Genomic DNA, 101,647 nt, shown 5'->3' on the forward strand with positions numbered 1-101,647 from the left:
CCTCGCGCCCTCGGTTCCGTCTAAGGATGTACCCCCATAGCTGTTCCTCAGTGGAGCTCGACCCCAGGCCTTGGCGAGCTCTGGCCTTGCCACCTCTCCAAGCACTGACGCAGAGAGGGTCCTCAGGTGCAGCGCGTCATCACCAAGCCCCCGGCGCTTCTTTGCATTTTGCTTTTGGTCAAATCTGTATTTTGAATTCTTAGGAGACTGTCCAATTAGAAGTTTACTTTACAGCCTGGGACGTCCCAGGGCTAACCCTGGGGCTCGTGGGTCCAGCTGTAGGGCACCTGCACTTGGCGGCGCTTTCCGCAAGTGGGAGAGGCTCTCCCGACAGCTCCTGCGGCCCAGCTGGCCCTGGGGAGCGTGTTAGGCAGCATTCCCTGCAGGCGTGAAGCTTCGGTTCCTGGGTGAGAAGGACACCCACGAGGACATCCGGCCAGACCTGGCGACCACCAGGCGGGACGGGAGCTTCTGGCCAGGTTTCCGGTGTTCTGAACCTCAGGAAGAGGTGGTCTAGAGGAATGAGGAACAAACGAGAGCCACAGGCACTGACAAGCTTAACAACATTAGGCGTTTATTATAGTTTATAGAGCCATGTTACACATGCTTGGTGCTCCAAACTGAGTTATCATTTAATGTTTCTCTGGATGCAAAGCCATCTGATGCTTGATGCAGATGCCTTATATACTACAGTTCTGCATCTATGACCTATGAGCTAAGGAAAAACCAAGGACAATTCCAGAAATGGCAAAGAACACTTAAGAAAAAGATGTCCATGAGACTCAACGCTCAAGTCCTTAAACTGGGACCAAGAGAAGTCAGCAGGAAGTGAATCCAAGTAGTTTTTCTCTATGGTCTGACCAGTCACCATCTGCAGCTACCAGAGCTCGTAGCAGGTGCGGGCCCTGTAGGGAAAGAGGCTACTGTTTTGTACTGACACCCCCACCCTCCATCATGGACCCAGACACTGCGCAGGCCCCAATTGCGCCGCAAGTAGAACCTGGCACAGCAAACCCCTCACTGACCCTGGCAAGCGCCATTTCTTCCGGCACCTGAGCGTCTTTAATGACAACAGTCAATCTGAGTCAAATCTGTCACTTGGTGGGACACCAGTCATCATGCTTTAGAAGAATACACCACACTCCGGCCCTGCAGCCCCCCAGAATGCTGGCTGGAAACGTGGGAGCAGGGGGAGCTGGGTTGGCCCGAGCTGACAGGCAGCTCCCACCTTCTTGTACCCCGTCAGTGGGGAGGAGCTTTATTTGCCTGATGACATAATGCCAAGGTTAAAGGGGCAAGCCCTTTCCTGCTCTAACACCACTGGCCTGAAGGGTCTGAACTTGAACTGTCCTCAGGCAACATGAAATCTGAGCCATCTGAGCACTAACAGGAGTAAATCCAAGGTCAGGGGCAGTACAGGGGAGCTAGACCTCGCCAGCCAGCCAGCCAAATGCTTCCATGCCAGCAAGACTGACGCTTAAGGGACAGAGAACCCGTTCTGTAAGGAGCAGGCACTCAAGTGCGCATCCAGAACTCCAGGGCTCCTGGGAGTCTGGGTTTCCCCACCTCCTGGACTAAAAATCTGGGGTGACTGCACCTCCCAGCACCGCAGGCATCTGCACGCTGAAGAGCTACTTCAACTTCACTAATGCCAGTGGGAGCTGGACAAAGGGCCACGAAGTCAGTGCCCGCCAAGGGCAGGAATCCCCGTCAGCCCAGCACGAAGCACAGAGCTGGCTTCCGCAGGCCAGCAGAGCAGCTGGAAGTCATGAGGTCTTGCCACCAAGCGGATACCTGTGAGCAGAGAGCTCACCACTGTGACCCCGTGGTTCTGTAGTGGTCAGAGGTTAAAGGAAGAAAAGCAGCTAACAGAATAAAAGGTTAACAAAATGGATTCTGTAATCCACTCTGATCCCCGATTATAGAGGAGTCAGAAAACACAGGGAACAGATGAACAACTGTCTGTAACTGGTGTGTGTGTGTGTGTGGGGGGGTAGATTGGAATCAGGTACCAATACAAAATCTGTCTTTTAGCGGGCCAGGTTTTCCTGTGCCGTGGATATAAACTCAAGTTTGCAACCAAGCTGAGTATGCTGAGCAGAGTGTAAACATGGAAGGCAGGGACGGCGCGAGCCCCTTAGCAAGCACTCTTAAAGAACGCAGGCAGAGCAGGTGCCTCTCTAGTCTTCCTGCTGAATGAGAGCGACTCTGACAGATTCTGTGAAGAGATGAACAAGAACTCTGCTTGGGAACCCTGGCAGGCACTGAGCATACCATTCCAAGAAGGGGACTTAAGTTTAGCAAAATAAGTGTCATCTAAAAGAACTTGTGCGTGAAGACCAAATAGGAATCAACTTGACTTTCCTCAAATCCTCAGGCTTGAGTTTAGGCAAAGCACACAAACACCATATGAAACCAACAGCAGGGATTCAATGTCACCTTGGAAAATAAATGTCACTCTAGGGTGACTTCTTTATACAAATATTATGCTCCCCCTGAACCCACTACCAAAAAGGGGGAAATAATAAATTCAAAAATATAAAACAACATCTTTTAAGTGTAAACTTATCCTCTGGAGTTTTTATATTAAATATGCTAGAAACATGCATTTATTTCAGCTTGAATATAAGAAAATATGTCTATCAGAATTACTTATAAATCAGAATAATCCTCAAGACAACTGACTCACTGTTAGAACACCATTTCAAATTTTAGTAAATTGTATCTTTTGCAAAATTATAAATTCTAACCACAAGCAAAATGGCTTCAAGTTAAACCCAATGAGAATACCACTACTCTTGAAATTGTTCATTTCTTAGTTTCTTACACTACTGCAAATTGGGAGTGCCATGTCAACGAGGAACTTGTACATCATTTTTCTCAAACCTCACATTCAACTCCTTACAGAAATTAACTGCAGACTCAGAAAAGACACATGAACAGAAGACAGTCAAGAGAAAGGAGGGCTTTCCACTCAGAGCCAGCGAGGGACAGGCGAGACGACCGAAGGCATTCCCGAGGGATCAAGGCACACAGGAAAGGGGACCTCTGCCTGCACAGGAGCTCGGTGCCTGCAGTCAGCGCGCAGCCCTCAGAACCTTCCCAAGGGCTCCCCCCGCACAGGTGGGAGTCCAGAGGGCGGGCCAGAGCCAGCGCCTGTGTGGCCCAAGGCAGCTCTGGACTCCTAACACGGCCACCGGCTCCCAGGGCACTCTAACCTGGCTACGCTGGCACTACTTGACCTGACAGCAGGAAGGGAAGGAAGGAATGGGCACAGCACGATGGTCCTCAACGGAGGCCTCAGTCCCAGGCCGAGTCAAAGAAGTAGGCGTCAGCATCCGGGCACTGGGCTTCGGACGGGACCTCCATCGGGGTTTACTTCTCTCCTGACTGCCAGATACGCAAAGCCTGGCTGATGCAGGCAACAGCAAGGGTCTTCTGATTAATTTAGCTCCATCGAACTACTCAGTGGATTACAGATTCTAAATGAAATTTTTAAAAGCGCAAATTGAATTTTCCTTTAAGATTCAGAAGGCACTTCAAAATTCTGCAGAGCCACAGGATCACTCTCATTAGATGATCAATCCTCGGGTACAGGACTGATGTAGAAGCTGTAGGAAATCGGGCAGTCTTTGACCTGACGATATCCTGGGCATTTTGTAAATAAATCTCTGATATTAGCTAGTTTGTCATTTAGCTTGCAGAGTCAAGCCTGCAGCACAGAAAAAGTATGTTTGCATTTTAAATAAATGGGATTTTGCTATATCATGGCAGTTTATAAAATATTCTGAGTCTGAAACCTAAGTAAAATTAAAAAGTAATCGTACATTGGAGAGGTCACAACATGAGAGGTAAAGTACTCACCGAGTACAGTTTTCTAATAACCTAAATCACCTGGCCAATCTGGACTCAGTACCCATTTGGAAGTATGGAATTAATTTTCTGGTGTTTAACTGCCTCACCTGCTAGCATTTAAGGACTCCACTAGATGGAAGATCAAAGGACCCCAAACCAAAAAACTAAAAAAGTCTATAATGCTCTCCTGTAAGACAAGCTGAAGCACCTGCCGGTGCTGCCTCTGAAGGCAGTCTGGGAAGTGGAGTGCCCAGTCTTCTCCTGTTCGCACCCACTGCCGCTCAGCTCCTTACCTGAGCACGCACACGGGCCACGTCAAAATGGCTTCAGTCAAACATCTGCTGAGGGTGCTAAATTCAAAACCTTATCACCAACCAGCCCGGGTCGGGGTGCTCTGAGGTAGTTCCTTAACTCAGGGTGCCTGTTACCTACACTCGCTTTCAGAATTCATAACATGTAGGAAGTATGAAGATATCCATGCATCTTTTAAATCACAAATCACTGTACTTGAGTACAAAATAAAGGAAACTTGAGTTGCTTTATTTAGCTTCCAATTTCTGGGAGGCTCAAGAATTATAATTATCCTAGACAAAGAAAATAAGACTGTGCTTACAGATCTTTTTCTGCCATATTCTTTCTTTAGGATTGCTATTTTATTGTTGCCCTTTCTGTTACATGGGATGTACACATCAGGTGTTAAATGGTACAATACATTCTACAACTGAGCACCACTTTCTGTAACTGAACAGGCAAAAAAATTACACTGAACGTCAGCATCTGGCAGTATTTTTTTTCGGAAAAAAAAAGTGACTAAAATGGGTTTAAATTGATTAACACTATTAAATCACATCTAATATTTGATACTACATGATTCAATACAGCTATACGGTACAATTATACAAAATGTGTTAACATCAAAGAATACAACCAAAATTAAGATAGCAAACAAAACCTATATAACTTTTTTTTTTACAGGAAAATACTTTTGAAGTATGCATGTAACTGCCCATTCTTTTAAAGAAAATCTACTGCAAGCAAAGTTATCAACCTCCAGAAAAATCACACATAGCATTACTAAGCATATCCCCAAAAAGTGTACAATATGCACACTTGGAAAATACAAAATTAAAAAAATTGTAAGCAACAGGTGAGCTTCATATTTATAAGAATGTGAAAAGAAGTCCCATTTTTAGCACTGTTGTATAAAGAATTGTCTTTTGATGCGAAGTTCATGAATTGTCCTCCTGTTGGGACCACACTTTACAAAAACACCGTTGTTTTTGAAACGAGATTACAGAGCAAGATAGAGCATCTTAGCAATGTCATCTTATTAAAGTTTTTTTTTTTTAATTTTTACTACTTTATCAAAACACGTCCCTTAGGTGTGTAGGATTCATTTTTTTAAAATTCTTTCCTAGAAACAATATACAAAGGAGAGGCATATTTATTCCCAATCACACTCCTAGAAGATGCTTCCCGAGGGCGAGAAGAGTCTTCTCTCTCTTCTTTTCACTGGTTGTTTTTGGCCTTAGCATGTGTTAAGATGTGAGATTTCAGGTTAGTTGACTGAGCAAACTTCTTATTACACCCATCGAAGGGGCACACATACGGCCTGTCTCCAGTATGGATTCGCACATGTGTGCGTAAATTGAAGTCCAGTGAAAAGCGTTTCCCGCAGCCTTCGAACGTGCACTGTCGAGGAAAGACCAGAGAGATCAACCCATGTGGCAATTGTGACCCGACCCTGTGAGAGTCAGGAGCTCACTGCTTGGCCTATTTATTTTACCAAACATTTCTCCTCCTTGCCCTGGAAGAATTTTCTAGATAGATTCTAGAATCACTGGGCAGGTGTCTCTAATTCCACATGTTGGACAAGTCCTAAGACACATGGATTGCCCTCATGCAATGCTTAAATACATCAAAAAGAGAAGCCCTTGGCAAAATACTAGTTACATTTACTCACACAATAGAACTTTAGGGAGTCCCCTGTCAATGAGATAGTAATTAAACATATTAACTACAAAAAAAGAAAAGAAAGCAAAAGCAAAAACAAATTATTGCAACTCCACTGGGAATGCACTTCAGCTTGCTCTTGCACAATACTGTTTTTCTCCTGATGTACTTAGTACATTCCACAAGCACCCAGACACATTTTGTCCCCAGAACCATGAAGATTACGTACGGGTTAGTCAGAAGCCCAGGCAACCCTCTTGCATGATTCATTGGGGCATGACTTCTCACTAAGGGAAAAAGACATCTCCAAGAGTGCCCAGCCCCTGCTTCTCAGGCTGGTGGCCCCACACCAGCCCCCAGCCCACACTCAGTGCTCCGAGTCAGGGTGGTACAGTGGGAGGAGGAACTGGCTCTACCTGAAAGGGCTTCTCTCCAGTATGAACCAGTTGGTGTCGTTTTAGTTTTGAGCTCTCAACAAAAGCTTTGCCACATTCTGCACAGACGTGGACTCTGGGGCCGTGGGTGTGCAGATGCTTTCTCATGGCAGAGTTATCCCTGAACATCTTTGTGCAGCCCTTAAAAGAGAGAGAAGCTTAGTGGTTCACACTGCAAATTGTTAGAAAGGATTCAACCATTTCAAAGACACAACAGCCTTTACTGACATTACACATGACAACTCCCCACACCCTAACAGACATATACGAATGCCCACAAAGAGCTCCTTTACCTGATCAACCCCCCACTTTTCATTTTACTTAACGTTACATTCCAATATTAATAATTTATTAATAATAAGACAGTTGAAAAAGGTCTTATCATCAATGCAAACCCCTTGTTTTATAGATGAGGAAACTGTGTCTTTAAATAGACTTGCCCAAGGTCACGACTAGTAGTAGCCCAGCTGGGAGTAGAACCCAACATCCTGCCTCACCAAGTATATTCCCCCAAATGAAGTAACAGAAGCACTGATAAATAAACGGAGTTAAAACAATGGTGGTCCACCACTACCTTTGGTGGGCCCCAAATTCTGTGCTGCAAGAATGGGCTGTCATGCTCCATCGCTTACTGTTCCCTCTTCTCTCTTTTGCCTCTTTCCCCTTCTTGACAGAGAAAGAAGCAAGAGGGCCTCCAAGGAATGGCAACTACAGAAGAAATTTATTTTGTGAGACACTAGGAAAAGAAAGAAGCCACAAACTGTCTACCAATGCGTGTGGACTGCGGCAGATGGGTATGTGGTGCTCAGAGAAGCATGTCCTCAGCAATTTCTTCTGCAGTTGTTACCCAACAGTGGAGTGGTTGGGGGAATGAGAAGACAGCATGGCAGAGGGACAGCACAAGTCAACCACCAGACAGCTCCACAGGCAACAGTGAGGGCGAAAGCCACTGTTTTGTCACCTTGATCTCTAGGCTGAGTTGCCATTCGAAAAATGGAATTTTCAAAAAAATTAGTCACAGAGAAGCTTGAGATGATAGGCACTTAAGGCACAACTGTTTTCAAATGTTCCTTTACTTGTGGTCCAAACGGACCAAAACCCTCAAATTAAGAGCACTAAAAAAAGAACACAGACCACCTGTAGGTGCAGAGTGCTAAGAGAGGACATCATAAAATCAACTGACCCCTCTCCTATCATTGCTTTTAATTTTTTTTTAAATTTTTTTTGAGGTACCCTGGGGGGGGCAGTGATTGAACCCAGGTGTTCACATGTGGGAAGCCGGCGCTCAGCCACCGAGCCACATCCGCTTCCCTGAGTTGGTTTTTATCATTTGTCTTTGTTTCCTCAGGAACACTGGGAACTGAACCCAGGACCTCCCACATGAAAGGCAGGCACCCAACTGCATGAGCCACATCCACTGTCGCTTTTTCTTTTTTTAAATTTCATCATTTTTAAAAAAGTCTTTATTCCACTAAAAATTTCTCTCGTTTCTCTGCACCTATATGATACTTCATTTTTCTGTTAGTTTTACATTCAAGTTTGAAAACAGATCTTAATCCCTCAAAGCCCTTTGCAGGTTCTCCTCCTATTTTAAAGATTAACGACATTTGAAAACAGTTAAGTACCTCTCGAATGATATATAGGTAACAGGGCAAATGGAAAAATTGCAAAGGAAATTATGAAGTCTTATTAAGCTTATTTCAGCAACAACCAAAATGATTTCCGTATTTCAATTATGAGCCTTAGATCTCACAAAGATCACAAAGATCACAAAGACACAGCCCAATGTTTTAAGGTGGAGTTACGAATTACCCAGAAAGAAGATATAAAATCTTAACATAGTATATTCAATAAATAGTAATAATAAAAGCATTCACACTCTAGAGTAACCCCATTTACTATTAGTTAAATTTAAGTGGTCTTTACTGAACAAAAATTACATCACAAAATAGTCTCTTGAATTTAGAGACGAAAGACTAGTTTCCTCACTTGTCAACTATGAAGATGGAAATAAAAATGCATATTTCTTATAAGCACACTAAAATTTCATAACAGTTTAATGAACACTTTCCCCCTAGCATTACTTACTTTATGAGGGCAAGCTATTGTTCTTGGAGCATCATCTTCTTTAATTTTTCTTGGCTTCATTCTTACCAAAAAAAAAAGAGAGAGAGAGAGAGAGAGAGAGAAAGAGAGAGACAGATTTGTAGGAGTGGGTAGACTTAACTGGCATAAATCATATAGTCCCTAAAATGTTGTCTTTTAAGTACAAAAGCTAGGGTTACATAAAATATTTCCACAAAGGGCAAGGGATGAGATAACTAACATTACTGAATACCTAAGACTGCTAATTACTATTCCCATTTTACAGATAAGGATACTGATTCTCAGAATGGTTGCGTGGTATGCCTAAGGTCTCAAAGCTAGTAAGTCGGTGCAGCTCAGAATGGCATTTTGATCTATGTGATTCAAATACATGCTCTTTCCTCCAAATCCTATAAAAAAAACACAAAAGATCAACAGCCCAGACAACCAAAGATGAATCTCCTAGTTGGAACAAGGCACGGTATGCAAAACTAGCTGCTATAATAATAAAGATGCTTTATAAGAGGGTATAAATCCCTACATAATTGGTTAAAAGAATAAAAACAAAGAGAGTCCAAAAATGGATCATACTGGTATGAGAAGATCTTTATTTAAGATTTACCTTCTTAAGCAATCAAGGTATAGAACAGTTGCCTTTTAAACATTTATGTATAAAATAACTCGAGCCACAAACACAAGAAATTAACATGGGGTACCTTTGGGGAGGAGACATTAGAAACTGGCAAGATGGACCTGTTTGAATCATATATTGCTTGGGCTGGGTAAGGCTGGGGAGACAACAAGAGCTTGGCCCACTTCTCGAGGTGGCAGGAAGGCCCAGAAGTTTACATGTGCCAAGGGTCCTAGTGACACGGGTGCAGGCAGGGAGAACCCATCGGAATGACTATCCAGAGAGCTTGCTGCTGCTCTGGTGATTCAGCTACTTGCCATTTCCACTGAACCAACCTTTGATATTTTGGAAAACTTTCTTTCCAAATAATCCCTATAGATTTCTGTGTTGTACAGGGGTGAGAAAATAAAAGAGTTCCTAGAAAAAAAAAAAATTTAATCCCAGAAAGACTCTTTTCCCCTTAGTTTTGCCATCTCACACTCCTATGTAAGGGCTCATATCTGATAAATAACTAAATTGATGATTCCTTAACAGTAAGAGTTAATCTAGGGGAGCAGGTGTAGCTTAGCGGTTAAAGTGCCTGCTTCCCATATATGAAGTGCTGGGTTCAATTCCCAGTACCTCCTTAAAAAAAAAAAAGTTAAAGTTAAATCCATCACCACCTTCTTATTACGAAATATTATTTCTGCCATCTTTAAGTTAAAGGCCCTACAAACATTCTTTCCTTTTCCTCATCCTTAATCTGGAACAGGGATTGCTAGATGCGTCTCATTTTATTAAACCCAAACCCATTAAAAATCACCTAGCTAAACTTTATACCTCCTGGAGCAGTGCAGGGGAAAACAATGTATGTGTTACCTGGAACTTATCTCAATGGAGTTTGTTCAAGATTGTACATATCTTCTACTTTAAATTTAATGGGAATATTTTGAATCTGGTATCCTCTCTAACCCCAACCCTGTAGATACATATTACTTCTTATAATTGGCCTGTTATCACATTGCTGAGCAGTTATTTTCTAAGTGCTTACTGTGTTCAGAGTTCTGGAGTAGTCTTAATAAACCTGAGAGCTTTGGTCTGAGTTCACAAGCTAGTTAGGACAAAAATTCTGGTGCCACATGCCACCTGGAGGTTGACTGTGTTTGTCAGAATGGACAGAATGAGACTGTACACTTAAGAGGATGAATTTTACTATATGCGAATTACATCTAAATAAATCTGACTTTTAAAAATCCACTGGGGTTGACAATACATCAGACTATTTTTTCCTTGATCCACCCATCTTGGGGCCCAAATACTATTTGTATGTGGAGGGGGGAATGGGATCGATGACAGCAAGGACAGGGGTGGCACAGTTACCCAGAAGGAAGTGTTTTTTTCTGCATAAATGTTCTTATACATTATTAACTGTAGTCCATAGCTCACATTAGGGCTCACTCTTTGTGTTGTGTTCAATGAGTTTTAAGCATTGTATTTTTCTTAAAATATCATTTCCTAAATGTGTTAGTATTTAAAATACAATTATATATATTGATTTTGAAAGGGGAGGGGGGCTTTTAAAAGAGTCATCTTTTTTTAGACTAGAAGAGTGAGAATTTAAAATGTATTTGTAATGAACCCCTTGGCATTCAAGGAAGCAGTTGAAAGTTTAATTCCAATCACTTTTAAATTCTCTGGCAAATCATCCTTCTTCACTATGAAATGACAAATGTGGTAGTAAATGCATATGAACATAAAACACTGAAAAGGCCTTTTTCCAAAAAAAAGGGTACTTAGGTGGAAAGTGCTTTGTTTTGTGAATAAGGACTAAAACCACATATTGCGACTCAGAGTAACTTCTCGGCACCCCACCCCGAACTATTCAGAAGTAACCGAGGTCTGAGCTCTTTACTGACTAGGATACTTTACAAAGACCTTTTGGAACCAGAGGCACCTGGGACAAGAGCACAGGCACAAGGAGCCAGCCAGGAGAGGGTGTGGTCCTGGTGCTGACCTCAAGCTTCATGACCTTCAGCAAATCACCTCACGCCCCAGCCTGGTTTTCTTTCTCTGTAAAAAGGTATATTACCTACTTTAGAGAGCTGTGAGGATTAAAAGAGATGATGTGTGCTAAGTTATTATCACAGCTATGTGTTAAATTGGCCTATCTAAAAATGAATTCATTCTTAAATGTTATACCAGTTATGCCTAACAATCTAGGAAGTTCTGATGTGCCCAACAGCCCCCTTCAACTGAAGAACTGAGGGGCTGGAGAAAGAATGGCACAAGTAAAATAGAAAAGATTACATATTATATGGAAGAGCTGGGACCAACAACAGAAGTTTACTGTTCAAATACAATGGAGAGTAGGCTATGACATGTTTTTGTGCAACATCTCATTCTGGCATATGTGGAAGGAACAATGCTGGAACAGTTGGGACACTAGGACCCAAAACTGCAGAACATCCTGGCAGAGTTTCATAGGGCATCATGTAAACCAAAAGCTCAGATGAAACATTCTTGAGGTAGTGGTTCTTATGAAAATAAGTGTCATCCCTGCAAAAACAAGCTTAAGAGTTTTACTTCTTGACCAGAACTACCAATTTTGACCTGTGTTGGTGGGGCTTAAGAGAGAGAATTCCCTGTGCAATAGAGCAGTCATTGGAAAGCCTAATTCACCTCCATTCTTTGTACAAAGAAGAATGCTGCTGTAGGCAAATGAGATAAAGTTGTAAAGGCCAAAAACTATAAAGCATAGACAGTATATTCTTGTGGAATGACACTGAAGAGTTTTAAGGTACATTTACCTCTACAAATACATTTCAAGTCAGGGTGGGTAGTGAACAAAAAAAAAATAACCAATTTCAGATTCACCTATTTATATAAATACTATCTGTCAGAGACCACTCATTATCTTTCTCTTTCTAGACAAAGGTTTTCAAAGGGCTAACTTTGGTTGATGAATATACATAATGATTGTTGATTTAATTAGGAAAAAATTTGCCAGGTTCCACTCATTAATAAAAGTTTAAAAATTTTTTTATTATGGTAACATAAACATAACATAACATTTTCCATTTTATCAACTTTCAAGTATACAATCCAGTATTGTTAATTACATGCATAATGCTGTGCTACTATCCATTATCAAAAACTGAAAACTTTACTCACCCATAGTCCTACCTCCCCAATCCCAGGACTTTCAAATCAGTCATTATTTCTTATACTCAGCCACGAACATATGTAACTGTTTGACTAAGCAGTCTAAGCTCAGTGTGGCAGCAACCTGAACAGTTCCACATTTTTGGTTAGGTTCAAGTCTGATCCAGTACTCCCGCACCCCACTACACAGAGAAGGGACAGGCAGGTAACATCCCACCTTCACTATGCTAACAGCTCAGATTCAAGCGTTGTCCAGGAGCCACAGACTAGAAGGGGTTGTAAGGCATGAGTGTGGGCAGTAGGGGTGACAATAAGGACAGAACAAGTGCTGTGCATTTTAATAAGCGATGGAGACAGAGCCTGGCCCCCCAACAGTTTGATACTTGGTGCTTCTCTGTCTTCAGCTTTCAAGAGGCTTAGTCATCAATTCTGGGACCTTAGGAAAATCCTACTCAACTGTTAAATACATTCTCAAAAATGTTGAAGATCTAACAAAATTCAGCACCCCAAGCTTAAATATCTCGTCAACATCACTGTCCAATTAGAGATTGGTTTAGATTACCTTGATCTTCAAGAGATCTGACAGAGGGATAAGAGTAAGCCCAATCCTCAACTCATCTGCAATGTCCCAACCCTATATTTTTATTCTTTATATGTCGTCAAGGGGAGCAACCTTTCATTCTGTTCCTTATATAAAATCAAAGTAGATTATACGAGAAAAAAGAATACTTGATTATGCTGCCAGATTAAATGAATTTTCTTTATAAAAATTGCTTTAAAATAACACTCCAGCAGAGCAGGTATAGCTCAGTGGTTGAGCACCTGCTTTACTCGTAGGTCCTGGGTTCAATCCCCAGTGCCTCCTTAAAAAAAAAACAAACAAAAAACAAAAAAAAAAACACTCCATGTCGAGCATGGTTTTCTTAGCTCCCCTGCCTTCCCTGCCTTTTAGGGAGTTTGACTGCCTTATCATTTTTTCTGTGAGAAGCCTCTTTCCATACCATTTTGCTCTTCTAGCTTCTTATACACTCTACCTACTACTGAATGAAACTGACTTTTCTTGAAGAAATTCTTCCAGCCCACGGAATTCCTGATTGTTTTCCAGCTTGCTGCACAGCTATTTTCTTGGTTCTCTCATCCTATATTCTCTTTGATGTTCATCCTCATTTTGCTGGAATATATCCTCAAGTAATCTTCTCAGAAAGAGTACATTCAACATAAAATGGATGCTTAGGGATCTAAAATTGTCATTTAATTTCACTGGCATTTAACTGACAGCTTTGCTGAACAAAGAATTCTATGTTTATAGTAACTTTTCCTGCCTCCATTGTCTTCTAATTACCTATTGCGTGTTGAAGAAAAGTCTCACTCGTGACCAGTCTTTTTACCATGGAAGCTTTTAAGTTCTTTATCTTCAGTGTTTTGTGACTACCTGGCATGAGGTCCAGTCCCTGTGGGTGGCCCACTCCCTAAGAGTGAGGTCTAAGGCAGTCAGATCCAGAGACAAGGTCATGTACAAACAATAGCAACATGCCCCAAGGTCAGGACTGAAACCCCTCAAAATTTGCTGTCCAGAGGATAGGGGACAAGTTCTCCATTGAGGGTAGACAATGCCAGGACCCCAATACCGAATTACTTCTACTGCTCAACACCTACAGGTCCTTTCTTCAAAACCTTTCCATAACCTTCTGCTCCTCCAATCAAAGTACTTCACAATACATAATACAGCGAGACTTTATTAGTCCCTCCCAGACCTTCTGGAAACCACCCCCCTTCACTGGCTTTGTGATTAGGTACTGTTTTGAGTCTCCTACTTGTCTGAATGCTCCTATTTTATCAGTGCTTCCTCTTACTCTCAGAGCACAAGGGTTTTCCCAAGATTTTTTGCTGAGGTCTTTTCTCTCCAAAACTGTCCTCCCCTCAAAGACCTTACTGCTTTCATGCTTTTAGATACCCCTCACCAGATGGCCCCTGCTCTAATGTACTTCTGAAAATTAACTCAAGTTCAGTATTTGTTTTTACTCCAATCTGGATGTTTTATTAGCATGTAAAACCAAATACTGCCTATCATGAGCCTCAAGAACCAGAGCCTTCTCCCAAATTTCTGTTACACAAGGAGTGAAGCTGATAATGTCATTTTTGATTCCTCCTCTTTTTGGCACAGGCCTTCGTTAGATCTCTTTCAACGGACTTTTTCCACTTCCTGGTTTTACCTGTACCAATACCTGGATACAGCTGAAAAAGTAATTCTCTCAAATTAAAGCTCTGATCTTGCAGCACCCCCCCTCCCCATTATAGAAGTTGTAGGTTTAAAGAACCATCATGCATACAATACCCCACCATTACCACCTTGCATTGATGTGGAACATTTGTTATCATTGATGATAGCACATTTTTATATAAAGTCCATGGGCTTAACACAGGCTTCACTATTTGTGTAGTATAGTTCCATGGATTAAAACATTTTTTTTTATTCTGTTACCATATACTAAATAAAGTCCACATATCTTGGCCCAGTCTTCATCAGCCTTAATGATTTGGCTTCAATTTACCTTAACTCCAATGATTTCCCTGTTAAGTCAATTCCCACATCAAACATTCAACACTTCAAATTTATTTTTCTATTAGGCTCAAGCACGTAGGCTCCACTGTGGAGCCCTAACCCTGCCCCCAAAGGCCATCTCTGCAGGTCAAAACTCGATGTTCCTCATGACCCAAACCAAATGTCACCTTCTCTACACAGCTTTCCTGGATCCCTCTGTCCATCTGCATTCTTGAGATAGCATTCTGCATCCTCACTAAATTCTGAGTAAATAAGGACAAGCTGATGAACTTTAAGAACATCTGACATCATCAAATACTGTACTTGCTTCAACCTGTCGAAAAAAACTCAAGCCTCACTGCTGACTATGTCCCTACAGATATAGTTATTTTCCCCAGCTTGGGTAGAGGGAGAAATTAATATATGAATCACATAATCACATCTGAAATACGAATGGCAATGAAATCTGGAACATAAAGCCACTAACAAAAAGAGCCTTAATTATTTTATTAAGCAATGATAAACTAAAAACTAAAAATGTATATTCCCTATAGCTATAGTTTCACTGAAATGAAGAAAAGGAAGTTTCCTTTTATTAAAACACAATTGGCAGCATATTACTGTGCGTATGACTTACAGCACTGAATTGTGTGTGAATATGGCTGAAAGGGGAAGTTTTGGGTTGTGTTTGTTACTAGGAGGAAAACTAGAGGAAAACCACGGGACTGTGCAACACGATGAACCCTGTGATGGAAGATGACTGTGGTCAGAAGCACAAATTTAAGAATGTTCTTTCATGGACTGTAACAAACATATGTCACTATTACAAGGTGTTAATATTGGAGTGGTATATAGGAAAGAATGCATCTAATGCACACTATAGACAATAAATAGTTAACAGTAATATTTTAATATTCTTCAGTTGAAACTAAAGTATAGCACCAATGCAAAGCGTCAACAATAGTGGGGGTATACTGGGATGTATTTTTTACATGACTTTTATGCAAACCCAAAACTTCTCTAATTAAGGAAAAAATTATAATAATTTAAAAAAGAAGGGAGCGGATGTGGCTCAAGCAGTCAAATGCCTGCTTCCCACATGGGAGGTCCTGGGTTCGGTTCCCGGTGCCTCCTAAAAACAAAAACAAAAACAAAACAACAAGCAAACAAACAAAAAAACTAACTCAGGGAGCTGATGTGACACAGCGGTTGAGCACTGGCTTCCACATACAAGGTCCCCGATTCAATCCCCAGCCCCGGTATCTCAAAAAAAATTATGCTAAGTGAAACAAACCAGACACAAAAATACTACATATGGTATGATTTCATTTTTATAAAATGTAAATATAAATAAATCTATAGAGACAGAATTAGATTAGAGGGATTGAGAGATTGACTGCTAATGGATTGGGGGTTTTACTACCTGGAGTAATGAAAATGTTGTAAAATTGTGGTGATGAATGCCCAACTCTGTGATGAAACTAAAAGTCATTGATTGTACACTCTGAATGGATTATATGTTATGTGAATATATCAATAAAGCAGTGGGCGGGGTACAAGATCAGTACCCCAAAACCAGTAGTGTTTCTATACCCTACAATGAACAACTGGAATAAGAAATTTTTTAAAAATCCATTTACAGTACCAACTAAAATAATCAAATATCTAGGAATAAATCTAATCAAAGACATAAAGGACTTGTGCACAGTAAACTATAAAACACTAAAAGAAATGAAAGACTTAAATAAATGGAAGAACATTTCATGTTCATGGATTAGAAGACTAAATAATCCCAAAGTTCAAAACTAAAACCTTCTCTGCAGAAATGGAAAAGCCAATCATTAAATTTATATGGAAGGGTAAAGGGTCCAGAGTAGCCAAAGCCATCTTAAAAGAACAAAGCTGGAGGACTCACACTTCCCCATCTTGAAACTTATTATGAAGCACAGTTTGTTTATCAAAACAGCACAGTACTGGCACAAGGACAGATATAGAGACCAACGGAATCAAACTGAAAGCTCAGAGATTAACCTTCACTTTTATGGCCAACTGCTATTTTGACAATGAAGGAAAGACCATTCAACAGGGAAAGAAGAGTCTCTTCAACAGATGGTACTAGGAGAAATGGATATCCACATGCAAAGAATGAAAGTGAACCTCTACTTCATACCATATTAAAAAACCTCCTCAAAATTGATCAAAGACTGAGGGAAGCGGCTGTGGCTCAACGGATAGTGTCCGCCTACCATATAGGAGGTTCAGGGTTCAAACCCAGGGCCTCCTGACCTGTGTGGTGAGCTGGCCCACACACAGTACTGCTACATGCAAGGAGTGCCGTGCAATGCAGGGACGTCCCCCGCATAGGGGAGTCCCACATGCAAGGAGTGCACCCAGCAAAGAGAGAGACCTTGCATGGAAAAAGAAGAAAAAAAAAAGAGCGCAACCTGCCCAAGAGTGGCACCGCACACACGGAGAGCTGACGCAGCAAGATGATGATGCAACAAAAAGGGAAACAGATTCCTGGTGCCACTGACAAGAATGCAGGCAGACACAGAAGAACACACAGTGAATGGACAGAGAGAGCAGACAACAGGCGGGGAGGGAGAAATAAATAAAAATAAATCTTAAAATAAATAAATAAATAAATAAAGGATCAAAGACTAAAATATAAGAGCCAATACTATAAAACTCTGTGAAGAAAAATATAAGGAAGCATCTTCAGGACACTGTAGGGCAATGTCTTCTTAGACTTATATCCAAAGCACAAGCAACAAAAGAAAGGGAAAAAATAGATAAATGGGACCTCATCAACATTAAAGCACATGAAATGATACACATCATCATTAGCTACCAGGGAAATGCAAATCAAAGCCATGAGATACCACTTTATACCTACTAGAAGAGCTAGTATTTAAAAAGAAAAGAAAAAGGAAAAGAAAATTCCAAGTGTTAGAATGGATGTAGAGAAATAGGAATACTCATTCATTGCTGATGGTAATATAAAATGGTACAGCCACTGTAAGACAGTTTGGCAGTTCCTCAAAAAGTACTGAATTACCATATGACCCAGTAATTAAGCAACGGATAATGGAGAAGACCTGGCTATGGATGACAGTGATGGCAGCACAACATTGTGAACATAATTAATACTGGTGAACTACATATTAGTTAAGAGGGTAAATTTTAGGTGGTATATATGGTACTAGAACACAAATTTTTTAAAAAATTCATGGAACTGCACAACAGTGAACCCTAAATTAAACTAAGGACTATAATCAGTAGTACAGTTTTTAAAATGCACTTTCATCAATTGTAACAAACGTAGTACATCAATGCAATGTGTTAATAACAATGGTACACGGGAATCCTGTATTTTATGCATGATTATTTTGTAAATGCACAACTTCCTAAAAAAAAAAAAATGCTGGGGGGGTACACTTTCAACTAACAGCTCAATCAACTGTTCACATGCTTTTCTTCAAGCCAACCACTGTACTTCAGTATGGAGAACAAGAGCTTTACGCACACTTCTCATCTCATCACCTAGACTAGTAAATGGACATGAAATCAAGAGCCAAGACTGAACAAGCTACTGGTCTAAAACTCACAGTCAACCAGCAACAAAATCCCCTAAATGTGTTTGTACTATAAGGGGATTGTAAGTGTTGTACACAGCGGGTTAGAGATCCTATAATCTGTTAACTTTTTGGTAAACTTTGAGTAAAAAAGCCCACCATAATTGGTTCAGGCATCGCCCCATCAAGATGGCAGAGTAAGAAGCTTCCGAGTGTCATCCCCCAGCTGAAGCTTTGAACAAACCTGGCAAGAAACTGGCAGAAACATCTTCCTCAAAGCTCCAGAAAACAGTTAAAAGACTAGTTACAGGGTGAGCACCAACTCAAGAAAAAGGCTACCTAAAAGCAACAGGATGGCATGGCACCCTGGTGTCCCCTCCCCCAGCCCAGTGAGAGTACCCGGTCCTGGTGGGAGGAGAGGAGCCCTCAGGCACACACTGGGATGGGAACGTGTATGCCTGGTCCAATATGTCCACGGGAAGCCTGAGACTCGCTGTCCTGAGAACTTGCCCTGAGTGTGGAAGGCAGTTCACAGAGCTCTTCTACAGACCTCTGTGGGGAAGCAGGTAATTGGGGCCCAGGCCCAGAGACTGCTGGCTGTACAGAGTACAGTGCCCAGCACCCTGAGGGGACATACAGATCTGTGTGAAGGGAGGAATTCCTAGGGCCACACACGCATGCCCAAGGCAAGACCATGCACAGAAAGGATCAGGGAAATTACATGGACAGAAACCTTTTTTAGAGCTCTCTTTATCCCACCCCTGGGAGAAAGTCTGCACCCCATTGGCATGGTAATGTAAGCTGGACAATCTTAAAGACTTAGAATGAGTTGAACCGAATACCAAAGAGCTGTGGAAAAAATAACAAAAGGCAAGAGAAAGAAATTGACCACCAGAGTAAATTCACCAACATAGCAGATGCTTAGATGTCAGCAAAAAATTACAAGTCATACTAGGAGACAGGAAGAAATGGCCCAGCCAAGGGAACAAACCAAATATCCTGAAGAGATTCAGTATTTGAGACAATTAATGATAATCACACAACTCTCATAAATCATTTTAAAGAACTGAAAGAAAATATGACTAAAGAGATAAAGGATATTAAGAAGACACTGGGTGAGCATAAAGAACAATTTGAAGTCTGTGAAGAAAAGTAAATAACCTTATGGGAATGAAAGACATGATGGATGAGATTAAAAATACATTAGAGGGAACTGGCTCAAGCAACTGGGCTCCCATCTACCATATGGAAGGCCCCAGGTTCGATTCCCGGGGCCTCCTGGTAAAGGCAAGCTGGCCTGCGCTGCAGAAACCTGACGGCCCACACCACAGAGAGCTGATACAGCAAGATGGACGCAACAAAGGGAGACACAGAGAGACAGTGAGAGATGCAGGAGACCAGGGAGATAGGGTGGCTCAAGCGACTGAGTGCCTCTCTCCAACACCGGAGATCCCAGGATCGGGTCCCGGTGCCTCCTAAACAGAAAGACGAGAAGAAAAAAGACAGGCAGACACAGAAGAGCACACAGTGACTAGATACAGAGAGCAGATGAGTGCGAAGAACAAGTGGGGGGAGGGAAATTTTAAATATATATATAAATGTATTTAAAAAATACACTAGAGGCACAGAAAAGCAGATCTGAAATGCTTAAAGACAGAATTAGTGATTTTGAAGACAGCACATCTGCACTGGAAAAGACAGAACAGAAAGAAAGGAGAATGGGAAAAAAATTGGAAGGATCAGAGAGGGCCCTATGCTTTGGCCTGGAGATATTCTCTGAACTCATTGTATGGATAAGTTCTGAAGGACAGCATTCCCTTAAGTCAATCTTCAAAGACCGGGAAAGCTCTTTTTCTCCACTTCCTTCCTGTATTTTTTATTTTTTGTTACTCCCTGGCATTCAAGGGAAGCTGACATAAGCTGGATATAAGCTTAAGGAATTGATGCCTCAGAGTTTAAATTCCAGTGATAATAATATCAAAATATCAAGGTTTCAACAAAAGAATACAAAACATACAAAGAAAAAGGAAACAATGGACCAGGGAAAGAAGATTAAAGCATTAAAAATTATTAACATGGGGAAGCGACTGTGGCTCAAGCAACTGAGTTCCCACTTACCACATGAGAACCTGGGTTCAATCCCTGGGACCTCCTGGTAAAATAACAAAAAAGGTGCCCAGACCTGTGTAGTGAGGAACAGTGTTAAGTGTTCAAGGAGCATGATGTATATAACTTACACTTAAGTGTTCAAAAGATGGATATATGGTTGGAGTGATATGGCAAATGTGGTAAAATGTTACAATCAGTGGTTCTGGGGATCTGGGGTAGGTGGGGGGTGTACTAGAGTTCTCCGTATGGGGTTTTCTATTATTTTTGTAATTCTCCTAGTAAGTTTGAATGGATTTCCAAATAAAAAGTTAAAAAAAAAGGAACAGGGGCTTTTCACATATTCCTGGTTACCTTGGACAGTTACAGGGGTTCCAGCCATAAATATGTGCTCTCTTCCTGTCAGGTCAGCTTAAATAAAACACTGGGAGTTAAGCGATGGCAGGCTGAAACATGAACTGTTGTAATCCTTTCCGATGGTCAGAGGGAAGACGTAGTACAGACCAGGTCTCCAGCAGCTGAGTCCAGTACAACACAAACGCAAAACGTACACAAGGAGGCCAGGAGGTGGCATGCGGCAATCCATTTCAAGACAAGTTATTTGCCAATGCAAGGTGTTACTAATAGGATGGTATACAAGAATCCTATATCTTACGGATGATAAAATTTTTTTAAAATCGCTTACTATTTTATTTATTCGCAAGAAATGATTATGGAATTAAAGAGTATTTGTTAGAGCTTATTGTCTGCAACAATCTAAAATGCTGCCACCACTCACATTAACAGCATAGTTACTGCTAAAAATAAACTATCTACTTTTGTTTTCAGAAGTTTCCCTAGAGAAAGAATACAAACCACCAATGTGAACTCAAGCACAAACAACACAGCTGGCCAACACTCCAGTACTTTCTTTCTCTCTCTTTTTTTAAAATTTTTATTTTAGTTTTATTTTTCCGGTACTTTCTACAATTAAAAGAAAAAGGACAGTTATAACTTACCTAGCAAATTCTGCCAGCTGTTTGGGATCTGAGAGGTCAATGCCAGGAATCCCTCCAGGAGGAAGTTTCTTTCCTGTCATGTACTCTGAATAATCAGGAGGCGAGTTCTCTCCAATGATCTGTTCTTCAACCACTGTCTCATGGTCAATATCTTTTTTTTCATCTGAAACATATCATGAGATTGATTATCTTAGCTGAGTAAAAACATATACATGGGCAAATACATTTCAAAACCATAAAAACTGCTTTCCTCAACTACTGCTTATATGAGTGACATAGTTCCTACCAACCATCCACTCTTCCTCTTCCATCTCTTGCAATCCCGTTCTTGTCTGAAGGTCATCCAAAACTTCCACACCAAATTCAATGGCCCTTTATATTATTTTTTAATTTGTTTAAATAAATTTTTATTTTTATAAGATACAAGGATCACATAAAATGTTACATTAAAAAATGTAAGAGGTTCCCTTAGACCCCACTCCCCACACCTCCCACATCAACAACTTCTTTCATTAGTGTGGTACCTTTACCTTTATATTGTATTAGTGTTTCTTCTTAGCCTCTGCATAAGGTGATACTGTTCAGCCTTCCAACATTCCCTAACATCATCATCAGCACCCTTGTCCCTGCTTTTTCCCGGTCCTCTTTCCACTTCTTTACTAGCTTATTTTCTGTTTCCTTTGCTTATCTTCCTGCCACTTGTCATTTTTATCCACTATACATATTTTCTGTCAAGTCTCAACTCTGTGACTCTGACTCAACTCTAATTTTACAGCCTCCCTTCTTAGCTAGCCTCTTGCCTATACCTCTTCAGTTTCCACATCCTTTACTGTTCTCCCCTCACTCCTTGCTCAGCACCAGTCTACAGGCCCTCTAGTTTCTCAAACGTACCACGGCCCACCCACCCTGCGACTGCACATCCTTTACTCAAGCAATTTCCACGGACTACAATTTGGAATCTGATCTATGTGACTGCTGTTGGTTTCTCCCGCTGCCATCAACTTGGGTCTTATTATTCTCTCAAGCCTGATAGATGATACTAGTTTATTAACAGGTCTTCACAGTTATGTTCCTAGCCTACATAAAAGATGAACTGGTATAGAAAAGAAAGCTGTCATCGTTTCCCCTCCATAGCGCAAATCCTTCAACATCAATAGAAATTACTTCAACTTTGGCATTCTCGGGCCTATGCTATTTTTTTTTTAAACATCCAGTCAATAATTCTTTTTTTTTTGTTTTTTTTTAAGATTTTTTATTTATTTCTCTCCCCTCCCCCGCGAGTTGTCTACTTTCCGTGTCCATTAACTGTGTATTCTTCTGTGTCCTCTTGTATTGTCAGCGGCGCCGAGAATCTGTGTCTCTTTTTATTGCATCATCTTGCCACATCATCTCTTCGTATGTGTGGCACCACTCCCGGGCAGGCTGCGCTTTTTTCGCACAGGGCAGCTCTCCTTGCACATGGGGCTCCCCTACATGGGGGACACCCCTGCATGGCAGGGCACTCCTTGCGTGCATCAGCACTGCACATGGGCCAGCTCATCACATGGGTCAGGAGGTCCTGGGTTTGAACCCTGGACCTCTCATGTGGTAGGTGGATGCCGTATCTGTTGGGCCAAATCCACTTCCCCCTATGCTATTTTAACACATCCTGGGTTAGTTCACAAGTGCCTGGCGGGAGGTTTACCCTGACCCCCTCTCCATCCCCCAGCCTACCCCCAGCAACATATCCTTTGCTATCTCTCATCCCTTCCTTCTAAATCTGGTCTACCTTCCTCCTTCTAAATCTGATCTACATTCCAGAGCCTAGCTCAAATGCTCTAAGACTTCTTGATTCTATCACTCCAGGCTCAGATATTTACCTTTTCTTGAACTCCTAGATTATTTCATAATAATAACAATGACAGACTCTAAAGTGGTTATTATCAAGTTCAAACACCCTCAACAATGAAAATCACAGAATACCACAGTTTTAAACTGTAAACACCTCTCTTCTTCCACTACTCTTCATTTCAGAAAACATTATAGGTCAAAGAATCTTAGAATATAATAGCACAGCTCATCAAACCCCCATAACCACCCTAGGTAATGGGTAAACAATTACTTCATTTAACAGAGGAGAAAGCTGGGGCACTGGGGTTAAGTAACTTGCTCAGGGTAGTAAGTGACAGATGTGAACTCATGAAGCCTCACTCTAAGACCTGTGTGCTTAACTGTTCAGCTTTGCTGCCTCTTGTTTGGGGCTACAAAGAATATTCGAGATACTATGTCCCAAGTTACTCACATATGGAGAGCATCTATCCATGGATAAACGAAGAAGCCTAAGGAAAAACAGCTGGACATATTAATAAAAAGGAGAGGTCATGTGGTTACTGATGGTATGCTACGAAGCTGGGACCCTGCACTGTACCCAGATATTATGGCCTCACTCCCTTTCCCAGGACTGCTGGGGCCCTGGTGGATGGGCTTCTTTACCCTCCAATCTCTGCACTGCAAGCTGATGCAATAAGATGATGTAAGGAAGAGACACAACAAGCAGGGAATGGATGTAGCTCAAATGATCAGGCGCATCCCTCCCATGTGGGAGGTCCCAGGTTCGTTTCCCAGTGCCTCCTAAAAAAATAAGCAGACACAAAGAGCACACAGTAAATAGACACAAAGAGCATACGGTGAGCACAAACAATGAGGGGAGAGAGGAGAAATAAATAGAATAAGTCTTTTTAAAAAAAAGCATGTTGGGATACAAAGAAGGCTGAACTAATGGCATAAAGGAACCACAGGCTAAATCATTCCTCATGGGAAATAACAGCTAGGAAATATTTTTTTAAGGCTCAATTCTTAGTCCCAACATTCAAGAGTACCTGGAACCCAGGACAGTCACTAAGATGATTAAGAATTAGAACACAATACCTAAGAAGCCTAAAGTGCAGGCTGACAAGAGATTTTATCATCTCCATTAGGGGCTTGCAAACTACATACAGTCCAAGGGTCAAACCCAGCCTGCCACCGATTTGGTAAATCAAGTTTTGTATAACACAATCATGCTCATCTGTTTCCGCCTAGGGCTGTGTACATGCTACAGTGGCACCTGGCACTGAGGTGCTGAGTTATGATCCACAAAACCTACAAATGTTTACTATCTAACCCTTACAGAGAAAGTGTGCTGATACCTGAATCTATATGATGCCATTTTATTTAGAGAAAATAGGATTAAACCATAAAAGAAAATTTTCAAATTGAAACAAGAACAATTTCCGTTGAGATTATTTAACAATGGGATTTACTACCAATTAAGGCAACATTTTTTTCCTGCAGATCTTTGAAAGAGGACAAATCTAAAATTTCTTTTGGAGGAGGAATGAACATGGCTGGGTAATGAATTAGAGTGGAGAGGGATAGGGATAGCAAGTATGAAATCTAAGCTTCCTGCTTGTGTTTGTTTCCTGTTGGATGGTGGTGTCATTCAGTGAGACAGAGAAAAACAGGAGAAGAGACTTTTGCAGAGGATCTAGAGCTCCATTTTGGTTTGAGGCATCTGTGACATCCAATGAACAGACCTCAAATAGGCAGGTAGATATGCAAGCATGGGAGATAAAAAGAAATCTTGGTTGGAGAGAAATATATGGGAATCACTGGCATAAAAGCTGCACTTAAAGTGACAGAAATAAATAGATACAAGTATCTATTAGGAAAGTATATAGACTAATAAGAAGGGTTCAGAACCAAACTATGGGTAATACCACCAATAGTTAAGAGGACAAGGAAGACTTTGCAAAGGAGACAGAAGAGATATGCCCAGATGTAGGGAGAAATCTTGATCTGTCTAATGAGAATTTTACCCAGCATATACCAAGGGTGGGGTAGTGAAAGTAGTCTGCCTCAAGTATAGACAGTAAGGGGGCGCATGGGGCATACACAATTTTAATACTACTCTAAGTGGAAGTTAATTTGGAGAACTCCTTAAAGACCAGCACACAGAAATTGTGAAGAGTCAATAACTATGCAACAAAATGCAAGGAAATAAACATAGAGAAACAAATCAAAAATTTTTTAAAAGAAGATTTATTTATGTATTTCCCCCCTTCCCCTCATCCCGCCCTGCTGTTTTTGCTGTCTTTGTTGCCTTCTCTTCTCATTTTCTCTCCTCTGGGATTCACCAAGATTCAATCCCGGAGACTCCTGATGTGGAGAGAGGATCCCTGTCAATTGTGCCACCTCAGTTCCTGGTTTCTGCACAGGCATTTGCACTCACCACACGGGCACTCATGCTCACTGGCTTATTACTATGTGGGCACTCTTGCGGGCACTGGCTTGCCGCCTGGGCACGCTTTCTCTTCTTTTTCACCAGGAGGCCCCAGGGATTGAACCCAGGTCCTCCCATATGGTGGGCTCCATCACTTGAGCCACATCCACATCCCACAAATCAAATTTTGAAGATTGCTTGAGAAACAAAAGATACTATAGCTACTACTTTCAGAAGAAATCAAAAGAACTGTGTGACTGCCTCGTTTTCACCAAGACCTGAACACTCATATTAAAACTATAGATCAAATAATGTCAATATTTGCTATCTTTAACATTTTATCAGATTTTTGTAGAAGAAAAACTTCATAAGTTTTTACCAGAAATTCAAGACATTACAGATCAATATGTACATGTCTCCCCCTTTGTTCGAAAATATATTAATGAAAGGTATTAGTCCATTTCTCCTTTCTGTAAGGTTATATCTTATTTTATTAAAAAAAAAACACTTACTGGCATGATATACAAAGTTCAATAAAGGTTTTTACTCTGCACTGGCCATCATTTCATAGTTTATTACTGAAAAGAGACTTGCTAGTACAGTGGAAGAGAGTCAACTATTCCATTCTCAGTGTCAAATATGCTATGGCCACTTATGATTTCTACTGACCAACAATGAGGTAATATCAACTACACAATTAGGTAGGACATGTTCAAGGAAGATGGCTGTATATCTAATCCCCACTGGAGTTTTCCTTCAGGCCGGGATTTGTTTATTTTAATTATCCCTTCATTGTTTCTAGGGGACAGGGTTAACCCATATGAGAAGTTCAACTGAATTAGATTTCCATAACCAATGTAACTTGAGTTTATGATCGTGATTATTGGAATTACAACTGGGCAAGGCATAGCAAATCCTCTCAGAATTCCCATTTGGAAGAAGGATAGAAGATACTGATTCAAAGGGGTAGGGTAGCAGGAAGAAACTGTCATGTTGGGAACTTCTAACCAAAACTGTTAGTTAAGTGATTCCAGCACTTACCAACACTCTGGCTAAACACAAATGACCCGGAACAGTCAGATCAAAGTTAATGGCCTAAGATGGAAAAGTGTGGAGAAACAAAATCTGGCCAACAACATCCATAAATGGGACACACACTGAATTATTTCAGCAGGACAATCAATTCATCCACATTTTAAAAGCATTCTCAGGAAGCAGATGTGGCTCAGGTGATGGGGCCTCCGCCTACCATATGGGAGGAACCCAGGTTAATCCCTGCCGCTTCCTGGTGAAAAAGAAGAGAAAGCATGCCCACACAGTGAGCCAGTGCCCGCGTGAGTGAGTCCCGCAAGATGATAACGCATCAAAAGAGAGACAAGGGAAGAGTCAAGGTGAAGCACATCAGAAACCAGGAACTAAGGTGGCACAACTGACAGGGAATCTCTCTCCACATCAGGAGTATCCAGGATTGAATCCTGGTGAATCCTAGAGGAGAGCCAATGAGAAGCAAAAACAGCAGGGCGGAAGGAGGGGAAGGCAGAAAAATGAATAAATGTATCTTTAAAAAAATAAAAAATAAAAATATTCGCTGCTTTTGCACATGGTACTATTCAGAAAGTAAAAAAGTATGTTGAGTCCCGGTACCGTCCCTGCCTCCCAGACATTCAGTTTCCTTCTGTGGTACCAAAGCAATAATCAGTCCCAACCTAGTTTGAGAGGCAAAGTAAAGAAGACTCAAAACAACTGAAAGGGAGCAGATGTGGCACAAGCAGCTGAGCACCCTCTTCCCCACGCGGAAAATCCCAAACTCGGCTCCCAGTGCCTCCTAGAAAAAAAACAAAAACAAGCAAAACAAATGAAAAAGCCAATTCTGCGGAGCTAATATGGCTCAGAGGCTGAGCACCAACTTCCCACCACAGAACCTGAAAAGAAAAAAAAATCAGAAGTCAAAAAGAGACAATCAAGGAACTAAGTGGAAAGGATGAGAACCATTCTACCAGTCCAGAGAAGAGGTTAATCAATGGCATCTCAATTGCTCTCCAAACTCCAAGCAGTTGGTTTTCTCACAGTGTTACCCATGCCTAATAAAAGGTAAGTAATTGGGAAGTGGCTGTGGCTTAATCGATTGGGCTCCCATCAACCACGGTCCCAGGGCCTCCTTGTTGTGTTTTTTTTAAAGATTTATTTGTTATTTATTTCTCTCCCCTTCCGTGCACCCCCCCCAGTAGTCTGCTCTCTGTGTCCATTCGCTGTGTGTTCCTGTGTGACCGCTCCTATCCTTATCAGTGGCACGAGGAATCTGTGTTTCTTTTTGTTGTGTCATCTTGCTGTGTCAGCTCTCTGTGTGGGTGGCGCCATTCCTGGGCAGGCTGCACTTTCTTTCATGCTGGGCAGCTCTCCTTACGGGGCGCACTCCTTGCATGTGGGGCTCCCCTACGTGGGGGACACCCCTGCATGGCAGGGCACCCCTTGCGCGCATCAGCACCATGCATGGGCCAGCTCCACACGGGTCAAGGAGGCCCGGGGTTTGAATTGTGGACCTCCCATGTGGTAGACGGATGCCCTAACCACTGGGCCAAGTCCGCTTCCCCCAGGGCCTCCTTGTGAAGGCAAGATAGCCCGCGCCCGCAGAGTTGGGGCAGCAAGATGACGCAACTAAAAGGGCGTCAAGCAGACACAGAAAAACACACAGCAAATGGACACAGAGAGCAGACAGCGAGCAAGCTTCAAAAGGGAGGGGAATAGGGAAGTGGATTTGGCTCAAGTGATAATAGAGCATCTGCCTACCGCACAGGAGGTCCAGGGTTCATATCGCGGGCCTCCTGACCCATGTGGTGAGCTGGCCCACGTGCAGTGCTGATGCACACAAGGAGTAACAAGGAGTGCCATGCCACAAACAGGTGTCCCCCGCATAGGGGAGCCCCACTTGCAAGGAGTGCGCCCTGTAAGGAGAGCCACCCCATGCGAAAAAAGTGCAGCCTGCCCAGGAGTGGCGCCGCACACACGAGAGCTGACGCAGCAGGCTGACGCAACAAAAAGAGACAGATTCCCGGTGCCATTGACAAGAATGCAAGTGGACACAGAAGAATACACAGAGAATGGACACAGAGAGCAGTCGGGGGTGGAGAAGGGGAGAGAAATAAATCTTTAAAAAATAGTAATAATTTTAAAATAATAAATAAATAAAAGGGGGGAGGAGAATTTTTAAAAAGTGATTAATTCCCCTCGCCGTCCTCTCAATAATCTATCTAAACCTAGACCACTCTACAAAAGCCATATCTAGATCATTTTCCTTTCCCTGTCACTCCATCCTCTGGCTTCTCCATGTATTAAATAACAAGGGTGCCACCTACTTTAGAAGGCTCAAACAAAATAACTCATCTTAAAGTGCAGTGCACTTTCTCCCCTCCCCTCTGCCTCCCCGCCAAGCTTCAAGGCAGCACTAGGTTTTACACTGTTTGGTAAGGGTCAGAATGCCTTTCCATCTACCTAACGGGGACTTTGCCAAGTACATGCAGATGGAGGTACCAGGGATGCTAGGACGAGTATTAGTTTCCTGTTACCACTGTAACAAATCACCACAAACTTGGCAGTTTAAAAAGAAGACAACATTTATTCTCTTACTGTACTGGATTGGAGGACAAAGGTCCAAAACCAGTTTCACTGGGCTAAAGTCAAGGTGTCAGCAGGGCTGATTCCTTCTGGAGGTTCCAAGGAAGAATCCGGTCCCTTGCCTTTCCTGGCTTCTGGAAGCCCCCTGCATCTCTTGGCTCATATCACTCCAACTTCTTGTTTGTGTCCTCATCTCTTCTACTTCCTTTTCTGTAGTCAGAATTTCCCCCTGCCTCTACCAATAACAACACCTGTGATTATATTAATCCAGGCTAATTTCCCCATCTCAAAATCTTTAATCACACCTGCAAAGTTCCTTTTGTCATATTAAGTTAACATGCACAGATTTTAGGAAATGAGACCTTGGATAGCTTTGGGGGCCATTAGTCAGCCTATGACAATATGTTAATATAAATCAGACACTCATTTTAAATATGATTTCTGACCTAAGCAACAACTTACACATAATAGCCAAAAAATATTATTGTATATGACTGATTCTACTAGTCTTCTCTGCCTCACATTTTATACCTCTAAAACTGGGATCTTAGCAATTAGACAAAATAGGGTTGTTCTCTATCAGGCTTAATGGTTATAATAAACATCGGACTTTTTTTTTTTTTTAAAGCCCTAGCAAGCATGTAAAGAATGTGGCAAATCTATCATCTTCATTAAGTCTCTGGTGGCTCTAAAATACCACTGTGCAATCCCATTCTACACTGGTTAAGCACCAAGCCACTGGGCATTTCTGTCACTCAGTGATCCCCTTCATATACAAAGCAGTTCATTTCAGAATTCAGTCCTAAGGAAAACTTGATTTCCTCAGGCGTTTTTGCCACCTTATTGTCAGATAAAGAGGGTTTAAATTGCCTTTATACCTTGACTGCCAGGAAGTACAGACACCACAACTGGGTTGATCATAACGCTTCTTATTTTTCCTGTGATGTTGATTTTTTGTTTTTACTGACTTATTCCACCACTGCCACCACCCAAAACTTCACTGAAACGGGGGAGAGCTAAATATTTGGAATTCACTGCTGGGCAGCAGGCTAAAATCAGATATAGGCTATTTCCCACTTTCCCTACTAATAAAGTCTTTAAGAAAGAATACTACCATTTATTATCTGTTTAATGGCAGCAATTGTCATATTTCTTAATCCAAACAAAATGTTCAAGGTATTAACACTATGTTTACGGTTAAAGAAACTGAGCCTTAGAAATGCCAAGTAATATTCCTAAAACAGCACAGTTAAGTGGCACATCTGAGATTTGAAATGAAACCCGACTCTAAGAGTTCTTATGTTTTGTTTAAAAACAAAAAAACAGAACCCTTCTCCACCTTCTTCCAACCCTCAGTACTTAAAGTACTTCAATCTTTTCCACTTATGCAGGAATAGATTAAATAATTAGGTGAATGACCGGATGGAAGTTGCGCTAAAGTACAGTATTTTGGTCTGTAAGACATGATTCTGCCGTATGGCACAACTTCCATCCAGTCACTTACCCAACTATTTATCAAGCCTCCTCTATGTGCCTAGTGCCATTCTAGGCTGTGGGGATACAAGGCAGAGCTTACATTCTAGAGGAAGTAATAGACAACACATTTTTAAAAGGCAAGACAATTTCTGGCAATGCTACAAAGAAAATGAGCAGGGTGCTGGGACACAGTGACAGAGGGGAAGAAGGGCTGTGAAGCGGCTGGACAGGACAGGGTGGACCTCTAGGTACTACGACCTGAATAAGGTGGCACTGACCAGAACACAAACATCTGGGTCAGAGCACTGGAGGCAGACACAACAGCAAGTCAAGGGCACACTTTCAAGGCACCGAAAGGCAGCCAGTGAGACTGGAGCACAAGCACAGAGATGCCAGAAAAGAAAGCAGGGGCAGTATTGTGCATGGCCTTGCAGGTTATGATAAGGACTTTGGATTTTAGTGAATGACACAGGATGCAGGAAGGATTTTTAGGCAGGGGATCAATTATCTGTTTAGTAAATCTAGACAATCTTAGATTGTATGTGACTGGATCCACAGACATAAAATCAAGAGGTCCGGTTTTAGCCCAGGTTAAGAAACTAAGAATTGCTTTAAAGTAGGAAGCATAGTTATTACTACAAATTACAAGTGAATTACCAACTAAATAATTAAAAAACAATGGCCAGGGAAGCAGATGTGGCTCGAGCAGTTGGGTGCCCGCCTACCACAGGAGAGATCTGGGTTCAGGTACCAGCGCCTTCTAAAGAAGACAAGCAGATGCTGCCTCCTGCCACAACAAGGAGATGCCACAAACCAGCAGACACCACATCCCATGGGGAGCAAATGTGGCTCAGGCCACTGGGCACTCGCCTCTCATGTGGGATGTCCTGGGTTCAGGTTTCGGCGAGCAAATAATGAGCAGAAAGATGAAAGAACCATCTGGGAAAGGGGGGGATAAATTAAGAAAAATAAAATAAATAAAATAAATCTTAAAAACAAAGTGAAACAAAATAAAAATAATGACCAATTTGGAAGCAAATGCTGGTGGTAGCAGCAGCTTCTCTCCCTCAAATTTGCTGGCACTTAGGAGCTAACTGACACAGAGCAGGGGTTGCTAACCAAGGGTCTATGGACCAAAGATTTCAGGAGTCCATGAGCTCGAGCTTTCTAAATGTCTGGTGAAAATGACTGAACAGATGTTGAATCGTGTTAGATTACCAGATACTGAAATTATGGGGAAGTTGTAAAACATAATTTTGATAATCCTAAAATTATGCTGATGTTGCGTGTCATAAAACTATGTGCTGCTACATTCTGAGAAGCGGGTCCATGATTTTCACCTGACTGGCAAAGGGGTCCGTGGAACAAAAAAGGTTAGGAACCCCTGACACAGAGGGAAGACAAGGAAAAGAGCTTCAGTTGAAAATTAAAGAAAGGTAAAGACCCTTTGGGGTATTTCCAAGAGCGATACGCTGTGAGGAACTAGACAGTCTACAAACTTTGAGCCACTCCTAGAAGAGGAAGGGCCCAGGGTTCAAAAGAACCTCAAACAGCTCCTAGCACAGCAATGGCAGCCCATCCTCAAGGCCCAATTCCTATATTTGAGAACAGAATGAATTTACACAAGAAAATGTCCATTTACATTAATTGCACACTTTGGATGGATTAATGCCTTATTAATATGTATCAATGAAATCAATTTGTTAAAAAAAAAACAGATTGAGCTTTGCTTTAAGAAAGCAGATGTGGGGAAACGGATTTGGCCCAGTGGTTAGGGCGTCCGTCTACCACATGGGAGGTCCGCAGTTCAAACCCCGGGCCTCCTTGATCCATGTGGAGCTGGCCCATGCGCAGTGCTGATGCGCGCAAGGAGTGCTGTGCCACGCAAGGGTGTCCCCCGCGTGGGAGAGTCCCACGCGCAAGGAGTGCGCCCGTGAGGAAAGCCGCCCAGCATGAGAGAAAGTGCAGCCTGCCCAGGAATGGCGGCGCCCACACTTCCCGTGCCGCTGACAACAACAGAAGCGGACAAAGAAACAAGACGCAGCAAATAGACACCCAGAACAAACAACTGGGGGGGGGGGATTAAATATAAATATAAATATAAATATAAATATAAATATAAATAAAATAAAATAAGAAAGCAGATGTGGGGAAACGGACTTGGCCCCGTGGTTAGGGCGTCAGTCTACCACATGGGAGGTCCGCGGTTCAAACCCGGGGCCTCCTTGACCCGTGTGCAGCTGGCCCATGCGCAGTGCTCATGCGCGCAAGGAGTGCCCTGCCACGCAGGGGTGTCCCCCGCGTAGGGGAGCCCCAAGCGCAAGGAGTGCGCCCCATAAGGAGTACCGCCCAGAGCGAAAGAAAAGTGCAGCCTGCCCAGGAATGGTGCTGCCCACACTTCCCGTGCCGCTGACGACAACAGAAGCGGACAAAGAAACAAGATGCAGCAAATAGACACAGAGAACAGACAACCGGGGGGGGGGGGGATTAAATAAATAAATAAAATTAAAAAAAAAAAAAAAGCAAGCAAGCAGATGTGGCTCAAGCGATTGAGCTCCTGCCTACCATGGGGGGGGGGTCCCGGGTTCAGTTTCTAGTGCCACCTGGAGAAGACAAGCAAGATAGCAAGCTGGCACAGTGAGCTGATGCAACAAGATGACACAAGCAGACACAAAAAAGAAATACAAAGAGAAGAGACAGCAGAGAGTGGAGGTGACTCAAGCGATTGAGTCCCTCTTTCCCACACAGGAGGTCCCAGGGTCAGCTCCCACTGCCTCCTAAAGAGAAGATGAGCAGACACAGAGAGCACACAGCTAACGGAAACAGAGAGCAGACAACAAGGGGGGATAAATAAATACAATATATCTTTAAGAAAAAGAAATTGAGTGTATTGATTCCTACTGTCATATAGGAAACTGTAAAGGAGAATTTCTTTGCTGCAAGGAGTTGAAAGTGACTTTAAGGCTCACCGTACTCCAACAACTAGCTTTACAAAGATCCTAATGTCACAGGATCTTTTACAAAGACAAGCCAAGGTCATCTCTCCAGAGAAGAAATGTGACGCTTTTATAATATGATTCCTGGACACCACTGGGCTTCCTGTTATTGGTAATTAAATATAAAGTTAAATACCATTAATTAGTAAGTTAAAAGTTTAAGTCTACTAACACGAGACTCCTAAGGGCTATGAAATGGTTGCTCCCTTCTATAAAGAATCAGTTAACGCCCACCATACTTGTGAAGATATAAACCCACACAAATAAAGCCAACTAACCTCCAAGACCTCCCTGCTTTTTCTAAGCATTCTGCTAACACTAATGAAATTCATACATGATTTTCAATATCCAAGTAGTGTTGCAGGGAAGCAGATGTGGCTCAAGTGACTGGGCTCTGCCTACCACGCGGGAGGACTGGGGTATAATCCTTGGCTCCTCCTGGTTAAAAAAAAAAAGCATGTCCCTGCGGTGAGCCAGCAAGATGATGCTTCAACAAAGAAGAGACGAAGGGGAGAGTCAAGGCGAGATGCAACAGAAACCAGGAACTGAGGTGGCACAAGTGACAGGGTACCTCTGTCCACACTGGAGGCTCCTAGGATTGAATCCCGGTGAATCCTAGGAGGAGAAAATGAGAAGCGAAGACAAAAAGAGAAAGCAACACAGAAGATCACAGCGAATGGACACAGACAGCAAAAACAACACGAGTGGGGTAGGGGGGAGAATTTTTTTTTTAAAGTAATGTTTCAGATGCCAAATTTTAAAAACACAAGCTTAGAGTGTTTATCCAACAATACCATAGAACACAATATACCAAGGAATATTCAGTTTTAATTTTAAATGTTTTAAAAACTATAAAAGTTTTCACTTCTGCTTATTCTTCCCCAAAGACCACAGAGAGAATAAAATGGTCACCTGGAAAGAACAGCTCAGGAATTAGCCAAAAGAACACAGATTTTATGAAATACTCAATCTAACCACTGTTTTACTAATAATCCATTTGATATAGGCCCTCAAGTTTCCCAGTCTTAAACCACACCATAAAGTCTTTATTAAGCAACTTCAAACACACACACACAAACCATTAGAAATGCTTTTTGTAAATACCTATCTAATTGGTAGGAGTCTAGCATTCCTCCCCACTCCCAGTCTCATACTAAAGCCTAAAATGCTAGTTGCAGGTAGTTCACGAACCCCGACTTTTTCCTGATGTGGATTTTTCTAGTCCCACTAGGGGGAGTCGCCTGTTGACAGTGGGAGGGAAAAGGAAAGGTTAAAAATCTGGAGTGGGAGTCTGGCAGCACAAGAGGATTTATCAGGAAGTTAAGGCTGCCAGAGCTGCAGAGGCGGAACCAGGCCCTGTGATTTAGGCTGCCCTCTGGAGGTCAAGAGGTGCACTCCATTACTTTGGAGGACTACTTTAGTTTGGCTCCATGGGAATTTCCGTTTACTCTACCTAAGTGATAAATGATGGCACAGTATAAAATGAGATGAAAAAAATGACAGAGAAATGGCAAATGGTCAGGACTAAAAATTTTTAGTGAAACTGAACTTTTCAATCTATAAAACTAAGAAAAAATTTAATATGCTTCATCTTTCTTTCAATTTACTGGCTGTAATATCAACGGTTTTCTGGTCTTAGAGGTCTTGCTCGATCTAGGACAAAGTAGTTCTATTTCAGTCTAAAATAACAACAGCTTTAGTAAAGAATACAGTTTCTAACTATACGAAACCTCAAGATTTTAAAGCCCTTTAGGTTTCTCTCAAAAATAAATGTTTTAAATGTTCAGCTTTTATCATTAGTTAAGTAGGGGGGGAGTTCCAAATAAACTCTATAAAATGGGAAGTCGCTCTCATATACTAGCGATGACTATCTAAGGGAGAATACATAATACTTGTGCCCTAAGTCTGGTTTACGGATGGGTGAACCTTGAAGACATGCTGAGTGAGAGCCAGGCACGAAAGGCCACATATTGTATGACTGCATTTATATGAAATGCAGAGAAAAGGCAAATCTATGGAGACAGAAAGTAGATTAGTGGATGGAGGGGGAGGACAAAAGGGAGTCACTGGTAACAGGAACAGGGTTTCCCTTTAGGGTGACGAAAACTCCTGGAATTAGACACTGGTGATGGTTACACATACGAAAAAACCACTGAATTGTAAACTTCAAAAAGGTGAGCTTTATGGTTTGTAAATTATGTCTCATTAAAAAAATAGGGGGGGGGATTTCAACAATATTCCTAAGAACCAACCAGGTTCAAAGCCACTCTACCCTGCACGCAGCATCCGCCTTGGGCAGACCTTCCTGATAGGAGGGCTCAAGCTTAAGAAAATGTCTTCTTACCAGCTGGTTACAAAATCAAGAAATAGGCCTCTCAGGGAATAAATTTCGGAGTTAATATTTTAAAATATTGAAACGTTTAGTGTGCTGGAGAGCGGGCATAGCTCAGTGGTCCTGGGTTCAATCCCCTGGAACCTCCTTGAAAAAAAAGTTCAGTGGGCAACCAAAGGCAACCAAAGAAACAGGAAACTACCCTATTATAGAACTACTAGAAAAGCTTCTCTTGCTGCTATTCCATTCAAATCATGCCCACCATACAGAATCCTGTTACACTGTGGGAAATTAGAGGAAGATGCCATACGAACATAAGAAACCCGTAAAATCCAAACATTTGGTTTCCGCAAACATGCTTGCTCCCACTAAACTATTTCTTTACCACAGAGATGCTAACAAATAATAAAAGCCTCAAGAATATCCTATATGTAGAACCATTTTTATAAGGACTTCAGATGACTAAGCTTAAGACAGGCAAAACTGTCATCTCACAGCTTATTCCAGTCTAAGGGGGAGGTTTAATACAGTTAAAACTCTCATTTCTCAAATCAAATGAGATAAAGTAAGTAAAAACATTTAGCACATTGCCCACCATAGTCAACACATCCTCATATATACAAGATGAGTTTATGTTGCTCTTGTTTTTTTTGCTTTGCATTCTTATGTTCTCAGGTCTAGAGATGAAACTATATTCCGAATTAGAACTTGGGACGTGCACAGGTGACCATAAGTTACAGAGCTTCTCTTTGGTACCAAGTCCAAACCACAAGGATAAGGAAGGGAGCTAGTTTACCACAAAACATGTCTGAGAAAATAGGCCATCCTACATCACCCTCAGATATTTGTTAACACCTTTACACATGCAGTTTTCCGTTAACACATGATACAGCTAACTCTTCAAAGAAATGGACATTAAAATAACCCCAAACTGTGCAAACTTGTGGGTAGCCACTTGTACAGGGGAAGTAATGATTTTAAATGCTGACCTAATTATAAACTAACCCTCCTTAGCCAAGCCCTTTAGGCTTTCTCCTGCCTGGCTGACTTGAGCCATACCATTCATTTAGCAAAGCCATATATCACCTGGTTTTCAGAGGCTGGAAAGGTGGGTTAGCAATTTGGTGTGAATTCAGACTGAATGCAGAACATGTAAGACATGCAGGTTTTCTAAACTGCTGTAAAATCAACACGACCATACCAGGAAATAAGTAAATTTAGTTTTATTTGGAGAATGTATCTTTTTTTTTTAAAACCTAGATATCTAATTTCACATAGTATCCTGAATTCGGCAAACTCGATCAATAACCAAAACCCCTTCCCCTCATTCCATTCCTATTAACGGAAAACCACAGCTTCTGGTTCCAACATGAACCAGTGTGTAACCATTCTGAGCTACCAAAACATATGGGAATTATCTTCCAATACCATTAACTATGTTTCATTTAAAACCCATAAACTTCGCTAAACTATTACTACCTAAAACAACAGCGCCTGTTGGCACTTGCTAATAGATTTTGACAGTTATTCCCATTCCTTTGCTCAGTCTGAGTCACAGATCCTTCCAATTTGTTATCGCATCCCGGGGCTTTCCCTAGACACAACCTCCTATTTCATTCACTCCTCTGAATCTTAACAATCCTGTATTATTCGAAGGTCACCCTATTTTGAAGCCCCACCCAATTCAGAGTTTTTATGAAATAGCTTTAGAATGTTATAGGGGAGAGGCCTCTCCACATTAAAATTAGTGCTAAATTTAATCGTCACAGGCGCTGGATCAACTAGCTCTAACACAATTATTCTCAAGCTCTAGCTACCATCTCAGCAATTTAGTAGACAGCACGCGTGAATAGATACTAACATGAGAAAACCAGCACTGAGTAGATATTAGTCTTCCGATAGTTTCAAGGCAACGCAAAGAAGCAGTATTAAAATAGTGAAAAACGTTTTCCAGAATGTTTCTTGTCACGGGGAAAAGAGCTATCTTCCTACCAAATGAAAAACCCTGTTTTATTAACATTATGGGAAATTCCCACAGCCGTGTAACTGAGCAACCAATTCACGAAGAAGCGATACTGAAAAATTCCCAGAGCCCACGTTCCGGGCTAGAATTGTCATCACAGCTCCCAGGCCCAAAGCCACACTTTCCACTAGGTGCCGCCGGGAGGGCGGGCGGGCGGCAGGGGAGCAGGGCGAGGACCGCGCCGGCAGCGCCCGCGGCCGGCCCCAACCGACGCTCCGAGCCCCGCACGCGGCCCCGACGTTGCGGCCCCAAGTCCCGCCCCGCGGGCCGCGCAGGCCGCGGCGGAGGGGGGGAGCCCCGCGCGCCCCTCGGCCGCTCGGGGAGGCGCCTGCCTGGGAGCCGTTGCGACTCGAGGAAGTGGGGGGCGGGGGCGGCGGCGGCGGCGGGCGGGCGAGCGGCGCCCCCCCCAGGCCAGCGCGGGAAGGGCCGCGCGCGTGGCCCGGAGGCCGCGCTCCCCGGGGCCCGCGAGCCCCGGCCCCGCGCCCCGCCAGGCGCCCGCGCCCGCGCCGGGGTGGGGGGGAGCCCGGGGGCGCGGCGGGGCGAGCGGGGCGGCCGAGGCCGTTGGGCCGCGCGCCGCCCCTCCCCCGCGCCCCGCCCCGCGCGCCCGCCGCGTCCCCCTCTCGGAGAAACTGCGCCATTGCGGCCTAGGCCCGGCGGCCGCCGCCCCCCCCGCCGGCCCGGCCGCCATCTTCGCGGGGCCCCGGCCGCCGCCGCCGCGCCCCCGCCGCCGCCCGGCCCGCCATCTTTTGGGGCCGCCATACTTGCCCTGGCGAAGAAGATGGCGGCGCCCAGCACACACATAAAACATGGCTTCCCTTCAAAACAAAAACATCCCGGGGCCGCGGGCCCGCGGCCGGCGCTCACCTGAGGACCACATGGTGACCGAGAACTCGCCCTCCAGGGTCTTGATCTGCACCTGCTTCTGCTCCCACTTCTTGTTGCCCGGGTCGGCGCCGCCGCCGCCCGCCGCCCCGGCCCCGCCGCCCAGGTAACTCTTCTTGCCGCTCTTCTTGCCGCCGCCCTTCTTGACGCGGCCGCCGCCCGACGACGACGAGCCGCCGCCGCCGCTCTTGCCGGCCGCCGCCACGGTGACCAGCGTCTGCTGGATGTAGTCGTCGTCGCCGCCGGCCGGCGCGGGCACCGGGATGAGGATCTGGTCCTCGAAGCCGTCCTCGGCGCGCAGCCCGTCCGAGTCGTCGCCGCCCACCACCTCCTCGCGCGTCTGCACCAGGATCACCTCCTGGTGGTGGTGCACCTGGGTCGGGTCGTCGGTGACGAGCGGCTGCAGCGCGATCATGGGCGGGTGGTGGTGGTGGTGGTGGTGGTGGTGGCCGGCGTGCCCGTGGCCGCCCCCGCCGCCGTGGTCGCCGCCGCCGCCGTCCTCGTCGTCGTCCTCCTCCTCCTCCTCCTCGCCCACCACCGTGGTCTCGATGGTCTCCACCGGGATGGTCTCCACCTCGATCTCGTGCAGCTCCACGATCTCGGCCGGCATCTCCGAGCCGTCCGTGGCGATGTAGAGGGTGTCGCCCGAGGCCATGGCTGCGGGCTCCGCCGCCACGGCCGCGGCGGCCTGGGCTCCTGGGCTGCGGGCGGGCGGGCGAGGAGGCGGCCGGCCGTGGGGAAGGAAGGCAGAGGGAGGAAGGCTGCGAGCGGGCGGGGGGAGAGGGGGCGGGCGGCGGGGGGGAAGGGGCGGGCGCGGCGGGGCTCCCCCGCCTCCCTCGCCTCGGTGCGCCCCGCGCTCTCTCGGCCGCCGCTCGTCCCGGTCCCCGCCTCGCCGCGCCGCGCCGCAGCCGCCCGCCCTGACCGCGCCTCCGCCCGCCCACCGGCCCGACGCTCCGCTTCCCCCTTCCTCCTGCGCCTCCGCCTCCTTCCACACAAATACCAACTCCTCAACCCGAGCCCAGATCTCGCCGCCGCCGCCGCCGCCACACTCCGCTCGGGCTCGGCATCGCGAGACTTCCGCGCTGGCCGCGACCCGCCCCGCCTCGCTCCCACTGGCTCGCTCGCGCTCGCGCTGCCAATCTATCTTCCCCGTTCGCCAAGGCGGTCCCGCCCACTCGCGCGAGCTCTTCGCGGATTGGTGCTGGCAGGCTGGGGGGCGGTGAGATCGTCTCGCGCGCTGGCTGGCCCCGCGGCGCGTGACGTCAGCGCGCCGCCGCCGCCGCTGTCGCCGCCACCGCCTCCTGCCGCCCGGAGTCGCGCGGTTTCCGCCCACCGCGGTGCAACTGCAACAAAACCCGCCGCCTCGGGCCCCGGCCGCACTCCGGAGTGGGCGTCGCCGCTGCAGCTGCCGCCTCGGGAGCCGGTGAGCGGTCCGCGCGGCCCCGGGCGCCGGAGGGAGGGGGTTGGGAAGGAGGGCGGGAGGGGCCAGCCGAGCGCTGGGCTGCGGCCGGCGGCGGCCCCGGGGCCGTGCGGGGGGAGGCCGGCGCGCGCGGCGGCCCAGGCGCCCCAATAAAGTCTGTTTTGCCGAGAACTGCCTGTGCTTCCTTTCTCGCGTCGGGCGGCGCGGGCTGACGGCTTCGGGCGAGCGATGGTGGCGGCGGGAGTGGCGGCCATGCGAACAAAGGCCGGAGGCCCGCGGGGGGTGTGTCCGCCGGCGGCCGCGGCTCGGCATCTCGCCGCGGGCGCCCAGGCACCCGCGCCCTCGGGGGCCGCGGGCCGAGCCCGGGTGGGCGGCGCGCGAGGTGGGCGGCCGCGGGCCGGGCGGAAGCGGAGCGCCGTGCCCACCGTTGGGAGGATGTCCGTTATCCTTTTGTGACCCGCGGAAACCTGAGGAGGAGCCGTTGGGTGCCTGCTTCCCGCTTGGTCTCGGAGCTGCAGGGTCCAGGCGGCTCTTGCGGCTGGGTCCGGCTATTTATAGCTTCCTAAAATTTCCTCCTCGGGAGCTTCCCTTTCTTCGCTGTCCAGCCAATCATTGCTTCCCTTGCCACCGTCTTCACCCATTTCTCACTTTCATAGATGCTCCCACCAGTCTTTGTCTCGTTGAATATTCCACATTTTTTTCCATCGCATTATTCTCTGCTACAGAGCCTAGCTTTTTTTTTTTTTTCGTGGCACGAATCAGCAGCAAGTTAAATCTTCCTGAATAGCTACTTCGCACCCGAAGTGTTTTCTGCCTTTATCCATTTTTCTGGTGGGCCAGACCGTTGATGTTGAACATGACAAAAATTCACTGGATTGGAAAAAACTGAAAACTTGGGGCGGTGTGTCTTTGTTGTACCCACTTGACCAATTTAAAGTCGTTGCGAATTTGTTGGATGTGAATATTCTCAACGTTTCCCCTTGTTTTTTGGATTAGCGGAGGACTGTTGGTGTAGTTGACACCCGTGATGTAATACATTAGAGCCAACTTGCAGAAACAAGCAGCTTTTGTTCTTATTAGGAACATATTAGAGAAAAATTTATGCATTCTAATTAAAAGATGATTAAGTAATTTAGCCCCTCCTTATTTGTAAATAATAATGGTCTTTTTTTAAAAAAAAAAAAGAATATTAGTGTAAGGGAAAAATAAATGTAATGGGGAAATGATCACTTCCTCTTGGAATCTGAGTTTTAAAATCTGAGTGATTCCCCTTGGAGTGCTGCACCCACACAGCAGTTTGACAAAGCCAAATCTGTTGAATGAAGTCATTCTGATTTTGTAGCATAAGTATTTCACAGATGAAAAGTAATGGTGGGAGAGCTTTCATTGGTTTAATGCTTTTTAAAACTTCACTTTCCCGGCTCCCTAAGTAGTTGATGGGGAAATATCTTTCTTTGCAAGTAGTTGATACTTCCCCATAGATCCTAAGATAGCCAAAGAAATAGGGGAAGTACCCAATTAGGCAGCCTAGCTACTGAGCCAGAGATCTGTATATATGCACCATCAAGTGGAGAAAGCTAAAAAGATTAAAATTGTCCAGAAGCATGGTAGATGAGAAAGCACTACCATACTCCTAAGTGCTCTTCTAGCACCTGTACCACAAAAAGCTTTTGAAACTTGCCCCAGAGCAGGTGACTTGTTAGGTGGACCTTAATTTTGTGTGCTGGAAGAAATTATTGCCTTCCAATGTTTAGTTAAAAGGAGTTTCTTATGACCAGATGTGCAAAGACCTTGTACTGTATTGACTAGCCTACTTGCACTTGCAGCTCACGGTGAAAATCAAAAGAACAGGTTAAAATGCAGTTTCTGTTCCATGGGACTCGAAAGATGGGGATAACTTCTGTTCCCTTTGGGCAGGATGAATTGAACCAGTGAGTACACCCTCTAAACTCATCAAGTCCTTGTATATTCTTCTTCCTTTGGCAAGACAAATGATAGAAGTCAATTAATTAAACCTTCATTTCTCTGACACCAGTGTTTGCTGCATTTATCCTTCCAACTATCAGGGCAAGGGTCCTGGCTGGCTGTCTACAACCCAATGCATGGAATGATTGCCTTTTGATTCATGAACAAAAAGAAGTTTAAAGCACCATGACAGAGAGGGGTTCTAAACTATAGAGCTCATTCAAGTGTTTCATTCTCCAGCTTTCTGAAAGGCTTCCATCTACTAGGGAAATGAAGGTCAACAATGATAGAAGTATAATATTGGAAGAATCATAACAGCTGTGCAAAGCTTTATAGACTCTAAGGCGTCAGATCCCACTAATGGCTGAAGAGATGTAACAATTATCCTGTTAAGAGTGTGTCCTTTGGTCACCTGATCAGGACAGCAACAAGACAAAGTGCAGACTGTTAGCCACAGCTCCTTTGACATCTCACCTCCCTCATTTCCCAATCATTTCTTTTCTGAAACCTCCAAAATGCTCGTACTTGGTTTTAGGAGCAGATGATTCAGAAGGGACATGTGGAAGGAAGGTGGGAGTGGGTGGAAGAAGGAAGGGTGTGAGTTAAATGATGTCTGGGACTTCACCTTCCCTGCTTTGTTCGGAGAGAATCTTATTGATTATAGGGAGGCTTCCTGTTAAATCAAATTCTACCATATTTTTATTTCTAACAGATTGAAACTGATTCAAGCAACAAACATGCTAAAATAATTTCCGTTGCCACAAACTAATTTAGCTGCCTCATTGCTTTTCCATTTGTTCTAAGGTCTGGTTCTTTCGAAGGTCCTTCCAGTAGTAAGTTGGTGCTCTATGTCAGTAGTATGGAGAAGGTTAGCGCTGAGCAGGATCTCTACTTCAGTCCCTCGGCCTTGCAGGCCAGGAAATCAACTGAGAGAGGGGATGCGCTCTTGAGGTCACACTGCAGAGAAGTGATGGGGCTGCAGCTAGAGCTTGAGCTTCCTGTACTTCATGAAACTGCAGAGCCTCTGCAGGTTTGAGTGGTAGGTCCCTGTTCCAGTTCAGATCCATGCAGGGTTTCCAGTGGAATATTCAGAAAAATCAAGATGAACATTTTTGTGTCTAAATTACCCTAAAGTAAATTAAAAACTAGGTGTTTATTTTTCTGGGATTAACCCCCCCCCCCAAAATTAATGCATATATTAGATTTGGAATTTAAATTAGGATAAAATATACTTAGCCATATACGTTAATAAGTGAGGCCTTTGTCTATAAATCTAAGTTTGACATCTTTTCTGCAACATTTTATTATATGTCTATACTTTTAGAGGATCTTAGTCAAATTCTCTGTTGAGCCTAAGTGGTTTTTTACAGTAAATGCACCCAGTTATTACCCATAACCATGAGGAAAGTTGAAATGTTTCATAATAAATTGGTCTCCATTTTTCTCTGCTTTGCTAGTATAGTGTCCTCCAAAGAAACTAGATTAACTTATTTGTATCGCAGTTGCTCCTGCCACCTTTCCATCTGAATGAATTTATAACAAGCACTTGAACAGCCACAGACTTTTTCACACCACCCTTACTGCAGTATAGAAATGCAGGAAAGTGACTTAATCTCTTATTTGTGTATGTGAGGCATGCTTGCTTGGTGGAATAGAAAGAACTTATGTGAACTTAGGAGTTAACTAGTCTTCTCTACACCTAGCGAGATGTGCAACCTCTCTGATCCAGACTTTGTGTTCATGAAGGAGGAGTAATGCTCCAGAGGGGATTGCGTAAGCCCAGCTTTTCCTTCCCCATTTTACTGAGCGCCTACTGTGCCAGGCACTGAGTATGCAGCTGTGAGCAAGGTGGACCTCGTGCCTTTTCCTGAAGTCTGCAGTCCAGGGGTGAGATAGGCAGTGAACAAACAGTTCGCAAGAACTTTTAATTGTCAGTTGTGATAAGGCCTAGGAAGAAGTGGAGAGCTTGGGGACAGAAGGACCTATATCCAAGTCTAATCAGGTAAAGGCCTTGGTCACCTGTGACCTGAAGGGTGATAGTACATAATCTGGTGCTTGGCTGCAAACCAGGCCTTTTTTTTTTTCAAATGTTAATTTCTATGTGGAAAGGGAATAGGTAAAATCATCTCTGATAAATTTAAATATTCGGGACAAGCCCACAGCACTCAGCAGAAAAGACATATTTTTGGCCTCTGAGAATCATCAAATAAGGAAACTAATCCACCGAAATTGCTATGGAGGATGGCTGAGATTTTCTCAGCACCTGGTTACTAATAGGTCCTACTTCAAAATTTTTATTTTTTCTGAGTAATTCCCTGTTGAACGTACCCAATATAACGTGACGATTAATGGGGAAATAATTTTGGAGTTCCAGGACTTGGAAGGTAGACCAGCTGTAACTGTACCTGTGGAGAGAAAAATGTCTTCAGGGCATGAACGGATCCTGAAGCCGTAAAAGCCTGCGTTCAGGTCTGGCCCTGCATTTATCATCTGTGCAACCGTCAGAGAAGGGTTTTCACCTCTCACCTCTTCATTTCCTCAGCTGTGAAAGAGGAATAGCAGTGCCAGTCTTCGGGGGTTTTAGGAATCAACCATGGTGAGTAAAATGTCCGCCTTGGGTATGCAAATGCTTATTGAGAAAGAGGACGGAGTGTTCACGCTTTCCAGGTCTGGTGTCTAGTTCCATCACCTCCATGCTGGGTGACCTGACGCCTGCCCACTCACGTCTTAGCTTCCGCACGCCTGGCTTGCGTTGGGCACCACCGGCTTCGGGAGCTAATGTTATAGGCAGAACCCAGTGCTCAGTCCATTTTTAGAATGACGGGAATTCATTTGCTAGCTGGGTTTTTTGTCTTTATTTTTAGATTTACAGTAGCAATGCTAAGTTTTTCATCTCTGAGCTAGCTAAATAGATTACTCTCTGTTAAGAGTGGGATAAACTATCTGCTATAGTGTTTTCTTTGCCAATCAGAACTCACTTTCTGGACGTTGGAGCTTCTTTTGGAAGTGTTTCTGTATCTACGATCCAGCTGTCTTATTGGTATTTTTTCCCTCGTGATGCAGAGGTCCTGCAGCTGGTGAGGGTAAAGCCAAGAATGCGTTGTCATGTCGGGGCATATCAGCTGCCACTCAGGGAAACAAACCAGCCCAGCGTTGGTTGAACAAGGAAAGAGGAAGCCACATTGGTCTTTTCTCTCCCTCCACATTCCAGGGGGCCATATGCCTGTTCAGAGTTGCCACCATACTTAACTTGGTGCTCCTTAGGGCGTAGTTCTTCCTCCCTTATATCATGTACAATTTTAACCTTGGGAGTTTGGGAAAGGAGTTTGGGGACAGGTGGGGAGAAAGGACTTTATTATGTTCTAAATTGTCTCATTCTGTTTACTACCTGGGGAATGGATTGGGTATGTCCCTGTGCTATTTTATTTAAAAATGATATTGTTAGCATGTTAAAAATGCAATTATGGATTGTCTGAATCTTTTTCTAGAGATTGTTCTGGCCAAAATCCTACTAAAGGCCCTGCTACCCCTGACATCATTGGAGGCTCATGCCATCCCAGGTCCCACTCCCTGTACCATCTCATTCATTGATCCCCACACCCTCCCCCAGTCCACTGAAGACATGATGCTTCATCTGCAGTCTTCCTCTAGCTTGAGTTGTAACGGCTCCTTGTTGGCTTTAGTCACCGTCAGCCTGTTTAGAGTCTGACCTCTCCAACTCCAGTTGCCTTCATTTCTCCCTCTTTGCTGCTGCCATATTTTTTTTTTAAAGATTTATTTTTATTTATTTAATTCCCCTCCCCTCCCCCGGTTGTCTGTTCTCTGTGTCTTTTTGCTGCGTCTTATTTCTTTGTCCGCTTCTGTTGTCGTCAGCGGCACGGGAAGTGTGGGCGGCACCATTCCTCGGCAGGCTGCTCCCTCCTTCACGCTGGGCGGCTCTCCTTATGGGTGCACTCCTTGCGCATGGGGCTCCCCTACGCGGGGGACACCCCTGTGTAGCACGGCACTCCTTGCGTGCATCAGCACTGCGCATGGGCCAGCTCCGCACAGGTCAAGGAGGCCCGGGGCTTGAACCGCGGACCTCCCATGTGGTAGACGGACGCCCTAACCACTGGGCCAAAGTCCGTTTCCCTGCTGCCATACTTTGATCCTTATCATCCCTAAGAAAAATCTGAAGCTTCTGGAGTCTGGAACTTCCAATATCCTAGCTTGACTGACGCCTCCTCCTGTCTTCTCTGTCTCTCTCACCTGTTCTCCTATGATCCCTGCTTTTTGGCCTCATACTTTATTGGGGTTTTTTGTTGTTGTTGTCTCTAAAGATTTATCTCTTTCCCCCACTCCCTCATTGTCTCCTCTCTGTGTCCGTTCACTGTGTGTTCTTCTGTGTCTGCTTGTCTTCTCTTTAGGCGGCACCAGGAACTGATCCTGGGCCCTTGTGGAGTGGGAGAGAGGTGCTCAGTCTCTTGCGCCACAACAGCTTCCTGGTCTGCTGTGTTTCTTATTGTCTCTCTTCTGTGTCTCTTCTTGGTGCATCATCTTGCTGCACCAGCTCTCCTGTGTGGGCCATCACCCCTGTGCGGACCAGCTCTCCACTCGGGCCAGCTCATCGCACAGGCCAGCTTGCCTTAACCAGAAGGTTAAGGAATCAAACCCTGGACCTCTCATACAATAGACGGGAGCCCAATCGCTTGAGCCACCCACTTCCCGTCACACTTTGTTTTCTAATCCCTCTTTCTTTTCCCCAACTAGAAGCTGTGGTTCTAGCATCTCAGCTTCTGTGCTGCTTATGTCTTATAAAACAACCCTCAGATCAGCCCACATCTATCTCTATACTCCTGAAATCCTGGATCTACTGGAAAAAACACTGTTGGTGTATGTAGGTTTTTGCCTTGACCTATTCATGGTCTGCAGCGTCAGCTGAGTGTTTAATGTCACCTGACAATGTTTTTACTTGTCTGAGTCAACTCCTTCAACCATTTTGCTCAGCAAATTTTCCAAATTACTTTCCTCAAAGTCCTTAACAAATCTGCCTGTTTTGTCTCCCCATCTTCTCCCAGTAACCTGATTACACTGCCTCCTACTTCAAGAAATTTGGAGTGATGAGAATTGAGGTCCATGACTGCAGCTGCCCTGTTGTACACATTGTCCCCGGCAGATCACCAACAGGAATGCCCGTCCGTTCTCAGGCCATGTGGTGCTGCTCCTGCCCAAGCCCTTTCCTGTCCTCACGCCCCTCCCTTCGGTCCTCTGTATTCCTGCAGGACCGCTCTTCTAGCTTGGACTTTCCATTTCTTCCTTGCTGCTGGCTCTTTTCCTTCAGAGTCAGTCTCTCTTGTGTCTAAAACAAACACACAAAAACAAAAAAAAGCTCTCTCGATCCTGTGTCTCCCTGTAACTACTGCCTTCCCTCCCCTTTCGTTCTCACCTGAGCTTCCTGAGACCCAGGTCTGTCTGCAGTGTCTTTCCTTCATCTCCTTAACCATGTGCCAGGTCTCCTGTCAGTCTCCCAGGCGTTATCTCAGCAAGCTCCTGTTGTGCCCAAACAAGCAAAAACCTTCTTGACCTTGTTTACTTCTCCTCTCTGGCATTTGACATCGTCTTTCCCTCCATCTTGGGGATTCCTCCTGCCTTTGCTTTCTGATTACATAAACGTTACAGAAAAAAATATAGGGGATTCCCATGTGCCCTGCTCCCCACGTGGCTTACATTTACCTCCATTGACAACATCCTTCATTAGCGTAGTCCATTCATTGCAATTGATGAACACATTTTGGAGCACTGCCACTCAGCATGGCTTAAGGTTTACATTGTTGTCCTGGGTGGTACTGCAGGGACAGTTACTGGACATTATATGTCCTCCTGTGACCCACTAGGTGGACTGGGGGAGAGCGTAAACTTAAATGTGGACCATTGACCATGTGGTGCAACAGGGCTCAGAGATGTGTTCACCGAGTGCTGAGAATGTCCCATGATGTTAGAGGAGGAGGTTGTTGTGGGAGGAGTGGGGTGAAGGGGGTGGGAGGGTATATGGGGACCTCATATTTTTTTAATGTAGCATTAAAAAATAAAGACCAAAAAAAAGGTTTACATTATAGTCTACACTCTCTCCCACCTGATTGTGTTGGTTATGGCAAGATATATAATGGCTGTATCTGTCATTGAAGTGTCATTCAGGACAATTCCCAAGTCCTGAAAATTCCCCTGTATTTTACCTGTTTCCTTCTCCCTGACCTCAGAACCTCCAGTGGCCACTGCTTCCACATCAATAATATAAGTTCTTCTATTGCTAGAATCACAGTAATTCTATAGTATTATAGAATACCAGTAAGTCCACTCTAGTCCACAGTTTATTCCCCAGTCCTGAGGATTCTGGGATAGTGATGCCCACTCTACCTCTAATTGAAAGAGGTCTTCAGTCCCATACGGCCGATGGATGGGACTCTCACTCGCAGTTGAAGACTCTTGGTTCCTCAGTATGGTGGTTGTCCATTATCACCTCCTTGTTAGTTGTCCTGGGTAACTGAAGAGTAGGTGTTGCAGTTGGGTTGAGGCTCAGGGCCCAGCTGACATATGGACAGTCCAAAGGTTCAAGGCCCTTAGACGCACACCTCCCAACTCCAGCACCAACCATAGGTTCAAATAGAAGGGACCAAGAGCCATGTGTAGGGAAACCACAACTGAGTCCTGTTCTGTCACACTGGGGAGCACAAACCCCAAAGTAGGGTCCACTGGCAGGGTACCAAGCTCATGATCTGTCTGCCCTGGCCATAGTGCCTGGGTGTCTCCAGAGCGCTCAGGATCCCTACTGTTTGGGGTAGTGTCTAATTTGGCAGTCAGTCAGATCCTGCTGAGATGTACATCAGTGTAACCTCTGGAAGGACCTGCCGACTCACTCTGAAGTCTCTTAGCGATATAAACTCATCTGTCTTTACCTCTTACCCCTTTCGGTCAAGGTGTTTTTCCAGTTGCGTTGCTAGTTGGTGCTTGGTAGTATCCCTCACTTAATCACTCTTTGCTCTTTCCTCGTTTTCAGCTTCTGGCTCCTGGCTTTCCCCCCTCTTGCTACCCTCCTCACCATGCACGCTATCCTGGGTCCTCTGGTTCAGTCCTGTGGCTCTAAGCTTCACCCGCACATTGACTGTCCTTGAACTTCTGGCTCCATCCAGGTTTTCCCCAGCGCTCTAAATCCACGGCCAGCCGATCTAGACTCCAAACCGAGGTTCCACAGTGCCTCCTCCCCACAGTCCCTCTCACCACGCGTGTCCAGTTGCCCAGGACCACGGTATGGGGCCATTGTTCTCCCTCTCTGCCATATATAGTCACAAAGCCCTGAGGGATTTACCTCCTAAATACCTCTCAAACCCAGCTCTGCTCCATTCCTGCTGCTACTCTGCTCACGTGGGTCTTGGTGCACTCTCTCACTGGAACCTTTGCCAGCCAGCTGCACTATCTTTCTCTAGACTTCCTTCCCCCAAAAGTGCTTCTGAATTTTTCTAACGGGCAAATGCGATCATATCACTCTCTGTTCAGACTCTTCAGGGGTTTTCAGAGCCTCAAGAGAGCCCAGCTCCTCAGCAAGGCATTCCCAAGCCTCCGACCTCCTTCCCTGTCCCCCCTGCGGCCTCCAGGTACAAGTGCTGTAGTAGTGCTCACTTGGCCTGCTGACCCTTTGTTTTCTGCTGCCTGGAATTTCCTTTCCCACCTTCTTTAGCCTCTACTCTTCCAAGGCAGCTCAGATGACACCCTCCCAGAGCTTTCCTTGCAGGGTGTTCCATAGCACTCGGCCGACGCCGTCATTGTGCTTCAGTTGAAGGAAAGTATCTCTTAACATTGCTGCTTTTCCCCAAAACTCCACATTCTTGGAGGGCAGGGACAATGTGTCATTCCCCTCTTGTTCCCAGAAGGAGCAAGGACCAGCCTATCTGAACAGAAATAATGACCCCATCTTCTGTCCTCTTCTAGCAGATGACTCCAGAGTCCTCAGCTGCACTCGAAGGAAACATGGTATAACAGGAAAAAACAGGAGTGTTGAAGACCAACAGACTGGCTTTGAGTATTTTTTCCACTGTTTATTTAGCCAAGTGATCCCCTGGCAAGTTTCTTAACCTCTAAGCCACTTTCCTCATCTGTAGAATGGAAATAACTCTGTCCAATACTGTTGCAAAGTTTGAAATAATGTGTACAATGTGTCTGGCATATAACAGGTGCTGAAGAAATTTCCTCATCTTTTTTTTGCCCTCCCTCTGCTCAGTCGCTTCCCTCGAGGCTCTCATTGTCTATGAGCCTGCCCCCTCTTTCCTGCACCTTTGCTCAGCCTCCTTTTGTCAGGGAATGAACTCCTCCTGTCCACCTGCCTCCCCTTCCAGCCTCTTCGGGTCCCGCCTCAGCGAGTCTCCAGACCCTTGCGTAGAAAGGATTGCTTTCCCCGCGCTCAGTGTTGCCGGCTCGCTGGTAAGTTGTCTGCCTGTCATCTTGGTTACCTGAACATAGTTACTGGGCTGGGAACTTCTGAGCGAGGCCTGGCCACACCAAGTGTTAAATGACCTTTTACTTCAATGGAGGAGAAGCAGGGGAGGGGGACGCTTCCTACTCACTGGTCAAAACAATAGAGTCTTAAAAGGTTCAGGCTCTTGGGGACTCTCAATTTTAGCTTACCTTTATGAGTTTTTGCGTAATGTGAATTTTCCTCATCTGCAAGTAAATGAACAAAATGCCTGGAAATGAGACAAAATCTAGAAAATTCATTGCAAACAGGATGAAGTTATCAGTCTTGCAATTAGTAGTTTCAATTTAAAGGAAATAGAGAATACTGCTTGACCCAAACTATATGAAAGTGACATATATTTCTAATTATTTCTTCGAAGCATATTCAAAGAAGAATTAGAGCTGAGGAAATCCTCTAAGTAGACTGTGCTTTGAAAAGGTAATCTTATTTTGACCCACTTAATTGAAGCCTACACAGTCTTTTATCCAGCCCTCTTCAAGCAAACCGCATTGCAAGTGAAAGCCTGTAACAACTACCACAACAAAGAGAGACTCCACGTAAACAGTCCATTCCCTGTTGACAGGAATGCCTTCTTGATGGCACTGTCATACGTCCTTAGCAGGTAACTGTGCTGCTGCTGTTACGGCCAGAGGACGTTCTACAGATCTGGTCACGCATAGCTCTTCCAGCCATTGAGTAGTCATTTCCCCTGGACTCCACTCATCTTTTTTTCTTCAAACTGTTGAACTCCAGGTGCAAAGCTCACTAAAAGAATAGAACTGGGCCAGTTCTGGCCCCAGCTGAACTGTAGGTTTCCATGCCTAGCAGTAAGTAGTTCCCGCTGTTGGGATGCAGTAGAACTCTTATTTCGATACCAAGTTGCAAACTAGCCATTGCTTGCTTTCACACGTTGTATAGCTTTTAAATCCTGTATTTGAACTGCTTTCTTTTTAGGGTCCAAATTTAGTAACTCACATATTTCTAAATGTTAGTAAATATAAAATGAAAGTTTTTATCTTACTGGATATTTTTGCCTTACCTGTTGAGATTTTGGGTGCCAGGGGGAAGGGGCTAGAGGTGGGAGGGAATCTTGACTGTCATCCAAAATATTTATTATCACTGCCAGCTGAAGAATAATAATAGCACCTGACTCTCATATGACCCTCACCACGTGCCAGGCGTCATTCTAAGCACTGTTCACAAGGTAACTCATTTACTTGACACCACCCTGATGGTAGGTACTGTTATTTCCATTTTACAGTTTAGGACTCTTCAGGTATGTTATAAATATACAGAGTTTATGGGGTGCTTTTGCAATTTGAAACTTAATATTATTTGCATTATACATCATAAATACTGTATTAGCAAAAAGGGGTGCTGATGCAAAATGACAGAAGTCTGTTGGCTTTTATAAAGGGTATTGATTTGGGGTAGGAGCTTACAGATACCAGGCCATAAAGCATAAGTTACTTCCCTCACCAAAGTCTGTTGCCATGTTTTAGAGCAAGAGTTCAGGCTTTCTGGGTTCCTCTCTTCCCAGGGCTTGTTGCTCTCTGAGCTCAGCTGCTCTGCTCTCTCCACAAGGCAAGCTGTAGACTCTCAGGTGACTGGTTTCTCTCTCTTCCCAGAGCCTCTAACGGAGCCTTCTATTCTTTCTCACGTATCTGCTTCTGTGTTCTTCTCTTGTGTATTTACTACCCAGGGCTCCAGCTCAATATTCCAAACTTCTTTCTCTGCAGTGCGATTTCTCTGCAAGTCCCTGCCTACCATGAAGGAGGCAGGGTCTCAACATCCTACTGACATGGCCCAATCAAAGTTTCGGTCATTACTTAAGTAAAAGTGAAACCTCTGAATCCAATATGATCTATTATGCCCAGAGGAACAAACCAGTTTACAAACAACCCAATATCTATTTTTGAATTCATAAACAGTATCAAGCTGCTACAAACACCTTATAGAAATAGCCAAAGTGTTGAATAGTAGGGGATGGTTGAAGAGTTGACTTCATGTCACTCGTGTGTGTGTGTGCATTTGCTTCAAGAAATGTACGGGGTCCTGAGAGTGGGCATTTCTTCTCCCAATAACCAGGGTTCCTCCTTACAGAGCCCCGGTTTTTTGTTTTTTGTTTTTCCAGGTAGCAGGTAGAAATTCTATGATCCCTTGCACTTTTCCCTCAGCTCAGGGGATAAATCATGACTGGCAAAACAACCAAGGCAATCTAATTCCCTTTAACCAGTGATTGATGTGCGGTCGGAGGTACAGGTGACCCTTTCTAACCAATGAAATGTAAAAGGAAATGTGTTCCATTAGAGAGGCTTCTCTTCCCTAACAAAAAGGCCAAACCTCAGAAGAAAAAAGCCCCTTCCTTCCTGCCTCAAAAACTGGTGTGATGGCCAGGGCTGTTGGAACCATCTACAACTGCGAGGGAAAGGCTGAGAAGTCCCCGGCCAGGCACTGTTTAGCCAGGAAGCCACTGCTGGTGCTGGACTCCTTGGGCGAGACACCACTGGGGTTCTGGTAACTGCCAGCGGGCCCACTCCTGACTGACACCGACCGGCCTGGGAGTGTAAGTGGTTCTGTAGGAGGGAGTAGGATGGGGGGGGAGGTGCATGGACAGGGGAGTTATTTCCACATCTCAGGTTTTTGCTCTTGGTGATTGTATTAGCCAAGAGGGATGCCAGTGACAAGTACCAGAGATCTGTTTGCTTTTCTAAAGAGTATTTGGGTGGACGCTTATAAGGCCCTGAAGAGTCCAACTCAAAGCTACTTCCTCACCAAATTCTCTAGCCACGTGTTGAAGGAAGGTGTTGGGTGACGTCTGTGAGGGCTAAGCCTTCCTCTTCCTCTTAAGGCCCTGTGGGCCCAGCTTCTTCTCATCTCAGCTGTAGGCTCCAGGGCTCGTTTCTTTCCAGGCTCAGCTGCTGTGGCCTCTTCACAAGGTCAGCTGTAGACTCTCAGGCTCGTCTCTCTTCCCAGGGCTGCAGGATCAATGTTCATTCCCCTTCCGTGTCTGTGGCACTCTCTTTCTGTTCCTCTGTGTATCTTATTCTGTGTAAGAGTCTCTTATCGGCCCACCAGGGGGTGGGGATTCAACCCCACACCCTAATGACGTGGGAATCAAAGCCCTAATCTTAATTTAATCAAAGGCATCTCAGCTGAATCTAATACAATCAAAGGGTATCACACCCAGAGGAACAGAGCAGTTTACCAACATAATTTCTCTTTTAGGAATTCATAAATAATCTCAAACTGCCACAGTGATATTATGGTCCATCCTTACAGACTCTTTGGAAGATTATAAAGATTATAACACTTTTGTAAATGCTTTTATTAACATGAAAAAATGCTATGGTGTATGATCTCAATTTGGGGGTGGAAGTTATAAGGAAAAATTGAAAAGTGTGTCAAAGCATTAATTGTTACCGCCTTTCTCCACCCCTCCTCCCCTTCCAGCCCCTGCCGTCCTTCCCGCCAGTCCCGCCCATATTGCCAACCTACAATCTGCCCTCCTCCCCGGTAACTGCTTACGTCAAGTCTATCCACCAGCTTCAGCCTATCCACGGCCGCCCCTGGGCCAGCCCTCCCTTCATCGCGCTCCTCCCTCTACCCAACCCTATATAACCAAGTGTACTTCCGTAATAAAGCAGACCTGTTCTTGCGCCCAAGCGGTCTCCGTGGTTCTTTTTCAACCGCGCGTCCCCCACGCCTGGAGAACCGGTGCTCCCTCTTGGAGCACCCCCCGCCGGCGGTTTGGCAGGAGCAAGCCCCCCCGACTCTTGGGCTTGAGCGAGGACGAAACCCTCACGCTCAGCTACAATTGGCGCCCAACGTGGGGTGGCTCCTCCCCCGACCCCTCTCTGCTGCTGCTGCTGCTGTAATCGGACGGCCCTCTTCTCCAGGTAGGGACCCCTCGCCGTCGTCCCGTCCCTATCCCGTCATGGGCACCTCTTTGTCATTGCGTCAGGCGCCGCAAGTCAGGGCCCTCGCTGCCCTGCTCGATGCCAATGGAGTCCGCGTCTCCTTGCGGCAGCTCCAAAAATACTGGGATCTCTTGCTCCCTTTTAATCCGTGGCTCGCCACCTGCCAACTCTGGAGCCCGGACACATACTCGCGACTCATAGATCGAGTCACCTCCGCCATGGAGCACAAGAAACGCACCTTCCCAACAGGCCTCTTACCCGTTCTCATTGCCATTCGCGCTTGTCTCCTTGGCGCTCCGACCGAAGCCGTTTATGAAGCTTCTCCCATACGGCCTCTAGACTGTGATCCCGATGAGCCCGCTGACACCGATTCTCTGTCTGACCAACTTGCTGCCGCTCTCGAGCGCGACCCTCCCCGCCCGAGCTCCCCGCAGCAAACAAAGACCACTCCTGCCGCTCCCCAAGATGGCGGACTTCCGCCTTCTTCCCCCACTTCTGCCCAAGACGGCGTGCATCCGGCTTCTTCTTCGCCGGTGTCCTCTTCCCGCCTCTACCCGCCTCTTCCTGCCCAGTCAGCATCCGGTTCGGGCCCAGAAACTGTATGGTCGCCATCTTCCACTAAACCGGAAACGCCCCTCGCACCATCTTGTCCGCTGCTGGATGGGGCTGCTCCGCCATCTTCGCCAGCGCCCGGAAGGGTCCCTCCACCATTTTGTTGTCGCCCGGAAGCCGCTAAGCCGCCATTTTCTCACCCGTGTTCCGCTTATCCCTTGCCGCCGCCGTACGGCAATAGCCCTTCGCCTGCCTTAGCTGCTCCATCAGTCCCCAGTGCCACATCTTCTCAAACCCCCCAGCTGTATCCGCTGAATCCGCAGCCCACGCCACAGCGGCCCCAAACTTGGCTGCCCTTTACAGCGGAAGAGGTCAGAATCCTCCGCAAAGCGGTAAAGGAGGACGGAATTGGCAGCCCTTATGCGCAGCAACTACTTGAGGAGTTGGGGACCCAACTCGTTCTCCCATATGACTGGATTGCACTAGCCCGTGCCATCCTGACGCCGGGTCAATTTATTGAATGGCGCGCCCATTACCAAGCAGCTGTTGACCGGCAAATCGTGGAGAATGCCCAAGCTGGCGTCCTCGATCCCTCCGATGCGTACACGGGGACCAATAACTATGCAGACCCTCGTTCTTACCTTCAGATTGACCCAGGGTTTTGGCACCGGGTAAAAGTCCTCGTCCAGCGGTCTTTCTCTCTAGTCTCCACTAAGCAGCCCACCAAGCTCGCGCAACTGCTTCAGGATTCTAATGAGACTTTCCCAGCATTTGTCGCCCGCGTCCTAGAAGCTAGCCAGCGGAAAATTTCTAGCGAGGACGCCCAATTTGCGCTGGCCAAAGAACTTATCATAGACGGATGCCTTGCGCCATTCCGAGCCGTAGTCCTCCCCATACGTGACAAAGCTCTGCACGAGTGGGTCCTTGCTTGCCGCGACGTCGACCCGCAAGTCAAAACGCTCACCGCTGCCTTTGCATCTACCATGGCTGTTTCATCCACCTCTGCTTCCGTCTGCTTTCGATGCGGCCAGCCCGGCCATTTTGTCCCCGAGTGCTCTCAGCCTGGCCCAGCACCTCGCTCCGATCCGCCGTCGTGGCGACCAAGGGGCCCTCCTATGCCATGTCCGCGTTGTGGGAAAGGATATCACTGGGCCCGTGACTGCCGTGCTACCCAAAGTCCTCAGCAGCCTTTAAACTCCCAGCGGGGCAGGCCTCAGCCCCTCCCCCAAGAGGCCCCCTTCAGAAAGGTTCCCAAGCCATAAGTGGACAATGCCCATCACGCACCGCCAGAGACCCTCATTAGAGCTTAAAATCGATGGGCAATGGCTCGATGGGCTCCTGGATTCCGGCGCTGAGGTCTCCTGTATTCCCTTCAAAGTCGCTGCGTTCAATCACTGGCCCCTAGAGACCGGCCCTCAAGTCATCGGCGCCATGGGAGCCGCTACCTCTTGGAAAACATCCCAGCCTCTGCACTGGAGCGACAGAGAAGGCCACGAAGGCCAAATTCGCCCACTCGTCCTTTCGTCCGTCCAGACCATCTTGTGGGGAAGAGATGTCCTCAGCCAGTTAAAGGCCCGGATTACCACAGAGGCCTTCTCAGCTGCGCTGCCCCCCCCCTACTAGGGGCCACTGCTCACATCTCAAGACCTGACCCTATTCCTCTGGAGTGGGACACAGAGGAGCCCATCTGGGTCGAGCAGTGGCCCTTACCAGCTCACAAATTACAAGCTCTCTCCGCCCTCGTCCAAGAGCAGCTACAGGCAGGGCACATAGAGTCATCCACTAGTCCCTACAATTCACCGGTCTTTGTCATCAGCAAAAAGAGCACCGGCAAATACCGCCTTCTCCACAATCTCCGTGAAATCAACAAGCATATCAAACCAATGGGGTCACCTCAGCCAGGATGCCCGCACCCCACTGCAGTTCCCCAGCGTTTTCATGCAGCAACCATTGACATCAAAGACTGCTTTTTCTCTATTCCTCTTCACCCACGGGACCGTCCACGATTTGCGTTCACAGTCCCCTGCACCAACAACCAGGGAGCAGCACTACGGTTCCAATGGCGAGTGCTACCGCAAGGCATGCGGAACAGCCCAACCATGTGCCAACTGTATGTCAACCATGCCATTGAACCGCTACGCTCGAAGTTCCAGCCAGAGCATACATGCATCCTCCACTACATGGATGACCTCCTCTTAGCAGCAAGTTCCAGCGCGCTCCTCAATAACCTGCTCTCTGCAGTGATAACAAACCTCTCAAGCCTCGGATTTACCATCCAGTCAGACAAAATAAACCTCCAACCTCCTTTCCAATTTTTGGGCTTTCATTTTCACCAGTCCATCCAGCCCGCAAGCCCAAAAATTCACATCTCGCACAAAATGACACTCACTGAACTCCAACGACTTTGCGGGCAAATCAACTGGCTTTGCTCGGCGCTCCCCATCACAACAGCGCAAATGCAGCCCCTCTTCGAGCTCCTGCAGACCAAGGATAGCCCACCAACTGCAGCCACTCGCCGCATCACCATCACCCCCGCTGCCTGAGAAGCCGTCCAACAGGTCAGCGCCGCTCTGCAGCAATGCCGCCTGGAGCGATTCTCCCCTGACCTTCCAATTCTGGCTTTAGTTCTGCCAACACCGGTCACTCCTACGGGTCTCTTATGGCAAGATGGCCCCCTCCTCTTTCTTCATACGTCAAAAAGCAAGCTCCCAAAAATCTGCCCTTTCATAAGGGCCTGGATTGCGCTAGCCACTGACTTAGTACTTCTCTCCATACAAACGTATGGTATCCCGCCACATACCATTGTCTGGCCTTTAGATGCCAAAGAAGTTACCTCCCTCATCATGAACAATGCCCAAATGCAAAGCTTTATAGAGCTCTTTCGTGGCTCCTTTGACAACCACTATCCTCATCACCGATTGCTGCAGGGAATGTCTCAATTGGCGTTTTCCAACCCATTTCATCCATTGCCTGCGCGGAACCCAATTCCCTCAGCCATCACTGCCTTCACAGATGCCTCAAAAACAGCATTTGCAGCCATTGTATACACTCCTGGAAATCCTGAGCCGCAGCAACTGCTGTTCGCAAATGACTTCTCTGTTCAAGTAGGTGAGCTTCTAGCCGTCGCTGCAGTCCTTAACCTCCACCCAGATCAGTCTCTCAACATCTTCACTGACAGCCTATACACTCTTCAAGTATGCCGCAGCCTCCCGCTTGCCACTTTCTTACCGAGTGACTCGAACATTGATCGAGCGCTCGCCTTCGTGCAGCGACTGCTTGAGGCGAGGCAACAGCCCTGGTTCATTGCTCATATCAGAAGCCATTCTGGCCTACCAGGACCGCTGGCTCAAGGGAATGACCTCGCTGATGCTTCTGTGTCAAGCCGCCAAGTAAACCCAGTCCTCCTCCATGAAAGCCCTGCCGATGGGCCGCGGCTTGGAGACTTTGTTAACCAAGCCAAGCTCCTGCATTCACAATTCCACTTCTCTGCGCGGTCCATCCAGAAGCTCTCCCCAGACCTACCCATTGAAACTTGCAAATACCTTGTGCGCGCGTGCCGGACCTGCGCGCCCTTGTTGCCACTTGGGCCTTTGCAGCCTCAAGGTGTTAACCCCCGCGGCGTCCGCCCGAACTCAAGATGGCAATTAGATGTCACTCATGTCAGCGCCTTTGGCCGCCTCAAATATCTTCATGTATCAATTGACACCTTTTCGCATCTCTGCTATGCAGTCCCTCTTGCGGGGGAAAGTGCTAAACACTGCGTCCAGGCGCTTCGCCAAGCTATTTTGTTCATGAGAATTCCCTGGGACCTCAAAACCGATAACGGACCAGCATATCGCAGTGCCACCTTCGCCAGCTTCGTGCAGATGTATCACATCACGCATCATTTCGGCATTCCCTACAATCCACAGGGACAAGGAATCGTTGAGCGTACTCACCAACAGCTCAAGTTACTCATTCAAAAAGAAAAGGCCTCCTCTCCCCACAAGGCCCCAGCGGACGTCGTGACTGCCTGTCTCATTCATCACAATCTCCTAACCTTCGATGACCATGGACTCTCCCCCACCCATAAGCACTGGGGACCCATGTGGCAGCCCTCGCAAGTTCCCCTTGTCCATTGGAAAGACCCTGCCACAAATCGTTGGCAAGATCCAGCTCCCCGCCTAGCTCAGGGGAGGGGCTTTGCCTGTGTCTTTCCAGATTCTGAGCCGCAGCCGCTCTGGATTCCTGGGCGCTGCATCCGGCCTGCCACTGACCCACTAGTTCCACCGAATGATCAGCACCCTATGCCTTCAGTGAGAGATAATATCGACAGTGGGTATGGCCCAGATGTTGCCCCGTTCACCCGGATCCAGCATCAGCCATCATCAAGGAACGCCCCCTCTTAAAACATTTCAAACCCTTACCCCGCTCCCTTTACCCCCCTCGTGCTGCCCACTCGACACGCGTGTCGAGCAAGGAGTTTTCTCTTCTTTTGTCTCCACAGATGCCGCACCATCAGATGATGCCTCTACACAGCCTCACAGCCGTTCTCTTCGTCCTGACTTCCCTCGCTCTCCCAGCCGCTGCCAACCCGAGTCACCAGCCCTTCAATTGGACCCTCTCCCTCTTGACCTGCGAGAGCTGCCACGAACAAAAAAGGCTCCTCGTCTCAAACGTAACCGCCTCCGCCCCCTCTTTCACAACCGACGTCGCCAATCTCACTGGACGCATAAACCTTCCATCTTATAATTGGGGGGCAGGCCAACCCGCTGCCACGGGCTTCTACATGTGCCCATCCTCCGCCAGAGGATGCCATGACCCAACGCACTACTACTGTCCTTCCTGGGGGTGCGAAACCATCGCTCACGGATGGTCCGGCGCCCCTAACAAAGACCCATACCTCACTCTCCAGCGTAATGCTACTCGATGGAACACCATCACACTCACAGTTAAAGACCCCAACTCCGACCTCTGGTTACAGGGCCGTATGTGGGGAGCCCGCCTGTATGCAGTAGGCTACGATTACGGCGCCGTTATCACTATAACAAAAGAGCCAATTCCCTCACGTTCCACCCCAGTGGGGCCAAATCAGATTCTCAATCCTCCACAGGCACAGCCTCCCCCTCCGTCCCGTTCTGCCTCACCCTCTCCCTCGCCCAGCACCCTCCTCGCCACCGCTACAGCCCGCCCTCCCTAGCTCCCACCACCCCAAGCCTCGCTTACCCCTTAGTCAGCTTTCCAGCCCCCTCATCAGCCTAATCAAAGCCTCTTACACCTCCCTAAACTCCTCCCATCCCAACGTCACCCGGAGTTGCTGGCTCTGCCTCTCCCCCTCCCTTCCTATCTATGAGCCTGTTGCCATTAACTTCACGTTCAATGAATCCACTTCAGACAACCCAGCCAAATGTAACTGGAACACTTCCTCTGTTCCCCTAACCTTCCAATCTGTTTCCTCTACAGGGCACTGCGTTCATTCCCGCCAAGGCTCTCATCCTCTTGTGCACGCCTGCTCTAACTACTCCTCTCCTAGCGCTTCCGCCAAATTCTTAATCCCCCTTAACACCTCCCAGTGGCTTTGTACCTCCACCGGATTAACCCCCTGCCTCAATGTTGCCACCCTCAATGCCACCAATGAAACTTGTCTGCTCATCCTTCTCACCCCTCGAGTCCTTTACCACTCTGACACCGATTTCTTCCGCCGTCTGCTGCGCACACAAACCTCTCTCCAATTACAGAGGAGGGAGCCAATCACTGCAGTCCTAACAGTTGCTTCCTTTCTGGGTATTGCAGGAGCAGGCACAGGGATCGCCGCCCTCGCCACACAGTCCTCTGCCCTCTCCTCTCTCAGACAGGCCGTTGACGAGGATATCACCTATCTTCATAATGCTGTAAAATACCTAAAAGACTCTCTTAACTCTCTCTCTGAAGTAGTTCTCCAGAACCGTCGCGGCCTCGACCTCCTCCTCCTTAAAGAAGGGGGTCTATGTGCCGCCCTTGGAGAAGAATGCTGCATATACGCCAACTCCACAGGCCTGGTCAAGGACAACCTAAAGAAAGTCCAAGAGGGACTAGATAGACGCTGCAAAGAGCGAGAAAACGCAAACTATTTTTCCAGTGTTTTCCATACCCTCCTCCCGTACCTGCTCCCATTCCTAGGCCCCCTTATCATTATCCTTTTAGCCCTCACTGTGGGCCCCTGGGCCATCAGAAGGATAGTCCACCTTGCCAAAGACCAAGCCAATGCAGTGTTCAGCTCCTTTGTACAAGTCCACTACCAACGCCTCGCCACCGCTGAGTCCCCCCCCAGCCGTCCACCCCGCCCTTTCCGCCCGCGCCACCTACTCCAAACCGCACGCCTATAACTTCTTGCCTTTCTTCCCTCACTTCTCCCCAACTATTCCTCCCCCTCGGGCGGGGAGTCCAGGGACATCACGGGCCCGTTTCGCTGGCAAGGCTCGGCGCACGCCGACCCTAATGATGGACACATACGTCCTGGCCAGATGCTATGTTGTCCGCTCACGACCGGCCGGTCCTCGTGGTCTCCCCCCACCCCTTCGTCTTATCCCTGTGCCCGTCCCTATGACATCCTTTTCCTCCTACTCCTCCTCCTATCCTTGTCTATTGTTGCTGCGCACGCCGAGTCATTCACCACGCGCACCAAAACTTGTTGCTTATATTTTCTTTTAAAAACAAAAGGAGCAATTGTTACCGCCTTTCTCCACCCCTCCTCCCCTTCCAGCCCCCGCCTTCCTTCCCGCCAGTCCCTCCCATATTGCCAACCTACAATCTGCCCTCCTCCCCGGTAACTGCTTACATCAAGTCTATCCACCAGCTTCAGCCTATCCACGGCCGCGCCTGGGCCAGCCCTCCCTTCATCGCGCTCCTCCCTCTACCCAACCCTATATAACCAAGTGTACTTCCGTAATAGAGCAGACCTGTTCTTGCGCCCAAGCGGTCTCCGTGGTTCTTTTTCAACCGCGCGTCCCCCACGCCTGGAGAACCGGTGCTCCCTCTTGGAGCACCCCCCGCCGGCGGTTTGGCAGGAGCAAGCCCCCCCGACTCTTGGGCTTGAGCGAGGACGAAACCCTCACGCTCAGCTACAATTAATGTAGCTTCTGGGAAGTAGGATTTTGGTTACTTTGTTTTTACTTTTTATGTGTAGGAGTCAAACATATTTTATAATTAAAAAACATAAAGAAGAGCTTGTGGAAGTCCAATCTTTGAATTTGTGATAACTTATTTTTCATTATTTCCCATTTGTATAAGATCATCTGCAAATATTAGCCATCTGTAACATTTCCCCATCAGAAGGAAAATGATAGTTGGAAGCTAGTTTCCCCATTTAAAAATCTAATAGTGAAATGGTTAACTGTGTTTGTGGTTGTTTCCTTCCCTCTATAGCTAAAGACCAAGTTCTTAAACTTCTCTAAATTCTTACCACCTCTGCATTCTCCTCAAATAAACTTGGACTGTTTCTAGCTCTGAAACTGTTTCCAGAGAGTCACTGTGTTCCAACTGCCCTGGGCATGTCTTCATTCTACTTATGACATTGTTTTGGAATTATCAGTCTTTTTCCCCCAGTGAACTATACAGAAGTCAGAAGCAATTAATTCAGTTTACTAAATATCCAGTGTCACTACCCTGCTGGGTCCCAGGAGTCCAGCAACAAACAGGCCGACTGGGTTCCAGGCCTCTTCATGGAAACTCTCTTTTCTTTAAGGTGGGGGACATGGTAGGTAGAAGTCACTGACTTGGTGGGAGTAATAGCATTTGATTCAAAAGAAACCCTAGAATGAATAGTCCAGCCAGTTTAAGATACTTCCTCTAGGTTCCTGGGAAGGGCTCGTCCTGGCTGGTATAGCTGTGGAAGCTCTGATCGCAGGGTAATCTTCAGTCAGCTTTGGGCCCTGGTCCTCCTCTACTCCAGAGTCTTCCTTCACCCACTCCCTCTCCCTTGCAGGATGTCTTTCTTGCAGTCCACCCATCTTATGTGATTACCATGTCCCAAAATGTACCCTGTCCCTTCTCACCTTCCACCCGGAACGACGTCCTCCCCATGCTCTTCTCTGGCCACTTGATCCCCATGTCCTCAGCCCTCCAGCCCTGCGCCCACCCGCCCTCTGCAGCAGTCACCCTCCTCGCCGTTGGTGTTACTCGGGGCTCTGAGTTGTACTTGCACATGCATCATGCCTTCTCCAGGTTGCCATTTCCGCAAGAGGCAGTCAGGACTGGAAAAAGAATTAGCATTTCAGAATTAAATTCCACCTCTCTTGAAGCTAGCATCCCCACTGGTTGATTGGAACACTTTTTTGTAGTGGCCAAAAAGTAGACAGAGGGGATGCCTGTCACTAGGGGAAGGTGTGTGCATAATGTGGAAGACTGCAGCCATCCAGCCAGCCACCTGGAGAAGAATCAGATGCACGGAGATGTCACATGTGTGATCCCACTTTGTTGTTTTAAAAGCTTTCCCTCCAGAAAAAACAAGTGTGTAAGTACATGTTTATGTGTTATGTGAGTGTGAAGAAAGCATTAGTTGGAAAGTGGATAGGGCGTCCGTCTACCACATGGGAGGTCCCCAGTTCAAACCCCAGGCCTCCTTGACCCATGTGGAGCTGGCCCATGCGCAGTGCTGATGCGCGCAAGGAGTGCCCTGCCACGCAGGGGTGTCCCCCACGTAGGGGAGCCCCACGCGCAAGGAGTGCGCCCCGTAAGGAGAGCCGCCCAGCGCGAAAGAAAGTGCAGCCTGCCCAGGAATGGCACCACACACACGGAGAGCTGACACAACATGATGCAGCAAAGAGAAACAGATTCCCAGTGCTGCTGACAACAACAGAAGCGGACAGAAAATAAGAACACGCAGCAAATGGACACAGAGAGCAGACAACTCGGGGTGGGGGGGAGGGAGATAAATTTTAAAATCTTTAAAAAAAAAAGCATTAAGTAATAATGCTTATCTTGGGTGAGGCGGGAGAATAAAGAATTAAAGGTTAGGTATAGAACTCTGAGCCAGGGACAAAACAGGAGCTCACCACTCAAGGTCGGAAAGCCAGGAGGCGGCTGCAGCCCACATCTGGGTCGCACAGGTGGAGGTGGCTTGAGCAGCACGCGGAGTCTGTTCCCACTGGTCAGGTCAGTTCCTTGGGACAGGGGAATTTGAGACTGCGGCCAGAGCCCCTGGGGCATACTTTCCTGTTTAGTGTGAACTGAAGAGAGTTGTTCTTTTACAGGAGAGAACAAGTCTCTTGGCTGCTTGGGGCTCCCTCTCTTGACTTCACGCACAGCCCACTGTTACTCTGCCTCCCTACCTCTTTCTGTGTGCTCAGCCATCCCTCCTTCCTCTAGAATTCTCTCCTTTTTGTATCTTACCTCCCAATTTCTTCTTGCTTCTGCTTTTCTTTGCATTTTGTCATTTTTTTCTTTTCCTAAAAAAAATAAACTATGTTTTATTACTATTAACTTTATTTTGTACATTTAATAATTGAAAATGTAAACAATTAAAAACTACAAAGAAAACAGTTGAATAAAAACACATTTCTCGTTTAAATGTACTGGGTACATTTAAATTTTTCTTTTGAATAATACAATGCCCCATGTTATTCCAGGTCTTTCCTCCTCCCCGCTTTGCTTCCCTCTTTAATAGCAAGTTAGGGTGCACATTTCACACATCTATCAGCTCTATTTGCTATTAATAGAGCCAGCAGATGAGTTGTGCTTTGGGGCTTTTTTCCCCTAGAAAGATTCCAGCCTGCGACACAGCCTGTTTGAGTAAACCAGCCTCTAGCAGACTCAAACCCAGGCCTGTGGTTCTTCCCCACCGCACAGATCCCAAGCCCTGGGGCCGCCCTGCGGCCTCTGCGGTCATCCATCCACAGGCCGCGGGGCAAAATGTCCCTCACGCCCCTCACGCTGGTTGGGTCGCCCTCCCCACCCCGCTAAGTCCCCAGGGCTGTGGGTGGGGGTGGCCCTGCCTCCGATCCAGTTCTTTCCTGCACGGCACCCGAGATTTCAGAGACTGGAAAGGGAAACGCTGCGGTTCCCAGGCTCCCCTCCAACAGGCTTTGGGCGGAAATCAGGTTCCTTCAGCCTGATGCCCCGTTCAGGAGGCTGCAGCAGGGCACGGGCCGCCGTCCCGCTTTTTTTCTGGCAGGGACTTGGAGAGGAGCTGCACCTTCCTGGTCCCTGCCTCGGTTTTCTGGGTGTGGCAGTGTTTTCTGACCCCTGGGCCACCGCCCGAGCTGCATGCTCTTGTACTCAGTAGTCCTGGTGGGGCCTTCCCAGCTTCCGGATTTGGGCAGAGGTTCTACCTCCTTTGGTGGGTCAGTCGTTTTCCAACGGAAATCCCTTTTTTTTTTTCGTTGTTTTCAGCTCCCCCATTGGATTCTTAAGCTCCCAATTCCCATTAATGCATGTCAGTGTAAAATTCCTCAGGCAGCGTCTGTTCCACACGCGCACCCTGACGTGACAAGCGCTGGTCATTTCTAGGCTGGATCGCTGAAGTAGCTTCCCAGTGGGTTTCCCAGGTCCCACTGACCTGGCAGTGTCCTCTCCCTTCAGCCTCAAGGGCATTTCAAGACATATCCCGTTATGGAATTCTTTTGCTTCCACCCCTTGAAAAGAACAAAATGCAGACTTCTCACCAAGGCTTCTGGGGCCCTGCGCGGCCTGTCCCCCAACTCTCCTGCTCCCGCTAACTCTTCTCATAGCAGCCCACCCCTTTCCTCACTGGCCCCCCTCCCACGCAGGCCAGTTATTAGTTTTTCAGACATACCAAGCCCCTTCCTTCCTCACTGCGTTAACACGTCGCCTCTGCCTGGAAGGCCCCCTCGCGGCAGCCTTTGTGTTCGCTCGGCAGCGCCTCCTCTCACTGCAGGTCTGAGCTGAACTACCCCGCCCCACGGAGAGGCCTTCCCCCTGCACCCTGTCTGAGCCACCCCACCCCTCCCCATCTGCTCATCGGATGACACTGGTTGACGGCTCTCCCTGCTGGACTGCGGGTCCCTGGAACGCAGGCATCTTGTACTGGTGGCCACTCTCCCCGTACCTCTCTGCTTGCAGAGTCCACTGAGGCCACACCTGTTAAGGCAGCAGATAACCTAGTATGGGTAGGTACTTGGTATTTTCTGGACTGGATTGAAAGTTACTTCCCCTCATCAGCCTCCAACTTTGCAGTTCCCAATGCAAAATGGCCCTCAGCTCTAGGGAGGCATGTAGATCTAATTGACTGTTGCTTTTAAACTTAGCCTGTAGTCTACACACTACGTATGCCTAGGGCTTGCTTAAACTGGCCCAGCCCTCTGCCTTATGCCAACTAGCCGATTGGTTTTACCAGGCAGCCCTGAGCTGCTGCTTCTGATGCCACAGACAACACGAGCCCATGAACCCGATTCCCTCCAGGACTCGAGGGTCGCTCGCTTGGCCTGTGTGATGGATGCCCCCACAGGGCAGGTGCGTGGGTCTCCCTCAAGGCCACAGAGACAGCTCAGCCTGAACCGAGGCTGCAGTCTAAATGCGCTTAAAGTTGTGAAGCAAGTAAGCTCTGTTTCTGGTTTGGAAGGAGTGTCTGAAGCTGAATGGGGAGGCATGGAAACCGTCTGGACTCTGAAGAGGTAAATGGGGACAGAGGTGCTAGCAGCAACTTCGCGGGGGTCCTATGAGGCAGTTGTGTCCGGTGTGACTCTGACCCAGGCCTGCCTTTGAAACGACCTTGAAGTTCGTGATAAAGTCATGGGGGTTAACTGGGCGGAAGGCAGGATGAAGGAAAGGAAATTGTCACCAGAAAGAGGCAGAGCAGCCCGTGCTTTTGTTTGCTTAAGGGCTTGCTTTGGACCCTGCCCTGCAGCCTGCTTGGCCTTCTCGCGGTGGAGGTGCTGTGTGGGGACAGCTGGAGCCCTCCATCTGTGCTGCTTCGACACCGGGAGCTGGCTCCTCCGGCACCTGTCCCCTCCAGCTCTGAAATTCTTTGCTGCCATTGGTGCTGGGTAAACTCTCCAAGCTGGAGCCTGAATAGAAGGAACGGGAGTGGGGGAACCTCTTATATTTTTTAATGTAACATTTTTTGTGATCTATGTATCTTTTTAAAAAAAGATGAAAAAAAAAATACACCTCCTGAAAAAAAAAAACGCAGAGCAGCTGCTGTCCAGGGCTTCCTCCCCACCGCTGAGTGGCCTTGGGCAGTGCCCTTGTCTCTCAGCCCCAGCGGGGCAGCCGGGCCTGGTTCTCCAGGCGATGGTGAGCGTGAAGCGAGGTCACACACGCAGGGCACTCGAGCGTGGCGTCCTGCTGCTGGCGCCGTGTGTGTTCCTAGGAAGACATGCTTTTCTGGGGGGCGGGGGCACTGGCAAACAGGAGACCTGAATTCGGCTCTCTGCTGCTTACTCAGTGTGACCTTGGGCAAACCCTCTCTCGGTTGAAAAAGATTTTATGCCATCCATGGAAAGTATGAAGAAGAGGGCCACACGTGGCCGTTTCTGCTGCACTCCCACAGGGCTTTGACATCTAACTGGGGCAGTGGCATCCAGGGGCTCACCAGGCACGTGCCGTCCAGGGCCAGGGCAGGGGGCCGCGCACCAGGCAGGGGCCCTGGAGGGTGTCCTCATGAGGGGCAGAGCCGTCGGTCAGGAGGCCAGCTCGCCCCCGAGAGGCTGGGCTGGTCGGCAGGCACGCGTGGTGTGGGCAAGTGGCTTCCCGCGGCCAGGCCCTACCCCAGGCCCGGCAGGTTGTGTGACAGGTGCTGCCGCCCGCTCTGCCAAGCCAGGACAGCTGGCGTTGCGAGCTTTGCTGGGCAGCGACAGTGGTTCTGGCCAGAGCCCATTCACCGGGGGCGGGAAGGGGATGGGCGGGCTGGTGGCTGGGCCGCCGGGCTCGGGACACAGGAACCCGACACAGGGCAGGGAGGGGCTGGAGGGCGGGCCCACCCGTGGGAGGCTGCGGAGGCCAAGGAGATCAGACCTCGGTGGGTCTCCACCCCCTCAGTCCAGAGAGGCTCTTGGGGGCTGTGAGCCAGGGGCCAGCCCTGCGCCCAGGCAGCAGCCCCCCATTTCACACGTGCGGAACGCAGACCCAGAAGGGAGGCGCCCCGCCTGCTGTTGGCAGCTAGTGTCACCACCGGAATTCAGACCCCACTGCAGGACACGGAGGGCTGATTCTGTTGTGTTCTTCATTGTCATATATTCCCCGCCCCACCCGCAGTTTTCAGTGTTAAAAATGACAGGGCAACGAATATCTTGCATTTCTCTTTTGGAGTATTTTCACTGGAGCAATTACTGGCTCAAAGCATAGGCTCATTTTCAAAGCTTTTGATAGATAATTGCCTAATTTTGCCCCCAAAGTTGTGCTCAGTATCAGTTTGCACAGGCAACAGTAGTGCGCAGGTGGACCGGGCCCACCTGGAAATTCTCCTGCTGTGCGTGCCGCCCTTGACTGCAGGTGGAGTGCGCAAAGTGGCTCTTTACCATCCGGTCATCTTTGACTCCTCAACACCCCCTACTCTCACAATGAGTTACTAAATCCTGTCCGTTTACAGATTCTCTTTGCATTTTGTTCCTCTGCTTTGAATTTGGTGTGAGGATGTACATACAGAAGAGTGCGAAAAATGGGTGTAGTGTTTTACGGCAAGCACCCACGTGACACCACCCCAGTCACCACATACAACCAGCACCCCAGGAGCCTGCAGCGCCCCCTGGCCCTGCCTCCTTCCTCTCCCACAGGTAACCACGGGGCTCAGCTGCCCCCTTGGGGTTTTCACTGGTGCTCGCTGAGCTTGCTTGGCGTTGAGAGAGCCGTCCTCCATGATGTTCGTGAATGAGGTCCGCCTCTCCACGTGCTGAGGCTTCTCTCTAGAGGAGTCACAACAAAGCTGTCTGAGCTCGCCCCAAGAAGTCTGTCTGATCCTAATGTAAATAATGGATGGAAGGTAGAACTATTTTAATCTTTCATCAGTTGTAACAAGGGTAACAACTGTTTTAAAAAAATAGTACAGGGAAGCAGACTTGGCCCAGTGGTTAGGGCGTCCACCTACCACATGGGAGGTTCGCGGTTCAAGCCCCGGGCCTCCTTGACCCGTGTGGAGCTGGCCCATGCGCAGTGCTGATGTGCGCAAGGAGTGCCCTGCCATGCAGGGGTGTCCCCCGCGCAGGGGAGCCCCACGCGCAAGGAGTGCGCCCCGTAAGGAGAGCCACCCAGCACGAAAGAAAGTGCAGCCTGCCCAGGAATGGCACCGCACACACACAGAGCTGACACAACATGATGATGCAATAAAAAGAAACACAGATTCCCGTGCCGCTGACAACAGAAACGGACAGAGAACACCCAGCAAATGGACACAGAGAGCAGACAACTGGGGTGGGCGGGCAGGGGAAGGGGAGAGAAATAAATAAATCTTTTAAAGAAAAAGTACAATTGTATTAATATTTTTTTTTAAAAGTGCTAGCATCAATACTGAGAAATGTTCCACACCAGTGCACGGTGGTGGTGGTGTATGAGGATCCTGTATTTTATACATGACTGTTTGTAAACACTCAACTTCTCCCCCCCCCGAAAAAGAAAAAGAAACCTGTTTGATGGTTCCTATGTTTGAAGCTATTGTAAATGTCTGTTCTCATTTAATTTTCTGTTATACCTGCAATATAAAATGCAGTGATTTTTTTTTTTTTTGCATATTGATTTTTGTGTCTGGCAGCCCTTTTAAACTCATATTGAATTTTATACTATCTCTAAATAATGACACTTTCATTTCTTCCTTTCAAATCTTTATACTCCTGTTTTTAATCTTGCTTTACTGACTGGCCAGGACTTCCACTACAATTTGAACCATACTGGAAGCAGTGACAAGGGACATCTTGTCATGTTTCCATTCTCAAAGGGAAAGCTTTCAGCATCTCACCCTAATGTATGCTGTTTGTTATGGGTTTCTCTAGCTACCTCTTATCAAAGCAAGGAAGTCCCCTTGATTCCTACTTTACTATGAGTTTTGCTCATGAATGGATACTGAATTTTTTTTCTGCAACCAGAAAGAATAGTATGGCATATCCTTTTTTCCAGGAAAGTGATAGGTTGATAGATATCTCACTCCTGGGATAAATGAAGCTCAAATGTGTTATAGTATTCTTTTTCCATATTACTGGATTTCATTTTTTATTTTTTATTTATTTATTTTTAAAGATTTATTTATTTATTTAATTCCCCCCCTCCCCCGGTTGTCTGTGCTCTGTGTCTATTTGCTGCATCTTGTTTCTTTGTCCGCTTCTGTTGTCGTCAGCGGCACGGGAAGTGTGTGCGGTGCCATTCCTGGGCAGGCTGCACTTTCTTTCGCGCTGGGCGGCTCTCCTCACGGGCACACTCCTTGTGCGTGGGGTTCCCCTACGCAGGGGACACCCCTGCGTGGCACGGCACTCCTTGTGCACATCAGCACTGCACTTGGCCAGCTCCACACGGGTCAAGGAGGCCCGGGGTTTGAACCGCGGACCTCCCATGTGGTAGACGGATGCCCTAACCACTGGGCCAAGTCTGTTTTCCTTCATTTTTTATTGGTGTGATTTTTGCATCTCTCGTGAGTGAGATTGGCCTGTACTTTCTCTTTTTCATATTTCCTTGATCAGATTTTGTTGTCAAAGTTTTGACTGCTTCACAGAATGAATTGGGCAGTCCCCTCGTTTTCTTATGTTCTAAGTCTGTGTAAGAGGAGAATTCTTTGTTCTTGAAAGCTTATTAGAATTCATAGGGGAAACCATCTGTCCCTGGAGGTTCCATGTGTGAAGGTTGATACCTGATTACCTCCCCCTCTTTGATAGATCTCAGTGCTTTCCTTGCCTTCCCACCACAGCACCTTCCCCCTGCAGCATCATGGACCCCAAGGGGCCATGCCTTCTGCCTCCTCCCCCTTTAGTCTTACCAAAGCCCCATCCCCATCCACTGGTCCCTGCTGCCCTCCAGATAAAATCCAGATGTATGGCAAAACATTCCACCCCGCGACTGTGACCCAGCCTACCTGGATGATGTGCTGTTCCTTCTTTTTTTTTTTTAAAGATTTATTTAGTTAGTTAGTTTCTTTGTCCCCTTCGTCAGCAGCATGGAAAGTGTGGGCGGCACCATTCCTGGGCAGGCTGCACTTTCTTTCGCGCTGGGCGGCTCTCCTTACGGGGCATACTCCTTGCACGTGGGGCTCCCCTACGCGGGGAAACCCCTGCGTGGCACCGCACTCCTTGCGCGCATGAGCACTGCGCATGGACCAGCTCCACACGGGTCAAGGAGGCCTGGGGTTTGAACCGTGGACCTCCCATGTGGTAGACGGACGCCCTAACCACTGGGCCAAGTCCGTTTCCCTTTTTTATTTTTTTTATTTTTATTTTTTTGTTCCTTCTGACTACAAAACCTTCCGGGGGAAGTGGAGGTGGCTCAAGCAGTTGAGCTCCCGCCTCCCACACGGGAGTTCCCGGGTTTGGTTTCTGGTGCCTCCTAAAGAAGACGAGCAAGATAGAAGCTGACATGATGAGCTAACACAACAAGAGACACAAGGCAGAAGACAATGAGAGATACAACATAGCAGGGAGTGGAGGTGGGTCAAACGATGAGGCACCTCCCTCCCACAAGGGAGGTCCCGGGTTTGGTTCCCAGTGCCTCCTAAAAAAAGGAAGACGAGCACACAACTAAGAGACACAGCAAGTGCAAACATAAAGAAACAAAACCTGGAAGTAGATGTGGCTCAAGCAGTTGAGTGCCTGCCTCCCACACGGGTAGTCCCAGGTTTGGTCCCTGATTTCTCCTAAAAAAAAAAAAAAAAACAAGCAAACAAATGAAAAAAAATAACTCAGGGGAGCTGATGTGGCTCAGTGGTTGAGCACCGGCTTCTCACATACAAGGTCCAAGGGTTCAATCCCCAGCCCCAGTACCTTCTGACAGCACCCGTGCACCCTTCTGCTGTGCCCCACTGAGCTGCAGCACAGCACACCGTGTCTCCTGTCCATGCGGAGCACTACAAAGGCTGTCAGTCTGGCTCCTGCAGCCACTAAGGCCACCTCTTCCAAGAGGCCTTCCCCAGTGGTTAGGCTTCAGGTCCCCTCCGTCCTCCAGCTCTCTCTCTTTGCACATTATCAAAGATGCCATGGAGTAGAATTCTACTCAAGGCGTGCTCCAGGAGGACAAGTGTGCCCTGCTATCTGTTGACCTATCCAGGGCACCAGGCGCCTGGCTAAGTGCTGGAATACCCAGCAAGGAGGTGGGGGCTCCAGTCAGGACACAGCTTTCCCGTGAGCAGGACCTCAGCTCTCTGCACAGCGGAGCATGAAGAACCTGATGTGAATCACCCGGAACCCCACTGTTAGCATATTGGAGCACTTCGCCCCATTTAAAAATACGTACAACCTGCCCTAAAGGGCAAGTACTATCTTGTTTTACAGGTGAGGAAACTGAGGCCTGGGACGCGCAAGCCAAAGGTCACAAGACTAAGCAACGAGGCAGCCCGGCTCAGAAACCCCCTCTCCTCCCCACCGCCCGGGCCCCGCCTTTTTTTTTTATTTTAGTTTTAGTTTATCAGGTCAAGCTGTGGGTCCCCTGTTGGGGAGCCCTAATTGTCCACTCACCATCTTGCTATAGACGTCTTGCTCTACGGACACGCAGGTGCACTGGGACCTTGCCCAGGCGCCCCGCGCCTCTGCCTGCGGCCGTCCGAGGCCCAGGCTCTCCCGGGCCACCGCCGCTCCCCGGGGGGCCTCCCGGCGGCAGTTTCCACCCTGCGGAAGAATGGCCATCTGGGTCCTGAAGACCCGGCCCCCCCAAAGGCGGCGTGACCTCTGCACCCCGCCCTCCAGGGCCCGCCCCCCCGGGCTGCTGCAGCCCAGGCTCTGCGACCCGGGCGCCGCTGGCCCTCTGCGGACCCTGTTGGGGACCCACGCAAGGCGCCCCCAGGACTCACCGCCGCTGGCCGTGGTGGGGGCACCGGAGGACCCCTGCCCGGCCGGCGCCCTCTGCTCCTTCGCAGGCCCCTGCAGCCCCCCGCGAGCCCCCACCCCACAGCCAGCCTCTGTGAGGGCGAAACGCGTGCACCCGCGACCTGCCTCCTCGCTCGACTCTTCCTGCTGCCCACCCCTTCACAAAATAATATTTTTAAATAAAATAAAAAAGAAATGGTTAACAGAATTTCAGAAGCCCATGCCTGATGTAATGGTGTGCTTTACTATCACAGCGAACAACGAGAGCAAGCAGCAAGGCTGGCAGTCACCGTAACTTTGAAGGAGCAATGAGCAGAGACAATATTAAGATTTCACAGTCAAAATGTGATAGGAAAATACCTGGATTTCTACTGGTGATGCCGCAGAGGGAAATGAAAATACCAGGTAGACATGAGTGAAATTGAGAATGTGCTTTTTCCCATCCGACTTCACGGCCCAGCTAACATCCTCTGGACTACCCACACCCCGTACACACCCGTGCCCCCCAGCCCCCAGTACTCTCGCGGACCCCAGGATAGGAACCCCTGCTCTAGCTGACAGGGCTGGACTCGATGGCGAAGGACAGAAGTGGGTGGGGGTGAGGAGAGAGGCGGGAGAGGAGGAAAAGGGAAGCCCCGGCCTTTGCACACGCTGCCATGGCTGCTAGGCCTTCCCGTCCCCCGCGCCCGCCACCCCAGCTGCACGGCTCCCCAGGAGCCCCGACCCCCGCGCCCGCCACCCCAGCCACGCGGCTCCCCGGGAGCCCCGTCCCCCGCCCCCCGCAGGGGCCCCACCCTGGCTTCCGGGTCTCTTCTTGGCTCAGCCCAGGGAACTCTTGGTCGCTGGTGTTTGCCGTCAGGCTTGTCTCTCCTGCTGGACAGACCCTGCGAGGCCTGCGCCAGGGCTGCTCGTCTCAGGCTCCAGGGCCCAGCCCAAAGCAGGGGCTCACTGGGTGTTTGTAGACTGGAAGGAGGGACAGGCGAATGAATGAATGAATGAATGAATGAATGAATGAATGAATGGCACGCCCTACTGTGTTCTCTAAGCTCCCTGTGGGCGGCAGCAGCTCACCTTCGGGCCTCTCCCCTTGCACCTGCCCCCTCACTATCCCAGGAGCCTGGGATGGAAGGAGGGGCGCCTCTGACACTGGCGGACCAGCTCCCGGGGCGCAGGCACCTGCTGGGCCCCCTCGGCGCCTCCTGGCAGGGAATTCCTCCAAGAGCTGGGCGAGGGCCTCATCCAAGTCCCGCCTTCCAGTGGGGGCACTGGGGCCTGAGAGGGGAGGGCTCCCTCCCCATGCCCTACGGCAGGCAAGGGGCGAGGGAGCGGGGTCCAGGCCCAGGCCAGGCTCTCCAGGACACGTGGGCCAAGACTACATGGCGGTGGCCACGTGGGAAAGTACGCTGTACCCTTCTGAGGGGACATATGTGCACAAAGATACTTTTTTAGATGGTTACATCATTTATTAAAAACGACCCATGGGAAGCGGACTTGGCCGCTTAGGGCGTCCGTCTACCACATGGGAGGTCCAGGTTCAAGCCCCGGGCCTCCTTGACCCGTGTGCAGCTGGCCCATGCGCAGTGCTGATGCGCGCCAGGAGTGCCCTGCCACGCAGGGGTGTCCCCGCGGAGGGGAGCCCCACGTGCAAGGAGTGCGCCCCGTAAGGAGAGCCGCCCAGCGCGAAGGAGGGAGCAGCCTGCCCAGGAATGGCGCCGCCCACACTTCCCGTGCGGCTGACGACAACAGAAGCGGACAAAGAAACAAGACGCAGCAAAAGGACACAGAAAACAGACAACCGGGGGAGGGGAGGGGAATTAAATAAATAAAAATAAATTTAAAAAAAAAAAGAGAGAGAAAAAAAAAAAGAAGGCAGATACTCAGCCACTCATTCATTCATTCGAAAAACTTGTGTCCGAAGGTCAGACTCTTCACATTCTGTATTATATATTTCTGAATTGTTTGTTTTTTGTTTTTGTTTTTTTTTTAATGCCCTGAATTTACCCCTGCGCTCAGAAAACAAAAGATCCAAAACCAAAACAGCAGAACATGGATGAGGGAGGAAGTCACAGGTAAGGGACCCTCAGCTCTGTTTTCCAAACGTCCACACATCAGGGTGCACCCTCTGAAGCAGGCGAGAAAGACAGGGAGCCAAAGACGGCTCGGGGACCTGCAAGCAGCCCCACGAGGACGCCAGCAGCCCCACGAGGGCTGCGGGAGGAGCGCCCAAGGCTCTGCCAATGCGGAGGGAGACTTCTGCAAGCCAGGGGAAGCCCAGGTGTCCTCCAAGGGCCTTCTCCTCGGGCCCTGCTGGGGACTGATGGGTGGGTGATCAGCCAACACCTGGGACTCCTCCTGTGTCATTAGCACAGGGGCGGAACAAAAAGCAAGGGTAAAGGCTTTTTTGCTCTCTTGCCTTCGCCCTGTCCCCGTGCCAGTCCTAATGCTGGCGCGTCTGCCTGTTCCCGCTCTTGCCGTTTTCCTCCTGCCATGGTCACGCAAGTAAAACCTGGGCCTTTATGATCTCCAGTGGGGGATTGTAATACGTAAATCAGCCTGCTTTATCCCTTTTCAGCCCCTTCCTCTCTACCTGGGACCTCTGAGCTGTTGTTTTCCCCCATTTCTCTTCCCTCCCTACCTTAATAAATTAGTGGCCTAACTCACCCAACGTGCTCTTGAAATTCATTTCTACCGCGTAGTCAAGAACCTAGACAAAATCCAGCTACACCTCCACTCACACAGGCCCCATTCTGGGGACCCACACAGAAATTTCCCTGAGATCATAAGGCCAGGAAAGTATGTCTCCCTCAGGAACTGATAAGAGACTTACCCACGGATCCCAGTCGTGACCTCTCATCCTGTTTCTCTTTTTGTACTGGCCACCAGGAAGCTCCGTGTCAAAATGTTCCCTGATCTTTGGTATTTGTGCAGAACAGTCTGCATGCATTTTTGGACACTAACTTTGCTCCTGACCTTGTCTGGCTCATCCACCCTTATTTACTTTGTTTGCATGTTGTCTAAGCTGCCTTATATTCTTTTTGGAATGAGGCAGGACACGAACAGATTTTCTTTTCTGAAAAGTCATCAGGAGCAACTGGAGAAAGAAAACAGACTAAAGGAGAAAAAACAGATGATCGGGCTGAGTTGGAGAAGAAATTCTGATTGCTCCTTTTTCTTCTGTTTCTCCCCTGACAGGCCGCCTCTGGCTGTGTGCCCCTGGTGTTTCCCACAACCTCTCTGGGCCTCATTTACTGCCTCTGGGAGATGGGAGATAAAGGCTGTGGCCTTGCAGACTGTCTTGGGGATGAAGCTTGAAGGCTTGTGCACGCGCCTTCTTGTTCCCTACGGAAAAGAGCTCGCCCTGTCCAGGCAGTGGCTCCGGGCAGTGGCTCCGGGCAGTGGCTGGACATGTGGCACCTTTTTCCAGTGTCTGTTCCTTCACCCATTCAGTCGTCTTTTTCTTTTTTCAAGACTTTCTTTCTTTATTTCTCCCCCCACTCCCCCCCGCCCCAGCTGTCTGTTCTCTGCATGTTCTTCTTTGTCCACGGCACTGGGTATCTGTGTTTCTTTTCATTGAGTCATCTTGTGTGCTCTCCGTGTGGGCGGCGCCATTCCTGGGCAGGCTGCACTTTCTTTCGCGCTGGGTGGCTCTCCTTATGGGGCTCACTCCTTGCGTGTGGGGCTCCCCTACGCGGGGACACCCCTGAGTGGCACAGCGCTCCTTGCATGCATCAGCACTGCGCATGGGCCAGCTGCACACGGGTCAAGGAGGCCCGGGTTTGAACCGCGGACCTCCCATGTGGTAGACGGACGCCCTAACCACTGGGCCAAGTCTGCTTCCCAATTCAGTCGTCCTTTGATTTGTTCAAGCCACACTAGGTCCAGGGGAGCCGGCAGGGAAGGAGGCCAGAAGTGCACACTGGGATGAGGGCAAGGGTTCTTGCCATGTGACCTGGCTGCTTGGGGAGCAGGAACTCTGATAGCCACTAGCCTTGAGACCCATGGCTCGGGCAGGCAGAGGGAGGTTAAACAAGACAACCCCCGATGACCAGTGGGGGGGTATGAGGATGGACCGGCAGCTCCAGGGGTATTGACAGGGCTGTCAGCTGCTCTGGGGCCGGGAAGATCTCCCTGCAGAACTGGCTTCACCACAGAGGCCCGGGGAAGAGTGGCTCCTGGCTGGAGGCCTGGTGTGACATTAAAGGCTGGGCCAAAAATAGTATCAAGCCATTTCCTTCAAAATAAGAAACTTCATAGAAAATGTGACGATCTTCTCATGGTACAAAACTGTCATCAGTGAAAAACGAGTCTTCCCCCACCCTTGTTCCCCAGCCACCCAGCTTACCTTTCCAGAAGTGACCTCTCCTAGCAGTTTCTTGGGTGTTCCTTCCAGAGATAGTCTGCACAAATACAAGAAAATACACACTTGCAGACTGCTCTGTACTTTGCTTTTCTCACTTAGCACTCTACCTGGGAGAGCGTCCTCCCTCCTTTTCCCTGGCTGCATAGGATGCCAGTGGTTGATGGGCATCTTGGAGTAGCCAGGCTCCCAGTGATGAGCATCTACGTAACTTGCAGTTTTGCCATCTTAAACAATGCTGTCATGAGCAAACATCCTTGTCTGTCAGTTACACGTGTGTATCTGTGTATCTGGAAGAATCCATAAAGTCTTCACAGACAAACAAAAACTGATAAACTATGTTACCAAAAGACCAGATCTGCGAGAGATACTAAAGGGGGTGCTGCAGCCTGAAAGGCAAAATCAAGGGCAAGAAATTTGAAGAAGAGTGTAGAAATGAAGTTTAGTAGGAAGGGTAAACTAAAGGATAAAAAGAGACTATAAAGCAATATGACAACAGAGAGCCAAAGGACATAATAGATAAAGTAATGCCTTTACACTTAATAGCACTGAATATAAATGGAATGAAGTCCCCAGTCGAAAGACACAGACTGATAGAATGGATAAAAAATTGTGAGCTGTCTATATGTTGTCTATAAGACATAAGGACACAGCTAGGTGAAAAGCGAAAGGCTAGGGAAGCAGATATGGCTCAACTGATAGAGCATCCGCCTACCACATGGGAGGTCCTGGATTCAAACCTAGGGCCTCCTCACCCGTGTGGTGAGCTGGCCCACATGCAGTGCTGATGTGCACAAGGAGTGCCGTGCCACACAGGTGTGTCCCCCATGTAGGGGAGCTCCACGTGCAGGGAGTGTGCCCTGCAAGGAGAGCTGCCCCACAGGAAAAAAGCACTGCCTGCTCAGGAGTGGCACCGCACACACGGAGAGCTGATGCAGCAAGATGATGCAACAAAAAAAGAGACACAGATTCCTGGTGCCACTGACAAGAATATAAGCAGACACAGAAGAATACACAGTGAATGGACAGAGGGCAGACAACTGGGGGAGTGGGGGGGAAGGGGAGGGAAATAAATAATAAATCTTAAAAAAAAAAGTGAAAGGCTAGAAAAAGATATTCCATGCAAATAGCAAACAAAAAAGAGCTGGAGTAGGCCAGATAAATGTAAAATGGCAACATTATAGTATATGAACAATAATTACTCAGTGCAACTGGCAAATTGTTCTTGTAATCAGTATTCTGTAATTTTTTGTACAAAATAAACACTTGCTTTTAATTGAGGAGGACTGGAGAAGAGATATATTTTTGGATACTTCATTTTTCTTTAACCCTTTCTTAGTCACTCTTTAATTAAAATAATCTATCTGGATCAATAATGATTTAGCATGACTACTATTGAACAAGATTTTGAGTTTTTCTGCCTCATGAAATTATGAGTTGGCAAATTGTTATCTGCTATAATTCATTCCAATAAGATGTGAAGAATTCCCAAATAAGGATTTGATTATCTGGAAAGAATTACGGCCTAAGTAGAAATTAAATAACTAAGCTAATAATTTATTTCATTCTTAGAGATTATTATGTCCAATAGAGTTGTAATATAAAAATTAGAATTATGTGATAATTAAATTAAATTCTATTATATTTGAATTATTTACATTAATAACTGTTTGATGCTATGCTATCTATTTTTTAAATAATTGATTATGTTAAATTTATCCTGAGCCTTGCACCCTCTTAAAATTTGTAATTTCTTTCCATCTATTTTTCTATTTATTTTCAATTTCACAATAAAGGACTTCTTTTTTAAAAATTATTTTTATTATTGTCTTTTTTTAAAAAGATAAATAGATCACACAAAATGTTATGCTAAAAACCTAAGAGGTTCCCATATACCCCACTTCCCACCACCCGCCCCTCCTCCCACATCAACATCCCCTTCATCAGTGAGGCACATTCATTGCATCTGGTGAATACACCCTGGAGCACGGCCACACCGCCCGGACCATAGTTTACACTGCAGTTCCCACTCTCCCCCTGTCCACCCAGGGGATTATGACTGATATACAGTGTCCTGCATCTGTCCCTGCAGTATCATTTAGGATAACTCCAAGTCCCCAATTGCCCCATATCACACCCCTTTCTCCCTCTCCCTGCCCTCAGCAACTCCCGTGGCCACTGTCTTCACATCAATGATACAATGACTTCCATTGCTAGGGTCACAACAATTCTATAGTAGAATATCAGCAAGTCCACCCCAATCCATATTATATTCCTCCATCTTGTGGACCCTGGGATGACAATGTCCACCCCACCTCTAAATCGAGAGGGGGCTTAGATCCCACATAGCTGATGGATGTGATTCTCCTGCTTGCAGTTGTAGACACTCTCGGTTCCCTGGTGTGGTGATTGACCATTCTCATCTTCCTGTTAGCTGACCTGGGTAAGTCCAACGAACCAGAGAGTAGTTGTTGCAACTCTGCTGAGGCTTAGGGCCCAGCTGGCACATGGATAATCCAGAGATTCAAGTTTCCTGAGCATACACAAACCCCAGTGCCAATCATAGATTCAGTAAAAGTGACAGAAGAGGCATATATAAAGAGGTCACATCCGAGACCAACTCCATCGCATTCAGGAGCACAAATTCCAAAGTAGGGCCCACTGGCAAGGCCCTGAACTCATGACCATAGAACCTGTGTGTCTTTGTAGCCCTCAGGAGCACCAGTACCTGGGTTTGTATCTACTTTGGCTGTCTCTGGGGTCCTGCTGAGATATGCGTAATCACAACCCCTCTGATGACCTTCTGACTCATTTTGAAGTCTCTTAGCCATATAAACTCATTCGTCTTTACCATTTCCCCTTTTATTCAAGGTCTTCTTCTAGTTGCATCACCAGCTAGTGATGGTAGTAATCCCTCAGTGCCAGGGAGGCTCATCTCCTGGAGTCATGTCCCACACTGGGGGGAAGGTAATGCATTTACATGCTGGGTTTGCCTTAAGAGAGTGGCCACATTTGAACACCATGGAGACTCTCAGGAGGTAACTCTTAGGCACTCTGCAGCTGTAGGCCTAGATGAAATTTCAAGCACACAGGCTCATAAGCATAGTCATCAGTATCAAGGGCCCATCATTGGAAGGTCCTTCTTCACTGGTCTTTGTCCTTTTTTTTTTTTTAAGATTTATTTTTTATTTATTTCTCTCCCCTTCTCCCCAACCCCATTTGTCTGCTCTTTGTGTCCATTCGCTGTGTGTTCTTCTGTGACAGCTTCCATCCTTATCAGCAGCACCAGGAATCTGTGTTTCTTTCTGTTGTGTCATCTTGTTGTGTCAGCTCTCCGTCTGTACGGCGCCATTCTTGGGCAGGCTGCACTTTCTTTCGCGCTGGGCGGCTCACCTTACGGGGCGCACTCCTTGCACGTGGGCTCCCCTACGTGGGGGACACCCCTGCGTGGCATGGCACTCCTTGCGCGCATCAGCACTGCGCATGGGCCAGCTCCACACGGGTCAAGGAGGCCCGGGGTTTGAACCCTGGACCTCCCATGTGGTAGGCGGATGCTCTATCCATTGGGCCAAGTCCACTTCCCTGGTCTTTGTCCTTGCACTTGGGGAAATTGTTGCTGTTCCATTGGGGAATGTGACTGAGCTCCCCAGGATGGGAACTCAGCATTCCCTCAGTTGTCATGTATAACTCTGTCCACTATGACAATGCCCAACACACATCCGAACATATCTATATACCCTATATGCATGTCCTGGAGAACTCCCTCCCACCCACACATCCCCCATCAATGACACCCACTCCTGTGCTCCTCCCCAGCCATAGTTGAACCCCTTTTTGATCCAAAACGTCTTAAAAAATGAAGCCTAATATATTGCCAAATTCAATTACTAGGAAATTGAAATAGTATTGACAGGTTTAAAGATTAGAAAAATGGTACATAATAATTTAGAAAAACTAAAAGAAAAAAATAAATTGAGGTATTAAAAAATGAAAAATATAAAACTTTGTTTTCAACGTTTTGCCTTTCATCAAAGTAATAGGTGTTGCCCTGCATGTACAGTGGCTAGGCAATCTAATAAAGGACTTCTTAACAGCTAAAACAAAAACATTGATTATACACTGAGGATAGATCGTATGGTATGTGAACATATCTCAATAAAACTTCTGAGTGAACAAATAAATAATTGTGCAAGAATAGCCAGAAACAGCAGCTCTGTACAGCAAGGCATACAGAGAGATTGAAAGAGGAAGAATTTTCTGATTTGTTTGTCTGTTTTCTGTTTATTATAATCATTATTGAAATAATGAAAATGCTCTAATAATGATTAAAGTGATGAACACACAAATATGTGATTTACCAAATATGACTAATTGTACACTTTGGATAAATTGTATGCTTTATTAATATGTATCAATAAAATTGATTTGTTTAAAGGCAAAAAATAGCTATGATCCTCTGAGCAATGGCCACAGCTTTGGGCAGTGAGACTGTGGGGAAGGACGTTTGTATCTATTTCCCAGATTTTCTCTAATACACACATGCTACATTACATTACATTACACTACATTACATTACAGTTCATCGAAAAAACATTTGATTCTTGCACATATTTTGTTATCATTTATCTAAAAAGCAGTAGGGGAGAAGTGGACTTGGCCCAGTGGTTAGGGCGTCCGTCTACCACATGGGAGGTCCGCGGTTCAAACCCTGGGCCTCCTTGACCCGTGTGGAGCTGGCCCATGCGCAGTGCTGATGCGCGCAAGGAGTGCCCTGCCACGCAGGGGTGTCCCTGCGTAGGGGAGCCCCACGCGCAAGGAGTGCGCCCCATAAGGAGAGCCGCCCAGCGCGAAAGAAAGTGCAGCCTGCCGAGGAATGGCACCGCACACATGGAGAGCTGACGCAACAAGATGACACAACAAAAAGAGACACAGGGGTGGGGGTGATGGGGGGTGAATGGGGACCTCATATTTTTTTAATGTAATATTTTTTAAAAATGAATTTAAAAAAATGCAAAAAAAAAAAGAAGAGAGACACAGATTCCCGTGCCGCTAACAACAACAGAAGTGGACAAAGAAGACGACGCAGCAAAAAGACACAGAGAACAGACAACTGGGGCGGGGGGGGGGGGGTGGGCAGAAATAAATAAATCAATCTTTAAAAAAAAAGCAGTAGGGAAATACAAATGTCTACATTTTCACTTATATTAGAAAGAAATGCAATCCTTATTATACACGTATTGTTTATGTATGTTTATGTATGAGTGATATACTTCAATAAATTAATTTTAAAAAAAGAAAGAAGTAGTGGCAGGAGGAACTGCAATAGGCATGAAAGGGTCGCCTGGAGGCGTGGAAGCTGATGATGGTGATGGGGGTGGCGGCCCCTGGGGGCCTCACCAGACTCTTAATTCTCTCCACTTTTGCTGTACTGCAAAACTGCATAATAAAATGAAACACGTCCTGGAGGCGCTGGTGGGCACTTCTCACTGAATAGCCACCTCTGCTGAGGCCTGCTGTGTGCCAGGCCCCGGGCCAGGCCCGGGACGTCCAGGAGGTCACTGCGTTCTCACACCAGCTCCGAGGAGGCAGCGCACGTCCTGCTACAGACGGGAAAGAGCAAGCGGGTGTGGCAGCACTGGGAGCGCAGGGCCGGTGCGTGTGTGAGCGTGTGTGCGAAGGCTGGACACGCGAAACCCTCACCTTCCAGCAGCAATCCCTGGATCATTTCTAAAAGGGAAAAATTACTCCCTCTTAGTAGAAGCTTGTTACACACATGGAAGTGAGAGCTGGAAGAAACACCTAGAAGAGTACAAAGCGGCGTCCTCCGGGGGGAGTGGGGCAGGGGACTGCCGTGTTTCATTATAAGCCATGTAGTTGCGTTTGTCCTTTTGACATACGTATCTGTTATTCATTTTACTGAAAATAAGAGTGAAAAATAAATAAAAGTAAAAAAAGAAGAGGGAAAGAAAACAGAAGACCAGAGAGGTAAAGTAACTTGCCCAAGGTCACACAGGATTCAGAGCTAGGCCTGACAGGCTGGGGTGGACCCCGCTGGCGCCTGACCTGGTGCCAGGGGTGCGGGACCCGCTCTGGTCCTGAAGACTGATTCTTTCCCGCTATCAGGCGTTGCTGAAGTGAAAGCGGGGAGTTAATTGCAACAAGGCCTTTGTGGACCTGAGAAGGCTTTTCACGTCTGGCTTCACAGCCTGAGTGTCCCCAGGACCCTGGCGCGGTGCCAGCAAACTAGCGGGGTGCCCCCTAAGGAGCCGCCTCAGTCCACAAGCCCTCAGCTGCGTGTGCTCAGAGGGGCCGGGCCGCAGGCCATGGGCGAATTTGGGCCTGAGCCTCTGAGGTCCACGGGGCAGCAGTGGGGCCACCGCTGAGCAGGGCGTGGAGTGTGGAAAAGTAAGGGCCGGGGCAGAGTGGGGCCGGGCAGCAGCAGCGCGTGCAGAGGCGCAGGGGGGCCCACTTGTCAGCTGGAGCATGGCGTGGGGGTTTTGGGGTAGCAGCCCAGGAGGACTAAGGGGGCTGAGGAGAGGGCCGGGGTTGAAGGGCTTTCTGCGCCCCCTTGTCCGGGCGTCCCCTTGGCGAGGATTATCAGTGGCGCCCTTGCGCTCTCAAAGCGACCCAGAGCCGAGCAGAACCCCGGGTGCCCACCTCCAGGCTCATCAGCGGTCTGACCCTGGTCCCGAGGGGACGGCGGTGGCCTCCCGAGGGGACGGCGGTGGCCTGCGCTGGAGGAGGGGCTCACTCGGAAGATGGTTCCGCGCGCAGAATGGCCTGGAGGAGCCAACCCGGGGGCCAGGCTGGGTCAGAGCTGGGGAGGGCGTCCATGGAGAACGGCGGTGACCTCGCTGTGGCCGTGACCTTGCCATGGCGGCCACGGGGAAGGAGGGAGAAGCCACACGGCCTGGAGACCATCGGGCAGTCAGAGACGGGGGTCCTCGTCGTGGGCAGCCCCACGGAGGGTGGTCCGTCCCCCGAGTCTGGGAGCAGCAGGGGGCTGGGGTTGGGGGGGCGGAGACGGCGAGTCCCAGTCGGGGCAGCTGGTGTCCTTAGCTCCGGGGTAGAGATGTCCCGGCCGCAGCGGGGATCCGGACCTGCTTGGTGAGCAAGACCTGGGGCGGCCACCGGGCAGGGAGCGGAGGAGAGGTCCCCAGGCTGGAGCGGGGAGCAGGGGGCCGGGGGGGCAGCAGGAGCCGAGAGGGGGCCAAAGGAGTGGGCCCCATGCGGGGCACTGAAGAGGGGCCTGCCAAACCCAGGAAGAGGGGGGCTCAGAGGCCAGGGAGAGCAGCTGGACGGGACGAGGGGCTCCCAGGGGCCAGGAGCCTCTGCGAGGACAGCGATTCGATGGCTGCAGAGGTGGGGGGTGGCAAGCGGGGGTGGAGGTGGAGAGGACAGCAGGCAGCCCCCAGGGCTTTCCTCGGAAGGCCACAGGGAGGCCGGGGGACAGGCAGAGGTGGGGGGCAGAATGGGGGTGGCCTCGGCTCAGCCTCGGCTTGAGGGGCAGGAGGGGGGGAGGGAAGGTGGAAGAGAGGGTGCTGGGGCCTGGGGGTGCGGCCAGGGGTGTGTGTCTCTGTGACAAAGGGGGTGGTGGCACTTGGGCTTATCCAGCTCTTTTTTGGCCCGGGGTCTCCCATCGCGGGGTGGGTGGGTGCTGGAGAGGGGTGGGCTTGGGGCCAGCTCAGTCCTGGGGACTTGATCGCGTCCAGCTCACCCAGGAGCTGCTCCGTTCCCTGGCGCTGCATCATTACTGGGAGGGGGAGCCCTCGGGAGGCCACTCTCCATCAGGTGACAGGGGGCAGCTGGCGTCCACAGCCCGTGATCGATGAGAGGCAGGCCCTGCACGGAGACCCCCTCTGCCGCCACCCAGGAGCCCACCACCAACCCCTACCAGCCTCCCCCCAGCACACCCTTCTTCTCAAAGGCCAAGCAGGGCCCCGCGTCGTTCAAGGGCAAGTGGCCCCTTCTTCCACGGGCCAGCCCCATCCAGCTGGCGGGCCGTCCCTCAGGTGCTGGCCTTTCGTTCATCATTTGCTGATGGCCAGATGCTGAGCTTTGATGGGGGACACAGGGGCGGGCCCCCACACAGGCTTCCTGGAAGGAGGTGAGAGCGAGGGAGCCCTGAGCCCCTAGGAACGGCCCACCTGGAGGGGATACGGGGGGGGGGGGGAAGGCCGGCTGGACTCGCACCCACCTCCAGGAACATCCCAGGGTCCCAGGTAGGCCATTCGGGAAAGATGCAAGCAGCTGCAGTGGCACAGATTTTCTGCCACCTTAGGGACACAGGGACAGCGGCAGCCTCCTGGGCAGGGGAATGTCAGGGACCTCCCAATCAGGGATCAGGGAGAGCTGGGGCTGAGGGGAGGAACCCCGTGCTAGGGACTCACCAGTAGGCTGCCACACCGGCACGCGGGCCGCTGCGGATCAAGGAGAATCTCGTGCTCGGTTACAAACGGAGAGAAAAGACCCCACGCTGTGGGTCTCCAACTTCTTAGTTTCAGGACCTCTTGTGGCTCAAAAATTATCTAGGGCCCCCAAATTCTTTCATTTATGTGTATTATAGTTATTGGTATTTACCCTGTTAGAAATTAAAACAAAATTTTTAATATTTTAAATTATGTTAAAGCATCCATTAATTAAACCCATTCATTATATGTCAACATAAACAACATCACTTGTATGAATATTTTTCCAAAGCAAAGAAAATTAGTGAGAAGAGGGGCGCTGCTGCAGCTCTCTAACACCTGGCTTACCGGAAGCCGCTGGAGTCACGCGGCGCTGCACGCCATCTGCGGTGACGTACAGCTTTGGCTGAGCGGAGGAAGTCTGGCCTCACAAAACGCGTGGTTGGAAAAGGGAGGCCCTCAAGGGCTCCCGGAAGGGTCTGGGGGAGACCCTGGAAGGGGAGGGTGGTCAGGGACAGTGCCGGGTCCTGGTGCTGTGCTGCGGGGCTGGGGGGGGATTGGGGCGTGCAGTCCTGGCCCTTGGGAGGTCAGGGAGGGCTGTGGCTGTCCCAGGGGCACGCCTGCACCCCCTCCCCTTTCCTTGTCAGCAAGCCCCAGGCCCTGACTCCCAGGGGGCGGGGGGAGCTGCCCAGTAGGGGTGAGGGGGGGAGCCCCAGGCTGCAGGCACGGAGCATGACCCCAGCCCCCAAGTCCTGCCTCGCATCAGTCCAGCCAAGGGACCCAGGCTCCCGGAGCCTGCGTGTGCTCCCCGGGAAGAGGGGCTGCCAGGGCCTCCCTCGGAGGGCGCCACCGGCCCGAGCACCGGTCAGCTTCTAGAGCTCCTGCACGGGACCTGGTGCGGCCGGGAGGAAGTTAGCTCCTTAGCCCTCACCCTCTCCTTCGCATAGCAACACACGGGTATTCAGCACATACAGCCCAGGCCTTCCGCTTGGTGCAGGGGTGTAGTCACCGGGTGTAGACGGGCAGGCGGCAGCCCAGGGCAGGGTCGTCAGTGCCAGCGTAAGGAAGATGTACGGCGTCTGAAGACCCCCGATGGGTCTTTTTTTCCCTAATTATGTGTTTATTTGTGCCCCCCTCTCCTGCCACCTTGTTTGCACTGGCTGTTGGCTGTGTCCATTCGCCGTGCGCTCTCTTTGTCTGCTCATCTCTTTAGGAGGCTCTGGAACCAAACCGGGACCTCCCGTGTGGTAGGCGGGAGCTCAATTGCTTGGGCCACATCCCTTAACCCAACCCCAGCTGGGTCTGGAAAGATCAGGGGGGTCAGCTAGGCAAGTGAGCAGGGCAAGTGGTGTCAAAAATAATACTCTTTAAAAAGGCCCTCTAAGCAAAGTGCGCGGCCTGGTGTACGTCACATGCGCGGGGCAGAAGGCCGGGGCGGCCGGAGCAGAAGAGCCAGAAGAGAGGGGGGCGCCGAGGCTGGGGGCAGCGGGGCTCAAAGCGCAGGGCCTCGGGGCCTGGCAAGGATTTGCGTCTTTATCCGCAAAGCCCCTTGGGATTGGACAACGTCGCAGGGGCAGCTGGGTGGAGAGGGGGGTTCCGGGGTCCGGAGCCGCAGGGTCCGAGGCCGGCACGGGGCCGTGGGAACGTACCGGGTCCGGCGGCCGCAGAGGGCGCGGCTCTGGCCTGGGCCCGCCCCCCTGGGCGGAGCTGCGGGGCGCGCCGACCCGCGGAGCAAGGCCCCGCCCCGCTCGCTGGTTGGGCCGGGCGGGACACGTGACCGGCGACGGCCAATCCCCGCGCTGGCGGGCCTGTGCGCGCGACCCGGGCCTGGGCGCGGCCCGGTCGGCCTGGCGCGTTCCTGGGGCCGCGCCGCGCGCCGCGGAGGGCGGAGTCGGCAGGGGCGGAGGGGGCGCGCCCGGGCGGGGCTCGGCGGCGGGCCGGGGACTCGCCCTGTCGGGGCGTCCGCGAGGCCGCGTGTCCCCTAAACGTGCCGGGACGTCGTGGCCGCCGACGCCTCATGGCGGGCGGCGCCCACCGCGCCGACAGCCCTCCTGGCCCGCGCGCTGCCGAGCCTGGGCGCCGCGGCCCTGACGCGCGGGGACGTGGCCTGGCTGCTCGCCCCCCTGCTCCCCGCCCCTGGCACCCCGGCCTCCCAGTCCTCCCGGAGGCCCGCGCGGGCGCCCCTCGGCTGTGGGCGGCGTCGTTGGGGGGATTCTCGGAGGGCAGTGCCTGGGCGGGGCCCCTCCCCGCGGGTCCCAGGCGGGCGCATCCGGTCCCCCGCCTCAGGAGGCCGCTGCCGAGGCCGGCGTCCCGGCGGGCGCGGCCCCGCGCGCGCTTCTGGTCCCTGGCCACCCCGACCCCTCGCCCATCCCCGCCTGACCCGGTGACTACCCTCGACCCCTTCAGAATATCCAGGGGATGCTCCTTAGGAAGTATTGGGGCGTCATTTGCACCCTGCATTCAGCCACGAAAAGAGCGCGGAAAATATAGAAACGCCCAGACAGGAGCCGAGTGAAGTGGCGGGAAGCGACGCCCCGGAGTGCTGCGGGTGGCGCTGGGGAGGCGCCTCGCCTCCCCGGGAGAAGGGGCTTGGCCAAAGCACGGGGCGCGAAATCCGTCCCAACTGGGTTATTTTGGGCGTGGCCTCTCCCGGTCTCAGGAAGGTCAGCCTTAGGCTATACCAAAGGGTATGCGGTGCAAAGTCTACCCCCGTACCATTTAATTTAGTGTATTTGTTTTCTTGATTAGGTAAACTATTCTTTTTTTAAAATTTTTATCTTTTTTTAATGTTACATTAAAAAAATATACGAGGTATTCTTATTTTAGGATTGAATTTATTCTGTTTTCCTCATTTCTAAATCTTTATTTTACACCTATTATTTATTTCCATTTGTTTGTATTGTTTGTGTGTGTGTGTATAGTGTGTATCGTTTTTTCTTTCCTTTTTTTTTTTGAGTTACTGAGGCCACAGATTGAACTGGGACCTTGTATGTGGGAAGTCAGAACCCACCCTCAACCACTGAGCTACCCCGCTCCCTCTATTTTTATTTTATTGTTTTTCACTCCTACCTTGTTGAGTTAGATCCTTAGTTCATTAATTTTCATTCATCCTTATTAATGTAAGTATTTAAAGTTTAAGACTATCAATTTCCCTTTGAGTACTGCTTTAACTGTACGTTAAGTTCTGAAATTTCAAATGGATATCCTTTCTGACCCAAGAACCATTTAAGAGAGTTTTAAAATGTGCAGACAGTAAGATCTTTTGGTTTTCTAGTTTTGCTATTAATTTCTGATTTGATTCGTGTTGCCATTGTAGAACGTTGTCTGGTCTTTATCTACTTTTTGGAATAGATTAGTGCTTGAAAATTGTTTCGTAAGTGGTTGATCTTTGTGAATGTTCAAGTACCTATTTGAACAAGTGTAGTCTGTTTTGGGGATGGAGAGTTTTATATAAATTAATCAAGTCAATCTCAAAAATTATATTATTTAGGTCTTTTTTAACCTCTTTTTTTTTTGTGCGCATGATCTGTGAGAGGTGAGTCAACGTTTCCTACTACTGATAGGTCTTTTTATTCTTTCTCTTGTATTTCTCTTGGTGTATGAATACAGATGCTGTGTTAGTTAGGGCATAAATTCTAATACATGCTATTTGATACTTTGTAAATATGTTAAACCTTCATTGTGACTTGCACTCCTTATCATTATAAAATGCTTTTCTTGGCCTCACCTAATGTCTGTCCTGAATTTGAGTCCTGCTTTCTGTTTGTATTTTCCTTTTACCTCTTGGGCCATCCCTTTATTTTCATTATTTCTGAGTCATCTGGTTTGGGGGAGTGCCTCTTTCTTCCATTTTCAAGTTGCATGGTACTTTGTGAAATATCTGATAGGCATTTCTCTTTAATGTACAGCTCAGTCTATTCACACATATCTATGTGTCAAATCTATCTTCGCCTCAGTGACGTCATCTTATTTTATGCATTCTAATTTTGTGGGTTATGAAATAATTGCTTGAGGGAAGCAGACTTGGCCCAGTGGGTAGGGCGTCCGTCTACCACATGGGAGCTTGACCCGTGTGGAGCTGGCCCGCGTGCAGATGCGCGCTAGAAGTGCCCTGCCACTCGGGCGTTCCCCGCGTAGGGGAGCCCCAGGCGCAATGAGCGTGCCCCGTAAGGAGAGCCGCCCAGCACGAAAGAAAGTGCAGCCTGCCCAGGAATGGCGCGGCACGCATGGAGAGCTGACATAGCAAGATGACGCAACAAAAAGAGACACAGATTCCCGTGCCGCTGACAACAGAAGCGGACAAAAAGAAGAACACGCAGCAAATAGACACAGAGAACAGACAACTGGGGTTGGGTGGGGAGAGGAAGGGGAGAGAAATAAATAAAAAATCTTTAAAATCTTTTTAAAATATCTTTTAAAAAAAATTGCTTGATTTGTGTGCCTGTGTTTCGTCTGATAGTTTGGAAAAATGTGTACCTCTATACTTGTGGTTACTTTTATAATTTTATATAACACACTTAATCTTTTATTTCTCTAAAGAGTACATATTGACTCCCACTATGAATAATGTGACACTATTAGGTTTTATCTTCCTTCTTCCTCCCCTCCACTAGCCAGTTTTAGTAATTATAACTATGATTTTAAATGAAAATACCAGGATAAAATACGCTAATTTGATATCCAAACCACGCACACACACATATGTCCTTGTGTCTAAGGTATCATTAATGCTAAGATGCCTCACTAATTTAGAAAGAGCTTTTGGAGTGACAGTGAAACTCGGCCACATCCCATGGTGCCTCCAGAGGGAGCCAGAGGCTGCCTGGATTTTCTTCCCACCGCCTGGGGTGCCCACCAAGTTGCCCTCTTAACCACTTCAAGGAAGTGTCCTGTGTCACAAGCAGGAGCCACCTGCCGGGAGCCAGGCTGTCACCTGGATCCCAGGCAGCATGTGAATCTAGGCCACAGTGCACGACGTTGCTCAGCCCTGGTTAGCCTTTCTCCAGTCTCTCATGTGGGCCTGGGCATGGCTGACGTTAGCTCAAAGCAAGTCATTTGAAATCATTTAATGAAGGTATTCGGTGTGCCAGGGCCCGGAGCCCCCAGAAGAACCCAGCATTGCCTGGTGCTGACCCAGGGGTCTCTGGCAGGCAGGTGAGGCTCGGGGTGCACTGGGCTGGGTGGTTTCGCCGAACCACCTCTGGTGCCTGCACTCCAGTCCGGCCAGGCAGCCCTGTCCAGGCCCCAGCTCGTCCTTCCTCCCTCTGGGCCTTGGCCGCTGTGGTCCCTTCTCTCAGGAGCGCCTGACTCCCTTCGCCTTTGTTCCTCCTGCTCGAGAGCATTCATCCCTCCCACCAACTGGCCATGTCCCAGATGCCACCGTGCCACCTACCCTCTGAGTCATGTCCTGGCTTCATTTTCTAGACAGAGGGACAGGGCAGAGTTGGGACGGCCAGAGCTTTGGGGGATGCGATGAACTGCAGTTTCCATGGTTGTAAGCTGGGACTGCCGATTGTTCCCAGCTGTGAGGTCGCCGGGTAGGGCCCCGTTGGAGCTGGGCACCCACCATATGGCGCTGCCTGCTGCCCTGTGCTCAATGCTGGGTCACAGCCCTGCCTGCCCGCACAAAAGGGGCTCGCAACGGGGAGCTATGTGCCCCAGTGCTGTGCTATTCTACTTTTACTGAAGGGTTTATAGTAAAGCGCACAAATCCCAAGTGCGCAACCTTATGAACTGTTCCTGCGTCAAGGACTAGCACATTTCCAGCACCCCAGAAACCCTTACCTACTATTTCAACTTTGGCCACCATAGATGGGCTTTGCCTGCTTTTTGTACTGTGTGTAAATGGAATCAAGCAGTTTGTACCCTTTGGTGTCTACCTTTCATTCAGCATTATTTTATGCCATTTGTTTGTTGTTGTTTTCTTATAAACACTTTATTCATTGAATAACAGCAGAGGTGGCCCATATTTACTCTTCCACTTTATGAGAATCCTGAGTTTATTTTTTTCCATTTAAAATATTTAAGTATATTACTCATACATAAATATTCATAAACAGTAAGTATATAGCAACTGTTGCAAACTCACAAAACAAGCATGCATAACACCATACAGGGCCTTCGTACCTCACCTACCACCGATATCTTGCATACTTGTGAAACACTTTTAATTAATGATTAAAGACCATCCTCAAAATATTACTATTCTTTTCTTCATCTCTTCTTTTGTATGTTCACTTTCAGAGGCTATTTCTGCAAGCTCACCAATCCTTCCTTCCGCCTGCTTAAATCTGTGATTATATGATTCCAATGTTTTTTTTTTTTAAAGATTTATTTATTTAATTCCTTCCCCCCACCCCCCGGCCCGGTTGTCTGCTCTCTGTGTCTACTTGCTGCATCTTGTTTCTCTGTCCGCTTCTGTTGTCGTCAGCGGCACGGGAAGTGTGTGCGGCACCATTCCTGGGCAGGCTGCACTTTCTTTCACGCTGGGTGGCTCTCCTTACGGGCGCACTCCTTGTGCGTGGGGCTCCCCTACGCAGGGGACACCCCTGCGTGGCAGGGCACTCCTTGTGCGCATCAGCACTGCGCATGGGCCAGCTGCGCACGGGTCAAGGAGGCCCGGGGTTTGAACCGCGGACCTCCCATGTGGTAGATGGACGCCCTAACCACTGGGCCAAGTCCGTTTCCCCCAATGTATTTTTTTTAAAGATTTATTTCTCTCCTCTTCTCCCCCATTGTCTGCTCACTGTGTCCATTTGTTGTGTTCTTTTGCACCCGCTTGCATTGTCAGGCGGCACTGGGAAACTGCATCTTTTTGTTGCCCCATCTTGCTGTGTCATCTCTCCGTGTGTGCGGTGTGACTCCTGGGCAGGCTGCACTTTTTTCACATGGGGCAGCTCTCCTTGTGGGGCACACTCCTTGTGCGTGGAGCACCTCTACGCGGGGATGCCCCTGGGTGGCACGGCATTCCTTGTGCAGCAGCACTGCACATGGGCCAGCTCCACACGGGTCAGGAGGCCCTGGGGATTGAACCCTGGACCCTCCATGTGGTAGACGGACGCTCTATCAGTTGAGATACATCCGCTTCTCACCAATGTATTTTTTTTCTTAAGATTTATTTTATTTTATTTTTTCCCCTTCCCTCACCCCCCAGTTGTCTGCTGTGTCCATTTGCTGTGTATTCTTCTGTGTCCACTTGTATTCTTGTCAGCAGCATGGGGAATCTGTGTTTCTTTTTGTTGTATCATCTTGTTGCGTCAGCTCTCCATGTGTACAGCCCCACTCCTGGGCAGGCTGCACTTTCTTTCGCACAGGTCGGTTCTCCTTATGGGGTGCACAGCTTGTGCGTGGGGCTCTCCTATGTGGGGGACACCCCTGCATGGTATGGCACTCCTTGTGTGCATGAGCACTGTGTGTGGGCCAGCTCACCACACAGGTCAGGAGGTGCTGGGTTTGAACCCTGGACCTCCCTTATGGTAGGTGAATGCTCTATCCATTGAGCCAAGTCTACTTCCCCTAATATATTTTTTATTTCATTTATTGCACATTTCATTCCCATAAGATCTGCTATTTTTCTATGTATGCTTTCAAATTCTTCTTTGTGCTTCTTAATATCCATAATCACTTTGTGCTTCTTAATGTGCCAGTCAAATGTACCTATAGTTACCTGGACTGGCTGGTGTAGGGCCCAGCAGCCTCCTCCCTGCCAGAGGTGGGGCTGAAGCCGAGGCTAGGGCGGCAGGCCGATCTGGGTGAAGGAGACCAGTCCCTACTGTCACTGTGATTCTCAGTCATCCCAGCTTCCCCTCATGCTGGGGGCAGAGTCAAAACAGCGGTGACAGGCCTTTCTCCCGACTTAGACAGGCACAAACTTTAGCTGTTCTTAGGATTATACTTAAGCCCACTGAATTTACTCCTCAGTAGCTGAAGTTGGTGCCCACCTTCTCTTCCTCCCCCGTTTCTGGGAAGTGAAGCTTCCAATTCCAGCCGCTGAACAGCTCCCAGGTTGGCTTGTGCCTCCAGTGGAGGATGGGCACCGGCCTCCGGGGCGTGGAGCCCTCTGTCTCCTCCTCCCATGCCTTCAAATATGTTGCAGGATGCCCTTCTGGCCTCCTGGAGCCCCAAACAGGTGCTTCAGCTAGCTCCAGCGAGCTCTGGGTGTTTGCTAACTGCCCTGTAGCAGGTGCTGACGCTAGGAGCTCCTTACTCCACTGCCATCTTGCTGGTGCTTTTCTTTGCCTGCTTTTTGTACTTCGTATAAATGGAATCATGCAGTTTGTACTCTTTGGGGTCTGTGTTCTTTCACTCAGCATTATTTTATTTATGTCATTTGCTTATATATTATATGTTCTTTTTAACAAGAATCATACTTGTTTCCTCACCACCCTCCTCTCCTCTTTTAGCTCTCCATAGCACATGGTGACTGGACTTTAATCTTCCAGCCATTGTAAAACAAAAAAAAGCAACGGATGGAAGAGGAAACAGACTAACAAAAACACCAAGGCGCTGGCCCTCCTGGCCACTGGGGCCAGGGGTTTGGCCCGGCTGTTCATACCTGGCCCTGGCGGCGGCCTGAGGCCTCCTCGGCGCAGTCCCCTGGCACCTCCCTGGCTCCAGCCTGGCACGTACCAGGCACCTGCTGCTTGTCTTCTCACCCTGACAGCTGGGGTGGCACTGCAGGCCTCCGTGGTCGGGGACTCCGGTTCCCGAGGTGAGGGACAGCCAGGGCAAAGACACGGCAGTGGGAACGTGTCCAAGGGACAGTACCTGGGCAGCGCTGGGCAGGTGAGAGTATTCAGGAGCGAGGCGTGTGAGCCGGACCAAGGACCGGCGTGGGGGCGACACTGGCGAGTGAGCCTCCTGGCTCTAGGCCCGCCCCTCCACCAGTGGGGTGAAGCAGTGCCAGCTGCCTGGCCCCCCCAGGCAGGCGCCCACTAACCACCCCCCAGGTAGCAGGTAGCGGATGGATGAGTGGGGGATGGGGTAGAGAGTCGGCCACCGGAGCCTGCAGGTGCAAGTCAAGGCCGAGGAGGGGAGCCGTCCCCTTTGCCCTCACTGCCTGGTGCAGGCCATTCCTGCGCTCCGGCCCCCAGGGCCCCGCTCAAACCACCTCCACTCCCCTGGCAGGTAGCCCCAGGAGCTTGGCCCCCTTCCCTGGTTCAGCCGTGTCCAGCTGGCTAGCCTGACTGGTCTTTTTCCAGGTCTCAGGGGAGGCCTCCGGTTTGCCCTTGCTCTCCACGGAGGGGTCAGTGCCCCAGCTCCTGCAGCGCTGGCTCCCGGCCCAGTGGCCAGAGAAGAATATGACTGGGGGGAGGGAGGGTTATTCTTAAATGTACTCTTGTTAGGCACCTTTTAAGGGTCCTCCTGGTGGCTGCCCCTCATGCGCCATCCTCCCCGAGTGCCAGAGCCCCTTCCTCAAGGCCAGGGTGTCCCTCCCTGGTCTGGGACCTTCCCAGTTCCCCAGGGCCTGCGCGTGCGTGACCACGCTCCCTGGCCGGCCTCTGGGGCCCTCCTGGTCCCCCTGCCCCTGCCTGGCCGTGCCCCCCGGCAATCTCTGCCCTCTCAGCAACCCGCCCGCCCCTCCTCGTCTCTGCAGGCCCGAGCCCACCCCTGGCGCCTTCCCCGGCAGGGGGCACCGCGCGCGCCTTGAGTCCGTCACCACGCCGCCCGTGCCGCAGGCAGCGCCCGCTCCCCGCACCCCGCGCCGCCGGGGACCCCGAGCCCGGGCCTGGGCCCACGGAGGGCGCCAGAAAAGGGGCCACAGCAAGAACCCCAAAGACGCGCTCCCCGGCCCTGCTGTCGCGGGTCTCCGCGGGCGGCGCAGGACCCCGCGGGCCCCTGGGACCGCGCAGGCGCGGAGCGGGCTGGTGGCTGCGCGGGCCGGCAGGGGGCGCGGGGGCGCGGCGCGGGGGGCCGGGGCTGGGAAGTCCCGGGGACGCTGGCGGGGACAAAAAAAAAAAAAAAAAGGAAAACATTAAATTAGCTTCCTCCTGTTCTTTGAAGTGATCCATCCTTGTAAAACCCAAACATGGCAGAAGCATAAAAAATAGTCCTGGTCCCAAAGACGGGGTCCTCGCCCCCATGCGCAGGCGCAGACACACCCGCACGCTCACAGACACGTGGAAACGCTGCTTACATGTGAGGTCAGAACGTGGGGGCGGTACTTAGCCTCCCACCCACCCCGTCGAATGGCCAGGCTGCGGGCATTTTGCTTTTACAGCGCTGCTGTCACAGCAGATGCTACAGTGACCCCTCGCCCTGTGTCCCGACCCCCCTCCTGCCTCCCCATCCCCAGACAATCCGAGGGGCCCGTCGCCCCCTCTGTCGAGGCTGAGCGCGTCCTGCTGGTTGGCGGCGCCTGTGCCCCTGCCTCAGTGGACGGCCCTGTCCTGGCCTCTCCCCGCATCCTTTTTAGTTGCACAATGGTCCACAGCTCCCGTGTGCCTCCTGCCCACCGGGGGCCACCTCCAGTTTCCAGGGACATCCTCACATGGGGGTCTATGCTTTCGGGTGTGAACTAAGGATCAAAGTGCCTGGAACACAAGCTGGCCCAGAGAAGGTGCTCGATATGTGGACAACTGAACGAGTGAGTGAGTGAAAAAATCAGACTTCTGCTGAGAACCCTCCATGGCTGGGGACACCTTGCCAAGGCTTATTGGGTGGTGGTGACGGGGAGCTGGGAGGGCAGAGCCAAGAAGTCCGAGGTGCATGGCTGGATGGGGGCTGCCCCTGAAGGGAGAGGTCTTTGGTTGCCCTCCGGATTTGTGTCGACCCCAGCACTGGTCATCCCCTGAAAATGCAGTCACGCTGAGCTGAAGTCAGACCCCCGAGAGCCACCCAAGGAAAACATTCGCGCCCTGCCTGAGGCTGGGAGGCCGCCGGGCTGTCACAGGCTTCGCACGCCGGCTCAGAGGCGCCCTCCACCACACCTCCCCCACACCTGGGTGTTTGGCATGTCTGAACACGTAAGCCTGTCTCGCTGCCCTAGATTCCACCATTGCCACTCTCACTTGTTGAGTGCTGAAGTGTTCTAGTGCTTAAATGTACCTACACCCCAAGGGATGGGTGACTCGTGCCCCTGCCAGCCATCCAAGCCTCTGCGGAGCCTGTCGCTCGAGACTGACTCCCAGAGCCCAGCCCTGAACGGGGCTTAGGAATGATGTGCCCTTGGCCCACAGGGAAGCCTGCCGGTGAGTGTCAGGCTCCAGCAGGTGCATTCCAAGGCCTGCACTTGGCTGCTCTGCGAGTACCATGAAATGGGTTGGGTTAAGCGTGGGAATTTATTTGCTCACCGTTTCGAGTTTAGGAGACAGTCCAAGTCAAGGCGTCCTCAAGGTGGTACTTCATCCTGGAAGATGGAGGCGCTCTGGGAGACTGGCTGCCGGCCATCCTTGGTCCTTAGCTCTTCCAGGTGCCACTGATGTCAGTTTCTGGTTGCTCCCTCAGGGGCTCTCTCTCTCTCTCTGTCTGAATTTCATTCTGCTTATAAAAGACTCCAGGGAAGCGGCCGTGGTTCCGCTGATAGAGGGCCCGCCTACCGCATGGGAGGTCCAGGGTTCAAACCTAGGGCCTCCTGACCCGTGTGGAGCTGGCCCACATGCAGAGCTGCCGCGCGCAAAGAGTGATGTGCCACGCAGGGGTGTCCCCTGCATGGGGTGCCCCGTGCGCAAGAAGAATGCCCTGCGTGAAAAAAGCACAGCCCACCCAGGAGTGGCGCTGCACACACGGAGAGCTGACACAGCCAGATGATGCCCCAAAAAAGAGATGCAGTTTCCTGGTGGCACCAAGGGTGCAAGCTGACACTGAAGAACACACAGCGAGTGGGCACAGAGAGCTGACAAGGGGGGGCGGGGGGAGTGAAATAAATAAAAATAAATCTTAAAAAAAAAAGGGCTCCAGTCATTGGCTTAAGACCCCTCCCGATAGCGTTGGGTACCTTCGTCTGCTGGAGGGGCGCAGATGCAAAGCACCAGCGAGCTTTTGGCTTTTATAAGAGGGCTTTATTTGGGGGTAAAAGCTTACAGTCACAAGGCCAAATCAAGGCATCGGCAGAGCTGCTTTCTCGCCAAAGTCAGCTACTCTTGACCCTGGTGTGCAGCCACGTGGCAAAGTGAGCTGGCTGTGGTCTCCTCGGGGTCCGCGCCTTCCCCTCGGGGCTCCCTCTCTAGGCCCAGCTGCTCTGCTTTCTTCTCGATTTCAGCCGCAAGCCGGCCTGGAGCTAGTCTCTCGGGGCTTCCTCTCTCTCCCAGCTTAGGGCTTGCTTCTTTCCCGGCCTTCTAGATCAGTCTCGGCCGTCCTGCTCTCTTCCAGCCTTCAGCTGTCGGCGCTCAGGCAGAGGGCTCGCCTCTCCCTGGGCCTCAGCTGTTGCAGCCTTCTCCTTTCGGGCTCAAGGCAGGATCAAAAATGCCAGAGCGCTCTCTTCCTGCGTGTCCTTGCCAGAGCCCCTTTATAGCAGACCCAGCCAGGGGGCCGGACTCAACCTGAGCCACGCCTTAAGGACAGAGCAGAATCCAAAGCCCTAGAAGCCTAATCTTGACAGGTAATCTAATCCAAGTCTGCTCACCTGAATTTAATACAGTCAAAGGATGTCACACCAGAGGACTGGATGAGTCTACAAACATAATCTTTCTCTTTTGGAGAGTCATAAAATCACCTCAGACTGCCACAGTGGGGCCACACCTTAACTGACACAACCTCACCAGACGGTCCATGGGGTCACAACCACAGGAATGGATTCAACCTAGAAATATGTTTTTCTACGGCACCTACAGCTCCAAACACACTCAACCCTCTGCACCCCCAAAAGACATGTTCTTTCTCCATGCAAAATACGTGAATTCCATCACAACATCCCAAAATCCTTAAGAAATTTCAGTAACAATGCTAAATACATAGGCTCATCAAAATTCCCCTCTCTCTTGGACCTGTAAAACCCAGAAAGCGAGTTATCTACCTCCAATATACAACGGAGGGTCTGGCAGAGGATAAACTTTCCCAACAGAGACAATCTGGAAGGAAAACAGGGGTCACGGGTCCTAAACAATTCTGAGGGAAATGGACTTGGCCCAGTGGTTAGGACGTCCGTCTACCACATGGGAGGTCCGCGGTTCAAACCCCGGGCCTCCTTGACCCGTGTGGAGCTGGCCATGCGCAGTGCTGATGCGCACAAGGAGTGCCGTGCCACGCAGGGGTGTCCCCCGCGTAGGGGAGCCCCACACGCAAGGAGTGCACCCCGTAAGGAGAGCCGCCCAGCGCGAAAGAAAGTGCAGCCTGCCCAGGAATGGCGCCGCCCACACGGAGAGCTGACACAACAAGATGATGCAACAAAAAGAGACACAGATTCCTGGTGCCACTGATAAGGATAGAAGCTGTCACAGAAAACACACAGTGAATGGACACAGAGAGCAGACAACTTGGGGGGGGGGGGGAAGGGAAAGAAATAATAAATAAAAATAAATAAATCTTTAAAAAACAAAACAGAACAATTCTGAAACCCAGCGGGGAGAACTCCCTTAGATTTCAAGGCCCGAGGCCCGTCTCTGGCTGGATGCTTTGGCCTCCCGGTCAAAATGAGCAGGAGCCTCGCCCCTTCCAAGTGCTCACGCAGCGGCCACGCTCTCCCGGAAGACGGGTGAGGACCCGCTGTGGCGGGATGGTCACATGCTCCCCCAGCAGTGGTCTGGAAGCCTGGCCCCCTCCAAGTGCCGGGGCAGGGCCCCCTGTCCAGGCACGTGGGCCGGCACTCTCTGGGCCTGGGGAGATCTCTTTGGTCCAGACCGTGGCTCCCATGGTTCTGCCCTTGTCGTGATTGTTCCTTCATCTTATTCCTTTTCTGTCCCTTTTAGTCCAGGCTGGCCATGGGGCCACTCATATAAATTTTGCAACAATCTTGTCGGCTTGGCATGTAGCCCACAGGGATACAATCTGTCAGACAGAAGGGCTTTCCGTAGAGCCTTCTGGGATGACTGCATTTCCAATCCTGACTTCCCTGGAATGCGGTCTGGTTCCATGTTCAGTTAAACCCACACATGGAACCCTGTTCTCCAGGGACTTGCTTTCTGGAAGCTCCGCGTTCACTACAGAGAGCTGCTGCTAGCGCTGGCCTCAGAGCACACTATCTGGAGAGGCTCGGAATTGTCCAACCCCTCAACTTCCAGTTTCTCTGGGCCCGGGAGCTCAGTTCTCAGTTTGTCCCTTTCCCCTCTCATTTTATTCTAAAATTCTCATTTATTCCGTAAGGAGAAACAAGGCTGTAGCTTCTACACTTAGCTTGGAAATCTCCTCAGCTAAATATCCGAGTTCATCATTTCAAGGTCTGCCTTCCCTCTGGCAGCAGAGCTCAATTTCACTCACTTCTCTGCCACCTAGATACAAGGTTTGCCTGTCCTCCAGTTTCCAGTCACACATTCCTCATCTCCTTCTAAGACCTCACCAGAAGTACCTTTAGCACCCATATTTCTAGCAACAGTCTCTTCAGTGCATTCTAGGCTTTTTCCATCAAGCACCTCACAGTTCCTCCACCTTCTAACTATTTCCATATTTTTTTGGTATTTATAACAGCACGCCATTCTCCTGGTACAAAAGTCTGTTTTAGTTTCCTTGGCCGCTCAGGCAAATACCATGAAATGGGTTGGATTAAACAATGGGATTTATTCACTTATGGTTTTGAGGCTAAAAGAAAATCCAAATCAAGGTATCATCAAGGCGATGCTTTCTTCCCGAAGATCAGTGTTCTCAGGCAATCTATCCTTGGTCCATGGCTCCCCTGTCACATGATAAATATCGTGGCCTCTTCTGGCATCACCATTCTTTTCTGGGTTCCACTGAATTTTAGACGCTTGCCTCTGTGGCTTTCTCTCTGTCTGAATTTCATTCTGCTTATAAAGGACTCCAGTAATAGGATATAGAATAAAGACCATTTTGATTGAGGCGGGCTATCCCTTAACTAAAGCAACCTCATCAAAAAGTCCTGCTTCCAATGGATTCACACCCACAGGAAAAGATTCAGTTGAAGAACATGTTTTTCTGGAGTATGTATAGCTCCAGCCACTGCAGCAGGTAATTTATTTTGTTTCTTCTTTTTGCTTCTGGGATTTTCCTCCTTTGGGTGATCAGAGATTTCTCTGCAGCATGCTTCTGTAAGCAGTGATGGTTTTTTATGGTTCTTTTTTTTTTGTTTGTTTGTTTAGTGTTTGCTTTCTGAAGTATAATATACTTTAAGTGCACACATCTAAGAATATAGCCTGAAGAATTTTTACATTTTTCTAGACCCATGTAACCACCTCCAGCCCCCAGCAAGCTCCCTTTTATCCCCAAAGGGAACCACTCTTCTGATCTCTAACACCATTGGTTAGTTATGCTTATTCTTGAACTTGTTATAGGTGGAACATATAATGTGTACACTTCTGTGTACTTTTTTTTTTTTATAAATCAGGAGGCCCCAGGGATCGAACCTGGGTCCTCCCATATGGCAGGCAGAAGCCCTATCAGTTAAAAGCCACATCTGCTTCCCACTGTTTTGTACTTTTAAAAATGAATTTTAGGGAAGTGGATTTGGCTCAACTGATAGAGCATCCACCTATCATATGGGAGGCCCAGGGTTCAAACCCAGGGCCTCCTGACCCGTGTGGTGAGCTGCCTCATGTGCAGTGCTGATGTACACAAGGAGTGCTGTGCCACGCAGGAGTGTCCCCCATGTAGGGGAGCCTCATGTACAAGAAGCGCACCCTGCAAGGAGAGCTGCCCTGCATGAAA

At 48.7% G+C, this 101,647-nt stretch overlaps 1 protein-coding gene and 2 long non-coding RNA genes across 6 annotated transcripts; 1 reads left to right on the forward strand and 2 right to left on the reverse strand.

The window, feature by feature from the left end:
• Positions 1–552: 552 nt before the first annotated feature.
• Positions 553–40,628, reverse strand: YY1 (YY1 transcription factor). Of its 4 annotated transcripts, XM_058291678.1 has the most exons (6): positions 39,882–39,898; positions 38,864–39,582; positions 21,321–21,483; positions 8,331–8,391; positions 6,225–6,383; positions 553–5,547 (listed from the first exon to the last, which is right to left on the reverse strand). In XM_058291678.1, exons 2-6 carry the CDS (start codon positions 39,534–39,536, stop codon positions 5,365–5,367), a joined length of 1,239 nt encoding a protein of 412 aa, XP_058147661.1. In that variant the 5' UTR covers positions 39,537–39,582; positions 39,882–39,898; the 3' UTR covers positions 553–5,364. The 4 variants fall into 4 exon arrangements, with proteins under 4 accessions (XP_058147661.1, XP_071069791.1, XP_071069792.1 ...); XM_071213690.1 differs by having other exon boundaries at positions 4,375–5,547; positions 38,864–40,628; XM_071213691.1 differs by lacking the exons at positions 553–5,547; positions 6,225–6,383; positions 8,331–8,391 and adding an exon at positions 8,403–8,737 and having other exon boundaries at positions 38,864–40,628.
• A 58-nt stretch (positions 40,629–40,686) lies between these two features.
• Positions 40,687–59,796, forward strand: LOC131277236 (uncharacterized). The gene is made up of 3 exons (XR_011648261.1): positions 40,687–50,717; positions 51,131–54,650; positions 59,710–59,796. It is a non-coding gene; the product is annotated as an uncharacterized lncRNA (long non-coding RNA).
• Positions 59,797–64,167: 4,371 nt separating this feature from the next.
• On the reverse strand, positions 64,168–66,064 carry LOC105746264 (uncharacterized). The gene is made up of 3 exons (XR_001118706.4): positions 65,974–66,064; positions 64,572–64,627; positions 64,168–64,408 (listed from the first exon to the last, which is right to left on the reverse strand). It is a non-coding gene; the product is annotated as an uncharacterized lncRNA (long non-coding RNA).
• Positions 66,065–101,647: the final 35,583 nt, after the last annotated feature.

Source organism: Dasypus novemcinctus, chromosome 3 (genome assembly GCF_030445035.2).
Source record: "Dasypus novemcinctus isolate mDasNov1 chromosome 3, mDasNov1.1.hap2, whole genome shotgun sequence".
Lineage (NCBI taxonomy): Eukaryota > Metazoa > Chordata > Mammalia > Cingulata > Dasypodidae > Dasypus > Dasypus novemcinctus.

Coding starts and splice junctions, on each gene's coding strand:
- YY1 (XM_071213690.1), bottom strand. CDS start 40,613: ATGCCGAGCCGCGGCCGCCGGCGGACACACCCCCCGCGGGCCTCCGGC. Junction 6,384..8,330: donor CAATAGCTTGCCCTCATAAA/GTAAGTAATGCT, acceptor CTCTCTTTTAAG/GGCTGCACAAAGATGTTCAG. Junction 5,548..6,224: donor CTGGAGAGAAGCCCTTTCAG/GTAGAGCCAGTT, acceptor TTTCCTCGACAG/TGCACGTTCGAAGGCTGCGG.